Source organism: Heloderma suspectum, chromosome 10, assembly GCF_057233095.1.
Source record: "Heloderma suspectum isolate Gila_16-S chromosome 10, 16-S_ref, whole genome shotgun sequence".
Classification (NCBI taxonomy): domain Eukaryota; kingdom Metazoa; phylum Chordata; class Lepidosauria; order Squamata; family Helodermatidae; genus Heloderma; species Heloderma suspectum.
Window position 1 is genome coordinate 3724806 of NC_139467.1, and position 140320 is coordinate 3865125.

The window sequence follows — 140320 nt, forward strand, 5'->3', positions numbered from 1 at the left end:
GAAAGTGATGTACAACATGATGCCTTAATAATTCAGCATAATAAATCCTTAAGCGTTACATAAATTCTCACTTATTCCCGTACATTGGACATGCTTGTTTGGGTATGTAACATCCCGCAGAATACAATACATAACATTCTGTACAAGTCATAAAAGTCGAGTGCATTTCATCTGGATGGACAAGTCAGGTCAGAGCTGCCCTGTTCTGAGTGCCTGGCTGGGGAATGCTGAGAGTTGTTGTTCAACTGTCGTCTAGCACATCTGGAGGGCACCAGGTTGGGGAAAGCTGGTTTGGAGCATCATAGAAGGGAGACTTAGAAAATCACAAAAGAAACTGAGGGTTTATAAGGCCCAGTACCATGAGATGTTGGCTTCCATTTGTTGGGGAGCCACAGTGGGAAAGGGGTACTTGTAACTTGTGGGCCTCGGTGCCTGGCTTGCGGATTCTTAGGAACCTCTGGTTGGCCACTGTAGAAAGCAGGAGCAACAAAGAGCCTTGTGGCACCTTGAACTCTAACAGATTTATTCTGGCATAACCTTTCACGGACTATAACCCATCAGTTGTACGGGGCATTATGGAGAGTTCCAGGTTTGTATATAGTACATATGGTTGAAGTGGTGGGAGAAGAATTGTAAACAGTGAGGACAGAAGGAAATTAAATGAAAAAATGATAATCACATTATTAACAGTCACCATTCACAGTGATGATGATCCACAATGCAGTTAATGACCACTGCTAATAATGTGACTGTCACTTTTTGCATTTCATTCCCTCCTGACCTCACTGTTTATAATTCTTTGCAAGAGACTAATTTGGCTGCCCTCTGGAAATTGTGGGAAGGAGGATGCTGGGCTTTTGGTCTGCGCTGTGGGGCTCTGCTGATGCTCTTGGATCAGCCCTTTCCTGGTGCCTCTCTTCCGGTTGGCAAACCCCCAAGGAAGGAGATTCTGAAGCCTCCCACAGGAGCGCCTTCTTTTGCCAAAGTGTGTCATATAATTCAAAGCCCATTACAGCTTTTCCTATCTTGAATGGACGGGGTGAAAAATGCTTCCCCTTCTTCTTACTGACATCTCTTTAAATATTCGAAGACTCTCCACGGATTCACCCCTTCATCTTCTTCTCCCCCTGCCTAAGCTAAACATACCAAATCTCTTCAGCCTGCCCTCTTATCATTTGTCTTGTAGACACCTTGATCATCTTTATAGCTCTTCTCTGCATCCTTTCCAGTTTCTCACCTTCCTCTGTATGTCTGGTCTCTCTGTGGATGGCCTTTGCATTTTGATCTTCAGCAGCCTTCCCCAACCAGGTGCCCTTCAGATGTTTTGGATTTCAATTCCCATGAGCCCCAGCCAGCACAGTCAGCAATCAGGAATGCTGGGATGCAGCCCAAAACATCTGGAGGGCACCAGGTTGGGGAAGGCTGATCTACAGGCATTCGTACCTGGCCTAACCCACAGTCATCTTCACCGACATTGTCCCCTCGCCTGCTGCCAGAATTCACCACAAGGCCGGTGTGGCAGCAGCCAGAAGGCACGAGGGAAGCCCACCAAACAAGCAACTAACATGGTCCCTGGGGAGGGCTGCAAGAAACAATTGCCCTCGTCACTGAAAAGCCCATCAATGATGGGCCATGACTCCTAAGATGGCAGCAGCAAAGGCAGGAAAATTTCCAGCCGAAAGAACGGCCAGGAAAGGCCTCCTAGCCAACCGATTCTGCCTGCTGCAGCACTGTGTACACTGGCCCAGGCACCCTGGGGACCCAGTCTGTCCCCACCCCCTCCTCACATGGCACTATCCTGTTCCATCAATGTGCCCCAAACCATTGGCCTGAAGAGGCCAGCAGCAATCAGCAGCTGGAAGAGAAAGAGACATTCTGAGGCATGTTGGGCGTGTGAGGACAGCCCCACCCGCAAAGTTCCCCTCCCTGCCCGCTCCACTACTGAGCTGCCTGCATTGAGCTGGCAGGGGGGGGGGTTCTACCTGAATCTGGCCCAATGCACTTAAAAGCCTCCCTGCGATTGGGAACCCTGCTTTGGTCAGAGCCCAGGGGATCAGAGATCCTCAGGCAGCTCAACAAGCTAGAGTTCCCCAGGGTCATTGGGAGGGCCTGATGACAGTGGAATGGGTGTGAAACAGGTTCACATTTTTTAGTGTGTGCACATGCGAGGCAACGGATGTCTTGGACTCTGCTTCTGGAGAAGAGGCGTGGATGAGCATGGTGCTTTAAGGCCATAGTTCAGAGGCTGGTGACAACCGCTCGCTTAGGTCCTTAGCAGCCCTCCTCCGTGAGCCCCTGCCAAAGGAAGTGAGGCAGGTGGCTACTAGGAGGAGGGCCTTTTCTGCTGTGGCACCCTGGCTGTGGAATAAGCTCCCTAGTGGGGTTCTACTGGCACCTACGTTGTATTCCTTCCAGCACCAGGTGAAGACCTTTTTTATTTTCCCAGGCATTTTAGCATTTTAGCTTTCTAGACTTTTAGCTTTGCAGTTTGAAATCTGTATTTTAAATCTCTACATTGCTGCTAGGTTTTATTCTGGTTTTATTCTGGTTGTATTGTTATATTGTGGTTTTAATGTTTTTATATTTTATATTGTTTTACTGTGTGCTTTTTGGTTTTAATTTTTGTGAACCGCCCAGAGAGCTTCAGCTATTGGGTGGTACAGAAATAAATAAACAAACAAACAAATAAATAAAAGATGGCTGTAAAAGGGGGCTAGACAAACTCATGGAGGAGGCAGAGGGGTCTATCAATGACTATTGTCCATGACAGCTAAAGGGAGCTTCCAAGCTTAAAGGCACTCTTCCTGTGAGCATCAGCTGCTGCAGGGTAAAAGCAGCAGAGGGCTATTGCTTTCATGGATGTCTCAGAAACATCTGGCTGGCCACTGTGCGGAGCAGGCCGTTGCAATAGATCAGGGGTGCTGAAGCCCTTTCAGCTCAAGGGCCACATGCCATTTCAGAGAAGCTCTCGGGGGTCACATTCCAATGGTGTGTAGAGCTAAAGGCAACAGGGACAGGGCCAAAATACAAAAAACAATCCAGCGTGTTTTAGCTTAAAGCTCTCACTGCCAGTAACTAAGCTTTAGGAGGGGCATTCCAACAAGTCAGAATGTGGTGCTGAGGGACCCCAATTTGGCCCAAATTGGACTCCCAGGCAGACTGGGTTTGGGCCCCGGGCCTGGGGTTCTGCACCTCTGCACTAGAAGGATCCCCTTTGGTCTGATCCTGAGGGCCCCTTCTTAGGTTTCTATGGCACAGTACATGTTTAGCATAGATAATGTGGTTCCTGAGAATGTGGTTCCTGATGTCGCCGGACTGGGAAAGGCATCTTTCTGAGATCTTGAGGAGCTGCTGCTGCTCCAGGTAGACAATACTGGAATAGACAGACCATCGGTCTGACGCTGTAAGGCAGTTGCTTGTCTCTTCAAGGAGGGGCCGTAGCTCAGTGGCCGTGCACATGTTTTGCACATAGTGGAAACTGAGCCGATGGAACCCCAGAGCAGTTCTGATTCTAAGGAGGATCAGCATTCTGTGGGAGAGGAGCCAGCTCATCCCTCACAGGCACAGCAGCTGGCAGAGATTCCTCCTGCTGGCATTCCTGAGATAGATAGTGATCCTAGCAGTGAGAAAGTGCGGGAACGGGGCTTGCTAGATGCTCGACACAGACGCAGGGAGCGATGAGCGATGGCGGGCGCAGAAAGGAGGCGTAGCGCCCATTTGGCGCACAAGCAACAGCCACCTCCCGTGGACCCAAGGGAAAGAGGGAGGATCTCTCCCTAGCCCATAAGTTCAGGGTCTTCAAGCCATTCTCCTTCAAACGAGGATCAACTGCCTACTCGGAGCATAGGCTACTCTGCTGTTCCTTGCTTAGTCACTGGGTGATTAGCATCTGAAAGAGCCATTAAGTTGTAAAAGGATTAAAGCCTTGGAAAGAATCCTTTCATCTGTGTCTTGAGTTGGCTATTGGAGTGTACTGAAAGAGGCTGCTAGGGCGCTCCTGATATTACCAACCAGGGCCAATCCTTGGCATATTCAGTTAAAAACATCTTAAATTAGGCCGATATACCAACTACGCCCTTATCTGGACAGAGATAGCCTAGCTACAGTTATCCATGCTCTGATAACCTCTCATCTGGATTACTGCAGTGCGTTATACGTGGGGCTACCTTTGAAAACGGTCCAGAAACTTCATCTAGTCCAAAATAGGGCAGCAAGATTATTAACAGGAACTGGCCAAAGAGATCACATTACACCAGTACTTTTCCAGCTGCACTGGCTGCCAGTCCATGTCTGGGCCCAATTCAAAGTGCTGGTATTAACATTCAAAGCCCTAAATGGCTTGGGGCCAGGTTATCTGAAGGATTGCCTCCTCCCATATGTGCCTGCCTGGACCCTAAGATCTTCTTCAGGGGTCTTTCCGCCAAGGGAAGTGAGACGGGTGGCTACTAGGAAGAGGGCCTTTTTTGCTGTGGTACCCTGGCTGTGGAATGAGCTCCCTAGAGAGGTTTGCCTGGCACCTACTTGTACTGTTATATTGTGATTTTAGGCTTTTATATTTTATATTGTTTTATGCTGCACTCTGGTTTTAATTTTTGTGAACTGCTCAGAGAGCTTTGGCTATTGGGTGGTATAGACGTACGTACGTACATACATACATACATACATAATACTTTTACCTTTCTTTCCAACAGAAACACTCCAATACAAGGAGGCCAAAGGAGTCTCCCCCTCCTTCCCTTCCAGGCAGAGGAGTGGCCGGCCGGTCACTGATGGAGTCCAAGAGGAGAAGCTAAGCTGCTGGTTGGCAGCTGGACCAGGCAGGCTGATGGAAAGGGTCTTGCTGTCTTGGGCAGAAGGGCTGGCAAAGACCTCCACCGGCAATCTGTCTGGGGAGTCACCAGTGGTGTAGTGGAGCCAGGCTCAGAGGGATGCAACACCAACACTTTTTTATTAGCAGGAATGCTGATTTCATCTGCCATCCCGCTGAGAATTCCTTGTTCCCTCTGAGCTTAGCTGCAATCCTCACAGTAGCTGGGGGGGAATGAATTTTCCCAGTAACAATATATTGTTCCTTGCTGTAATGTAAAGTATTTGGGGTCAGCTCAGTCTTAGCGAGGCAATTAAGACCCATCGGCTTTACAAAAAGCCTGCTCCTAGCAGGTGAAAACTCCTAGAACTGGTTTGTTGATGTGGATCAACCCCACTGCCTGCAATTTTGGACCCTCCCTGGGGGCTGCATGATGAGCACCTGCATTTCAAAACGCACCACTAACCCACTGACAGTCACTGACATTCAGGGTGAACAGACAGTCCTGGCCAAGATGGGACGTTGTCTTGACTCCGTATAAGGCATCTTTGTATATCTTCTATGTCCTCCTAAGGACCCTGTGAAGTAGGTCACCCAGTTGAGCTACTGAGTGAGGAATGTCCTGTTTGCTGGTTGACTGCAGCCCAGCCGTCCCCCAGCAGCTGCTCCTTTGCAGAAGCCACCTTTTTGCCCGTCTCTTCTCCCGCCCACCCGCCTCCCTCCCTCCCTCCCTCCGAACAGCCATGTAGGTTTTCCGCCCTCCCTCTCTCCCATGGTGCAGCTTGTAGCTGTTTTGCTAATGTCAGCTTGTGCCTAGCAGAACCCATGCATCACTGCCTGTCCACAGCGGCTGTTGCCACTGACCTTTTTTGGCATGCAAAGCACTGAAGGCCCTTGCTGACTTTTGCACCAGCCTGTCAGAGCCGCACCTCTGGCTGAGAAGAGAAAAGGGCCTGGGGAAAGTGGATGACTCAGTGACAGGCTTCCCTGGCCAACTGTTGGGGCAGGGGAAGAACACTTGTTTGTGCAGATGCTGTTTGTTATTGAGTGCAGCTGTTAGACGAGAGGCAGTAAGGCAGAGTAGCTAGAATGCAAGCCCCAGACCTCAGAGATTCAGATGTCTGCTCAGCTGCCAATGCAATGGGCACCCCCGGGCAACCACCGTCTCATGCCATGGTCCCATTCGTGTCCACATAGGAGGTGATGGCCTGAAGGGCACGTAAGATGGTGGAGCCCTTTGTCTAGGAAAGAAGTCTAGTCCTGGAGCCAGGGTCCAGGATACAACTGCTGAAAAAGCAAGGGAGCTGTCCATCAGGTAGCTAAGTCAAAGAGCTGAGCAAGGGTAGATGTTGCTCCAGCAACAGCCAGGCAACAAGGGAGAGTTCTGGTAGCAGGACTTGCAGCCCCACCCTACCTGGAGGCCCTGATGCTGGAAGCATTTAAGTCAGGGCCTCATCCGAAGCAGGGTTTGAGGGAGGGAGTTCCCATGTGTCCAGGGGAGCTCTCTGCCTTCGAATGACAGCTTCTGTCTGGGTTTGCCACTGTCCTTGTTCTTAGGGACTCAGGGGTTGTTGTGGAGGGCCCTGTGGCATTAGGAGGAGCCCAGGAATAGTTCAAGAGGCATACGTCTCAGTTTCTGGCTTCAGCAGGGTCCATGAATGGCATATCTGTTATAGCAGCTATCCTGGAGTCCCTACAATGGAGAGCTTACTCCTCCAGGTCGCAATATGTACTGGGGGCTATGGGGTGTCCCCTTTTCTCTCCTTTTCTCTTCCTAGGAGTTCCCATTCAACTTGGGTTCTGAGAGTACTTTATCAGTTTACAATATTCTGTGCCTCACTTTTAGGGTTGCCACCTTTTTGTAGCACTGCTCCCCATGTCTCCTTAAATTGCTTCTTATTAGGCAGGCTGTGGGTAGTTCTGAAAGCAGGATACAGGGTGACAGAGACAACACCTGTAGCACCACAGCAACCTCATACAGAGCAGCAGACAAGTTGCCCCAACCACAACCAGATCCATCTGTGCCTTTCTAGATCTGGGACTAGCTGGATGCCTGCTAGAGGCTGAGCCCCACTCTTCAAGTGAAGTTGCAAGTAATGCTGTGGCAAATTATCATGAGATTCTTTTTTCTCTGCTAAATTTGCCATTTCAGCAGGGGGCATGAAAATATTTGTGAGCCCCCCCCCTTACATTCCACTCTTTTGCACACTTTGCATCTGTTTGCAGTCATGGTTCTTTGGGTTTGCTGCTAGGTGGGTGAGGAACAGGAACATGTCCTCCTTGCCAACACTGCCTCCCACCAGGATGAGCATCCAAATGCAGATGTTGTTCTTTTGCACTGCATTTTTTCCAAGGGCTGTGCATTTTGACACACAGCCCAATAGGGGAGCCTCGGCCCAGGTACCCAGATAATGGAGACACATTCCTTAAACACTTAAACGCTTACCCACACACACCCGCCCCCTTGCAAACAGCTTTGCATCTTTTCATTAAAAAAAATGAGGGGGAAATGCTCCAAAGTGTGTGTTTGGGGGGGATCACTATGTGGAAGGAGGCGTCAATATTTGCAAAACGCCCCTCTATTTCAGAGCAGGGACACTTGCAAAAGGAGCATGGCACTGTAGTGCCACTGAATGTCTGCACTGCCTCCTCCTGTGCAGACAACCAGGAGCGTGAACAGCCTGGGGGGCAGTGGGGGGGGCAGATTCAGAATCCTCGCTCCAGAGTCCTGGGTTCCAGGGTTTGGTGGTGTGTCTTCCCTTGAGAACTCCATATCAGGCAGATTATATTTGTTGGTTTTTTTATTTAATTCATTTCTGTGCTGCTTTTCCTGGCAAGCTTATTCAAAACAGCAAATGATAAATCTGAGCGTTTAAAAGTGTCAGCTGCTGGGACTCACTGGCGCTCTTTGGCCTGCAGCTGCCCTATGCAGTGGAGACTGGTGACTCTGTTGTCAGTGAGGCGGTGAATCCGCTCATCTTGGAGAGCTCCTTTAGAGTTCTGACTGAAACCCAGAACGGACTCGCCGCCTCACTGGCATTGGAGCCACCAGCCTCCACTGGCCCGATGGGTGAGCCACTGAGCTGCAGACTGCAGCAATGAAGTATCTTCAGATCCTGGACTGATTCTGCTCACCCAATCTGGCTTTTGGATCCTCCTGGGAAGGAAAGAGTAGATGAGGCCTTCCTGCACCAGTTGAGCATTGCTGTAGCTCTGGTGTGTTTCTGTATCCTTTGATGACTCGCTTTCTGGTCCTGGCTTTGGGCTCGCTTCTTGCTCCTGCCTCCTCCATTGTCCTTTGGTTCTGACACGCTTTTCAGTCCAACTTGCTCTTTGGCCTGACTTCTGGCTTTGTCCCTCTGTGCTGATCCTCTGGTGTAACTCCTGGTTCCGAGCTCCTGTCTCAGCTCACATTGCTGCTTACAACCCGGCTCTGACAGTAACAGCAAAGTCAGAATCAAAGCAAACATTTTTTAAAAACCTACAAATTGTCAATAGCACTCAGGTAAGCTGCTTAAAACACCCCAGGGACAGTCTCTGAGTAAGCCAGATCAAAAAAATGCTCAAGCAGTGTCTACCATTCAGAGCCCACAGCCTGCAGAAACAGTGTAGAGTGTAGAGAGCCTGCCTGCAAATAGGACGCAAGGAGACTGGATGAGTCCCTACAGGTAAGGCATCCTGCAGTTTTGCTACCACCAAAAAGCCCCTGTCTTTTGTGCTCACCAGCCGTATCTCTAACGCAGGGGTGTTGAACCTCTTTCAGTCCAAGTCTTGAATTCAGTGTTGGAAAAGCTCTCAGGGGCCACATTCCAGTGGTGGGCAGGAGGAGCAGCCCATTTTAGCTTCAAGCTTTGAAGTGCCAGTCATTAGGCCTTGGGAGAGGCATCCCAACCTTTCGGAATGGGGAAAAACTGCACAAAAGCCAGGAAACCACCAAGCAAACCTCAATCAGAAGAAAGGGGGTGGGGCCATCCGGGGAGCCATGGTTGGTACCCCAGGCGGGCCAGGGGTGGCCCACATGCCCAAGGTCCAACGCCCCTGCCCTTATGGTGCCCAGAGCACCAGAGCGCCACTGCAGCAGATCTTCAGGCAGGTACAGGTTCATTTGGGAGCATGCAGTTCTTCAGGTATCCAGATCCGGAGCTGGTAAGGGCTTTAAAGGTCAAGACCAGCACCATGAACTGAGCCCAGAAACAAGTGGATCACCAATGAAGATGGTACAGGATCGGTGTTATAGGATCTGATAGGTGGGGGCCCAGTCGAAACTCTGGCAGCCACACTTTGGACCCATCAACGCTTCCAGACTGTCTCGGAGGGCAGCCCCATGTACAGGGTGTCTTAGTCAACTCACCTGAATGTAACTAGGGCATGAACCGCCAAGCCCAGGTCTAGTTTCTCCTGGCTATGCTGCAGCTGGCAAACCAGCAGAAGATGGGAAAAGGCTCTCTTCACCATCATGGATGGGCCGTGTGACCTCAGGGCAGAAGTTTCTGGCTTGGCATCACCGTCGGCGAAAGGTCTGGGTGATGGCAGAGAGCCGGCATCAAGGGCTGGCACGGTGGGATACACACCCGAGCAGGGGCCCACTGACCAGAGCCCCCTGGCCTGGCTCCTCCTCTTCCCTTCTTGTTCCCCTGCCTCTCGCTCCCCTGGCGAGGAGGAGGAGCAGGAGATGCTGCAGCCTCCTTGCTCCCTGGCTCTCTGCCTGCCTGGCAAGCCAGTGCAGCCACGAGGAGGAAGAGCAGCTGGGGACAGCGGTGGCGAGAAGGCCGGCTCGCGGCTGGAGGGCCCACGGCAGGCGTCTTGCCCTGCCCGCCTGGAGCCAGCACGAGATGGCAAACTGTCCTGGTGGGTGAGGCCCGTACATTTACAGACACCTGACCGAGCTGTACGTCAGGGAGCTGGGAAGAGGCTGACACCCACCAGCATGGAGGGCAGGTTGAGTCTTCACAGTAGGCAGCACTTCAGAGAGCGCAGCTGGGTCCTCCACTGTGGCGGGGCTGGGTCCTCGGGAGAATTCCTCTCCTCTCCGTGGCGAGGGGAGGGGAGGGGTTGTTCTGACAGCAGGCTCTTTCCGGCCCATCTGCCACGAAGACTAGAATCGGGTCTAGGACAATTCACTGTGAGTCATGCAGACTCCCACGTTGCAAAATCAGGTGAAGGTCTCTCTCTCTCTCTCTCTCTCTCTCTCTCTGATTTACATTGGGTTGGGCTTTTTATTCTAGAGACCCTGACCCAGAAAAAAGCCGCATTTTCTCAGCTTCCACTGTAAAAACAGCCATTTCTCTCTCCTGACTTGGAAACAGGAGTTACTCCAAGCTTGGTCTCAATGGGCCTTGTTTCCAGAGACATTGTGCCACTGAGCATATGAGAAGTACCTTTCCGTCAAATTTCTCTAACCGACAACCAAGCCCAGACCTCATGACTGGGACCAGTGATGTGGACTGCCTGTTGGGGCTGGTAGCATGCCAGCTAGTCAGCCATCCAGTGGGGCTTCGGGCAGGATTTTTGGCTGCCTGAGAATGGTTCAGCCGGCACAGCATAATGCGTTGCTCTGCCTGGCCATTAGGAGCAGTCGTGAAAAGGCAGACCAAAACCAACTGGCCACTCGGGTCATCTGAACCACATGAACTGAAAGTGGCAATAAACCAGTACAGTCTGCTGCAGTGGAGGTGTTGTGGTGAAGGCAGCAGTTGGCTCTTTTTGCAAGTTGTCCCATAAGGCGTTAGGCACCTGGGACCCGCTGCCAGAGCCCCTGGATTGAGGCCTTCCTTCTCCCCTCCCCTGGTGCCTCACATGCTCCCAAACATGGCTTCCAAGCAAGCTTCAGGCCAAGCACGTCCAATTTAAGAACAACTTCCCCTCACCCCATAAAATGCAATAAAATGCAGAAGCAATAAAAAAAAGCACAAATAAAAAATCCAACAGACACATACCAGTATAAGACCATAAAATACACTGTAGATTACAAACACTAAAACAGCCACCAGGATCAGGAATTAAATCCTAACCACAGGGACTACAGTGCAGCTCTTAGAAAGCGTGGGAGAATGCTACATTATGCCTACATTGCTTTCTACAGCAATGTAGGTACAAGGCAGGCTTCCCTGGGGAGAGCATTCGAAAGCTGGGGGCCACCACTGAGAAAGACCTCTCTCTCATGGCCACTGTCCAAACGCCTGATTGAGGGGCCACATGGAGAAGGATTTCCGAAAATGACCTGGGAGCAGGTGCATATGGAATGCTTACATGGCATTTGCACTTCTCTATTTTGCTGGAACCTCGGCCGTTTTAATCATCCTTTGGGCTCGACTCATGCTGTCCGTGTTCTGTCCTTTGATATTTTTTCCTCTTCCCGATTTTGTCATGTTTTACTTGCCCATAGCTAGAACCTGCTTTTGCAAGGTTGTGCAGCTTCCTCAGTCAGTTTTACTCATTCCACCATTGTCAGCCCTTGCTCAGATCTCTACCCAAGCTGCATAAAGTTCCACAAGGCCTCCATAGCAGGCCCTAGAAGCAGGGTGATGTGCTTTTTCTCCCTGAATGCGCTGTCTCCAAGGTCCACAGCCTCCTTCCCAACTCAAACCGGTGCCTTGTTTAAGGCAAAATGACAGCCGATTAAACTCCCCTTGCATCCCCCACTCCCAGGAACATCCTTGACAGATGCTCAAGAGCACTGCTGACAGGTCTCACGCTCCATGCACGCACGCCATCGTCTTCACGCAGCAGTGCGTGTCTTCAGAGCTGCCTCTGGCCCTGGCCAAAGGTTGCCCGCCATTTCTCCTAGAGGAAAGGACAGCCAGGCATTGCACTGCATTCACACCACTTTTTCAAACCCATCTTTTGCCCCACACATTAGCTTCAGTACAACTACTGTACAATTCACTGGGCTGATTCAGTGAGGCTTAAACTATAGATGCCCCTCTGTTTTTCCCCGCATTTCTCCTTTCAGCAAACAGCACTTTCAGAGACAAATGACAGCTTGGGGAGGTGATTTTCAGCAGGAAAATGGGAGTGGGGAAAAGGATTAGCCTCCCCCCTGCACACACCGTAATCAGTGGGGGTGGGGGTGGCATGAAGACTTTTGTTAAGAAAGCGATGATGTGACTGGTCCTAAGCACACCGCTGCTAGTTTGGCCCTGAGGGAAGAGGGTAGGAAGGGACTGCCTTTGAAGTTGAACAAGGCACTCTAGGCGACTCTTCCTGCCCTGGAGGACGGAAGCCATTAAACTCTGCCCCAGAACCATCTGTTCTGCACCACCTCTTTCCCAAGCATGTCAGGGAAGTGGAAGCAAACTGTTTCTGGACTTCACAGCAATAATTTACAAGCAAACTTGCTATTAGTCTGCTGCAAACTCTGCACCTGGAGGGACAAGCCTGGCAGGAAACTGGTTTAATGCTGTTATTTTCTTTTTTTTTAAGTAATAATAAAATGGAGCCTTTTCATTGTAAGTCAATTTATGTGCTGCAAAAAGGTCGGAAAAGGAAGTTATAAATGCATCCATTGCCAATGCGCATGTCCCCCTTAAGCTTTAACAGTAAGGAAAAGGCAGGAGACAGCCTGGATACTCCATCTGGTCGTCTCCCCCGTTCTTCACATCTGGCCCCCAACGTGTCCTCCACTCCCAAGAATCCCCCCTCATTATTGTGAACATCGGCCACTTCCTCACACATGAGGCAAGATGAAAGTTGCTCCCCCTGCATCATGTGAACAGCAGTATTATTAGGGGTCTGGTCGCTGGAGACAAGGAGTCATGTAAGAAGAGCTCTTCTGGATCAGAATCCGCGGAGGCTGATGGCACCGATCTCAGTAGGATGATAAATCCGCTCCGTGTTTTAGTCAAAACACTAAAGGAGCTATCCAAGGTGTGAAGCTCTTTAGATAGCTCCTTTAGATTTCTGACTGGTTCTGACTGAAACCTGGAGTGGATACACTGCCCCCAGCCTCCACTGGATCAGAGCCAAGGCCGATCTAGCCTAACATCCTGTCTCCCACAGTGGCCAGCGTGATGCCTCTGGGACCCTCACAAAAGGAGCTTGAAGGCAACAGTCCACCTCCACTCTTGCCCCCAGGAACTGGTATTCAGCAACACCTTCTAATCATGGAAGTTCCACTGAACCATCAGAACTAATAGCCATTGACGAACACACACACACACACACACACACACACACACACACACACACTCTCTCTCTCTCTCTCTCTCTCTCTCTCTCTCTCTCTCTCTCTCTCTCTCTCTCTCCCTCCCTCCCTCCCTCCCTCCCTCCATGAATGTGTCTGACCCCCTTTTAAAGCCATCTAAGCTAATGGTTGATACCCCACAAATGTATAAAAGAGAACCATCTTCTCTTTGAAGAGCTGTTTGGTCCAGGTTAAAGATAAAGAACCATCACAACCATTAGTTCCTGAACAGCAGACTGACTAGGCAGGTACACAGGTCACCTGGTCAGAGTCGTCTGCACTATAGTGAGATGTACTGTATTTCTATTAAAATTACAGTTGTTGTTTCTAAACTTGCATCTAAATTAGCATTTGCAAATTGTATGCAAATCACTATCCCTTTTTGTCCTCTTTTTTGGTGCATTTCCACTCTTCCTTTTGGGGGGGGCTGATTCATAAGTGGCCACCCTATGCAAAACCAGCTCTGCGTGGGGGGGGGGGTTTCAAGGTCAGGGGTCGAGGCTAAAATCATTGGATTTTCACCAGTTGCCCGCCAGCTGCTATCATAGCTTCATGATTACAATAGTTATTTTCAGCCCTGTGTTCTTTCAAAGGCTGTGGTGGGACAGAGAGACTGACTGACAGCTGCTAATATGGATAGATATTAGGGCTGACATGCAGCTACCAGAAGGAATTAGCCACTCAGGCCTCTCCCTGACTTGCACACTCCTTTCTTCCCCAGGATATGACCTTGCTCATTGGTGATCATATCCGAGGGATGGCAGGCATGTCTAGTGGTGAAAGCAACTGCCTCTCCACTCTTCTTTCAGCCCCTCACATCCAGCGCCTGGCACTGTCTCTCAGCCCCCTGCAAAGGGTTCCTGTTGGTCAATCTCGGGGGGCGGGGGACACAAGAACACCAAGCAGGAGAATTGGATGGATAGTGTGGTTTTTAAATAGGCTGGACTGTCATCGGGTTGCCATGGTAACCGGCAGTGGTGGCATTGTTCTATTTAAGGGGGAAATAAATGTGAGGGTTGGGGGGGGAGTTGCTTCTGGGTTGCAGCGTGTGATTTTGGGAAAGAAGATAAAGTGACACCTTGCACCACTGATAAACAAACAAAAAGGGCCAAATTTGGTGAATGGGAAAGGGATTCCTCAGGGATTCAATTCCTTGAATCCCTTAAGGTGGCCACATTGAAGTTGGCCACACCAGCAGGCCACCTCCTCAGTACTGGCAAGCGTAGGTCTGTATGGGGAATAGCATAAAACACACTGTGAGGTGGCATATGCCAAAAGTGTCCCTTGAGCAGGCATCTCATCTTGGCTTATGGTATGGCCACCTGTGGTGCAGGAATGATGGTGAGTACAGAACCAGAACATGGCCGTTATTCGGGCTTAATTAATCCAGAGTTTAATATTGTGATCTTGGGAGCAGCTTGCAAGGCAGCAAAGTGCTGCTGGGCTCTGTGAAAGAACGAGAAGGTTGCCTTTGAGCATGTATAGAGTTCTTTCCCCTAAACACTGAATTCTGCAGCCAGCTGTCTCAAGTAGATTAAAGAGTAAGGGTTCCAATGAGCATCACGTCCAGACAGGACAGAGCCAAGAGGCAGGAAAGGCATTCATGGAAAACAGCACACAGGGCCTGAGCAAAGCAGCAGCTGTGTTTTGCCCAGGAGTCTGGGCAGACAGGGCACTTGAGAGAAAAGGGGGAATAAAACCTAGGGGGAGTTGGGAAGGAGTGGGGCAGAATTGCATACAGGACCAAGAGAAAGCGGAAAAGAAGGGCTGAATGTAATGTATTGATCCAAAAGAACCAGCCACATTTTGTGTCAGGAGGACTGTGGGCCAATGAGCGTGAGTGGGCAGAAGAGATAGGTTGCTGGGGAGGAGCTCAATTGCACAAAATCAATTTGAAATACCCAGGCAAAACTTGGGCTTTCGAAATTAAGTTCCACCCCTTCCTCTTTTCTCGGTCCTCCCTACTCCCCCACAGCCAAATCTGTAGCAGATGGGCTGGGAATAAAGGTGCAGAGAAGAACAGGAGTGGCTGGCTACTGGGAAAGGACAGGAGACATTTATTATGGCTTTAGTGACCATCGTGAGTGAACCCGTTTCCATGGAGATGCACCATCCATAGCCGTTGTTTTTTTTAAAAAGCAGGGTGTGGGGAGAAGAGGAAGCGAGAGAAGAAGGAAGAAAAACATATGTAGGTTCCAAAGACAAGGAACCAAACATATATTTTGGGAAGGAAGGGATTCCTCCGCCTGGGGGGGAAAGCGGTTTTTGAGCCGAGGGAGGGGAAAGGAGGCCCTTTCATTCCCTGAACATTTCCCCCATCCCACAAACCTTCTATTTGCAGCTGGCCATGTAGAAATAGACACCCAGAGAATTCCACAATGTTTGGGGAAAATACTGTTTAGGGAGACAAGGTGGAAATGGCTAATTCTGAGGATGGTACGGAACTACAGAAGCTAAGATTTCAAGGGTCTTGTCCTCACAGCTGCCCCAAAGCAGGGAATCATGATCCTAACCCACCAACTTGGGCCTCACCCCATTGCACCTCGTTCCTCTCCTAGTATTGGGCACAGAAACACAAATGTCACAGCTCTGCACTTTGTCACCAACAAAGCTTCCATCCCTCCCACGGCTCTCAACACCATCAGAAGCTGAAGAGAGGCCTGTGAAAACACTGATGTACGCAAATACCAGTTCTGGCTCGGGTGCATGTGTGTATGCCCCTGAGTAGGAGCACTGACGTGGGAGTGAATGCATGTGAGTACATACATTTGCGTGTGTGCTTGGGAAAGCTATTGTACGGGCTGGAGGGGTGCTCAGCTCAATTGCCCTTATGAAGACTCCTGGTTTGTGGCTCCATTGCATGAGGCCCCTAGAGTGTTTCCTTTCCTCTGATAGTCCTTCAGATAGAGGATTGTTCTCTATGAAGTAGGACACAGGGCCACTGTAAATGGGATGGTGCCTTGTTACTGGTGTCATCCACCTTTTGATACACGTTGCCTCTATCCATTTGGCTCCCTTCCTATCTCGCCTTTAGACAGCAGATCAAGAAGTTACTCTTTCAACAGATGTTTGACCTGGAGAGAAACTGCTTCTTTGTCATTTTGAACCTTCTTGTTTGGTTGTGTAGACTTTGTTTGTAATGATGATGATAATAGATTTTAATCTTTTTTACCATAGATTGTATGTTAGCAGCTTTCACAGATGGAAGGGCGGGTAAGCAATTTTAAATGAATTAATTCATCAATCAATCAATCAGGCTTTGTTTTAGTTGGGAACAAGGACTGAGGAGCTAAACCCAAATGCTTCACGGAAGAAGAGATGGATTTTTAATTCCAACAGGAATAGGCATGTTTTTGTGTGCCTTACTTTTGTGTGCACTTATCACTTAGTGTCTGATGTGCAGGAATAGCTGCCTTCTCTCACATGTATATCTACACCTGTAATTTCATGTCTGCGTGTGTACCACTGTCTGTACTTCTATATGCATTTGCTGGTGTATGTTGTGAATTTCCTGCACGTGATTGTTAGTTTGTGCTATGAATCTCAGCAAATTGCTGGATGGAGCTGTAAAACCGCTGAAAAGAATGGTTTCGAACAAACAGCTGGATTTTATATTTTTAAAAACGGGGGAATCTACCATTGTTTGTTTCTTCTTCCCAGCAACCCATGGGAGGGTCCCAGGTACAACTGGACACTATCTCAGTACCTAAGAGAGCCTAATTTGAATCTTTGCATCCTTCTCCCACTTTTCATCTTAAGGCTATAACCAAATGCAGACTCCATGGCTCGAACATGAGCTATCTTCTCCTTCCCTGACCCCTTTTATTTTTACTTTGTTTATCGTATTCCATGATGAAGAGTTCTGGAGAACTTGAAAGCTTGTACAGGATTTTTTGACCTTTTGTTGCTTTAATGAAGGTATTATATTAATATGAATTTTAACATTTTCTTTTGGAATTTTTATTTTAGCTGACACGGCTTCCTTCATTTTTTGTGTAAAATGATGTGCATTGAGGTGGCCTATGAATCTCTGTACATAAGCCTAAGTCCCTAAGTGTAGTCATTCAGATCTCATGAACCTATAGCCTCATTAGATGGCCTTAGGCAAGCCGCTGTTTCTCAGTCTTCAGTATAAGGGTGGCAATAGCAACCATCCCATGACATGTCCTCCAAGCCGCAATAACATCTCTCTTTTTGGAAAGGATCTACTGCCCACTCCTCTGGGCATTGGCTCCTGCTCTGAGCAAAGAAGCCCATTCTTAATTCCTTTCTTTTGCCTCCACCTTGGAAAATAATTCTCTTGATCAACAGAAAATCCAGCCTCTGGCCTCCCTACCCCTGCCGAACACACACACACACACACACACACACACACACACTTGTGCACATCCAAGGACAGCAGCAGCATGCCCCCTGCTGCCAGCAGCCTGGAACTGCAAATCCCCAGCTCCCTTTTGCGGACAGAAGCTTCTCGGTTTTCTGCATGCCTTGCTGAGAGAGAAGAAGAGGTCCACCCTTGAGATCTCTTTTCAGCAAATATTTGGCTTGGCTCCGTCAGCCTGAATTTCCCACTTCAAGAAGGGAACTCCCAGGACCATCCATCCAGACACCCACCTAGAATTGTTCCTGCAAAGCAGTCTGCCTGTATAATATAATATAATGAATAGAATAGAATAGAATTATATAATATAATTAATATAATATATATAGCCATCATGCCTTGTAGCCCACTGATAGCCTTGTCTTCCAAGAATTTGTCTCATCCCCTTTCACAGCCATCTAAGTTGGTGGCCGCCACCACAACTTGTGCTCGCTAGTTCCATAGTTTCACTATGCACTGTGTGAAGAAGGGCTTAAGGACATAAGAAGAGCCCTGCTGGATCAGACCACAGTCCATCTCATCCAGCATTCTGTTCCCACAGGGGCCAACCAACTGCCTGTAGGAAGCTCACAAGCAGGACATGAATGCAATAGCACACTCCCCCTCATAGAATCATAGAATAGTAGGGTTGGAAGGGGCATACAAGGCCATCAAGTCTAACCCCCTGCTCAATGCAGGAATCCAAGTCAGAGTATCCCTGATGGACGGCTGTCCAGCCTCGTCTTGAACGCCTCCAATGTGGGAGAGCCCACCACCTCCCTAGGTCATTGGTTCCACTGGTTCCATTGTCGTATTGCTCTAACAGTTGGGAAGTTTTTCCTGATGTTCAGCCGGAATCTGGCTTCCTGTAACTTGAGCCCATTCTGTGTCCTGCATTCTGGGATGATTGAGAAAAGATCCTGGCCTTCCTCTCTGTGACAACCTTTCAAGTACTTGAAGAGCGCTATCATATCTCCCGTCAGTCTTCTCTTCTCAAGGCTAAACATGCCCAGTTCTTTCAGTCTCTCCTCATAGGGCTTTGTTTCCAGTCCCCTGATCATCTTTGTTGCCCTCCTCTGAACCCTCTCCAGTTTGTCTGCATCCTTCTTAAAGTGTGATGCCCAGAACTGGACACAGTACTCCAGATGAGTAGAGGGGAACTAGTACTTTGCATGATTTGGAAGCTATGCTTCTATTAATGCAGCCCAAAATAGCATTGGCCTTTTTTTGCAGCCACATCACACTTTTGGCTCATATTCAGCTTGTGATCTACAACAATTCCAAGATCCTTCTCGCTTGTAGTATTATTGAGCCAAGTATCCCCAACTTGTAACTGTGCATTTGGTTTCTTTTTCCTAGGTGCAGAGCTTGGCATTTATCCCTATGAAATTTCATTCTGTTGTTTTCAGCCCAGTGCTCCAGCCTGTCAAGATCACTTTGAATTTTGTTTCTGTCTTCCAGGGTATTAGCTATCCCACCCAATTTTGTGTCATCTTCAGATTTGATCAGCATTCCCTGCACCTCCTCCTCCAAGTCATTAATACAAATGTTGAAGAGCACTGGGCCCAGGACTGAGCCCTGCGGTACCCCGCTCGTTACCTCTCCCCAGTTCGAGAAGGTCCCATTGATAAGCACCCTTTGAGTCCGATTCTGTAGCCAACTGAATGTTTCCCAGCATAGTGCCTCTGGTGCTGGAGGTAAACAAATAGCTGTCATGATTAGTAGCTATTGATAGCCTTCCTTTTTTATACAACCTTTTGTCTGTCCTGAAACTCCCCCCATTCAGCTTTACTGGATGACCCCAAGCCCCAGTCTTATGAGAGGGAGAGAAAGTCTTCTCTCCCACCTCAGTCACGTCCTCCCACTGACTAAACATTTTTCTGAAGAGCCCCAAATATTGTAGGGATTTTTTCTCCTCTGTGCACTGCTGTCACTTTTAACCCTGCAGGAGATGGGGGTGTGGGGTGGAGAGAGTAGCATCAAAATAACCAGGAATGCCTTTCTGCAGACAGTAGAATTGTGAGTCTAGTCCAGCCTTCACCAACCTAGTGCCCTCCAGATGTATTGGACTACAACTCCCAATGATCATTCTATCTGGGGATGATGGGATTTGGGCAAGGCCCAACTACACTGGGCAAGACTGGCCTGAACATTGCACTGTCAGGCATATTGCCCACCTCTACAAGCCCCTCTCTGGGCCCAGATAAAATAACCATCCAGTAACCCAACTGTCATCTTCATATGTGTAGTAGGGCTCAGCTGATATGTTGCTTACTAGGGTTCACATGATCTGACATAATGATTTCACACCATATGACTGTGACTTCACAAGAGTTGACATCACCAAGGATAAATGAGTGAGGAGCCTTCCTCTCAGTAGACAAAAATAAAGTTTTCAGCCTCCTAGTGAAAAATCAAATGCAGCCAGCAACAAGATGGCAAATGTTCAGAAGCCACAAAGATACAGTAATGTAATTTCCAGTGAAGACACTCCCCCGCCCCCCCATCACCTCCATTTCTACAGTGCACTTTTAGGTGGTATGACATTTTGGAACATTGTATGTGTGTCTTTTTGGTATATAACCAGCATTTATTCTATAAGGAACCTACATGGTAAGCTGGTAAACTCTATATTGTGGGCTGTTGGGAGCCACTGGGGAAAGAGGTTGAATATAAACATTTTGTCCTGCAGGGCAGCATTTAGGCCCTATGGATGCTTTGGTTTTGCGTTCTGTTCACTTTCACACAGCCTAGATCAAGTTTATCTCCTGGAGTCCTGGGTGATGCGCAGACTTCACCTACATGCAGCTTCCAAAGATAAAATATTTTGACCTTAGTGGGTGTCAAGCTCCTTCACTCTTTTGACTGTCAGATGGCAACTGAGGGGCCAGGTAACACTTCCAGTGGGCAAGCTTTGACCCAGGGAGTCTACAGTGTGTGTGTGTGTGTGTGTGTGTGTGTGTGTGTGTGTAGATAACCAAGGTCTTCTCCATGCTTTGCCATGAAAGACTAGCTCCGTCAGGCACCTTCCTCAACTGTCACTAGGCAGCAGCAGCCATTATAAGAGGAAGATGAGATGAAAAGCAAGACCACTCCATCAGCTCTGCTAAACGACCAACTCCATTGAGCTCCCCGTTTCCCTAAACAGTTTCCAGCTGCTCATTATATGAGATACTATTTATCTTTAAAAATGGGTGCCTGTGTTCACTTCCCCCCCTCTTCCTTCCCATCCCTTTCCCCCTTTATGTTGTGTCTTTTAGCCTGTAAACCTGCAGGCAGGGGCTATCTTATTTTTATTATCAATCTCATGTGAGCTGCTCTGGGAGCCTTTTCAGCTGAAAAGCAGGGCAAAAAATGCTTTACATAAATTAAATGAATGAATGTGGCTGATCAGTTCTTTTGCCATGTGAAACTTCATAGGCTGAGAGTAGGGATGTACGAAAGTCCCTTACCTGTATCGAAATTTGATTTGCGGTGGGGGGGAGGTGCTCCATCCCTCCCCCCGAAATTCTGGCCAGGTGGGGAGGCACTCCGTCCCTCCACCCCCGAATCCTGGCCAGCCGGGCCGCAAATGGCGGCGGCCATAGCCGCCGCCGTTTGCGTCCCTGCAGTCAGCCGTGATAGGCTACGTAAATGTTTACGTAGCCTATCACGGCTGAGTGAAAAAAAACAACAACAACCGTGCGTACGCAAATGGCGGCGCCCATGGGCGCCGCCATTTGTGTACATGCGGGTTTTGGGGGGGGGGTTCACTCAGCCGTGATAGGCTACGTAAACATTTACATAGCCTATCACAGTATTTTTTTAAAATCTAACCGTGATAGGCTACGTAAATCTTTACGTAGCCTATCATTTTTTTTGTTGTTGTTGTTTTTTTACTGGAAATGGCGGTGGGAGCCACTGCAGCCGCCGCCGCCACCGCCAGGAGGATTTGCCCAAGGTAAGTCCCGTCCCGGGGGGGCAGGGGGGCAGACTGTTTCGCCACCAATTTCGGGGGGCCAAATGCGCTGGCATTCAGCCTCCCCGAGATTTGTGGCGAAATTCTCTGACATCCCTAGCTGAGAGCTGGCAGTTGGCAGAACATAATATAAGGGATGGACATGGGTGGGCAAAACTGTGCTGCCCAGATCCGCCTGGCAATATCATCCTTTAGCAACCAAATGATATTTTTGAAGCTTTCCTTTGTTCCCATGAGATCTAGAAATGTACTTTCCCTTAAACAAAAATGTTTCAGGATTGTCTGCATGATAGATTTGGATTGTGTGCAAATTCCTAGACCCAATTTCCTGCAGCAGGTCATTCTCCCAAGTCCCAAGCCAGTGGCTGATCAGCCAGACCACAGATCAGCATTAAATAATGTTACTTATTTCCCCACATAGGCACGTCCCCCTGTCCATACTTTTGTCCTTCCAAGAGCAAACCTCTCAGCTAAGCACTTTCCATGGCAGCCTGCTTAATCGCATTTCAGATTAATCTGGCTGGTAGATGGAGGGAAGCTCACTCTATCTATATAAACGAAGCAATAATTAGACCCGATCTCCAGAGGATTTGAATCCCTCTGGGTGCTATTGGTCTCCCCCAGTGAGGTCTCCAAGGGATGATAGATCTCTAAAGTGCAGCATTTTCTTGCTGGGGACAATCCATCTCTCGTCTTTTTGGGTAGTAATAGCACCACAGTGGTTTAATAACTCTCGCCAGTCTAATATTTCTCTCTAAAATCTTTTTTTCCCTTCAACTCATCTTTCTTTCTCTCTTCACTTTTTCTAGCTCCTTCCCCGTTCTCCATAAGAATTGGCCTAGCCCAGTGCTGTCCCCAATAGTGGGCAAGCAGATGTCTCTGGGAAGCTTACAAACTGCACATGGTGGAGATGGTCCTTATTGTTCTCCATCAAAAGGCATTTGTGTATAAATTTAGCCATAACAGTTAGTAGCCATGGAGAGACCTCTCTTCCTCCATGAATTGATCTGACCCTTTTTAAAAACCTGACCTACACTGGTGTCTCTCCACCACGTCCTTCTTATGTCAATGAATTCTTCAGATAATTCATTGCCACAAGAATGGAGCCCAAGTTAATTGCACATGAGATAATGGTAGAGTCTAAGTTAATTGTGCATGAGATAGGAAGTATTTTTCTTTTTATTTGTCCTATCAGCAATCAACTTCATTGGATGACCGGAAGGTATTGTCAAGATGCTGATGCATCAGCATAAGAAGAGGGAGGCATGATGAGTCCCTAGGACTGAAGGAAAATCCAGCAAGTGGATGGGTAGCCTAAAGAAGAGGGAGGGAAGCAGGCAATAAAGAAGGCCCTTCCAGGCACAGAGCTGAGCCTAGCAGACACAATTAAAATGGACTGCTGCTGAACTACAGGCCAAGTCTGACCCAAACCCCACAAGTGTTGACTGTGAATAGCACCATCAGGGGCAAATAGCAGCTGGGGAGGGGTGATTTTTGATGGGGAAGCAATGCAGGGAAGAATCAACATCTCCCCCTCCCCTGTCCTGATCCAGATCAGGTTCCTGGTGGCTGCTTTTTCTGAAAAAATAGAGTGGGCAGTTCTAAGCAGTCTTTTAAAAAACCTGTGCTTAAAATAATCTGTAGTTTGGCCCCAGACAAGGCAGGATAACATGGGGAACTTTCTGACTTGAAACTAATAGCAATTGTATACAATAGCAAAGAGTAGATCTTAAGGTTCTCACACTACTCTTGACACCCCTAACACTGGCTCTGCCTTTCTCAAGTAGAAAGAGGGGTGAGGGGAAGTATAGACATCATTTTAGATAGAACTTGGGACAGGGAAATGAACACAGCCTAATTTGTCCACTGTTTCCATTAACTGCCCTGCTCCCACTTTGTAGCTTTGCCTGCATTAGGAAAGGTTAAACGGGAATGAGTGTGTAATACTGTGTGTAAGGGGGAAAGTAATTTCTTTCCACACTGCTCATGGTTTTCTAAACCTGCAACCTCTCTCTTTACAGTGCAATCCTATATACTTCTACCCAGAAGCCCCATAAAATTCAGTTAGGCTTATTCCCAGAAAAGTGGGTATAGGAGTGCAGCCTTGGTTGTATTTTTAAACAAAGCCCCATCTCAGAAAGATGCTTCACCCCCCAAATGCTTTCAGTTGCCTTTTTCTGTACCTTCTGGAGCCACTTTGGCCATGCACTCATGGGCAAATCACACTCTCTTGGGCTCAGTTTGTCATCTGGAAAATGGGAATAATAGTGACTGAACTCGCAGAGCTGCTGCAAGGACTGACAAAACCAAACCCTCACATGACAAATAACATGAGTAGGGTCTGTTTGATATGCTGCTGTTAAAGGACATCCTCTCACTGCTCTAGCACCAATAGGAACCTAAACAAAAAGTACTTCAAACGTTTTCCCCCCAGGGCAGGGCCTTAGCATTGTGGGAGCTGCTTGGATGCTACTATTTCTAGACCACACATGATGGTCCAACAAGCTTGCTGAGAGAATTTCGGCAGGTGTGCAGTTTCTTGTGTCGCAGACCTGCAGTTTGAAAAGCTGCACCTGCTGAAATTCACCCAGCTGCCTAACTATTTAAGACGTAAAAGACTTCACCTTGAAAGGCTGGACCCTCATAATAGACTTGACAGGGAACATCTGGTTGTCCCATCCTGCCTTGGCTTGCCAGCACCCTTCCAGTGGGCAGAAGGCGCCACCAGGTGGTGAAAGGTTGCGCTAGGAAAACCCCAGCAGAACTTGAGAGTTGCCTTCCTGGATGAAATAAAAGGGCTCAATTTTGTCTCCAGGAGTAGCTAGCCAGATGCCCCCCCCCCCCCCCCCCGCTCACAAGTCAAATGCGAAGAATACGAACTCAACACAACACAGTCTGAAAAGAAAACAAGATTCAATTGCTTTATTTCATTTTCAGATGTTGTCTGTACTGGGAGAAAGCTGCTGGTGGTGATGGAGACAGTATGTGTGTTACATTTCCCTGCCTTCCAGGTACACCCAGGTGATGGTATCTCTAGAGTAAGGACAAGGATAAGATTGCAAGATTTGCTGTAGGTGGGATTTGAGTGAAGGCCCAGCCAGCTGCTCCAGAATTATCCTATCTATTAGCGGAAAAAGGCCAGGCGCTCTTTCAACCACTGCTCCGTCAGATCCTCTGTGGACCGGATCTCAAAGACCTGATAAAAAGAGAACAAGAGTCAGGAGGAGGAGGCAGGCACGGCTGTCTAGGATGTGTCTACTCATCCTTCTACACCTTTTCCAGCTGGGTGGAACATGGTAGAGACATCATTTGAAGGAGTTGGGGTAGGGCAATGGGCACCCTCTGAGTTGTTTGATTTCTATCTACATACCTCCACTCCACCTCTACCACCACCACCACCTAGTTGCTTTCTCTGCATTATGTAAGTTAGAAACTTCAAGCAAAAGGGAGACAGTTCAGCTGACAGAAGCAATTGAGTGCTGCTAGCTGGTATGGAAGACTGCAGACCACTAAAATGGTAGGCTAGAGCGGCCCACATGCTGTTGTGTGCTTGATGTACCCTGATGTGGGTAGAATGGTCAGTCCAGCTGCTGGTTCAAAACGTCATAAGCAAAGAACATATCTGAACACTGGTGTCTATTCCATAATCTTGAATGCCATGGAGCTGGTAAAAAAAAAAAAAAAGTTGTATTCTGGAACAAAGGATGTTCTTTTTCTTTAAAAAAAATCTGATAGCTCTTTTAAAAACCTGGATTTGGGGGAGTGCACATAAATATGGCTGTGAAAAGACTGTGGAGGGAAAATCAGGACGTTGACCTCAGGGCATAGCTTGGGGTGTGGCTATACAGTTTCCAGGTCACAATTCGGACAGTGTACATGTGCCTTCAAACACGCCAATGAAGCAAGAAACAAGACAGTTGCATAGGAACATAGGAAGCTGCCTTCTCCCGAGTCAGACCACTGGTTCAGCTAGCCGTTTTTCCCAGCCTGTCCTGGAGATGCTAGGGATTGAACCAGGGACTTCCTGCATGCAAAGTAATACTCTCCCACTGAACTATGGCCCTTCCCTGTGAAAAGCTTGAAAGGTGTAGCCCCCACTGATGCAGGGGCTTGTCTGGGAATTGAATCCAGGACCTCTGGCACCCAAAGCAAGAATCATGCCCCCAGACCAACAAGACAGACATGAGCATGGAGGGAAAGAGCATGTAGGAGAAACCATGATCTCGTCTCCTACTTCACCTGGAGTCTAAATGTACATGTATCTTCTATGGGTTGCAACCTGGCTCTCTGGAAGAAGAGATTGCAGTGAGATAGTAAAATAATTCTACAAAGGGGGCTCTGGCACAATGAAGGGGCAACAACAGTCCCAAGAGGATTAGGTGGGAAAGTGTGGTTGGAATACCTTGGTGAGCTCCGCTGCCTGCACCAGCCTGTTTTTGCTCCCAGCATACATCATCTGCTGCTCTGGCTTGCACCCTGGGAAGAAAGAGGGCAGTTGCTCCTTTATTTGCACTTCTTATTCATTATCTCATTCAAAGTGCTTTACAATGGGTTGCGTAATTCAGAGCAACTCAGAGAGGTGGGAATGAGCTGAGATAGGGGGAGACAGACTTCCCTAAGGCCATGCTACAAGTTCATGCAACAGAGTTGCGACTTGAACCCAAGTCACCCCAAGTGCTGGGAGCATTGCATTATCGCCCTACAACAGAGGCACTTCCTAGAGGAAAATCGTGAATAGCATTTAATCATTCACATCTATAGCACTTCAGAATGTTCAAAGACGTTATCTCAGTAATACTCAACAATCATGCAAGCTAAGCCAGTGTTATAATCCCCATATTGCAGATGGAGGTGGAGGCTGAGATAATTCGTGGCTTCTCTAAGGCCACCCCATGAGTTCAAGGCAGAGGTGACATTCAAACCAGAGACTTCACCCTCTCAGCCGCTTTGCTACACTAGTGCTATAAATTGGACTATAAACTAAATAATAATCCATGTCCTAAACTATGCAGTATCAGGATGCAAGGGCAAACTATTGCTAGGTCCGCCCAGAACCAAATCTTGCAGGCTCCCTCTGCCACCTTCAAAGATTCACAGTTGTTCTCATCATGCACCAAACCCATCATAAAGTTGGACCAAAGCAGGGAATCCAGCCCTTGATCAAACCCAGTTGAGGAAGTCACAGGTTCTCACCGACTGGGCTGGAGAAGATGAAGCAGAGTGGGTAAGAGATCCGACCATCATCATGGATGTATTTATAGCTGTAGACTACAAATGTAAACACACACACGCACATAGTCAAGGAAGCAACTGGGCATTTCTTGGCAAATTGGGGAAATGGGCAGAGGAAACTTGCCTGGCTTGTCTCCAATTGATGGAGAAGTGGGAGAGAGTTTTCTCTGTTGCTATGCCTAGGTTCTGGAATTCCCTATCTAGGGAGGTTCACCTCACCCCCTTTCTGATTTTCTTTTTTTTGCTATCTCATGAAGACCTTCTTTTTTCTCAAAGGCATTTGGCCTGTTTCTTGTCAAGTCCACAATCAGTTGTAAACCCAAGTTTCCCGCCATGTCAGTTGGGAGATCTGGGTCCTAGTCCCCACTTGGCCATGGAAGCTCATTGGGTGACTTTGGGCCAGTCACAGACTCTCAGCCCAACCCGCCTCACAAGGTTGTTGTTGTGAGATAAAATGGAAGAGGAGGAGGATTATGTATGCTGCCTTGGGTTCCTCAAGGAGGAAAAAAGGCGGGATATAAATGGAATGAATGAATGAATGAATATCTGGTTCATGTATAGTAACACATTGGCTGCTACCCCAGTTACTTGGAAAATTAGTGGATAAGGAATAGATTTTCCTCTTGAACCTTTTACTTGTTGCCTCTACTTTAATCCCTCTCCCTACTGTGAGAACAGCATCAAAGGTTTTGGCAGTGTTGTTCATTCTTGTCTGCCTGTGTCTTAGACTGCAGTCAGAGAGAAAGGCTGAGAGGCACATCAGAGAAGAATTCTGCCAAAGTCTCTGTTGCTGTTGCCCTGCGTAGGCGGAGGCTAAAGAATCCTTTGCCTGTGAGCCAGTGGGTGGAGCTAAGGTCGATAATCTGACCTTTGCATGGTTCAAAATATGGCCCATTAATTGCCCACCCAGGGCCTTAGAACATAAAAGACCCCTGCTGGATAAGACCAAAAGTCCAGCATTCTATTTCGCAGCAAGCCTAGCCAGAAGCCTCTAGGAGACCCAACAAGCAGAGCTTGGGCAATATCCCTCCTCCACTGTTACTCCCTAGCAACTGGTATTCGGTGGTAAACTGCCTCTGAACATGGACGTTCTATTTAACCATTATGGATAATAGCTCTTGACAGAATTTGTCTAATCCCCTTTTTAAATCATCTAAGCTTCTGACCATCACTACATCTCATGGCAGTGAATTCCATAAAGTAATTATATGTTGTGTGAAGAAGGACTACCTCTAGTCTCTCCTGAAAACAAAAGAAATCCCCTTCATCATAAAGCTATGGGTGGGTGTGGAAGTATGCATGGGATGAAATTTGGTTCCCTTCCCAACAGCACTAGGATATCGGGGCTGGCGTTCCGGTAGCTCACTTCTCAGCTCCTCCGGAGAGATGTCCTATTGAAGGAGATCACAAAAAGATGCATTATTTTGAATATGAGGTCTAGCCAAGGGGAGTAGGAAGGAAGGGATACAATTTATTTCCCCCACCCCAGCCCCACCCCTACTCACACACAAACTATACAGAACTTTGTAAAAACTGAACTGAAGTTAGGAGAGGGCAGCGGGGAGAATAACCATTGCCTCATATGGTAAGAAGTAGGGAAAGTGAGGCATGGAAAAAGAAAAGTAGTTTTAACAATTAAATATAAGAAAAGTAAATATATTTGCACAGTGCTCAACTTGGGATTCTACTTGCTGATACTGGATTTCGTTCTTGGGAAATGTTTTTCTAAATTGAAGGATTCTGTAGGCAAGGGGTTTAAACCCTGTTGTTGCTTTTAAAAATGCATAATCAGTGCTGGACATCATGAGGCTACCTGAAGCCATTAAATCAGATTGTGGATCATGCTGCTGAGATGGAGTAGGACAGCATGTGGTTCACTGCTGCAGCCCTACTCTACTCCATCTCATTCTGTATATAAAAAACAACCAGAGGGGCTCCTGGGTTTGGGGAAAACGGCAGTGCCAAAAGGCAGGCAGAGATTATTTGACACCCCCACCCTTTTTTTGACAAACTACAGAGCATCAAAGCAAAGGAAGCTGCGAATCACACTCACAGCTGGCCATATCCCACCACCAGAAAATGTTGCCACCCTCCCTTCCTTATGTATAACCTTTGCCTCCCACCCTCCTTCTAAAAGGTTTGGGGAAGTATATATTGACCCAGTTCACATGATCAAAACAAGGCACCGTGGCTTAAATCAGCCATGACAGCTTGTTTTAATCCCCAGCGCATGCTGGGTGCCATTTGCCTAATTATCTGCTCGGGCGCAGCTTGTCATGTTAACCGAACCTGGGCAGCACGGCTTGTTTGAGGGGGAAACACCCCCAAATAACCCATGGCACGCGCTGGGGATTAAAACAAGCCACCATGGCTTATTTAAACCACTTAGACTGGGTTAGGATGATCACAGAGGGAGAAGCCATCATGGCTCCTCCCCCCACCCCTGCCGCACACACGACTGCCATTTGCATAATTCCCGTGATGCATTGGTAGTTGGCATGTCATCCGAACCTGGCACACAGCACAGCAAGGTGGCTTCATACCCATCCTACAACCCATGACTTGGGGTTGGACGACACGCCAACTTGCATTGCACTGCGGAGAATTATGCAAATGGTGGTCATGCACATGACACGCACGGAGGTGGGGGAAGAAGCCATGATGGTTTCATCTCCCTAAGCGATCATCTGAACATCCCGTTACTTGCTTATTTAAGCCACGGTGACTTCTTTGATTGTGCGAACCAGCTCATAGAGTTTTTCCATGTTATCTTCACTACAGCCACAACGTTATAAGATACGTTAGGCTGAGAGATACCAACCAGGTTCTCACAATTACCACAGTCCATCGTGGCATATTTAACCCGTGTGGCAAAGGTGGTTTGAAGGTTAAACAACCTTCAAATAACCCATTGTCTGTTGTTTGAAGGTTGTTTAGCTGTCTGATAATAACCCCTGCCACCTAGGTTCATATGAGATGACAAACCATGGCAATGCCCTGCCTGGGGTTGAATATTCAAAATGGCCATCGGCACGTGACGCAACCCACTGTGGCTTAAATAAGTCACTGTGGCTGTGGTGATTGTGCAAACTGGCCCAGTGACTTTCCTAAGGCTATTCAGTGAACTTTGCAGAGGAGCAAGTATATGAACCCAGGTCTCCCCATTACAGCACTCCATTCACACTGGCAATCTTCTGTCAAATGTGGGGCTCAGCTGTTTTGACTGGGTTCTGCTTGAAAGGTGTGCAAGTGACAGATGTCTCACATCAGGTGCCAAAATCTCTTAGGGCTGGCACTCTGCTCAGTTCTTGCTCCTGATATTCTAGACAGTTGCAACTAGGGATGTACGAAAGTGACTTACCTTTTGCAGATTATGTTGATGGGAGGGGGAGGCGTTCTGTCCCTCCCCCCTGGAATCCTGGACAGGGGGAGGAGGCGATCCGTTCCTCCCCCCCCCCCCGGAATCCTCGATGGCCGGCTGTGCTCCGCGGCAGCTCCGCGGAGCAGCCAGCCAGGCCCAGCCCAGCCCAGAGCCGTCTGCAGCCGGATTTCCGGCCGCGGAGGGCTCTGGGGAAAAAAAAAACACATACGCAAATGGCAGCAGCTACGGCCGCCACCATTTGCGTTCCTTATTTTTGGCCGTCTGAATCTACGTAAATATTTACGTAGACTATGACAGCGAAAATAAAGGGGAACGCAAATAGCGTAGCGGGTGCTATTTGCGTCCCTTTTTGATTCACTGTTTTAGCCTACGTAAATCTTTACGTAGGCTAAAACGGCAAATCAAAAAGGGATGCAAATAGCGCCTGCTATGCTATTTGCGTTCCCCTTTATTTTCGCCGTCATAGTCTACGTAAATATTTACGTAGACTAAGACAGGCAAAAATAAGGAACGCAAATGGCGGCGGCCGTAGCTGCTGCCATTTGCATACGTGTTTTTTTTGTTGTTTTTTTTAAACCCACCCAGCCATGATAGGCTACGTAAAGATTTACGTAGCCTATCACGTCTTTTTTTTTTTTTTTAACAAGACTGGAAATGGCGGCAGCTGGTCGGAAGACCAGCCGCCACCGCCACCCGGAAGATCCGCCCCATGTAAGTCTCGTCCCGGGGGGGATCTGCGGGGGGGGGGCGGGGGAGTGGCAGGCCGTTCCAACACAGAGTTCGGGGGGCCGAATGCACTGGCATTCGGCCTCACCGAGATCCGTGGCGGAATTCTCTGACCTCCCTAGTTGCAACCAGATTGACTCACAAATGCTGAAGCTTGCTTGTCACTCCTGACCGTACTGTAAGGGAGGATACAGGAGCTCTGTTTCCCCAATTGCTGACAGGTTCCTGCCTTCTATGTAGGGGGAGGGGAGGGAAAGATCCTCAAGGTGTCTTCAGCGGATATGAAATTGGGCATAAGTATGAGAGAAGGGGAGTCTCTCTCTCATTTTCATTGATGGTTGCTGCTCTGCGTTGCCTTGTGGTCTGATTTCTGTGTGGCTAAAGGAAGGGCTCACAAGTTCTTTTCCTCTGAATTAGTCCATTATATAATCCTCTTTGATGTAGCCAAGTAGGCACCAGAAGCCCTTCAATGAACTGGCAAAGGCAAAGAATTAAGCAGAGCTTGCCATTGCTTAAGATCAAACAAGATGGCTGGAAGGGATCAACATCCTCCCCGTTCAAGGCCGCAATGTGTGCTCCTCTTTTGATGCAGCCGAGTCGTGGGCACCACACATTGTGGAACAAATCCAAGCAGGTGAAATAAGAAGGTGACTGGAAGCCTTCTGTTGAAGATGCAGGAGCTGGTCTTCTTTTGCTTCTGGCCACTCTAGCTAGACTGAGCTGCAGCACCCACCAGCCCTGTGAACTATGCTTCCTATGTTTTCTGGAGCAGGAAGAGGAAGAACAAGCTATATGGGTGTGGAAAGGGCCTTCTGAGGGCCTGACAAGCTAAGAGTTAAATGAGTCCAGCAGGCCCTAGAACTAGACGTTGTAATTTGAGAACACAACTAACATTTGGGACCCGCAGTCCAAAATTCATTGTTCTTAGCTACCTATTGCTCTAGGACAATCTAACTAGCTGACTTCAGCTCCCTGCTTCATCCTCAATCTGCCCAAAATATTATTAAGCACCACTCCCTGTTTCAGGGGAGCAAAGACCAAGACCAGCAAAGTAATATATGAGCTTTTGTTGCTGCAGCTCCCATTCTGATGAGCAAAACTTGCCAGTCATTTCATATTTTAAGAAATGGGAGGGAAGGTCCTCCACAGAATCCACCTCCTCTAGTTTCTGCTTTGCTAAACACAGTGGACTGGAGATTCCATGCTGCCATTTGATTAACATTTCACTAACGTGTGTGAGGGTCATATAACGTATTGAATTAAATATGAAAGCAAATGACGCCATCAGCACAGTGCTCCCCTGAGATATTAAATTTGATCTGAAATTCAATTTGCTTTTAGCCCAGCCTTGTAATTTCTAACATACTTGCAAAATTTATGTCAAGAATGCATGAATGTGGAAATGGAAGAGTTGATGCAATTTCTTTTGGGAAAAGGTGATGTTGCTTTATGTCAAATCCAGGCAGTTGCTTAAAGCACTGGGAATTCATTCCTCAGCATGTGCTTAAGGGAAGGGAAGAGAAGTGGAAACTGTGTGTATGTGTGCAGAAGAGCAGGAGAGAATAAAAGAGGGAGGGAGGGAGAGAGGGAGAATGAAAGAAAGGGATGAAGGAACAGGTTTATTGCAGTTCCCTTCCCCTACCAAAATGACAAAGTGTGTGTTTAACATTTAGGGTCACTTCTGTCTCTCCACTACAAGAAGACGGTGTTGGAGCAGAGGAGCTTGTTCATGTTTCTCTTTGTCTATAATACAGACAATTATTTTTTCTTCAGAAAACTACTTTATTAATGTCCTCATTTTATATTCATGACAAAGTATGTGGTTTATTTTTTATTTTATTTGTAGCCCGCATTTCCACCAAGAAAATGGCACTCAAGGTGGGTTCAATTCCTCTCTAGCTTTGTAGAATTCTTCATGGTTATTATAACTATCTACTATAGAAAACGCACTGGTTTTTAATGTATGAACACTGCAGATAAAGCATTAGATAACTGGGTACATAGTTTGGGGGTGCTGCTAGATCCATCTTTGTCACTAGAGGCTCAGGTGACCACAGTGGCCCAGAGTACCTGTTACCAACTTTGGCTCATGTGCCAACAATGCCCTTTCCTAGATAGGGACAGCTAGCCACTGTGATCCATGCACTAGTAACTGCATAATTAGTAATGTACTGTATGTGGAGCTGCCTTTGCACCTACTTTGGAAGCTGCAGTTAGTGCAGAATGCAACCACTAGGATGCTCAGTGGAGCCCCAAGCTATACACATATTACACCTGTGTTAAAAGAACTGCACTGGCTGCCTATTAGATACCAAGCCATGTTCAAGGTTTTGTTGTTGGTATAAAGGTGTCCCCAACCAGTCGTGTCCGACGCTAGGGTGCGGTGCTCATTGCCGTTTCTAAGCCGAAGAGCCAGCGCTGTTGGAAGACGCTTCCGTGGTCATGTGGCCGGCATGACTGAACACCGAGGTGCACGGAACGCTGTTACCTTTCCCGCCGAGGCGGTACCTATTTATCTACTTGCAATTTCTTGCCTTCGAACTGCTAGGTTGGCAGAAGCTGGGACTGAAGACAGGAGCTCACTCCGTCACACAGCACTCGGGTCTCGAACTGCTGACCTGCCGACCTTCCAGTCTGCAGTTCAGCGTCTTAACCACTAAGCCACTGCGGCCCTAAGGTGTCCCCAACCAGTCGTGTCCGACTCTAGGGTGCGGTGCTCATCGCCGTTTCTAAGCCGAAGAGCCAGCGCTGTCCGAAGACGCTTCTGTGGTCATGTGGCCGGCATGACTGAACACCGAGGTATACAAAGCCCTAAACTAGGATACCTAGCTGACTGTCTTCCCCTATATAGACCCAGTTGACCCCCAAAATCTGAAGAGGTTATTTTGGTTGTTCCATGACCAATAGAGTGCTGCAATGTAACAGCACGTAAGTGGGCCTTCTCAGTAGTAGCACCCACCCTCTGGAACACCCTCCCACCCATTGTTCAAGAGGCGGAAAGCATGTCAAGCTTTAAATGCCTCTTGAAGAGCTATTTGTTTACCCAGGCTTTCCCTGACGTGTACTGAATTATGACACTGCTCCATTTTAATATGGTCGTGTAACATTTATTGTTTTTCTTGTTCTTTCACTGTTTGTATGTTAGTATTATACTGTATTTTATATATGTGCATATTGTGAAACACTTAGAAATCTTAGGATATAAAAGTAGTTTAAATAAATAAATATCTGTAAATTTCAAGTTCTCATGCTCAGAATATAATTTATCACCACATGTGGAGTCAGGGAGAACTTTCCCCAGTTCATATTAGCTTGCAGTGGACTGCTTCCCCTTCTCAGTACTGTGTGGCTTGGCACAAGTCATCTGGAACCATTTGCACTAGTCTACAGTACACCTGTTCTTTGCTGTGGTCTGCCCTACATAGCAAGTACATATTATACATTTTTGGACACTTGAATGGTTCTGTGTTGCTCTAGCACAAGGCTAATCTGACTAATTGCCTTCTTTCAGTCTGTGGGTTTTAATTATGAAGATACTTTTAAATCTTGGTGGACTTCGGAGCTTTTAAATGAGAAAATTATCTTCACTTTAAATAGAAAAAAGGAAGGAAACATTTTTGCCTACCTGAAATTCTTCTTCCAGCACAACCAGTTGCCTGTCTTTGTCAACTTTCACTGAAGACAGAGAAGACAGAAGCCTATTAATGGTTTTTCTACAAAGATCTTGCAGTCCCAGCATCCCAAAGTTTCTTGTCCTTCTCAACTCTTCCAGCACCCCATTGGTGGAAAAGTGTGTAACCAGAGCATACTAAGCTTGAAATCCTGGCTTCAGTGGCACTGAAGCAACCTACAGTGAGCAAGATTACAGTCTAGAGCTCTGTTCATCTTCAGATTTATCAGAGTGACAACAGATGAACGGAAGTTAAGAGTTTTCTATTCAGCTGACAACAGACATTCAATAAGCATGAAAACTGCTTTAATACAGAGGGCATTTCTACGTGAGGCTTTTATTGCACACTCGTGATTGGTCACTCACGGACATTTGTGAGTTCTTTACACAATGTTGTCTACCTCCAGAACATCTCCTGCGTTTTCCCCCTTTATCCTGCTTTCAAAAAGATTGGAGATAAGCTGTGATAAATCTTAATGGTGCCATATTGGCAGGATGAAATGCCACTGTTGCGCTATAATTCAGCCACTAGATAGTAGTGTTTCATCGAACATATAAAGCACTGCCAAGAAAGAAAGCTTGCAATTCCAAATCATGTGTTTGCCATCTAAAGGAGCCCATCATAAACCCAAAAAGACTTGGAAAAAGAAAGCCCTGGTAAGGATGTGGGATTCTTGCTTAATGCAGAGGAGCCCAAAGTACCCATATCCCCAACACATTTCAGGCTGCTGGTTTCTCAAGTTAGAAAGTATGAACACCTCTCTGTCAAAGAAGGCATTCAACTTTTTTTCTTTTTAAAACATTCCCCGATGAAGCACTTGAAGTGCTTGAAATGCATCAGGGTTTGGATGCCACCTTGTACTAAACTATTTTTGATAACCAGTCAGTGAACCTCTATTATCACTTGTGATATGTGGGCCAATCTACCTGCTTTGCACTGATAGGTGTGTTAAGCCATGATAATGTAGCCCCATCCAAGGAAAATTAGGGACTGGAGAGTGGGGCGGCATGGAGGATGGTAACTCACTCATTATAGCTGCGTTGTTAGTCTCCTTCCGGAACCGGAACTTCTTCAGTTTCTCCTTCAGCTCCGGGTCCACATCACAAACAACTAGAGAATCTGACTGCAAAGGAAATATCAAAGTGGGTTTTCCCCTCAACTCAGGTATGTTATACTCATCATCATCATTTCATTTTCTTGAAGACCACCATAGTATAGTCTTATCTCCTCTAGAACTTAAGATTCTGTAGTTTTGTTTGGATTTCTCATCTTGACCTGTACGCAGATTTTGGGGACTCAAATCCAGCTGCAAAACATTTGTCCAAATGAAAAGGTTTTATGTAAGCCCCAGTTAGATTATGTGAACAACCTTCAGACTCCTTAGCTCCCCGCTTCCCTCTCCTCCTCTGGCATGGTAAGAATGAGATTGGAAAGTTTGATTCCATTCTTAACTAACCACAGTTTATCATTAGGTCCAATCCTGGACAAAGTGTGGTTATTCTTAACTATGGTTTATGAAACAAGCCAACTTCAAACTGTAGTTTATGAAGATAGCTTGCTTCCCTAAACTATAGCTAAGATTTGTTCAGACTTAACAATAAACTGTGGTTAATTGAAAATGAAAGTGAAAGCTCCCAATCTCCATGTGGCTGCACAGAAAGAGAGGGGAGGGAATGTGCACAAGCCTGAAGCTCATGCACATAACACTAAACCAGTTACTGTTACATCCAAATCAGGCCATTGTTTTCTAGAGGCATTTCTGCTTTTGAAGTTGTCCCTCAGTCATTTTACTTACTTATTTATTTCTACTATTTTTATAATGCTTAATATCCTAAAATCTCTAAGTAGTTCATGACAGTTTTTTAAAAGCCAATTAGTGAACATTCAAATCCTCCACAAAAATCATCGTTTCCACATGGATTTTGGTTTATTCTCTTAATCCTTATTCCCAGTTATAACAACCAAGTTATAAGTACATGTACTGGTATTTGCCTACACTCTTCCCTCCCCTTGCTTCTTCCTCTGTTTGACCATCTCTATTTTAGATTGCTATTATCAAACTATAGTCAGGGGCCCTACAGCCTTTTGACCCACATGTCAAACTCTCTCACCTAACCAGTTGCTGACCTGTCATCAGCACTGTAGCCAGGGTGGGACAAATGGGTGCACTGTCACCTCTAGAGCTGTGCCTCCCCACCCCCTGAGTTTTTTTGGGGGGAAACTGTCCTTTTAATTTGTGACATGACAGACAATGACAGCCTCCATTAAAAGAATGACAGGGGCCAATCTACACTTACGGGTTTTTTTGCTTCCAATGAGGTTTCACTGCCCATCTTTCACACTATGCAGCACCCACCTCGAATGAACCAGAATTTCCCGCTTCCATGCTCCTGCTTTCAATACCCAGATATCCCAGTATTTCCCCTTGATGTGCTCTGATTTTCCGCCTTTGCTACCATATCTGGTCATAGTCCCCTCCCCTGCCTGTCCATATACGGCAGTGTTTGTATTTCCCTCCTGTCCAATCACAGCTCTCGACAGCCCCATGTCGTCTTCTGGCTACTGATCGCATAGCTTCCTCAGCACTCAATGTTTCCTCAGCAAAAAGCAAAGGGCTGGACGTGCGCGTGCTTGTCTGGTCTCGGAAGCTAAGCCGGGTCGGCCTGGTCAGTAGTTGGATGGGCGACTGCCTGGGAATCAGGCTTCCTTCACTGAGCAGTGGGTTGTTCTATCCCTTTAAATGAGACTAAGTTTTACCCCCTCCTATCCCCTGCTTTGGGTTTTTTTTTTTTAATTAAGGCATTATCTTCGAAGAATCATGGCTTCTCTGCGATTTTTTTTTCCTAATTCAGGCATGATCTTCAAAGATTCGAAAATTCAAAGATTCAAAGCTTCGAATTTTCGAATCTTCAAACATGCCTGAATTAGAAAAAAAAATCATGGAGAAGCCATGATTCTTCGAAGATAACGCCTTAATTAAAAAAAAACTGAAGCGGGGGATAGGAGGGGGTAAAACTTAGTCTCATTTGAAGGGATAGAACAACCCCCTGCTCAATGCAGGAAGCCAGATTCCCAGGCTGTCACCCATCCAACTACTGACCGGGCTGACCCTGCCTAGCTTCCGAGATCAGACAAGTGTGCGCACATCCAGCCCTTTGCTTGTTGCTGAGGAAACATTGAGTGCTGAGGAAGCTATGCGATCAGTTGCTAGAAGACAACATGGGGCTGTCAAGAGCTGCGGGCGTGGAATCAGCAGAAACAGGAAGAGTTTCTGATCCTCCAGTGAGAGCCTCCATCTTTAAGAGCAGGAAAACAGCACAGTGCTCGAGTGTGAACCGAGCTCGCGCATTCGATGAAGCACTGCAACGGGGAAAATGGGTGAGCGTGGATAATCACGTTTTAATGCAAAAGCATTTAACCTGACAGGACACCGAATTCATTGCAATGGCAGGCGCAATGTAGATCGGCCCCTAGTTTTAAGAACAGGATCAATTTAAGAATAGGACCCTCTGAAAAATTCAGTGAATAAGGCAGGGCAAGTGCACAATAAAAGCCTCATCTGGAAGAGCCCCCAAAAGTCTGCTCACTCAAGACTTCCCCTGATTGAGGGTGGATTTTTCATGATCACAGTCACCCAATTATTTCAGGTTCCTGAAAGAAAAACACCCTATATAGTAACATGACCCTTGAAGAGTTAAATATTAGAACTTTTTATTATGTGATAGAGTTTGAATCCACCCCTTGGACTTTCCTTTCCTTTGCTCTGCTTTTCAGTTTCAGTTATGTTCTCTACCCAGCCAGCAATAAAGAAGCATGTTTGTTTGCCTGCAGTAAGAAGTAGCCATTTGTTTATTCTGCAGTTATTATGAGAAGAGAACAACTGGATGGTTATTGCAAAAGAGTGAAATACAGAGATAACTTAAAGTGATCTGGAAAAAATATCTAACTGAAGTTACTCTTTACTCTTAAGGGTGCAATTCTAAGGCCGCTAGTCAGCGGCTAGACAGCCACAGGATTGGTTGGTTTCTGGGAATGACCTTGGAGCACACGCTCTGAGGTCAGTTTCGGAGAACTGCCTCCTTGCTCCCTCCCTCCCTTGTAGATGGCACGGATCGTTGCCAGGCTCTGAGCTCATAAGGACAGCACGGAACAGGGCAAAATGGGGTGTTCCCAGGAGCGGGGAGTGCGGAAGTGCTGGTACAACGCTTCCTATTTGTTGTCTGGCCTCCCCACCCTGTGCTCCAATGTCCCGTGGCTAGACAGCTGAAATCAGCTATCTAGCCACGAATGCGCTCCTCCCTCCGTGCTCCTCCCAACCTGCAATTGGTAGGCGGTTGCCTCCAAGTTCAGAGGCGGCTGCCTCTCCACACAGAATTGCTCCCTAAGGCACTCACTGTACTCACAATCATAGTGGCTAATTTTTCTTCTTTTTCTTGAGAATGTGATGGCAAAAGATAGGGAGAGTGGTGCTGAGAACAATATGCATAACTTTCTAGCATACACTATTTTATTTGGTTTCCACTTTTTGGTGTCCCCTTGTTCACTGTATCCTTAACATCCTTTTTTCTTATGAAACATTTAAAAATGCCACTCATTTCATTCCTGGTGTTCATAGTAAATTTTCTGTTAACTTGACATTTACGTAGCCCGTTATGTAAGTTCACACACTCTCTGCATGGAGGAAGAGTGAGAGGGGAGGCCACCACCTTTCCCTTCCCCTGGCCTGGCCCTCACATCCTCTTCACCAGTGACTGGGGGCAGGGATTGGATGGTGCTATGCACCTACCCCCCAAAAAATGTCCCACCCAGAAATGTGGCTGCCCCACCTAACAAAGAAGGCTGGCTACGGGGCTGCCTGTCATACAATCACAAGATTGGCAGGGACCCAGCTAATTAACTGTGCCAGCCCCCAGGCATAAAATAGGATATCATATACCTATAAGCCATCCCCGAAAGAGACTTGTCCGGGGTCTTCTTGAATATCTTGAGAAATAGAGATTCTATCTCCTCCTTTGGCAGCTCATTCCATCGCTTACTGGATTGTATAATAGTCAGCATTTTTTCACCCTGTAATGCACAATCTAAATCTTTACTGTAGTTTTAAGCCTATCGGTTCTTATTTCAAGCACCACACCACCACTCCAAAATGTCCTTTCATTTTGAAATGTTGATTCGACAATCCAGCTCTCACACCACACAGGAAGTTCATGTCTGCCAACTGTCAACATGTGGCTTCCAACTTGGCCCAAGCTACAACAGCCTCTCTTGAGGCTTCCTGGACAGAGGCTGCATCTGAGAGCAAGCCATGGCTAGGGATCCTCCTGCACCTTGGGAAATTATCCCACCTGAGAATATTTTATTTTCATAATAATAAGGACAAATTACTGAGTGGCAAAATACAGGTAAGATTTTTTTAAAGAAAACTTTCAAAAGATCTTACATAGATATAGAACAGAATCTACCCACCCACCTACCATTCCTGACCCCAGTTAAGAATTGATTAGGCTGACCATTCTGTCTTGGGTGTCTCCAGTCTTATCTCATCAGCTGAAATCCTGTAGCTCTGAGTTTAGTGCTCTTTCTTCTGACAGGATATGTAGTTCTCAGTTCTTCTGCTTAGGACACTCTCTGACAGCTGCAAAGGAAAGACAGCTAGGGAGGAAGTTATTGCTGATGACAGGGTGGAGCATAGAGAGATGCAATTGGTCTGCATTCTCAGTTGCAAAAGCGGAAGCGCTGACAGAAAACGATAAAGATGGCATCCATCCTTCTGTGTTCAGGAGCTACAGCAGCAGGTTGTACCTTTCAACAGGAGGGTAAATACAACCAGAAAGTTGGAGTCAACAGGATGCCTCTGTTGCCAGACTAATTCAATAAATAGTTTAGAAAAGCAAAGCAAATAAGTCAAAAAGGAAGCCAAGGCACATGCTGAAAGGAACGCAAAACCTCCACCACAAAATGTTCAGAAGCATATTTTTTGAGGAGGAAATGTTTAAACTTGAAAGCCTGACTAGTCCGTAAGAATTGGCCTGGCTGGATCAGATCAAGATGGGTCCATGTAGCCCAGCATTCCGTTTCCAAGAGTGCCCAGCCAGATGCCTCCAGGAAACTCACAAGTAGGGCATGAAGGTAATGGCCATCCCCCGTTTGTTCTTATCTGAACAGAAACCTTTTCAGAGGAGAGGTCTATCACTGGGCATCATGGCTGAATAGAACCTCCATGTTCATAGGTAATCTGCCATTGAATGCCAGTAGCTGGGAGGCAAATAGCAAAGGAGAGCAATTGCCTTCATGCCCTGTGAGTGGGCTTCCTGGAGTCATTGGGCTAGACACTATGGGAAAGAGGATGCTGGACTCTGGCCCTCACTCTCATTCAGCAGGGCTTATGTTCTTATGGCCTTTCAGCAACTGGTACTCAGAGATATTCTGCCTCGGAATGTGGAGGCTCCATCATCGACAGGCAGTGCCAGCTCCAGGTTTTGGAGGGCCCCTGAGCAAGGCACCTTCAACGGACCTCCTCCCTCACTGAGTCTACTTTCTCATCACTATTGTCACCAGCTACTATTGCTCCTCATCCTATTCCTCATCATTGCTGCTACTTGCTTGCTTGACAGGCAGAGAGCCAGGGAGCAAGTTCGCCATGACATCTTCTGCTCCTCTTCCTCCTCCCTATTTCCATTGCCTGAGTCAGACCGAGAGGCAGGTGAACAAGCATGTTGCAATGGTGAAGAGGAAGAGTCCAGGGGACTCTTGTCAGGGGACCCCTGCTAGAGTGTGGGCCCTTGGCAGGTGCCCGACCAGGCCTGCCCTTGACATTGGCCCTTCTGATAGGCCCATCGTCCATGGATTTGTCTTTCTTTTCCTTTTTGTAAGGAGCCAGTTATGCACTGTGTGAAGAAGCAGTTCTTTTCGTCTGTCCTGAAACTCCTGCCAAACCTTTGTTGCTTGCAATTCCTCTTGTGGCCTCCCTCTTGATGAGCTTGAAATGCAAGGTGTTTTCTGCTCCAGGGTCCCAAGTATAGGGAAGTGTAAAAAGGCTTCCTCACATCACAAGAACCAGTATGGGGTAGGGGATTAGAGTATTATTGGACTTTGGCTGGGGAGTTCAGATTTTCTCTGCCCATGAAACTCAGTGGATGACTATGGGCTGTCTCAACCTGACCTGCTTCACAGGATTGTTGGGAAGAAAAAGCAGCGTATGCCACCCTGGGCTCAGTGCAGGAAAGACGGGCTATAGAGTTGAATAGTGACAATAATTAAAGTACTTGGCTTGCCTAGGAAAATGAATGAGAAGAAATCCAAAGCAGAACCTGTGGGAGATCACGGGCGGGGGGGTAGTGCTAATGGACAAATAGAAAATTTATTTAAATGTATGTAAAGCTAACATCATGCATGGACACACATCACACATTGACACGTTGTAGGACACATTGCTGGCTGCGGCATTCTGGGAGTTGTAGGACATTTTACTGTCTAAACATGTATAGGATTGTGCTTTAAAATCTGTAGTAAAATAAAAAGACAGCCATGCAGCATTGAAAGACACCATTTCAATCTACTTCAGTTTCCCATTTGTGAAATGAGTATAATAGTGACAGTTTATGTGAATATTGTAAGGACAAAGAAGATAATAACGATGATTGAAATACGTCTAAAGAAGCCAAATAAGATGATTTCAGAACTTCAGAGGGAACCTACAATACTTTTTAGTCATGGACTCACGGGGCAGGGCTGGGGGAGAAGCTTCAGCAAACCCCTCAGTTTCTGGGCTGTAAAATGGATATAAATAGCTGAGACACCACCACCATCCCCACAGGATCTTTGTGAAAAACGAATTATAGCCTTCGAAGGTGCCAACCACCTTCCCTAATTCTCAGAGGGGGGGTGCAATACAGATATTTATTACAGCTTCTTGATTTTTTGTTACATCTGGCATGCCTACGGGACTCAACTGCATTGTATATTTTTTTCGTAATAGCTAGTTGAGGCCTCTTTTTTTTCAAACGGGAAAACAAAAACAACAAAAGAAATTTTATAACTACAATTGGTCTCACAGGCAGCGGCCAAAATTAATACTTCTGTTTTTGTTAATATGTTTCGTATTTAATGGCTGTGTTTATTTTCTTCAATATTACCCGCTACATATTGATAGAAAATATGTTAGGGGGGGTTCTTTTTTTTTGTGGGGCGCCGTTAACGTTCACTTGGTGAATAGACACCGACGGATATAGCTGTGTGAGGAAAAGGCGCTTTGGGCGGGAAAACAGAGCAGGGGGCGCGGCCGTTATTGTGAGGGCGAGGCTAGCGACACGCCCGAGGCCACGCCTCCTTGCTCTTCCCCTCCCCCACTCCCCTTCGTCGTGTCCTCCCGCCTCGCTCTCTGGTTTCACGTCAGCTCATTGGCAGCTCGGGAGGTCCCTCGCGCAAAGCCCTCCCCGCAATCAGCTCATTGGCGGCTTGGGAAGGAGCGCCGCGAGGAGGAGAAAGAGCGGAGAGGGTTGGAGGAGGAGGAGGAGGAGCAGCAGCAGCAGCAGCAGCAGGAGGCGGGATTAAGAGAAAGGATTTTTTTACTGGGAGGTGAAGTTCATATTCCTCTCGTTCCCAGGGAAAAAAGAAGCCGCCGCTCATTGGCTTGAGGATCCGTCCGTCAAGTTTTGGCCCGCGCGGCGCGAGCCAATGGAAGAGTAAGCCTAATGACGTCGCAGGACGGCGAGAGGGGCGGGGCAGGGTCCGGCGCGCGTGCGTGCGGCCAGTGTGCGTGCTTGCGTCGGCGTGCGTTGTGACGTTGCGCGCCGCCCTCTGGAGTGTGTGGTGGTGGCTGAAGCTGTGTGTGAGAGTGTGGTGTGTCTCTCCCTCTCTGTGTGGAGGAACTGGAGTGGGCCGCGGAGACGGTGAGTGCGGCTCCGGGAGCGGGAGGGAGAGCGGCCCTGAGGCGGGTTGTAGGCCTCTTGCCCCCCTCGCCCCCCACCCTTGCGGCCCCTCCCCTTCCCCTGTGGTCCTCAGTAGGTGAGGGAGGCCCCGCCCCTAATGGGAGGGGGAGACTAGAGAGGGGACACGCCCCTCGGTGGACCCTTCTCCCTCCTTCCCTCCCCCTCCCTCCCTCCCTCCCTCCCTCCCCGCAGCTAGAGATAGGGCACCCGCACACTACTTTGGGGAAGGGGCTGTGCCACTTGTTCTTCACCACCCCCACGTTCCATCTCCTGCTCCCCAACACCTCCCATCACTTCCCCAGCCTGCTCTCCTCTGGCCAGGGATGCTGATCTCAAAGATGGCTGTTGGAGGGGGTTGGAACATTCTGGCAGGAGGAGAGGTCTCCCCGTGCCTATGGTGGGTATAGGTGGAGCCTCCATATTCAGAGGCAGTGCACCTCGGCATCAGTGATGCCCAAGATGAGCAACAGGGATGGATTGCTGCCTAGGAACCTGGCTTCCTGGGTGCCCTGGAGACGCCTGGCTAGCCACTGTGGGATCCTCTGGTCTGATCCAGCAGGCCTCCTATGTCTCCTCCACGTTTTGCATTCCTTTCCTTGTAGCTCTTCCTCACCTACACAAAAACGAGGAAGGGTTCTAGGTTATAGATTCATAGAGTGGGAGGGGGTATTGCAGGTCATCTAGGCCAACCCCTTGCTCCATGCAGGTAGTTCAGAGCTACAGCATCCCCAACAGAGGGTTGCGGCTTCCAGCCCCTTTACGGTAGACCTTCTCTTCCCTCCCCCTACTATGAAATATGTCTGATGTTTATTTCTAGCTGAGGCTTCAGTACCCCTGCAGTGGTGCTTTTTGGCCAAGAGTTAACATACTCTCCCCGCCAGCCCACCTCCTTAAATATGGGCATTCGTTCTCCACTTCTATGCCCAAAGCCCAGGGGTTCCCAGCTAACAATAATCATATCATTATTAACAGAGAGTTGCCTTCACCTTGCACCTAAATCCCTTCTACATTAGACAAAAATCAAGGTTCCCTCTCCAGTGTTACGGGCATTAACTATTAACCCAGTTATCCAGTCAATTATACTTTTATCTACCTCCTTACCTCTACCCTGCTCCAGGAACTTTCCATGACTACTTAGCCGCCACGTACTTCCCTTGTCTTCTGCCTGGGATGCAACTTTAAGGATCTTAAGACGCCTTTCTTTCTTTTTTTCTTTTTTTTGCTTTCTCCACACACACCGCACCCTCTGCCTGAGACCAACTGTGCCTCATTATGATGTCCTCTGTGCCCACTGTTCATCTAAGGATCCTATTGGAAAGATTCTTTTTCTCAGGTTATCACATTCCTGCGAGTTTCGAAAGGCTTAAAGGTTCCTAGGTCTAGCCACAAGTCTCAGCTTCTCCAACAAAATGTATGATTGCACCTGTAACCAGGGTTGGAACAATCACATATCCTCCCAGTGCGGAACAAGGGTGTCTTTCCATCTTGGATATCTTCTTCCTTGATTGTGTACAAAGTCCTCGTTTTTTAACATCAGAATAGTTTATTGAATGGCCCTTGTACAACTTTCTGGGAAGCCCCATTTTTGCTTTGCTTCTGTCACATTTCATACTGGGTACCTTATTACTTTTTTTATTGTAGCTCCTGTTATGATTTTACTTCGCATTCTCTCTATTTTGTGTTTTCGTCTTCTTTCTGGCGTGTACCAATAGCTAGTTTTGCATAGGTGTTGCTAACAAATTACTTCTTAGCAGGCTGAAATACATTGCTTTTGCTATTACAACTCTCCTTTAGGGGTTTACTGGTACTTTCTCTTATCATATGCTTAGCCTGGCAAATAAGGCTTTGAGAGAGTGCCCTTTTGCTGACACTGCTTTTGAATTTGGGGAGTAACCAGAACTGAAGGAAGCACGCCACTCCTGCAAGAAAAGCTGAGCTGATGGTGTGGTGTGGGTAGGTAGAAGCTGAGCCTTTCATTTGCCAGGCTTATTGCTGTTCTGTGCCAGTGCACTGTGGTGGGTGTACATGCACCTCTGCTTCTTGTTGGGACAGGGGAGAGCAGAACGTGCATTTACTGCTGTGTAGCTGGTGGAGGCACCTGCTCCTTGAGTCAGGTGAGTTTTAAATTAAAAGGCTATATATACTGGGCCTCCATCCTATCTTTCTGTCCAACTAATTATTCTGAATGATTTCTCCCCAGCGTCTATTCCACAAATATCACATCATTTCTTTTGTTTAGCTCATTGAAGTGCCCAGTTGATGCAACCCCATGGTCCATATCCACTGTGTGTAGAACGACACTCATGTTTTAGCTTTCAAATCTTGGGTGGATATGGGCCATGGGGTCGCATCAGGTTGTTTGGGATGGTTGCCTTGCTAGATTAGGAAATGACAACTCTGATCTCTATGGAAATGGAAAACCATTTTGTCCTGCCCTAAGGAGATGAATTGTTGGCAACACCCAAGGTGTAAAATATATTAACTCCTGAAATAATTACTTCACTTCCCACCAACACTTAGTGCTGTTTGTTTGCATGTTGGGTTCTGTGCCAGAAAGGATTCATGGATAGAAGTGAGTCTGTTTCTTTTATTCTTCTGGAGGCGTGCTCTTTATAATGTTCATACCTGTCTTTGGATCCTCAAGTTAATGGTACAAAAAGGGGACCTAAATAACCATTATGGCCAAGCCAGTGATTCCCAAACTTCTAAAGTCTGGGGCACACACTTTTTTCCTGAATTTAAAATTGGAAGCACACTTTATTCTTGCTGTTACACACTTTAGAAAGAAACCTTTTGTGTATAAGAACAACTCTCCATTGCATTAACTCTGTGCAAACTTTAGAAGTTATTGGTCTAGACAGTACAGACTATTTCTGCTAAGCATGGACTTGGTTATAGGCTGGCAACCATATTGTGGAAGATTTCTTGCCTTATTTGTAAATTTAATTTTATTTGTTTTTTTCCCCTCAGGCTTCCTAGCTTATATTTCATACTCTGTAACTAGATTAGTCAGGACAGAGATAACAGGACTGAGAACTGGAAGGAGTGCATGGAGAAACTTGAACACTGGGCGTCATCTTATCATTCCATGAGCCACTTTGCATGCGTTGTTGTATGAATGGCAGCAAGGCTAATAGGCCGGGATTGGAAGGTTGTTGATCTTCTGGGCTGTGTGTTCAGTTGTGAAGTTGTTTGAAGTGCTGCCATAGAAAGAAATTGGCTTGTGTGTGCATCTATATGTACTGAGCTAGGCTTGTGCAAAGATTCTCCATTAACAGTGCAGATCAGGTAAAGCCATCTGTGATTCAGTTTTTTCAAGCAACTTGGGCAAAGGATCACTACGCAGCAGGCAGTATTCCTTGGGACAGATAAAAGGGAGTCCTTCTTCACACAGCACATAGTTAAACTATGGAATTCACTTTCACAGGAGGCATTGATGGCCACCAATTTTGATGGCTCTAAAAGGGGATTGGACAAATTCATGGAGGAAAAGGCTATCAATGGCTACTAGTCCTGATGGCTATATGCTACCTCCAGTATCAGAGGCAGTATGCCTGTGTACACCAGTTGCTGGGGAACATGGGCAGGAGGGTGCTGTTGCACTCATGTCCTGATTGTGGATTTCCCATGGGTAGCTGGTTGGCCACCGTGTGAACAGAATGCTGGACTACATGGACTCTTGGTCTGATCCAGCGGAGCTTTTCTGATGTTCTTGGCTTTAATATTAGACTGTGTTTACAGGAACATAAGGAAACAGCGTTAGGGGTTATTCAGGTGGTTCTGACTGACTTCTGTATCATCCACATACCTTTTAAGGACCGGAATAAACATTGCTGATTTCTCTCTCCCAAGAGGATCACTCTCTGTGAAGTTGGGGAGGGGTGAAGAGATATTCCAGAGTTCTTCTTGGCTGTGCTTCCTACAGCACAAGTAGACATTTATTTATTTATTTATTTATTTATTTATTTATTTATTTATTTATTTAAAACATTTGTGTCCCGCCCTATATAATTAAGATCTTGGGGCAATGTACAGACGTGCCACCGGGAAGGGGCAAGATTAGGCCCTGCTTCATTCCTGTAAGGTTCACATGAACAAACAGTTCAAGAAGAATCTTATTACTCTGGTCTAAAGAGTACTCTTGTTTGTTCTCACTCTGACCCCTTTCTATATGAACATTATAGTAAAACGTGTATTATCAAGGCTTTGGAAATTCTCCCTTCTGAGGCCATGTTTGATTCTTCCAAATCATGTCATTGTTCACCCCTGCACCTTAATTGCTTTATTCTAAGGCAGGGGTGGGCAAGAGGTCCTCCAGGAGTTGTTGGACTGCAATTCCCAGTTGGACTAGCTAAGGCTGATGGGAGCTGTGGCCCTCCAGATGTTGTTGGACTGCTGGAAGAATGACTGCACAGGCCTAGCTCCTCTTTTTGCCGAGTGCTCCAACCTGTTGCTATGATTGACCGAGAGCTCTAGTGTTACTAGCCCCTAGTATTCAAAGTAGCGCTATGGGGCCCCTTGAGTCCTGAAACAGATTTTTGAACTGGGAAACCCAGAAGTGAATTGGAAGGCCCTTTTGTTTTCAGATTTACAGGTTCTGTTTGTGCCACTTGGCAGCTGTGTTCCCCAAGTTTTGATGTTCAACTGTGAGGAACAGAAGCATACTATTACAGCCTTTCCCAAGCTAGTGCCCTCTATATGTGTGGTACTACAGCCTCCTTTATCCCCAGCCAGCATGGCTATTAGACATGTTGGCTGGGTGTCATGGAGGCTGTATTACGACACATATGGAGTGCACCAGCTTGGGAAAGCCTGTGCTACTCTTTTAAGAGATCTAAATATTTCAGGATGGGGGTAGGAGCAGATAGCCACAGGCTTGATGTCCTACATCCCTCTTCTCCGGTTAAATGCATTGCCAATCTGCTAGGGTAGCAGACATTTTTAGTTTTAGCCTCGCACCTTTGGAGTAAGAGAGGAAATTGACCAGCAATGCCCCCTTTAATTATTTGTGAAGGACATTTCTACTGTTTAGCTGAGTCACTGGAATGTGACTGTAATGTCCTGGGTTCTAGCTCTAGCTTGTTCACATGGCTGAAATGCTTTCCCATCCCTGGGGCAAACTTCTAGCAGCTAGTGACAAAGTTTAAGGTGCCATGGGGGGGGGGGGGGGCAAAGATCCCAAATCGGGGTATAGCTGTTATATTTTTAGAAATGTTGTGTTTTTTCTAGCCCTGCGTTGCTTGTCCCATCGGGTTGAACAGGGATAATGCATTCTTCTGGGCAAGCAGTGCAAAGTATTATCATTCTTCAGTTTTGTATTCTTTCTCTTAGCTTTTGGCACAAGCCTCTACTATGTTTCTGATCTCTACCTGTAGAGCCGAGTGTTTCCCTCCTCCACACATGTGGCTATGGATGACATTTGGTGCATCGTCTTCCTCTTTTGAAGGTATAATTAGGGCCAGCTGCCTTGCTGTTCTTCCAGACTTCTCCTGGTTGTTTTCTTTGGGGAACGTGCTTGCTTGGTTAGCTCTAATTATAGTGTCCGGAGAATAGAGGGACCCAGACAGCCGTTTCCTCAGTCTTTCTCTTTTTAAAAAAAGACAGATGCTCTCTCTTTATGTAAGAACTTTAATAGAAACATGGTTTTAAGAGCGGCTTCTCTTCCTCTTCAGTAAAAGATTTGGCGGCTGTTTAAATCCTTGGCTGTGTGCAGAGGGCTGCAGTAACTGTGCTACACTTATGAATACAGTGTTTTCTGTACTTGAGTCTTTCGCCTGTCCTAATGGACAGGAGAGAACTGGCTAAGGGAGCTCTATCCAGTAGTATTTTTATTCTCTCAGCTTCCCAGACCTTCAGTCACACCCTGGGTGCTGAGGAGCAGAAGAAGGTTGTGGGTAACCTGATCCATCCATTTAGCTTGTGTCTAGCCTTGAGCAAGTCACTTACACCCTTTTCAAGTGTTGCTTCTTGGGTGGGGTCTTCATTTTGTGTTATTCACATAGCACTATCAAAGTACACAACAGTTTACATAAGTGAGAACAGTGGGGGTCTTTGTCCTGAGGAACTTAAAGTTTAAATTTCCAGGGTGCAGGGGAAACAAAAGTGCAACAATAATGGGAGATTAATATACACAGTTGACATGTACTTAGCTGGGGGTAAGGGCTACTATTGTTTAGGCCAGATACTTTTTTCTGTGTTGACTTTAAACAAAAGGCTACGTAGGCTGAAAAAATGTAGTTGGTAGGTGCCAGTCTCAACTTATTGTGAGTCAGGGTTAGAAACTTAAGTATCAGTCCTGCACAGAAGCTTTTCTCCCTGTGAGTACAGTACAGGGGTGAAAAGTGTGTTTATCAAACTGAGGTAATTATTTTGTGATCATGGCCTAGGTTGGCATTTCTGGGTTAGATGGGTACATGAAGTGACTGTAAAGCACTCTGCACTGTCTGGTTTAACATCATCACTTAGCATTTTGCCATTGAAGGTACCAAGGCTGATGTGAACTGTCTGAGGCAATTGTCCTTGAGCTTCTTCTCCTGAGACTCACCTGAATTTGAGTTTCAACTCTGATCTCCCATACCTGTCTAGCATTCCCTTGAGTTGGTATCTACATTGAGTTATTTAAAGATTCCTGTGCTGCTGTTCAATATAAATATTCTCAGACTAGCTTACACAATAAAAACACATTTACAAATGTGGATGGTGAGTTTCTGGGCTTAGGTTCTCCCTTGTTACTGCTTTTTAAGTACCGATAGATGTAAGACTTCTAAAGCAGCAGATTTCTCTGGCTGATTTTTTATCTGCTTCTGGTGTTCCATGTTCCCAGCATAATTCTGTGGGGTGTAAACTAATAAGAAGGGATATTAGGGGCCTCATACTTGGCTCTCTTTCTCTCTTACAGGGAGATCTGAGGCTGCCTAATAAAGAGGAGGAATCCCAAAGAACCCACAGAGAGTCTGAACTTTACAACAGCAAAACCTCCCTTTCCATGCCATCCTGCTTCTCTGGTAACGGGAAAATTGGTGTTTTGGTTTGTGCCCTTGTACTGAACCCCAAGACTTGAAGTTGAAACCATGTGAGGGGTTCCCCCCCAATGCTTCCCTTGACCCCATTGTGGGTGAGTTGCTGCTAAGCCCAAGGTGCAAGCCACCATGATGTTCCGGGACCAGGTGGGCATCCTCGCCGGCTGGTTCAAAGGCTGGAATGAATGTGAGCAGACAGTGGCCCTGCTGTCCCTCCTCAAGCGTATCTCTCGCACCCAAGCCCGCTTTCTGCAGCTGTGCCTGGAGCACTCGCTGGCAGACTGCTCCGAGATCCACCTTCTGGAGTCCGAGGCCAACAGTGCAGGTAAATCAGCTTTTCACTTCCTGGAACTTGTGCCTAACTTCCTTGTAGCCTGGGAAACTGGATTCAGACAACCTGTTCGCATGGCGATAATTGCAGGGGGTGCATTCATAATTCCATTCACCATGGCAAGTTTTCTTTCACTCTCGGTGACAAGTTGGCGATAACTGCAGGGGGTACATTCATAATTCCATTCACCATGGCAAGTTTTCTGTCACTCTCGGTGACAAGTCAGAAGAGGAGCCCCAGCCTTTCCCTTCAGCTTGGAGCTGTGGAGGCAGTGGCAGTGGGGATCATTGCTGCAATTGTACTGTGCTTTGGAGCGCAGCACAGCCACAAGGAAGATTCCTGATGCCCTGCTCCAAGCTAGAGGGGAAGGCTGGGGGTTTCTATTCTGTCACTGGGCTGTCAAGGCACTCCGAGCACTTTGGCAATCCTGCTCCCTTTCTCTTCTTCCAGTTTGGAACTAGCATGGAGGTGAGAATTGTCCGTCTGCCTCCCTAGCTCAAAACCAGAAGCTGTGGAGGCATGGCATAAGGGGAGCGGCAGGGTCCAGGCAACCACCATTTTTTGCTTAACTACCAAGACTAGCCAAAAATAATGTACCCTGAAGGTTCTTTCCTTCACTGATGTGCTAATTGCCTGTGATAAATGAACTTCTGGATAGATAGTGTTGGCCCTACTGGAAACGTCCTCTGGATATATATATGGTCACGGAAGAATAATATACAAGTATAAAATAATTGTTGCCTATGGTGGAAACCTGTTTGTGAACTCTGCCATCTCATTCCTGTGGATTTTTAGGACTCCAAGGAGATCGTTTCAGTTTTGTCCACTAGACTGTAGACCATTGCATAAAAGCTATGAAGAGCCCTACAGGATCAGATCAGAAGTTTGTCTAGTCCAGCATTCTGTTCATAACAGTGACAATGACATGTCTATAAGCAGAGCATGAAGGCAGTCGCACACACACCCCATTTGTCCCCCAGAAATTAGCATTCAGAGGTATACATTTCTGCCTCTGAACGTGGAGGCTCCATTGAACTGTCTTGCCTAACAGCTGTTGATAGAAATCCATGACTTCATGTAATCCTTTAAAAAATCCTTCCAAGCTAATGGCCATCTCGTAGCAGTGATTTACATAAATTAATTGTGCACTGTGTAAAAGTACTTCAGTCTGGTCTTAACCTACCACCAGTCACTCTTTCGGGTGACTGTTGAGTTCTGGTATTCCCGGAGGAGAGCATTCTTTGTTTACTCCTTCCACCCCATTCATAATTACAGAAACCTCTATGCTACATCTCCCTCACACAACTTCAGGATTTGCCATGAAGTGCATATATTTTGGCAGCGACTAATCTCAGCTTTGTGAGCAGGCCTGTCTGATACACGTGTTCGCAGACATACAGTTATCCACGTGCACTCTTTACATTTTTAGGTGCATACTTAAATATGGTGTTTAAAAAAGCATTCCTTAGTCTGTTCCTAACTAAAGGAAAAGTATATCTACTGTAACAAATCCATGATAACTTTCAGATTAAGAATGTGTAATGCATACACTTTGGGGGTGACTACCCTGTGGCATCTGCCTCTTCAACAAGCAGCTAATAAGGGCCAAGTGTTCTCACATGTTCAGTTGGATCTTTCTAATCTCAGTACCATTCAGTGTTAGCCTCCATTCCCCAAGCAGATCCTCTCTTAAGCTGTCACCCCCACCCTCAGAGCTTATAGATCCAAGCCTGTCCCTTTTATCCGATGCTGCATGGGAGAAGCAACCACTACAGCTCTCTAATAACAACAACAACAACAATAATTAGGGAAAGGGGATAAATATATTTGAATCAGTTGTACATTTTCAGAAGCAGGTGTCATAAAGCTAGGACAGCGTTATGGAGTTCTAAACACACTGAAGTAGCTTCTTGTTCTGACCTTAAAGGCCCTGTGTTTGTCACTGAGCACCCTCTCCATATGTTCAACTGGTTTGTTTATCGAGGAAGGAGCAATGTCGATATAGTTTTAGTTATTATATACAATTTTAAATCTCATCTTTCTATGCAATGCAAGTTCAAGTTCGCTTTCAGCAACTTCAAAAATAATGTAACAACAATATCCAAATGAAAGAAGAAATGATAAAACAGTAAAAACAACAGCCGTTGTAAGAGCAATAAATCATTAAAGGCTGAAACTAAAAAAGGCCAGCCAAAATGAAAAGTGGGCAATGAGGAGCCAGGTTAGGGCTGTGCGGGGATCCCCTGACTCTCTCCAGAGGCCGTTTCAGACTTTCCGAATTGGCCCCAATCCACCTTGGGCCAATCCGGACCTGGACCAACCTGCTTCAGCCTCTGGATTAGAAGCAAGATCCAGACAGCCGAAGTGCCCCCACCCAACTGCGCGAGCCCCGCCACTGCACCCACCCCCTGCCCAGCTGTGTGAGCCCCCTGCTCCTTATCTGAACCTGTGGGAAGTGCCTGCAGCTGCTACCATCTTGGAAGGAGTCACCGTTTTCTTTTAAAATTGCAATTCTTCTTCCAGTAAGTAAATGGTGCATAGCTTGCAGCCATAAAGAGGCCATCTGCACAATATTACAGGCGTAAATGGCCCATTTACGCCTGTAATGCTGCATGGATGGCCCTTTTACAGCTGCAATCCATGCGCCATTTACTTACTGGAAGAAGAGTTGCAATTTTAAAAGAAAATGGTGACTCCTTCCAAGATGGTGACAGCTGTGGGCGCTCCCGATGGGTCTAGGTAAGGAGCAAGGGGCTGGGTGGGTGGTGACCCAAAGCACTTCGAGCAGTTCCCAATCTGCTCCAGAACCAGAACAATTCATCCAGAATACCTCAATCCTCTTTGGGATTGGGGCTGAAGCCCTAGTCCAGACACACCTCTCTAGGGAAGTTATTCCATGGCCTGGGCAGCACAATTGAAAAGGCCCTTTCTCATGTTCCCCAAACATAATTCCTTTATGTTGCTCTACCCCAAGATGTAGTAATGGCCACTAATTTGGGTGACCTTAAAAGGGGATTAGACAAATTCATGGAGGAGAAGGCTTTTCATCATGATATATTACCTTCAGTATCAGGCAGAATGCCTCTTACTACCAGTTTCTGCGGGACACGAGTGGGATGGTGCTCTTACACTCATGTCCTGCTGTGGGCTTCCCACAAGCATCAGGTTGGCCACTGTGTGAACAGAATGCTGGACGAGCTGGACCCTTGGTCTGATCCAGCAGGGCTCTTCTCACGTTCTTATGAACCACCACTGCACCCACCTCCCCACCCATCACCATTGCCTTGGGAAACTGCTGTCAGTACATATGAATATGGATGTGCAGCATATTCATACAGCCCAGTCTCTTAATCTGGATAGTGGACCTTGTCCGTGTGTATTGTCTGGCCTAATCCAGTGGGTTTTGAAAGTGCGAGGATTGCATTCTTCTCTCGGAATGTGTCTTCAGGGGGCCAGGACCCAAAGTGCCAACTTGTATCAACTGGAATGGTGGTGGGAGGATCACTGGGGGAATGCGTATCATATTTTTCAAAATGGCTCTTCTGACCTGGCCCAACCTGGTTCAGGTGCAGAGTAAGCACAGCAAGCTTTCTTGCATCAAGGAATGGTGAAAGTTCTGAGAACCTTGGCTGCCCAGTCCTCTCCCCCGTCCCAGTCCGTATACTTCTCAGTATTTAGATTGTAAACTCCTCAGGGCACAGACCTATCTGTCTTGTTGCTGATGTTACTCTATGAAATACCATGTATAGTAAAAACAACAACGTGTCTCTGGCACCTTAAAGACTGACTAATTTATTGGGGAAATAATAAATAAATTGGTAAATTTTTAAGGTGCCAGGAGACTCTCTGTTGTTTTTGCCGCAACAAGTGAACACAGTTTCCCCTCTGGGAATTGTTATCATCTATAGTACTGGTGCCATGTAAATACCACCTGAGCTAAGCTGTTATGTATGGGTATCCTGGATCCTGCTTCAGTGCATAGAGGCTTGCACGGGAGCACCTGGAAGTGGCTCCTGGACCCCCACTGGTATTAGGTGCCTCTTGTAACTCACTTCTTTCTCCCCTCTCCTTCCCCTGGCAGCTGTCATCAGTCAGTGGCATCAAGAGCCGAAGGACAAAGTGATCTCCCTGCTCCTAGCCCACCTGCCCCTTCTCCAGCCTGGCAATGCAGATGCCAAGTCGGAGTACATGAAGCTCTTGCAGAAGGTGCTGGCTTATTCCATCGAGAGCAATCTCTTCATAGAGGAGAGCAGGCAGCTCCTCTCCTATGCCCTCATCCACCCAGCAACTACGCTGGACGACCGTAACTCCCTGGCCCTTTGGCTCAACCACCTCGAGGAACGCCTCTCCAGCGGCTACTCCAGCCAAGGCAGAGGGCGACCTGATACAGCCTACCACTCGCGCCAAGGCTCGGATGAGTGGCAAGGTCCAGTGGACACGGGCCTGGGAGATCTGGGACATGGCTGGCAGGAGAAGCCGCCACGGGAAAACGGACACATGTCCTTCCACTCCTCTGGCTCGGTGCCGTCAGCCATCAACAGTATCGGGAGCAATGCAAACACAGGTGTGGAAAGCAGGGCTGTTGAGCAGGGATTGCAAAATGGGGCTCATCTTGATAAAGTATTCCTCTGTATTTCACTTTGGGGAAGAATCCACAACACCTTTTTTCCACAAGTTCCCACAAAAGCCAAGGGTACAATCCAGCAGAAAGTTCTCCTGCGCAAATCAAACTAGATTTAATGGAAGCAGGGCACAATCATTTCTTGGGGAGGAGAGCATCCTGGTGGATTGAGCCCCGGTATTTTTTCCAAGCTTTGCTTCCTTGTGAGAATGAAGTTCTTCCTCTGCATCTCTTCCCACAGACTTCCACAGTTGCATGCATTATGAGCTATGTTGCCTTGGATGTTTGTCTCATGATATAGTGGTAGCCTTGGTGCTTCTTGAAGGAGAAGCTCAGAGGAAATCCTCCTGGAAAAGGGAATGAGCAATCTTCCTTCCCTGGAAGGATTATATAGTAAACTAGACTTTCTGAGATGCATCTGATGGAAGTTGAGATGCTGGCAAAGTTTGCTGGGCTCAGGCTTGGAAATGAAGTTAGAGGGTTCAGCAACAGCCTCCAAATAATTCTTTAGCTCAGATTAAAATCCAGGCCAGAAAAGACTTTCTGGGTTACAGAGGTAGGCTCTTAACCACAGCAGCACTTTATTCAGGAGCATCCTTTCAGAGCAGCCTCTTGGGTAAAGCAGCAGAGAAATGTCTCCATTGCTTTGAAGGGCTGTTCCTGGGAAGAGTTAAAGATAATTCTAGTTTGGAAATTAACCCAAATATTGTCCAGTTTGCGGGGGGGGGGGGGGGATTAGCTGAGCTATCTGACCTGAGCTTAACAAATTTTTCCCATCTTTGGGTGGAAGTTGCCTGTGAAATCTCAAGCTGTTGTCTTTCCTTATCCTTGCATTGGAGCTAGGAAAGCATTTACATTAATAGGCTCTGGACTCAATTTGGGGGAGTCATTGTCACATTTTTAGGCAGCAGTCCTGCTTAGTGCGGCATCTTGGTATTGACTTTTCTTGATGCCTAAACAACCAGTGAAGCTGGGATTGTTCCAGACCTGCCTAGAGAGGTTTTCAGTGTATTCCTGCCCAAACGTCCTGCCAGTTGGTTTCACTGGATGGATCCACATTCTGTGTTATTTTTAGTGAGTTGTTCATAACTTCAGAATGTGTAATTCATTCCTTTATCCCCAAATCTCTGCTTCCGATTAGAAATCCCCAAGTCCTTAAGCTTTCCTTCATAGAGGGGATGGTCCACCCCACTGACGATTTCATGGCACGTGTCTTGAACTATCCTTGGCAGGTCCTAATTGTGTCTCTCCGGTTGCAGCGCTTCCCTGCCAAATCCACCCCAGCCCATTGAAGCGCTCCATGTCCCTCATCCCCACCAGCCAGCAGGTTCCCAGTGAGTGGCTAAGTGTGGAAGAGATGGGTGCCCGGCCAGCCTTCATCTCCAGCGGAGAGCATGCACCCCTCTCACCCCAGAGCAGCGTGGCCTCTTCGGGCAGTGAGCAGACAGAGGAGCAGTCTGGCAGTCGCAACTCCTTCCAGGAGGATGGCAGCGGCATGAAAGGTACCTCAGGTGTTGAGCAAAGGTGGTTAGAAACAGTAGCTCTTCTGGTGGACTGGAGCTGCTTCCCAGATAACAGAGTGGTCTGGGTAATGGATGCTAATTCCCCAGTTGCATGAGACCTAGTTCTGCCTGGCTCACAGAATTCTAATAATGGGATTTGAAGGCTCTGCAAAAGGAGCCATCAAATTATGTGCAGCTGTATCTTGACTTAGTTTGGGTTTCTCACATTTCTTAAAATTGCACCTCACTTCGTTGTACCTGTCTGGCACACACTCTTCTCGTGCTTTATTGGGTATAGGTATCTTTCTGTCTGTATCTTCATATTATAGATGGATATACACACACAGCCCTCTTGCCAGTTTTGCCCCAGCATGAGACAAGGCTTGTAGCAGAGACAGGATGGTTCACCTAGAGGTCATTAACATGCCCTCAGCCTTGACTATTTTCATGGGCTTGTTACCTGTAAGGCATGCAAAACTAGGTGTCCTTATTTGTTTGAAAGATATCTCTGTTATAGCCTTATAACAATTTCCATGGGGGTACCCGTGTTAGTCTGCTACAGTAAAAGCAGCAAAGGCTCTTGTGGCACCTTAAAGACTAACAAAGCATCTGATGAAGTGGGCAGCGTTCATGAAAGTTTGTGCCAGATAAATTTGTTAGTCTTTAAGATGCCAGAAGACTCTTGATTGTTTCTGATAGCCTTGGTCCAGTGAACCTGAGCCACAACTGGAAAAACTTTCCATTCCAAGGTCCTTCAGTGTCTGGAAATTTTTCTGGCCCGCAGTTTTGGCAACTCTGCCTCCCCAGGTTATGAGCCCCTTTTTACACGGCTAGATTGGACAGTTTTCCTAGTTTACTCTGGGCAACCTAACCTGCCATCAAGCTTCAAATTCTGCTCTGTGGACTCCCAGGACTAGGTAGGAGTCCTGCCTTGCCTCTGCTGTTCTAGCTCAAACTAGAAATGTTGGAGATTCAACCTGATTCTGCTACTTAGGGATGCTGCTTCCACCTGCTGAGGCTCCAAACAGGGTGTTCTGAAGAGGGAAAGACTGCATGGTGGGTGATGTAAAATACGAGAATGGGATTTGTGGAGATATGCAATGTCCCTTGTAGCCCTTTGGCATGCAAACTCCCACAAGCCTAGCCTGCACCTTGCAAGTTTTGTTCTCGTTCATTCATTCATTCTCTCTCTCTCTCTCTCTCTCTCTCAGATCAGCTTCAGATATACTAAATAAAATGTCCTACCTGACATGAACTTTAACTCCCTTGTGCGTGTGTTTAAGTACTTAGTGTAATAACTTCTTCTGGGCAAGCAGCTGGCTTAGCTCTCTCTTGGCAATCAGCTCACCCACAAGGCTGTCCTAAAAGGTGTCTTGACCCCTCTCCACAGATGTTCCCTCATGGCTGAAGAGCCTTCGCCTCCACAAATATGCAGCCCTCTTCTCCCAAATGACTTATGAAGAGATGATGACCCTCACAGAGCAGCATCTGGAATCACAGGTACACGGCACTTAAAACAGAGTCCTCCATATGCAGCTGGAGAGGAGGGAGGCTTGAGTTTAAGCTGCTGCCTTTTGTAGGCAGGACTCTAGTATTGGGAGGGGCGGTGGAGTAGAGATGGGCGAACCCTCTGGTCTGGAATGGTCTGCCGCAGGGAAATCCGGGCTGCTTGATGCTCACCAGATTTCCCTGGAGCATCCTCCGGATTTTGCAGGGTGGTTTTCCAGGTTTAAAAAAGGCAAATATGCTAATAGCGTCTGCCATTCGCATTTCATGGGAAAATTCCAGCCGTAATTTGCGTATTTTATGCCATATGCAGCTGTAAAGCGCTTACGTGGCCGTAAAGCACTTTATGGCAGCAATTTACGTAGGAGGAAGTACTTTACGGCCACAAAGGGCATAAAAGTAGGCATTTTATGGCCACAAATGGCATAAAATACGCAGATTGTGGCTGTAATTTTCCCAAGAGATGCTAATGGCAGCTTCCATTAGCTTATCTTTCCTTTTATGAAGCTGGAGAGCCACCCCTTGCGAAATCCGAAGGATACGCAGGTAAGGGGGGCTGGTCCACTGCGGACTCTGCAGGTTGGATTTTTGGGCATCTGGCCTCCTTGGAGTTCACAGCCGATTTCTCCAGCATCCCTATGGTGGTTAGTGTGTAAGATATATGTTGTACTCCCTGATAAAGCCTCATACCAGGGACACTTCTGGTTTCTGAAAAGCTTGCAGACAATATCCATGCATCTTAAGATCTTTCCTTATAACCTTGAGGACTAGAAACTTCCTGCCCCTCACAAAAAAAGGAAAGCTGAGAGGCTTGTGCTTTTGTGCAATATACATGTTTGTACATGTTTTGAACTTCTGTGGCTGTTTTGTATCAGAGTGGGGCATACTTGCATACCATGCATTCTTGGAGGGGGGCTCTCTGCATATGCAAACTCCTCCCCTCCTCTGAAGGCTGAGAAGTAGATTCACCCGTTGGTGTATTGTTCACCTCTTTCCAATCTTCCCTGAACAGAACGTAACCAAAGGAGCAAGGCACAAAATTGCCTTAAGTATCCAGAAGCTGCGGGAAAGGCAAAGTGTCCTGAAGTCTCTGGAGAAGGTAAGGTTCAGCAGCTTAGGCAGGAGCTTTGATACTAAGAGCCAAAACTGGAGTTCTAGAGAACTTCTAAAAGTTTATTTTAACTATATGAAACAAACAAGAATGTAACAATTTTCACATAAAAATCAACAAACAATATCAATATGAAAATAATTTATATGACAGCCAATTTTTTTAATGCACATTTTCAGCCAGATTTACACAATTTCAGTATGGAATAGATGGCTCCCAGTCCTGTATAATATATTGCTTGAATTAATTCTACTGTCTGTCAGTTTGTACAGTAATACAAGGTTCCATCGAGTCTATATTTTTGGCAGTTGCTCTTGAGTCCGATGCTTAGCTAGGTTCTAGAGATCTTGATAAACAAAAATATTCTTCTGAAATCACTAACCCACCCTGCAAGATCTCCAGTTGAGATTGTTCATGTATTACTGTGGCTTGGGGAATTGTAAAAAAATAAAAATGTTCATGCCAGATCAGAGCTGTGCCTCCACAGGAGTGTGCCAGATGATCTAAGCAGTGATGTGGGTTCTGGAAAATTTTGAACTTTCCAGAAAGTTTTCCAAAGCAAATTAGGGTTATTTGCATAGGAAAATTTTCAGTTTGTATCGGAAAATGTTCTGATGCGCTAGGGTGGTGGTGGGCAACTTGTGGCTCTCCAGGTGTTTTGGCCTACAACTCCCATCATCCATCACCATTGACTGTGCTGGCTAGAGCTGATGGGGCCTGTAGGCCAAAACATATGGAGGGCCACAAGTTGCCCATGCCTGCCCTAGAGAGATCTAATCCAGCATTTTTTAATTTTATTTATTTACAATATTTATATACCGCTCAACATCAAAGATTTTGGAGCAGTGAAAAACAAGTTAAAAGAATAAAACCCCATAATTAAAACAGTTAAAACATTCTAAAAGAACAGATTCTGAACTTAATAAACTGCAGCTGGTCACTCAGGGAAGGCCTCTCGAAATAGCAATGTCTTCAGGAGGTGCCGATAACAACCCAATGTTAGCATTTGCCTGACCTCCAAAGACAGGGAATTCCACAGGAAGGGGGCCACCATTCCACCACTGCAGGTTCTTTTCCTGGTGGACTCCAACTGGGCCATAGGTCTGTGTGGAACCACCAGGAGCAAGCCCTCTGATGACCTCAGTGACTGGGCAGGTTGGTAAAGAAGAAGGTGCTCTCTCAGGTATCCTGGTCCCAAGTTGTTGAGGGCTCTGTTCACTGGCCCAGTAGCGAATAGGCAGCCAGTGCAGTTCCCTCAGCAAAGGAGTTCCATGCTGAAAAGGGGCAGCTCCTGACAACAGTCGGGCTGCTGCATTCTGCACCAGCTCCAGCTTCTAGACCAGCCTCAAGGGCAGCCCCACATAGAATGTGTTGCAGTAATCCAGGCTTGAGGTTACTAATGCCTGTACCACTGTGGCCAAGCTATCCCTGTCCAGGGGAGGCCATAGTTGGTGAACCAGCAGAAACTGGTAAAAGGTCCTCTAAGCTGCTGTAGCCACTTGGGCTTCCAGCGATAGTGATGGATCTAGGGGACCTCATCTTTCAGAGCGAGTGCAATCCCATCCAGATTGTTATACTTGTATTTATTAAACAACAAAGCTTTAAAAAAGTATCCCATGTTAATTTTCTGTAAATTTTTTACCTCAATATACTATAAGTCTTTGACCTGAAATATTTGAGGGGAGGAAATTAAAGCGCACGTAATGAAATATTACTGTTACATTATGTAGAAATTTTTACTGGAATATTTGTAAAAATGTAAAGATGATAGCATGTTTTTCTCTTATATTGTTTAAATTTAAGAGAAAAAGGTGCTGGAAACTGTTGACACACAAATTTTAGCAATCCAAATTATTGCATGCAGTGCTAACAACCATTCATCTATTTCAACAGAGTTCAACTCTCCTCCACTGAAGTTGTCAGGGCACCTTCAGTTGCACTGGCAGTATTTATTAGTTCCATTTCACTCTGAGACATTTATTTATTTCAGTGACATATATGTATTCTCTCACATACTTGCTAGGGATAATGACCTGAAAAATACTAATTACAACTTTGAAAGTGCCAAGCTTCCCTAATACTGCATTTGCAATCGGCATACATTCATTTTTACTAACAAACTTCTGAAATGGAAATTTTTCTGCAGAAAAATAAAGCCGTGAAAAAATAATTGTTTTGGAAAATTTTCCGCCCCACGTCACTGGCTCTAAGGCAGGGGTGCAGAACATGTAGCACTCCAGATGTTGTTGGACTGCAGTTCCCATCATCCCTTACCATTGTCTGTGGAGGCAAGGGCTGATGAGACTTGAAGTCTAACAACATTTGGAGGGTCATATGTTCCCCACCCCTGCTCTAAGGCAAGGCACAAGCAGGGAGCAAGAGGTGATGGCCTACCTCAGGTGATTGTGTGTTAGAAGTATTTTGTCTTTGAATGGAGGTATGGCTCATGATCTCAAACGAAGTATTTTATTCATTTCGTCCTGTTGAAATAATTTACGAAGGTGTTGATTGCTACAACTTGAAGAATTTCATGCTGCAGGACAGTATGTGGTACCTCAAGTACCTCTGTATAGTGCATACATTGTTTTTTGTGAGGTGGTGAGGCAGGGCTTCTGGCAGAACGATCTTGCCTTGTGGCAGAACATAAGAGCCCTGCTAGTTTGGATCAGAGGCCTAACTAGTCCAGCATCTGTTCCCCACAGTGGCCAACCAGATGCCTATGGGAAGCCCACAAGCAGAATAAGAAAGGAATAGACCTTTTCTGTTGTTGCTGCTAGCAACTGGTATGCAGGTGCATGCTGCCTCTGATCCTGCAGGTAGTATACAGCCATCATGGCTAGTTGCCATTGATATCCTTATTCTCCACAAAGTTATCTGATCCCGCTTTTTAAAGCCACCTAAGTTGGAGGCCACCACCATACCTTGTTGTAGTTTGGGTTTGGACTTGTTCTGATCTCTTCCAGTTCTGTGAATATATACCATTTATTTTATTTGTTGAATTTTGTATCTTGTATTTCCATTGGCCTGCTTGTTGTGGCAAATAATCACCATTGCAGCCAGTGTAAGAATTATGACATGGAAAATGGTTCTTGATGAAACAGAGGAGCAGCTGAGCTGGAAGGAAGAATTCCAGGCACACGCTCCAAAGCCCTGCGCTACCAAATTGCACCCCTCTTCAAATCTGCTCTCTCCATTCTCTGTCTTCTCTTTCGTCCTCTCCCACTTTTGGCAGGACATCCTGGAAGGCGGGAACTTGTGGAATGCTCTCCAGGAACTGCAGCAGATCATCATCACACCCATCAAAGCCTTCCACACCCTACAGGCCACGGCAGCATCCAAGGAGGGCCAGCAGCTGGCAGCTGAGCAGCGCGGAGCTCCCAAGCTGGGCCTGGAGAAAAGCAGCAACAGTACTGAGGACAAGGAGCCAACTGTGGACACCTTCCCACCCCCAAGCGGCTCACCATGTGATGGGGAGTCAGGGGCAGCACCTATTGCTGAAGGGGACATCGCAGGGCAGTTCACCCGGGTGATGGGCAAAGGTGAGGACTCTGGGTTGGCATTAGGCCTAAGGCAATATTAGGCCTAAGGCAATATTAGGCCTAATTATTGTGCATTGTTATTATCTGATGATCAGCCCCTCTCAATATGGCCCCTTTTTATCTCTTATGGTAATAGTAACCAAGAGAGGGGATCAAATAAGCCATAGCTCTGTTTGCTTGTTTGTTTGTTTGTTTGTTTTTTACTAGGACTTTTTATTTTGCCTTATTTCTAAAAGGCTACCATTCTATCTGCATTTATTAAATAGTTTTAGTACTATAATAGTTATACTTCATAAGATCTAAGAAGAAGTAAACTTTTCAGTACTGGGAAGTAGAGTTTTATTCATAATGATCCTGGCTTATTACCCTAGTTAACTGATATTAAACCAGAGTTCCCCATTTTAGATCATTTCTATGCCACTTAAAAACAACAACCTGAAAGTAGTTTACAAGGTATAATCCTGGCAAGATACAATAAAGCCAGTCATTAGACTGATAAAACAATAAAATCCCATTAAATTAACCAGGGATAGCTGACAATGCTAGCGGTCAAAGAAACGCCTAGAGAAACAAATGTGTCTTCAGTTGTCAGCAGAAACACTCTACACTAGGATGCCACCTGATCTCAGTGGGGAGATTATTCTACATGGTAGGCACCACAATTGAGAAGGCCCTCCTCCCCACCATGGCCAAATGAACATCAGTAGACCATGATGTGGTCTATTGACAGCAAAGAATAAAAGGAACCTGGTGGTCGGAGTCTACTACTGGCCACCCAATCAAGGAGAAGACGAGGATGAAACTTTTGAAAAGCAAATAGCCAGTGTTTTAAGGAAGCATGATGTAGTAGTAATGGGGGACTTCAATTTCCCCGAAATTTGTTGGGAGACAAATACTGCGAAACATGGCCCCTCCAGGAAATTCCTGACTTGTGTGGCGGATAACTTCCTCCTACAGAAAGTAGAGGAAGGAACTGGAGGATCGGCTATCCTTGACTTGATCCTAACACAGAGATGACTTAGTGGATAAAGTAGCAGTTACAGGAACTCTAGGGGAAAGCGACCATGTTGTACTTGAGTTCTTGGTTCTAAGGCAGGGGTCCCCAACCCCCGGGCCGCAGACCAGTACCGGTCCATGGCCTATTGGGGACCAGGCCGCAGTAGGGGTGTGGGAACCCCCCCTTACCTTGGGTCCTTGCGGGGGGGAGGCGATCTGTCCCTCCCCCCCTGCCCTGGAATCCTCGCCGGCCCTGGCCGGCTCCACTCTGTGGCGAGTCTGCAGAGCTGCCAGCCGGCTCCGTCCCTGGTCTTTGCAGTAATAGCCTGTTACTGCAAAGAACAGGGACGTAAATGGCGTCCGCAATGCGGATGCCATTTGCGTCCCAGCAGCCGGAAGTCCTCCCCCGGGCGGAGCCGGCCAGCAGCTCCGCGGCGAATCCAGGGCTGATGAGGATTGGGGGGGGGGTCGCCCCTCCCTGCAGACCCAAGGTAACGGGGGTTCCCACAACCCTAGTGCAGCCCAGTCCCATCCCCCCCCCCCCCGAATCCATGGAAAAATTGCCTTCCACGGACCGGTCCCTGGTCCCAAAAAGGTTGGGGACTGCTGTTCTAAGGGAAGCAAAAGCCAAGTGTAGTCAAACGCATACCCTGGATTTTAGGAAAGCTGATTTTAATAAACTCAGAACAATTATCAGTAAGGTCCCATGGCAAGCGACTCTAATGAGAAAAGGAGTCCAAGATGGGTGGGAGCTTTTAAAAAAGGAAATTCTCAAGGCACAATTACAAACAATTCCAACAAGAAGAAAAGGTGGAAGACAACAGAAGAAGCCAATGTGGCTTCACAAAAAGTTTAGAGATGACCTGAAAACAAAACAGGACACCTATAGGAAGTGGAAAGAAGGCCAAGCAACAAAGGAAGAGTACAGGCAGGTAGCACAGAATTGCAGGGGTGGCGTCAGGAAGGCTAAAGCTGAGAACAAGCTGAGGTTACTGAGGGATGCTAAAAACAACAAAAAGGCTTTCTTCAGCTACGTGCATAGTAAAAGACAGGAAAGAAATGGTGGTTCAGCTATTAAATAAGGATGGCAAAATGATATCAGATGACAAAGAAAAGGCAGAGATTCTCAATTCCTACTTTGGCTCAGTCTTCTCCCAAAAGAGGGTCTATGAGCCCCCTGGCAAAGGCAAAGTACAGGCTGAAGGGGCAGGATTGCTGCTTGACATAGATAGGCATATGGTCAAGGAACGCCTAATTACTTTGAATGAGTTCAAATCTCCAGGGCCAGATGAACTGCATCCTAGAGGAATAAAGGAAGTGGCAGAAGAACTCTCAGAACCGCTGTCTATTCTCTTTGAGAAATCATGGAGGACGGGAGAAGTGCGAGGTGACTGGAGGAGAGCTAATATTGTCCCTATCTTCAAAAAGGGTAAAAAGGAAGAACCTGGGAACTACAGACCAGTCAATCTGCCATCAATCCCTGGGAAAATTCTGGAGCAGATTCTAAAGCAATCCATCTGGAAGCACCTTGAAAACAAGGCAGTGATTACTCGAAGCCGACATGGATTTGTCAAGAACAAATCCTGCCAGACGAATCTGATCTCATTTTTTGATCAAGTAGGTTGATTGGTTATATGAAGACCTACAATACCTTCTAGAACTAACACCAAAAAAAGATGTCCTTTTCATCATAGGGGATTGGAATGCTAAAGTAGGAAGTCAAGAAATAACCAGGATAACAGGCAAGCATGGCCTTGGTATACAAAATGAAGCAGGACAAAGGCTAATAGAGTTTTGCCAAGAGAACACGCTGATCAGAGCAAACACTCTTTTCCAACAGCACAAGAGGTGACTCTACACATGGACATCACCAGATGGTCAATATCGAAATCAGATTGACTATGTCCTTTGCAGCCAAAGATGGAGAAGCTCTATACAGTCAGTAAAAACAAGACCTGGAGCTGACTGTGGCTCAGATCATGAGCTTCTTATTACAGAATTTTGGCTTAAATTGAAGAACGTAGGGAAAACCACTAAACCATTCAGGTACGACCTAAATCATATCCCTTATGAATATACAGTGGAGGTGACGAATAGATTTAAGGGATTAGAGCTGATAGACAGAGTGCCTGAGGAACTATGGACGGAGGTCCGTAACATTGTTCAGGAGGCAGCAACTCACTCCATCCCAAAGAAAAAGAAATGCAAGAGAGCAAAGTGGCTGTCTGATGAGTCTTTACAAGTAGCTGAGGAAAGAAGGGAAGCGAAAAGCAAGGGAGAAAGGGGAAGATATATCCAACTGAATGCAGATTTCCAGAGAATAGCAAGGAGAGACAAGAAGGCCTTCTTAAATGAACAATGCAAAGAAATGGAGGAAAACAACAGAATGGGAAAGACTAGAGATCTCTTCAAGAAAATCGGAGATCTCAAGCGAACGTTTTGTGCAAAGATGGGCATGATAAAGGACAAAGAAGGCAAGGACCTAACAGAAGCAGATGAGATTAAGAGGTGGAAAGAATACACAGAAGAACTATACAGGAAAGATCTTAATATCCCTGATAGCCATGATAGTGCGGTCACTGAATTTGATCCGGACATCCTCGAGAGTGAAGTCAAGTAGGAAGCATTACTAACAACAAAGCTAGCGGAGATGACAGTATTCCAGCTGAGCTATTTAAAATACTAAAAGATGATGCTGTTAAAGTGCTGCACTCAATATGCCAACAAATGTAGAACACTCAACAGTGGCCACAAGAGTGGAAAAGGTCAGTTTACATTCCAATCCCAAAGAAGGTCAATGCCAAAGAGTGTTCAAACTACCGTACAATTGCACTCATTTCACATGCCAGCAAGGTGATGCTCAAAATCCTACAAGCTAGGCTTCAGCAGTTTGTGAACTGGGAACTACCGGAAGTACAAGCTGGGTTTCAAAGAGGCAGAGGAATTAGAGATCAGATAGCCAACATTCGCTGGATCATGGAGAAAGCAAGAGAATTCCAGAAAGACGTCTATTTCTGCTTCATTGACTATGCTAAAGCCTTTGATTGTGTGGATCACAACAAACTCTGGCAAATTCTTAAAGAGATGGGAGTACCAGACCATTTTACCTGTCTCCTGAGAAACCTGTATGAAGGTCAAGAAGCAACAGTAAGAACCAGACATGGAACAACCAGTTGGTTCAAAATTGGGAAAGGAGTACGACAAGGCTGCATATTGTCGCCCCGCTTATTTAACTTATATGCAGAGTACATGAGAAACGCCAGGTTGGATGAATCACAGTTCGGAATTAAGATTGCCGGGAGAATTATCAACAATGCAGACGATACCACCCTAATGGCAGAAAGCGAAGAGGATCTAAAGAGCCTCTTGTTGAGGGTGAAAGTGGAGAGTGCAAAAGCTGGTTTGAAACTCAACATTAATAAGATCATGGCATCTGGCCCCATCACTTCCTGGCATATAGAAGGGGAAGAAATGGAAGCAGTGACAGATTTTACCTTCTTGGGCTCCAAGATCACCGCAGACGGTGACTGTAGCCATGAAATTAAGACGCTTGCTCCTTGGGAGGAAAGCTATGGCAAACCTAAACAGCATAGTAAGAAGCGGAGACATCACCTTGCTGTCAAAGGTCCATATAATCAAAGCTATGGTTTTCCCAGTAGTAACATATGGCTGTGAGAGCTGGACTATAAGGAAGGCTGAGCGCTGAAGAATTGATGCTTTCGAACTGTGGTGCTGGAGAAGACTCTTACGAGTCCCCTGGACTGCAAGGAGGTCAAATCAGTCCATCCTAAAGGAAATCAACCCTGAGCGCTCATTGGAAGGACAGATACTGAAGCTGAAGCTCAAATACTTTGGCCACCTAATGCAAAGAGAAAACTCCCTGGAAAAGACCCTGATGCTGAGAAAGATCGAAGGCAAAAGGAGAAGGGGATGGCAGAGGATGAGATGGCTAGATAGCATCACCAATGCAATGAATATGAACTTGAGCACACACCAGGAGAGAGCGCAGGACAGGAAGGCCTGGCGTGCTATGGTCCATGGGGTCACGAAGAGTCGGACACAACTTAACGACTGAACAACAACAACAACCTCCCTTGTGGACCATGGGAATGCTGTAGACATAATATACTTTGACTTCAGCAAAACTTTAGACAAAGTGCCCCATGATATCCTGATAAGCAAACTAGCTCAATGTGGGCTAGATGAAACAACGATCCGGTGGATCCACAGTTGGCTACAGAATCGGACTCAAAGAGTGCTTATCAATGGGACCTTCTCAAACTGGGGAGAGGTAACGAGTGGGGTACCACAGGGCTCAGTCCTGGGCCCAATGCTCTTCAACATTTTTATTAATGACTTGGAGGAGCAGGTGCAGGGAATATTTATCAAATCTGAAGATCACACAAAATTGGGCGGGATAGCTAAGACTTTGGAAGACAGAAACAAAATTCAAAGTGATCTTGATAGACTGGAGCGCTGGGCTGAAAACAACAGAATGACATTTCATAGGGATAAATGCCAAGTTCTGCACCTAGGAAAAAGAAACCAAATGCACAGTTACAAGATGGGGGATATGTGGCTCAGCAACACTACAAGCAAGAAGGATCTTGGAATTGTCGTTCACAAGCTGACTATGAACCAACAGTGTGATGTGGCTGCAAAAAAGGCAAATGCTCTTTTGGGCTGCATTAAAAGAATCATAGCTTCCAAATCCCAGGAAGTACTAGTTCCCCTCTACTCAGCACTGGTTAGGCCTCATCTGGAGTACCGTGTCCAGTTCTGGGCACCACACTTTAAGAAGGATGCAGACAAACTGGGGAGGGTTCAGAGGAGGGCAACAAAGATGATCAGGGGACTGGAAACAAAGCCCTATGAAGAGAGACTGAAAGAACTGGGCATGTTTAGCCTTGAGAAGAGAAGACTGAGGGGAGATATGATAGTGCTCTTCAGGTACTTGAAAGGTTGTCACAGACAGGAAGGCCAGCATCTCTTCTCGATCATCCCAGAGTGCAGGACATGGAATCATGGGCTCAAGTTACAGGAAGCCAGATTCCGGCTGAACATCAGGAAAAACTTCCTGACTGTTAGAGCAATACGACAATGGAACCAATGACTTAGGGAGGTGGTGCGCTCTCCCACACTGGAGGCCTTCAAGACGAGGCTGGACAGCCGTCAGGGATGCTCTGACTTGGATTCCTGCATTGAGCAGGGGGTTGGACTTGATGGCCTTGTAGGCCCCTTCCAACCCTACTATTCTATGATTCTATGTGGTAACCAAGGCCTCCCGCTCAGAATGTAGAGACCAGGATGGCCTATATGGGAGAAGGTGATCCTTGAGATAACCTGGTCCTGAGCTGCTAGGGCCTTATAAACCAGCAGCAACACCTTGAACATGGCTCAGCAACTAATGGGCTGCCAGTGCAGACCTTTCAGCACAGGAGTCAGATGTGCGTGGTAAGAAGCTCCACTGAGCAGTCTAGCCACCACACGCTTCACTAGCTGCAGCTTCCAAACCAGTCTCAAAGGCAGCCCCACATAAAGTGCATTATAGCAATCCCATCTTGAGATTATAAATGCATGGATAACTGGTCAGACAATCCAGAAGATGGATACATTCCAGGATCTTGGTGCCAAACTAGTGCCCATGGGAAGAGGTGCCGAAGGAGTGCAATGCCCTGGCACTTGTTCTGATCTTCATAAACCAGAATATTTGAAGCTGGGAATGTGTGTCCAAACAGGGCCATAATGTGCAGGGGGGAAATCCTCAGTCAAAGAGGACTATCAATTTGGAGGAGATGGGTGGAGGGGGCAGCAGAAAAGTTTAGTGGCTAGACTGCTAGATCTGTCTGTAGTAGATACGGGTTCAAATCCCAATTCTGCCATAGTATTGGATGACTTTGGGTTAGCCATAACTGAACTCATGTTTGGGTTTGTGTGTGAAAAGCCAATATGCTGATCTCGTCAATCTCGGAAGCTACACAGGGTCAGCCCTGGTTAGTACTTGGATGGGAAACAGCCTGGGAATCAGGCTTCCTGCACTGAGCAGGGGGTTGGACTCAATGGTCTTGTAGGCCCCTTCCAACCCTACGACTCTGTGATTCTATCCTTAATTTATTTGAAGCCTTTTAACCCTGCTCTTAGCCAAAAAGGTTCCCAGAACAGCTTACAAAGATCACTAATAAGACAGGCCCTGCCCTCAGGCCTATAGTATAAAAGAGCCTTTCCAAGCCTGCCCTCCAGATGTGTTGGACTGCAACTCCCATCATTCCCAGCTGGCACGGAGAAGGCTGGTCTAGAAGGCATGGCAGGCAAGGAAAAAGCAATGGGGAGGAAGGAAGAGGAGAAGAGCAAACTCAGGCACTAGTTCTTAGTTACGAAGTTTTTAGAATGAGCAGCTGGAATAGAAATCGTTCAAGGAGAGGAAGAGCCAGCATTGCTGGTCTGTTAGCAGAGCCAGCAGAGTGCTCCTGCTTCCCTTCACTCCCTCACCTCAGCCAGGAGAAATGGCTGCTGCCAGGTGACAATTGATGGAGGGAGGAGCCTGATAGAGCTGGCTTCTCTGCAGAGCTGATGGTGGGCCTGCTTGCAGGCTCAGGATAATTAGAGAAGAAAGGAGAAACAAGTTGTTGCATATTCAGGGGTGAAAAGAGAGCTATGCAATATGGCCCATCAAGGCCGCCCAGAACCTTCAGCAAAATCTGCTCGTGTGCTTTCTGGCTTTATTTTAATTTACCACCACTACCACCACCCCAAAAAAACCTGCACCCAAGGAGACTAGAAACTTGTGACAATATTTTTTTAAAAGCTGAGACTTTTTCCTGTTTTGGAGGCAGTTTACCACTTTGTAGCACAGTCCAGCCCTGCAGATAAATCCACTGCATATACCTGTGGGCCTGAAATAAGTAAAGGAGTGATACAGCACCTGCTTTGCATGTAAGAGGTCCCAGGTTCAGTCCCCGGCAGCATGCCCAGGTAGGGCTGGGAAAGAAAGAGGCCTGCCTGGAACCCTGGAGAAGTGCTGCCAGTCAGTGCAGACAACACGGAGCTAGATGGACCAGTGGTCGGACTCAGCATAAGGCAACTTCCACTGTTCCCGATTGTCTTTTTTTGTAAGGCTTCAGTCACCTGGAGACAATTGCGACTCAACACAGGTGACCAGATTAGTGGCTATTTGCAAGCCTGGTAAGAGCACACATAGTTTCTAGAACTCCTCCAGTCACAGGGAGTATAGGAAACTGCCTTATATGAGGTCAGACTATTTCCCATGCAGTCCAGTGTTATTTACTCTAGCTGGCAGTGGCTCACCACGGTCTCAGACCATGGGTCATTCACATCTCCCGCTACATGAGATCCTTCTAACTGGAGTTGCCAGGAATTGAATCTGGGGACTTCTGTATGCAAAGCAGGTGCTCTGCCATTCAGCTGTCATCTTTCCCCAAATATACAGGGTGTTTTAAAATGATGGACCCAGTTTCAAAGCAGTATATTTCACGATGGCAACATGTTACAATTACACCAAAAGTTACGAACGGTTTAATGAGTTATCAAGTTTTACTGACCATTTTGTAAGTGCTCTATGTGCCCTCCACCTGCTGTACGGACAATATCAAGACAATAGTTAAATTTGCGGGCTACACTGAAACTCTCTTGAATTCTTCTCACATTTTCCTCTGAAGTGCATGGTTGCCCTGTGCTCTTCCCCTTACATAAACAGCCTGTTTCCTCAAATTGTCGGTACCAACGACGAATGCTCTTTGGCATTGGGGGATCAATGCCAAAACGCCGTTGAAACGCACACTGCACCGCAATTACGGATTCAGTCTTGCTGAACTGCAGAACGCAAAATGCCTTGTATTGCGGGGTCGCCATCTTGCGAATGACTGAGGCTAGGGGCTGTTTGTGCACTGAGAGAGGCATCTAGCGGTAATAATTTGAAACTCTATGCCCCACCCTTTCAAGTGGTAAAGGTTTCATTCATGGGTGGTTCGTGGTTGCAGAGATATAGCGATTTCAAATCAGGTCCATCTTTTTGAAACACCCTGTGCTGCCTATGCTGTGTAAGCTGCCAGTGGAAGCAGGGCCCAGCTGCCTTATTCTTTTCACCATGCGAGCAGCTGTGACTGGGTAGAGAGGAACCCCCCCCCCCCTTTCAGCAGGATGGTCTGGAAGGTAAGAACTTGTGGAATACTGTTTAGTTCTTTCTCCTCTTGATGTAGGAATAAGCCACTCTCCTAAGGAATGCCATGCTCTTAAACACTTTTAAGGGCTCTGATTTCTTGCATTTTCTCACATACCTTGAGCACAATTACATAACCATCCAAAATTGTAAGAACCTCTTGTTATATGCAGTAAAATTGACTGACACGTAACCACTCCCACCGTTGCTCTTATTTTCCGTGCAGTCTGTACGCAGTTGCTGGTATCCCGACCGGATGAGGAGAACATTACTAGTTACCTCCAACTTATAGAGAAGTGCCTGATGCATGAGGTAAGTGTGAGCTTTAAACTTAGCAGAAAGTTGACACTGGGAATGCTGATACTTCCCCATACCAACACGGTTGTCCTCCTGTACCATTTCTCCAGGCATTCACAGAGACGCAGAAGAAGCGGCTCTTGTCTTGGAAGCAGCAGGTGCTGAAGTTGCTCCGGACGTTTCCAAGAAAGGCCATGCTGGACATGCAAGGCTACCGGCCACAGAAAGGGTAAGGCTCTGAGAAAAACAAGTTTACAGGGTTAGGGATAAGCAGTAGGTATAGAACTGTGGGGAGGGCAAGCAGCCTCGTGTGTCCACTGTAGTGAATGGTGCCGGTCAAAGTTAGGGCTGCAAACTTTTATTGGTGGATTGGTGTGACCTAGAAGGTTGGTCAGTCTGTGGATTAAAACAGTTGGTGTTAAACAGGCGTTTGGATAATTAAGGAGAGAGAGCATAGCTCAGTGGCAGAGGGCAAGCAGAAGGTCTAAGGATGAATCCCTGGCATCTCCAGTCTAAAGGATCTCTGGGACCCTGGAGAGTTGCTACCAGTCAGAACAAAAAGTGCTAGGCTAAATGGACCCGTGGTCTGACTCGGTATGAAGCAGCTGTCATATGTGTTCAATTCTAGTTTTATGAGATTTTTATTTTCTAACTGTTCCTTGCATGGATCCTTGGGAAGGGGCAAGGAAGAAATGGCCCTAGATATGTAATATAAAGCATGCAATTCATCTGGGAAGTCGTTAGTCTGGAACAGGCAGCTCTACTGCTCCAGAGAAACACCTTTGCTTGAGCCTAGGGAAATGAGGAGTTTGGCAAAAGAGCTCTGTAGGTTTCAGTGTTGAACAGCTGTTAACGTACTAACTAACATTATGACAAGAGAAGAGTACATTTTGATGGCATTTCCAGTCGCACGCGTGAGTGTGCCTGCCATTAATAATGATAGTTAAAGAATACTTGCAGATAAGAATAGAATTGGAGTGCTGTCAGAGTCACTGGTTAAATTCATGAAACCTATGAGGACTGGAGTATTATTGCCTGCTAAATTAATTCAATGAAATAGTATAAATGGCTTTTGATTTGCTTAAAAATGAGTGGCAATTTTTTTTGTTAAATTAGTCCTTTCATACTTAAGGGAGCCATAGCTTCAGTCAGGATCCTATGAATGCATCGCTTCTATTGTGATGTTGCAATATGTAAATGTAAACTATCTGGCTTTTTACAGATTTGATTAGTTCTTTAAAAAAGCCATTGACTGGATGACACAGCCCTATTCCAAGCTGAAGAGATTTTGTGTGGGCTTGCTTATTGTTTCCTAGTGGTGGCCTGCTCAGCTGACTTTGCTCATCCTTTTGGAGGGGGCTTGGGTCTGGCTGGCTGACTAGGGGGGAAAGCCTTTGCGAGGGAAGAAGACCCCAAGCTTCTCTTTTTATGTCTTGAGGGTCTCAGGTTGAGTGCCCACATGATGGTGGCATCCCCCCATCAAGACATCAGTATGCTCCACACCTTGTGAAACATAGTGACAACAATGTGGTTCCTGTAAAGTCAGGGAGCAGGCCAGCCAGGAGTGGAAGATATCTCAGGTTAGGCACATGTTCTTTCTCCAAGCCAAGAGTTTATTGAACTGCTCAGAGTACCTTTGGCTGCTTTATATTAAGGTCTGAATGGCCAATCTGTGGTGTGGATTTAGGTGGCAAGATTCCTGTTGCATAATACTACCAATATTTCACAAGTTATGGCTACGAATGGGACTCATTCTTCCCTTCCCCCACCCTGATGTTTTCTAGATGGGCCTTTGGTTCCAATTCTCTACCCATAGCTGGATCTGTGGGGGTGGGGGTGGCACGCAGAGGACAGCGGCAGTTCCAGATGCCCCCCCGTGCTATCCCCCCGAGCCGCCTAGGGATCCTGAGTACTGCGGGGATTGGTGGAGTCTCCCCTCGGCACGCTCTTGCCAGTCCAAACCTGGGGAGCCAAGGACGGCAGGTAAGAAGGAGCATGATGGGAACACTGTCTGGATGCATCTTAAAGGCATTGTGCACCAAATCTTGAAGTTTCCCCTGTGAATTCGACAATGATCCAGTACAGGTATGAAGATTCAGCTAAGTTGGTGCACACCTGGTAGTCTGTTAAAGAGCCTGACATGTTCTCCAAGCTCTCTTGCGTCCCTCATTGGCACTAAATTTTGATTCTCCTCTTGGAGTAGATTAATTTCGTGTCGAGTTGTCTTGTCTGTCCCAGATGGCAATTTTCCATCCCATACTGAGTGGCGCAAGTCTCTGTCTTAGCTCTGTAGTGTTTTCTCACTTAGAAAATTTGTGGGGGCTCAGAAGGAGGTTTTTGCTTCTCAGATGGCCTCCTGTTTAAATCAGTTTCTCTTTTACCCAAGAATCTGTGGTTTGCCAATCCTGGGGGCAGCAACAGCATGCCTGGCCAGAGCCGCAGTTCAGTCCAGCGGACCCATTCGCTACCCGTCCACACATCCCCTCAGGCCATCCTTATGTTCCCACAGGGTGAGTATGCTGACTTCTTCACATAATCGTGTGTGTGTGTGTGTGTGTGTGTGTGTGTGTTGAGGGAGAAAAGAGGGAGCATTTGGTGGCCTATCTTGGGCTAATAGATGGCAGTCCTTGTCATCTGATCCTCTTCTTTCACCTCGGAGCAACCCCCACCAGCCTCTTCTCCTCCCCTCGCCATTCTGAGATTGAGGTGGGGCCTTACAGAGCACACACGTTTTGGACACATTGGCTACAGCATCTCCTTGGGACACTCAAGCATCAGAGAGGAGTCCTATACTCTTGCCTGATTTCTTCCCTGGTGAAGCAAAGATCTGGAACAGAATGGGCGAAGAGCACACATGGTTTTTCATCTGACCTTTCTCCACCCCAGATTGCCAGCTCCCTGGAACAGATCTGGAGATCAATCCCACGCTGGAGTCCTTGTGCCTCAGCATGACAGAGCATGCGCTGGGCGGTGAGAAACTTTCTCTGGAACCTTACTTGGCAGCGGGAAGAGTCTGGCTTTCCAAAGGAAGGCCCAATATGGGTTTATTCTGTTTAAAACACTTACTTTCTGCCTTTTGTTGTATGGTCCAAGGTGGATAACACAGGTATTTTAAAGTAAAGTAACAACCAGCCAACAAACTAAAAGAGAATCAAAAGAATAACAAGGCAGCAGGGTTGGCAGAGGGAAGGCCCACATCTGTCCTCGCAAATTTTCCCCCTCCATGATGCCAGGAGGAGGGAAGCTGACTGGGGCAAGGCTTAAAATCTCCTTTGAGCTGCTCCAAGAGCACTGGTGAGGTAGGGGAGAGCGGACACCCCCCTGCCCGTCTCTGTGCTAAATGCATCACTCAAGTCTTTCCGTTTGAAGGCTTGGCACCTCTGTTAGTAGAAAGAATATTTATTCTATTTCTTACATGTATATTTCACCCTTCCTCCAAGGAGCTCAAGATGGCATAGATGTGTGTGTGTGTGTCCCGTTTTTTCCCTCACAACTGTCCTGTGAGGTAGGTTAGGCTGAGAGATAATAACTGGTCCAGGGTCACGCAGTCAACTTCATGGCTGAGTGAGGATTTGAACCTGAGTCTCTCCAATCATAGTCCAACACTCTAACCACCAGCAGGAAGGACCTCAAAAGCAGGGCTGGATGCTTGTATGCTCTCTATTATACAGAGATCTGAACTCTGTATAAAAAGAAGCTGGAGTCTGTGGCCTGTACGCAAATAAGGCACATTTGCATGTTTTGGTTTTCTACCTCTGCCAGTCATGGAAGGGTCAAAGACCTGTAGAAAATCAAAGCCCCTGAGTGTTGAAACATTGCTTTCATCCACCCTTGAATGTGGCAGAGGCTTGCTTACTTGGCCCTCCCTTCAAATAACAGCCACACATGCCCTTTACCCTCCGTCTGCTGTGATCTCATATTCATTCATTCTCTCTCTCTCTCTCTCTCTCTCTCTCTCTCTCTCTCTCTCTGTGCAGATGGCACCGACAAAACTTCCACCATTTGAAAGGAGCTGGATCTGCTGGTGTTCCTGAGAAGCTTTAGGGTGGCTGTTTATTTTTTCCCCCTTTTTTGTTATAACCCCCTTTTCCCCCAGACGTGTGTTGCTGTGGGGGAGGGTGAATCACTTTTTGCCCTGCCCCCTGGAACCTCCTCCAGCATTCTCTAGCAGCTGGAAGGATGGGGGAGAAAAAGCTGTCACTACAATCTTACCATCTTATTGTGTTCTAATATTTTTCTACTTTTTATTATTATTATTATAACTTCAGCTATTGGTTTAATATTTTGATGTACGTGGGAGTTGGCAGAGTCTCCCAGAAGTTAAACTTGCAAAGGCAGGAGGAGGCTGAGTTGGGGCCATGTTATTACCTTTCCAGTTTGCTTTTTCTTCCCCCTCCCCCTCCCCGCCCGTCTCTACCCCAACCACCTCTCCCTTTCCTCATCCTTTTCTTGAAATGTAAGGAAGGAATGGGGAACTATAACCAAGGTGAAAAGCAGAAGAAGGGCTTATCCCACCTCAGCAGACTTGGGGCTGACATCAAGGATCCCATCAGCACCAGGACATGGGAGGGATTGCAGGGTTAACTGGGCGAGCTGGTTCCGTCTGAGCTAACTCAGCTGCTAACTCTCTGTACCTGGCATTGGAGAAGGGGGAGCAGGGAGACAAGGATGCTGCAGGTGACTGACACTTTTTTTGAAGTGCCTCTAATTCTTCCTCCTACCGAAAGCATTTGGCAAGGGATGGGATAAGGGGGTGGCACAGCACATGTGTGAGTGTCCAGCACTAAATTTGTGGACTTGTCCCTGTTTCATTTTTTTTTTAATGAAGCAGTCTCCATGTGCTGCCCTTGGAGGAAGTGGATGGGGAGGAACTGATGGGGATTGAGGAGAGACCTCTTGGCCAGCCCCACCTCCCCCCAGGAATGAGAATGGTATGGCCTGTGTGGGATTTTTAACTCGTTAGGTTGCTGCCTCCTGGGAAGAGCAGCTTTGGGATGGGTGTCAACCTAGTTTTGTTGAAGCAGTTCAGATGGGTTTGGGGAATCAGTCAGCAGTTCTGGGGTTCAGAAGCAAAGTTCTCTTCTCAGTTGAGCTGGTTTGGGTTCCTTGTACAGGTGAAAGATTCCTTTCCCCCGATAAATGGTGAGATGGGGATCAGAAGACTGGTGTAGGACAAGCAGTTTGATGGTGGATCTCAAAAGCTCAGTCATGAATTTTCTATAGTTCTTTAGTGGTTTGGGAACACAGTTGTCTGCCTTCCTTGAGGTGGGGGAGGATGTAGAGTTGGGCAGACTGGCCATAGCAGAACCCTGCTTTCTGAGGATGAGGGACCCCCCCCCCCCGACCGTTCTGTGGTAATTTTCTGGTGCTTATCAGTGAGAGCTGAGAGAGGCAGCATATTTGAGTGTGTAGGGTTCATGGTGCTAATGAATTTGCAGGAGCAAGTTGGCGTAGTGGGTAAGAGGAATCAAATTGGTTGGCACTGGGAGACAAGGTGGACCTAGGAACTGAGACCATCACCTTTAACTGGGGGTGGGGAGGGGGATATTCCTAGGTGTGAATCCAAATGGGATTAGACGATTTGGGGGTAGGGGGGTACACACTTGCTTCTGTGTGCTTGCATTTATATGAACACTACAGTCGGTTGGTGGGTTTGTTGGGGCCCCTCCAAAATGTGTGATTCATGCATCTCTTCCCCCAACAAGTCTGGAACCGGCATTGGGTTTTGTGTAACTTTACTGTTGCAGAAGGGGGAAATTGCTGCCACACCACCACGCTTAAAAATGAGGCAGCCCCAGAAAATACACAGGGGAGGAGTTGTTTTTAGAAAAGCTCGGGCAATGCCTCTCTGCACCAGGACAGCGCAAGCAGGGTGAAATGCGAAAGCATTTAGATCCAGCATCAGTGCTGGCATTGAGGGCCCTCTGTGAACTTCAAAGAGGTGGCAAACTGGGGTACCAAAGCTTGTCAGTTCAGCATTTTGTGTGTGGGGATAGGTGGAGAGAGGCTTGCTGCGTCTCTCATGCCTCTGAATCTACTTAGCCTCTGTGTGTGTGTGTGTGTGCGCGCGCGCGCGCTTGCTTGTGCATGTGAGTGTTCTTCCCCAGCCGCTGTCTTCACATGATGGGTAAGCTTCTGCCTCCCCCCACCTCAGCTGACCTTGGCAGGCTCTTAGGTGCAGAGGAACTCTCATCGTCCTCCCCCTTCTCCGTCTCTCCCACCTCCAAGAACTGTTTTAAATATAAAGGCCTTTTTCCAAAGTGTATACTGAACAGTAGCATACAAAAAAAAAACCCAGAAAAGCAGACCTGAGAAAACTATTTCTAAAAGTAGAGAAACAAGGTTCCTGTTTCAGATAGAAATGTTATTTTAGATACATTTTATTATGAATAACTTTTGTTATGACTATGGCTGGTAACCATGAATACGTTATTTAAAAAAAAAAACCACAAAACATTTTACAAAAAAAATATCCAAATTCTGACTTTAGATTGCTTTGTTGGACTCCTTTGCTGCTTTTTCCCTTCCAGTTTTTGCTTTGTAAAAGGCATACAGAATTTAAGTATTAGCCCTTTTTTTATTAACCTCTATGATAAAGCTGTGCTTATTTTGTATTAATTTCTTTTTTAAACGCTTGGTGTTTTTTTTGGGGGGGTGGAGCTTGACACACAGTTGAACTTCCTTTTGGTGATGGTAACAGAATTTTGAAGGGGGCCCATGTTGCTGATGGATGTGAAGCGTTCTTTTCCTGACAGTTCACTGGGCAGTGCCAAGCAGCATTATGGACCCATTGAGCGGCTGCTTTGGCCTTATTACTTGCTGCCTTAAGGGTGGAAGATCTAGCCCAGACACCAGCCCTGTATATTATCAATGGAGCTTAGGTGGGAGAACTTCTTGATGGGTTGGGTGGAAGAGCATGTGAACCCTGTGGATCTTGCACCTCGGGCTAGGCTGGTGTTCCTCCCAACAAGGAGCAGCACAGTTAAGTGATGCTATAGAGAGGGGCAGGCAACTTGTGGCACTCCAGGTGTTTTGGCCTGCAACTCTCATCAGTCTTCGCCAGCATAGCCAAGGGTGTAGATCAGCCTGGCCTGAAGTGCATTTAAATGCCCACTTGCAGCTCACCACCTTGTTCTGGCCTTGAAAAACTGATCTCTCTCCGCTCCCTTTTCCCTCCACTCCCCTTTTGCGTCTTGTCCTTTTAGTCTGTAAGCCTGACGAGGGTCTTCCTCTCTTTTTATGGATGGGAGCCACTTTGGGAGACCATCATTGTTTGAAAAGCAGGATGCAGTCATTGAAATTAATGGGAGTCGTGGCCAAAACATCTGGAGGGCCAGAAGTTTGCCACCCTTGCTACAGAGGATTTCTCCCTCAGCTGTATTGGGAGTCCCTCAGTGAGCTCACCTATGGAAGATGAGCATCTCTGAAGGACAGCCCTGCAGTTCATTAAAGGGTTCTTGGCTGCACTTTCGATTCACCTGACCAAGTCTTCAGGCCTGTGCCACTCTCATTAGCTGCACCTGCTTCTGATATCGGATGCCTGTAATCCCATCCAGCTGGTGCTTTTTTTTTTTCTTTTGAAGCCTCATCCTGTGCTTCTTCCCTCACCCATTTTAAAGTACTCTCAAATACTTGCTTAGGTTAGAAGGCTTTTAATGAGGAAAGGGTGCATCATAAACTAAAAGTGCCCCCTGCACCAAAACAAGCCTGGGTCCTCCACCTTCTGGGTCTCCTCTGAAAGTAGTTCAGCCTGTCCCTGTATGGTCTGCAATATACTCTTGCTTTTCATCTCTTTGGCGTCCCCTAGTAAGTCCCCAAGCAGTTCCCTTTCATGTGTATTCCTTGTATGTTCCCCACTCGCTTTGCCACGGGACCACCTCTGATCACACAAACAGCCACTGGAAACTGCCCTGGAGGGCTGCTTCCACCAGCAGTTTTGCTTTGAATGGGTTTGTGGAAATTGAGGTGGCCCTGCTAGGCGAGGTTAGGGCTTGATTAAGGGGGCTGGGGTGGGGTATGGGCCTGGCCCATGGAGCACTGGCGAGCTGATCACGAGAGCTCTCCCTTAGAGGTGGCCTTCCAGGGCCATTATATGAGTTCTCATCCTTCAGGTGCTTGCAATGTCTGCGGCGAAGTCCCGTCACTGTGTGGGAAGCTTTTCCACCAGCTGCAACAGCTGGTGCTAGGGAGGAGCATCTGCCCATCAGTGGAGTGTTTGCCGAGGCAGGCCGGGGCCAAGACATTCAGGGGCCTGTGGTAGGAAAGCCACAGCAACGCATTCTGTTCTGTAACGTGGAGCTTGACACGCACAGACCCAAACCCCCTCCCACAACAAAGGAGGGCCGTAGGTTAGGAGCTATGGGATGCATTTTCCTTTGCAACCTTTTGGGGTCCATGGGCACATCTGACATTTTGAAAAATCATCCTGGGCACCGGCACAAATTGCCATGGGGGGTAAACTATTGGGAGTGCCCTTTCTCTCGACTGCCGCCTTTCTTGCCCACCCAAGCTTTTTTTTTGACAGGGCACCCTTTCCCCCTGCCCTCTCAAACTCAGTGGAGCAAGGTCACGCTCCAGAGCGTTCAGTAGAGGTGGGGGGAAGGGTTGCCTGCCGAAACGTGGCTGAGAGAGGGGAGGAAGCCCACCTGCTGCCAAGGTTCCTGCTGTCCCAAGGGGCCAGGTGGGGGGCTTCCCCTCCCCCTGCAAGCCATTTTTCTGCAGGGCACCCTTTTCCCCACCTCTGTTAAAGTCAGTGGAGCAATACCTCATTGACTTAGACAGAGGTAGGGAAAAGCACGGCTGCAGGTGCCAATATACCAGCAGGCACCATGTTGCCAACCCCTGGGATAGACGTAGGAAATCACCCAGGTAGCCCATTCGAACCGGCAGCTGCTCTACAAAGTCTTAGGCAGAGGCCTTTTACATTACCAGCCACCTGCTCCTTGGAGAGTGGAGCTGGACCCTCCTTCGTGATGCTCCTAGGCGGTCTGGCCTTGTTCTAGCCCAGTGGGTAGGTGCAATCTGCTGCAGTCAGTTCTGAACAGTTTGCGCGCCTTTTTCATAAAGGGTAATGCCCCACCTGTGGAATGGCAGTGAGGCATGTGTATCTGGGCAGCACCAGGATGGTGCACTAGCCCCACTGTTACTTCAGCTTGGCCTTTCATTGCAGTGTCTCCCCCGCCCCCAAGATCCGGCCACCCCATTCCCTTCCCAGGCAGCTCCCTCCATCCTAAATATAATAGCTGGGGAAAAAACACTAAAAGCAGCTGTAGACAAAACCCACAACTCTTTAATAACACACACAGAGCAGCAAGTTCTGGAGAGAGCCTCCTGGCCGCAATAGTTTAAAAAGAGAGGGTTGAAAGTACTGGAGTCCATTCAACCCACTCCCCCCCCCCAAGCCTGCATTATTCCAAAGAGCCTAGGGGGGCAGTTCAGCTGAGCTACCCTGACTAGATGAACCTTCCTGTGGCAGAACAGCTCAATTTGTCCTTGTCCAGAGCTGTGTTGCCCTGCAAAGACAGCCAGTAGGACTGAGCTTGAAGAGAAGAAATGGTTGCTGCCGCCTTCCTTGAATTGTCTACACCCCTAGCCTGGGGGTGGGGGTATCAACAGCTTTCCCACAAGACAGCCGCCAAGGGAGGCAGGAGCAGGCTGGTGAGAATGGAAGAAAGGCAAGAGGATCGTTAAACAGCCTGACATAGAAACAAACCCACCCCCCTTTTTTGTGCTTTTTTGTACTGAACACCCACAGTGGCAGCCTGCTGACTTGCCTGGTATCCCCACCAGCCAGCAGTGCGAGCCTGGGGATCAAGTGTGTGCGTGTGACTGTGGGTTCATAGGAACGAGGTGCAAATGGGGCTGCCTATAACCTCATTTCCCAATCAGCAAATGCTGCCACTTGAGCTCAATTATGCACGTGGGCCTTTTTTGTTATGGATGTACAAATTTCACTTGTGGAGCAGGACATGGTGAAAGCCATGGAAACCCTGACTTGGCCCCACTTTTGAAGCAGCATGTAAGCTAAGAGAGGGGACCTGGGCTCTGTCGGGCTGTGGCAGGACTCTTGTACAGTGTCTGCTGCAGCCATTTGGGACGGCTCTGCTTAGGCCTCTGCTTCCCAATCAACTGGAAGTCCTGGGGTTATTTTGCTCCTCTTCTAGTTGCAGAGATGTCAGGTGCTCCCCAAATCTTCTCTCTACAGCCTACAAGCAAGATAATGCTGAATTCTGCACCAGGAGTGAAATGTGATGCTGAAGGCAACACCATACTCACAACCCTAGAGAAGCATGGATCGATGAAAGGGGGGGTGATGCCTGAGGTGTGAGGGAAGTTAGTTTAGGGATATGAGCATCATCAGTGTAAAAAGGGGGGAGGGCAGCCAGTTGCAGGTGGAAGTCAAAAGGCCGCCCCTCAGGTCCACCAGGTGTCCAAGCGCCGGACTCTCACCCTCTGCTTGTAGTGATACTCTTTGAGGTACTCCTTCAGGGCGCTGGGAATGGGCAGGTGCCCAACACCATCATAAGTGGTGCAGCCAGTCACCACAGCCCGGCAGAGGTGCTGCAGGCCAAATGGGAAGGTGCGGTTGACAGGGATGGAGAGCAGCGGCTCGAAGAACATGCAGACGCTGGGGTCCTTGTAGTGCTCCAGCAGGCCGCTCACAGTGGGGGCGTGGAAGACGCCGGGGTCGTGCACGTCGAAGCTGAAGTTGTGGTTCCACTGCTCGATGCGGGCGTGCAAGGAGCGCCCGTAACGCCGGAAGCTCACCGAGAAGAGGTAGTCCTCCTGGGCAGAGTCCCTCAGGAGGAACGTTCCCTCCGGCTTGCCTTCGAGCAAGGCCTCGGCCTCGTAGCGATCCATTACACCCCAGTAGCAGGGCAGCTGAGTCAGCTGCAGTAGGTCCGGCACCAGACAATGGATGTAGTCTATCTGGGTGTGGACACGTAACCCATCCCTGATGTCCGGCAGCACAGCGGAGGCCTCTTCCTCCTCGTCCTCCTCCTCCTCCCCTTCATCTGCAGCTGCCAACATGGCCCGACTTGCCCCAGCCAGCTCGTTCATCCCGTGTGCAAGTTTGGGGCCCAGCTTATAGAGAGGGTTGATCTGAGCCGTCACCTCGAAGGTGTGGATTAAGGCGTCTGGGGGTGGCTCCACCCCTTGCTCAATGCTGATGCGGCGGCGTTCCCTCAGGCGGTCATCTTCATCTTCTGCAGGGGGTGGGGCCAGAGCCTCATGCTCGGAGACGGGCGCCGTGTGCTGCTTGATAAGGTTCCACGTGCGGGCCAGCTCCGAGCCTGGGGGGAATGGGCAGGTGTCCAGCATCAGCTCCCGCAGATGGATCTTGCGCTGGGATGAGAGGTCGGGTGAGCGAGACGCGCTCTTGAGTGGGAAACACTGGCCCACAGCTGCCTGGAGCTTCTGCCGCAAGGAATGGCCCACCCCTTTGCTGGGCTCCACCTTGGCCTGAGATCGGCCTCCCCCGGCTGCCTCTGCTTCCACCGAGGAGTGGCCCTGCCTCTCTGTGGACTGGCTCGCTCTGGCCTTCCAGCGGCCACTGTGCCGGCTGCTGGGCCCCCCATCTGGCTTCACTTTTGGCCGAGCCCCACCGTCCTGCGACATGGTCACGCTGGCGGAGATGGAGTTAGAGGGACGGAGCACCCTGCAGCCACAACAAGAGATGGAGGTGGCCGTGCCAGGAGAAGCACATGATGGCAAGGGGGTGACGAATGGGACCTGGGTGAGGAAGAGAAAAGAGCATGGCATTACCAGCCTTCCTAAACCAGCTCTGCCCCAATTGCCCCACTGTGCCCTGGGCGAGGCTGAAATGGGAGAGGGAGTTGAGCCTCGTCTCCCCTTGCCTGAGCCCCGGCACTTGTGCCTAAGCCAGCTCTCAGCTTGGCAGTAGCACTTGAGGGAGGTGAGTACCACTGAGCAAGTGCAGAGAGGAGTGAGAAGCAAATTGCTGCCTCAGAATCTCCCGCCACGGTAGGCTGCTGCTTCTGCACCAGGAAAAGCTGAAGTGACGCAGCTGATGTAAGCCAGGGGTGTTGAGCCTCTTTCAGCATGTGGGCCAAATTCAATTTCAGAGAAGCGGGGGCGGGGGGGGGGTTGAAATCAAAAATATTTAAAATGCCAGTGTATTGTAGCTCGAACCTCTTCATGCCAGTAATGGAGCTCAGAGGAGGCATTTCAACTGTTGGCATGTGCAGAAAACTGCACCCAAGCCAAGAAACCACCCAATGATGGGTGGTTGAGGGAAAGGGGTGGAGCCCGGCGAAGGGGCGTGGCGTTCTAGGGATGCATAAAGCGGCTGGTTTGGGCCTTGAGCTTGAGGGTCCTTCCCCCTGACGTAAGCTGAGCAAACGTGCAGAGGCTTCTCAAAGGGGCAAGATTGATACGGTCGCAATTCAGCAAGGCGGCTCTGAACAGTGCAGGGCTCCGACTGGCCCGTCTTCCTCTGGCGGGAGGTTTCTTTGAGGCTTGCCCACACCGCTGCTCCTGTTGCCAGAAGTGGCACATCCCAAAGCTAGCACGAAAACTGGTGCGAAAAGAGACCGGGGCACTGGCTCGGGCACGGCGGAGCTGCTGTGACTCGCTGCGCTCCAGCAGCCCTTCGCACAGAAGCTCCCCACAGGCTCGCCCGTCTCTTCCCACCCTCTTTCTGTTTCCGCGCAGCCCCCCCTCCAGATTCTTTCCAGCCCCCTCAGCCTCGCGCTGCTGCCAGCCACTGGCCGGCTGCGAGAGGCCCTGCCCGGTGCTTCCGCTCCTTCCCCGCGGGACGGGCGGGCGGAGGACCCCAGGCTGCGTACTCACGCCTCGGCTCCCTCGGCTCCTCCATTAAGCGGGCGCTGGAAGAGGGCTGCCAGGGAGGGGGCGCTCGGGCCTGCCCCGCCTCGGGCACCTGCGCAGGGGCACAGAAAGGCGGGGGCGTAAGAGGCAGCGAGGAGCGGACGCGCTCAGAAAGGCGGCTCCGCCGGCGCGCTGCCTGCCCTTTCTCGACCTGCGGTCGCCTTGCCCCTACATGGAGTTCCGCCTAGCGGCGCCCCCCGGCGGAAGCCGGAGCCCACCTCCGGTGGCGTCTCGGCCCCCCTGCGGTCTGTTCCCGATGACCGCGGGCCCGCGGAGCGCCGGCCCCTCCTGCCAGCGGCGCCGAGCGGGCTGGGGCTGCGCTGGCCGAGCCAGGCCCGAGGCTCGGCGCCGCCGCCGGCACGCGAGCTTCCTCGCAGGCGCGCCCCGAAACCGCGCGCCCCGCGCCCCTCCTGCGCTTCTCGCCGCCCCTCCTCGCCGCCGCCGGGGGCGCCAACCCCCCACCAGCCGCACCCTCCTCGCCGGGGGCACACGGGGGGGCACTCTGCACGCGCTCAGGGGCCCTCCCCATCTCGCGCGAGCGCTGCCGCCACCGGGCGGAGCAGCCGGCTCGGAACAGGTGCGGAGGCGAGACGAGGCTCCAGCGCCGCCCGGCTGCGCGAGGGGCGCCGCTGCCCCCCGCACCGCGCGGGCCCTTCGGCGCGCCCTCAGCGGGGGGCCAGGGCGCCCCCGCCCCGCCGAGTTCTCCCGGCCCGCCGGGCAGCGGCGCCCCTCCCCAAATCCCGGTTGCGCGCGAGCCCGGCCCCTTCCGGCCCCGCTGGCCGCCGCTCCCCCGCAAGCCCCTCGGGTCGCCCAGGGCGCCCCAACGCACCGCCGCCGCCGCCCCTGGCCGGACCGGGGGGCGAGGGAGGCGAGAGGCCACTTCCTGGGTGGCGGCTGCGGAGCGACGAGAGGAAGCGAGCGGGCGAGCAAGAGCCGCCCCTTCCCCGGCCGGCCTTCCCGGCGCAGCGCCGCCACCTGCCGCCGCGGAGAGGCACGGAGGCCGCCCGGCCCCAGCGGGGCGGCGGCTGGGCGCCCCCGCGACCCAGCCTCCCCAACCGGGCGCGCTCCGCACGGCTGGGGCCCCGGCTCCGATCCTCCCCGGCCGGGGGCTTGCAGCCCGGCCCATGGAGGGCGCGCCGGGCTGGGGGAGACGCCCCTCAGCGCGCGCCTCGGCGGAGAACCCGGGAGTCCCGGAATCGTAGACTAGTGGGGTCGGGAGGGGCCTACGAGGCCGTCGAGTCCAACCCCTCTTCTGCCCACCCCGCTCTCCACAAGCGAGGACGGGGCCTCACGCCGGCGGCTCCGCGTTCTCCATGAGCGCGCATCGGCCTGGGAACCGGGAGCCCTGTGTCCGCCCTCGCCCCCGCCCCCGCCGGAAGCGACGCCGAGGAGCCCCGCGCCCCGCTCCTCCTGCCGTGCAATACGGGCAGAGCGGGGGGCACAACTCACGCGAGCGCGGCACGAGTTGACGTCCCGAGTGGCCGTACAAGGTGCGCCAACACTGCGGCGCCCGGGGCAACGGGCCGAAACGCTCCGCCGCGGTCCATGAAGCGCAGCCCGCCCCCCCGGATGGAACGCAGAAGTTCTGAAGCACATCGCTCCTCTTGGCCGGGTCGGGAGATGCCATCCTCAGGACACCGCTTGGGCCGCCGGCAGGCTTGGAAGGAAGGAAGACCCAACTGGCCACTCTCCAGCCCTATTGACTGGCGCAGGGACAGCGAAATGGTTTCGCCAAGCAGGAGTCGCTGCTCTAGACCGGACACAGAAATTGCACTCAGGGCGTGCTCGGGAGAGAAGTCATTCTTCGCTTTGGGAGTTCAAGGCACAACAGGGCTCCTGGCCAACACTCTTCTCAGATCAGCCTCCCCAACCTGGCGCCATCGGTAGGCCTTGGACTGCAGTTCCCATCATCCCCAGCTGCTGAGTGGCACTGCAAACACATCCCCTCCTTTGGACTAGGTTAGGGCAGAATTGACTCCTCCACAAGCCTCCCCTAAAAATTCTGGCCCTGGATGTGCTCCAGCTACTCCCTACAAGTCTCCAATATTTGCAAAATATTTGACATTTATTTATTGCATTTATATCCCGCCTTTTTTCCTCTTGCAAGGAACCCAAAGCAGCTTACATTATCCTCCTCCTCTCCCCTTTATCCTCACAACAACCCTGTGAGGTGGGTTGGGCTGAGAGTCTGTGACTGGCCCAAAGTCACCCAATGAGCTTCCTGGGCCGAGTGGGGACTAGAATCCGGATCTCCCAGCTCCTAGTCCAACACTCTTGCCACTGCACCACACTGGCAGCTGACGCTCTCTGCTCTTTTTTTTTTTTTTAGTCATTACCCTGGGCTGGTGCTTTGTATCTCATTCACATTTGATAGGCAACTTGCAATACGTATTTAATGTGTGAAAACTACTGGACTGTGTATGAAGTTCCATAATTGGATGATGAGAGGCACCAAGCTGCCACTACCAGGTACAATCACATGGGTGCTTACACTGGAGGAAGTCCCAATTTACTCCCAAAGACAATTATGCCCTTAAGAACAACCATCTCTGGAAGGCACAGACGGGAATGGCAGCTAATGAACCTACGCCTGCACCTCCTGACCCATTATTTCCCCTGTATCTTCACAGAGGTACCCTTGATTTCTAGGCCATTTTGCAACAGCCAAAACATTCCTTTTGCAGCTGCGTGTCAACTAAGTCTTTTCTAGTAGCCTTGGAACTGAGCTTGCTATGGATTCCGGAGAGGTGGCTGCTCTACTATTCAGCCTGAGGAAGAGTTCTATGAAGCTGGAAAAGCTTGCAGCTGCCTGCCATCAGCTGAGGTGGGTCCAATATTGCTTGACCTAAAAACAAAAAGGCCGCACGCAACCTCAGCTCTTCCTACTTTCTTTCAACACAAGCAAGGGAAAGTTCTGCCCCGACAGGAGAGACTCCATCATTCAAGAGGGCAAAAAAGTTTTATTGGGGAGGGGGGGCCTTCAATACAGGGCATTATGTACAGGAGAAAACACACAATAAGGGGTGCAAAAACCAACTGTGTGCCCCCGCCCCCCCAGTGCCAGTCTCTCCACACAAGAGCTGTGCCAATAGTTCAATGCCAGAGGTGGAGGATGGGCGGCCAAGGGCGGGGGAAGCAGGGGGATCCTGCCATCTACCTCTCGCCCCATGGGCGAAGCAGCTCCCCTGACCCTGACGGGCGAGGGAGGTGGCGGCAGCACCAGCAAAAGCGAGCAACAGTTGCCCCCAGATGTCCTTCCCCAGAGCAAGGGACACAGTCATCCTCCCACAGGAGGCCCGGAAGGCGATGGCGCCCACATGCTCAGTCGCTGTCGCTGCCCTCCTCGCTGGACTCCGAGGGGGCCTCGCTGGCACTGGCCTCGCCCTCATCCTCGTCCTCGTGGTTGGAGTGATCGCTGCCACTGAGGAAGGGGCTGCGGCTGCCGTGGCGCTGCTGGCGCCGGCTCCCCCCGCCCTCCTCCTCGTCCTCCTCCTCCTCGCTGCCGCTCTCCTCCTCGTCCCCCTCTGGCCGGCCACCTTCCTGCTCAGAGTCCTCCTCGTCATCGTCACTGCCGAAGATCTCCTCCTTGTCTCGGGCCGCCCGCTCATCCTCCTCGCTCTCCTCGGCACCTGCTCCCTCACCCTCGCTGGCCTCGGGCTCGCTCTCGCTGGGAGAGCGGCCTTCCTCGTCCTCCTCTGCTTCGCTGGCTTCCTTCTCGCTCTCACTACCTTTCTCCAGCTCTTCGTCTACGGGGGAGGAAGGAGAGACAGAGTGAGATGGAGCCACCTTTTACGGGGCAGAAAGAGCTGCCTGGCAGGCCAACACCGTCCCTTGAAAGAGGGGCAGCCAGTCAAAACAAGGTAAGAAAGGGCATCACCACTGGACCAGCCAATGGCACAAGAGACGGGTGGAGCAGCTTTGGGATGTTCCACTGGGCACCAAAAAAAGGGGGATGTTCTTCAGAACGGCTGCCCCAAATTGCACAACCACGGTTGGTAGCAGGACAACCCATGCCAGGGCAGGCATTCTGGAAGGAGCCTCAACAGAGAGGTGGGCAGGACAGCCCCACAGAAGGACTTGCCAGCCCAACAGCTACCTGATCCTTGTGCCTCTTTGCCCAAGTCCATCTCCTCCTCTTCCTCTTCCTCTGGCTCATGGTTCTCCAGCTGGGCTTTGCGGGCTTCCTACAGGGAACAGACACAGAGCTGGGGTTAAGGAGCATGCAGGGCAGGACAAACCCCAGCTGAACTCCACCCACCCACCGCCTTCCCCAGGACTCCCTGGCCCTGTTCTAACACACATAAGAACAGCCTATGCTGGTCAGGCGGAGGGGGTCTATCTAGCCAAGCACTCTGCCCTCCAAGAGCAGCCAGCCAGACACCCCAGGGAAGCTCACAAGCAGAGCCGGAGGAATGGAGCTTTCCCTCAGTATGTGGCACACTGAGATAGACTGCCTCAGGCCATGGAGGTTCCATGGAGCCATCGTGGCCAAGCGTGCCAGAACAGTTTGCATCTGTTTCGGAGCCAGGGGAAAATGGTGTCCAAAGCATGCCAGGGAGAGGCGGGAACCTATTCCCGCTGCTGCGTTCTTGGCTGCCTCCTCCACATGCACTGCCTTCCTTCTGGGTAGCGCTTACCTGAAAGGCCTAGCCTTCAGCGGCCCAGAAGCCAGGCCCAAGGCTTTGGGCAGCCGGGGTTTTGCATCCCCAGTCACAGCTAATAGCCAGTGATAGACCTATCCCCTAGACACCGGAAATAGGTTCCTGTTCCCAATGTCTAGCTGTGGGAAAGGCGCTGGTTCAAGCAGGAGGAGGAGCTCTGGGCCTGGACTGCTGGGTCCCCTTGAAATGGAGACAGGCTCCCACTGCCCCCTGCCCCCCGCATACCTGTGCCTCCAGCTCCTTCTCGTTCATATCCCTGTGCTTCACCACCAGCACAGCGTTTGTGCCTGACTGCACCCCGGCCTTGGCACGCCGCTTGCTCAGACGCACTCTGCGCGGGACAGAGCAGTGGAGTTAGACAGGAGGAGGACCCCTGCCCCCCGCCCCGCTGGGGTGCGGCGCGGCCACGGCACAGGGCCCCCGTGTTTTATGGGCTGGGCGCCAGAGCGGGCCGGAGAGAGACCTCCCGCGGCAGTGGAGCGCTCCTGCCAGCCAGCCAGTGTCGACAGCACCAGCTTAGCTTAGCGCCCACTCCGAAGGCCAAGTTGGAAGGACCTGCCACGTCCTCCTAGGCACCCGTCTCCTGTCCCTGAACAGCAGCCAGAACACAAGGGCCCTGATCCTCACCTCGTCTCCAGTTCATTGTAATAGACGCCGTCACCCTCTCGGAAGATGAAGAAGTAGTTCTCCTCGTAGCCCTTGCTGGCCTTGTTCTTCACGTTCCAGTTGTATTCCCGGGCAATCTTATACTCGTAACTGGGGTCGGGGGAAGGGAAAAGAAGAGAAGGAGGGCTAGGCCCTAACACTTCACAGCTGCCTGGAAGAAGTCATCACCCAGGAAAGAAGCCCCCACCACTGCCTCCATGTGCATTCCCCATACTTCCCATAACCCCGTCAGGGGACAGCCTGAATGATTCTAGCCAGTGTGTCTGAAAGTAGCCGGATGGCCAATCCACCCTCAATTTGGGCTGCCCCCATTTTGCAATGGGGCACATGAATGCAGGAAAAGACATACATACATGGCATCTGATAGAATAGAGAATCGAGCAACCAAAGAGTCTTGGCTTCCTAACAAGTCTGTAGCCCTCATGGTTGAAGAAAAAATATGAGAATGTGTGGGCGATTATGGATGAAACTCCAGTAGCTTGCACCCAGCTGAGCTCTTTGCCCTAACCTGTGGCTGGCAGAAGCAGAACAGCTGATTCAAAATAGGCTAAACCAGCTTGGCCTATTTTTCCATGATTTATGCAGGTTGCATAAATGTTCCATGATTTATGCAGGTTGCAGACATCAGGTTTTCTGGTGCAGTTGTGTTTTTTAAACACAGTAGGCAAGAAAAATATGCCAAATATAGTCACACATTTTCTTAAATTCCTGAGGGGGTTCTAAACAGAGCCCTAACCTTCCAACTTTGGACTGCAGGTGAGAACGTGCAGTACGACCTACTCTTCGGCACAAAACATTCCTACAGAAATCAAGCTAGCGTGTTAGGGAGAAGACTAGATTAAAATCCTTCCTCCTGACATGTTGCTTTTCGGTTTGGGGATTTTCCCCCTTATTTTTGGCTTGCCTTTTAACCTTACTTTCTCAGCCAGACAACCCCCACCCCTCCCCACCCCAGCCTCATTCCCCACATACATGTCCTCAGGGGCGTAATCCATCTCCTCATCTTGGTCACGTTTGCGTTTCCGCATCGTGTCGTCCACCGGAAGAAAGTAGGCCACAAACTGGTTCCCTTCCTCGTCCATCATGCCCCTGCAGTTACGGGGGGCAGGGGGAGAAAGAAGCAGGGAAGCGCTATCAGCTGCACAGAATCAGGATCAGGCCCATCTGTTGGGGAGTGAGAGGGCCTAGCGCAGTGGGAGAGCGCCTGCTTTGCATACAGACAGCCCCAGGTTCAACCCCCGCCATCTTCAATTAGGAACATCAAGTAAGCAGATGATGGGAGAAAGAAAAAAAAGACTTTTCTCTGCCCGAGACCTTGGACAGCTACTGTCAGCCAGCTGGGCATGATGGGAGCTGTAGCCTAACACATCTGTAGGGCGCCAAGTTGGGGAAGGCTGGATTAGACAGTGCTGAGGTAGACAGATCTTAATGGCCCAACTCCATAATTAAAGTTTTAAAAAATCTGGGTTGACTGGTGACAAGACAAAAACCAAGCTCGGTCGACAAGCCTAGGCCACCAGCCCAGCGTGCGTGCGTGCACGCGCACGCACACCCCATCACCTTTCAGCTGCACAGGGGCCAAGTGGGACTGTACCTGATCATGGCCTGAGACATCATCTCAAGGGCAGCAGAACCGCTCGTGTCCTTGGGTGCTGGGTCAGAGTCAAAAATGACTTGCGCACAGGGGTTGATCCACATCTGGGAAGGAGGGGAGAAGAGGAGCTTAGGGCAGAGCACGCACCCTCCAAATGATGTGCAGGTGGCTTGGCCTGCTGCCCAGGGGGGGCAGGCAGGGGGGCTCTCATCCTGCCAGATGCAACCACCATCCATTGCATTCATGATTCATCCCAAACAGGCCCTGGCTATGCAGTCCAGGGAGGAGGTGAGCAGCTTCTACATGCATGATCGGGGGCAGCAGGGAGAGGAAGAGGCGCAAGATGGACCGTGGAGGTCCTTGCTTAGATACCGCCACCTTCAGAGGTGTGTTTGGTGGTGGTACAAGACAGGGCCTTCTCAGCAGCCGCTCCTGGCCATGAAATTCCCTGCCCAGGGAGGCTAGGTGTGCTCTCTCTTGGCTGTCCTTCCGCCAGCAGGCAAAGGCCTTTTTATTCAAGCAGGGCTTTGGTGTGTAAGCGGGTCTGTTGGGTTGGATCCTGTTTTTATTGTTACCACCATGTTTTAAGGCATTTGTTTTAGGTTTAATGAGGTTTTATTTATGATTGTAAGCTGCCCTGAGTACCATGTTGATTGGCAGAAAAGAAGGTTACAGCTACAACTTATTTATTTAAAACTTTGATATCGCAGCTGCCCTCAGGAGAGCTCAAGACGGCTAACAAAGATAAAACCATACATTAACAATTTTAAACAATGCTTATAACACCATACGGAAACAGCAACAGAATACAGCAGTAAAAAAAAAAATGATTCAAAACAGTTTAAAAAATCCATTCAGTGAAACAATTCACAGCCTCAAGGAAAGTTTTTAACAACCTTGTGGAAGGTCACTGGAGAGGAGGCAAGATGGGTTTTCTTTGGAAGGGAGTTCCAAAGATTAGGTGCAGCCTCTCTACCCGTTGGTTCCTGCTCTCTTCTCTGAGATTTGGAACAGAAGCCTAAGCCTGCCCCCATCTCTTTGCTCTTGATACTCCAGGACGTTCCCAAAGGACAGTGAAGGAAACCTCAGGTAGTATCCAAAGTTAGTCCTATGTAGAATAGGCCCATTAAAATGAATAGGACTTAAGTTAGTCACAACTATCTTAAGTCCCCTTCATTTCAATAGGTCTTCTCTATGTAGGACTAATATTCGATACTACCCCTCATTGCTGAAAGGGCAAGGATCCATAACAGAAGAGAGCAGTGAGAGGAGGGATGCTTTGCCAGAGCTGGGACAACTGCTCCAGAGCGCTGGTCTACTGCACCGCCTGCTCAGATCCTCTGCCCCTCAGCACCCCTCGTCTAGACCCTGCCTCACCCCTGCCCCTTTCAGTCAAGGCATCCCACAGCTGCACTCCGCTGCATTTCCCCACCCCACCCTGCAGCCCACTTCTGCCACCCACATCCATTGCAAAACAGGATCCTGACATTGTCCACAGCCACTGAAACCTCCCGTCCCACACCCCCACTTTGCCCAGCTTCTCCTTCACCTGATCTTACCTTGAAGTCAGGGAAGACAGGCATGACCTCCACTGGAGTAACCCGAGGCTTGCTGTAGTGCTGAGAAATCTAGAGACAAAATTGGCCAGGATGACACAGGGGAGGGAGGGAGAGAAGGGCAGATAGATAACCCAACAAAATCTGCATGTACCCCAAAAGGCACAGCTGACTTTCTGACTCCCAGAAAGAACAGCTAAGACCGATCCCCCCCCTCCAAATTAGGTGGCAGCTTTAAGCCGCAGACACAAGCAGAACTTTCTGTGCTTCCAGCAAGTGTGTAACATCTGGCCACCTAGGTTTGGGCTGTTGAATTTTTCCCCCCTCGCCCAGCTCCTTCTTAAGAAGGCACAACAAAAAAATGAAAGCGGGTTCATTAAAAAGCTAAGGCAGCTCACCGATTTCTGCGCATCCTCAAAGGTCTTTTCAATGGCCGCAATTTGGCTGTCTCTGTCCTTGTAAATTTCCTCCTCTGTGAACTGTTGTTTGACAGACACCCCAATCCTGATTGAAACAAGGGAACCACATTCAGAACAGAGCAGTTTATCGAGGTGAAAGAGGATCGTGATGGTCCTCAGGAAGGGGCCTTGGGAAATGGCTTTAACAGGTATCTTCAGAAGGCTTGGAAGCCCCTGTCCAGAAATGTATGTGTATCACATGAACATTAGAATCACTACTGTAGACTGCTTGCTTTTCTAGGCAGAAAAGGCTGTATAGGAGTTTAAAAAATAAATGTAGAAGTGTTGCCCAAGTCTTGCACATTTCTACTCACTTAACCTCTGGCTTCTCATTGGAGACACCATAACGGTTGAACTCTGTGGAGATGTATTCAGTCTTCCTCATCCATGGCACTACTTTGGCATGCTGCTGGGATCTAGAGGGAGAAAGAGAGAGAAAGAAAGAAAAGGTAAGCATCCATCTGGGTCTATTTCTGAGGAGGAGGTGTCCTCCAATAAGGGAAACAGCTTAAGATGAGGGATGGCAGGAGTTTACTCCTGAAAAAGCAAGAGATTTGGCAACAGAAGCACCTGGGAGGAGATTGGAACAGCTTCAGCAACACAACTGGTGCACAACTGGTGCACCCACATGGAGAAAAGGACCGAGGTCTCAAGAGCACAGCAAAGATCAGAAAAGGGTTTTCTCCCAGGGTCTACAGCCAGAGGGGTGCTGCGGGGTTTGGAATCACAGGGCCAGACGAGTGTTACCTCTTGGAACTGGTTGGTGCCTGGATCTCCTCTTCCAGCAACTTCTCGTCAGCTGGATCGAGAAGAACTGCAAGAGGCCAAAGAGGGTGCATCAAAAGTCAGGGACCATGGGTTGTCAGCCCACATTTCCACACCTAGGAAACTCGAGGGATTTTAACAACATCCCTTCTGGGTCCATCTCAAGACGAGCCTGTCTGTAATAGCCTGAGAGGACTGAGGGAGTCTATTAACTACAGCCCATCTATGACAGCCTAATTCACTCATATGAGGATATACCAATTCTGTGGAATTACAGCATACTTGTTGACCATTCGTGTCTCATAAGACATCTGAAAGGAGCAGGGGCCATTGCTCAGTGGCAGATCACACGCTTTGCATGGAGGAGATCCGTTTGATCCCCTGCATCTCCAGGTAGGGCAAGAAAGTTCCTGCCTGAAATCCTGGAGAGCCACCACCAATCAGTGTCAGCAAAAATGGGCTAGATGGACCCAGGGTGTGACTCAGTCTAGTAACAGAAGACGCTGCCGTATACTTTCCCCTTCCCCAGCTCAGCAGTCATCAAGGGCAGCCCCAGATGGGGCATTTTGAACTGCTCCACTGGTGCCAACAATCCTGAGCTAGGTGGTCTGACTCAGTATACGGCAGATTCCTATATTATACACAATATGTTCCACTATTATTGCCTTCCCCAACCTGGTGCCCTCCAGATGTGCTAGTCTGCAACTCCCTTCATGGGAATTATTAGCAAGCAGCCGCCTATTCCTTCAACAGGCACCTGACGTTTATTGCAAGCCTTCTCCTTGCACAACAGTTAAGACACATCTCCGCAACAAGAACACCCCCCAGGCACACCGTTATTAACCCTCATTCTCCAACTGGTGTACACCAAGCCCTTGCCAAGTGCCCCGGTGCCCTCACCATTGGGGTCGATGCGATATGTATCGGGGTTAATCAAATCTATGGTGACCCCCAAGTCGGGCTCAGTCAGCAAGTCATGTTTATGCTGCTTCTCCAGGGAGGTAGCTTTGTACTGTACAAACCTGGAAGGCAACAGCAGCAAGAGACCCATCAAGCCACAGAAAATGCACGATCCACGGTTAAAAGGCCAATGGTCATTATTTAGAAATGTGTGAAATTAGTATTTTCCATTTTGCATGGGTGCAGAATCAGCTATTCCAGAGCTGTTACCCAACTAACAAAATCTTAGTTGATCAATCCTGCACATTTTAATCAATCCATTGGCTACAAGTTTTAATCAGTTCATTGCACATTCATAGTCAATTTACTGACTATAATGCACATCTGACCCCTCCCAAAATACATCTGATTTTTTTTAAAGTTTGTTTTTAGATTATATATACAGACATTCCTTGGAATGCTAAACAAAATTATAACATTTGTTTGTCAGTCAGATTTGTATCCTGCCTTCAACCAAAGAGTGCCCAAGTCAGCTAACAAGAACCCCCCAAACAAAATGTATGACAATATAAAAATTAGAGTAGATAAAATAGATCAATAAAACAAAAAGCTAAGGTAACCATGTTGGCCAAAAGAAAAATTCCAGAATCTATCGCAAGCTTTTGAGTTCTCCAGAGCTTTTCACCAGGCAAGTTGGTTAACAAAGCAAAAAGCAGTTGTTGTTTTTTACTACAGCGGGATTTAATAATTTCAAAGATGATCAAGCATGATTTGTTTGTTTCTTCTTCCCAGCAACCTGAAACCATCTCTATACCTGGTAGAACAAATTTGAACGTCTGCAGCCTCCTCCCACTTTCCATCATAAGACTTTAACCAAATGGAGACTCCATGGCTTGAACATCAGCTACTTTTTTCTGTCCCACCTCCACCGCTTTTTTGCTTTGTTTACCTTCTTGCCTGACAAAGAGCTCTGAAGAACTCAAAAGCTTGCACAGTATTTTGTGGACTCTGAATTAGACTAATGAAGGTATTACGGTGATACGGAAATTTGGAAAATTTGGAAATTTTCTTTTGGAATCAATAAAACTGTTCAAGAGTGACCAGTAAAACTTATTTAAAAAACACAGCGGCAAATAAAAACTTCTATTCATTCACTGTGTTTTCCTAATGGCAAAATACCTGTATGGACACTGTACATTTAGTTTTATAAACAAAATTCAAGAAGACACATCATCTGACACTTCACATCCTGATCATTCACAAACAATACAATAACATTAACTCACCAGCCAGCGTTGTATTCTAAATACAAAGGCAGGCAGCCCCCGCCCCCCCAACACACACAGACATGGCCAGGTTTGCCTCTTCCATGCTGAGGGTGTTCCTTTGCACATGCACAGATATGTTGGGAACACCAACCCCACATCGAGGCCCTTTCCTGCTCACCTGTTCTGGTCAAAAGGGTATGTTATGAATTTGGGGTCAAAAGGGATGTCTGGGAGACTGTTGCAATACTTGACTCGACACACCACCCCTGATCTGCAGAGAGAAGGGCGAGAGGTCAGTCCACTGCTACGTTAAAAGCAGAAAACAGAGGAGGGGACAGCAAGAGGGACTCACCTCTCCGGCAGCGTCCGGTGGGAGTTGGGCCTGGGGGGAAAACAGACAAAGGTTAAGTGCACCTTGTGATGGTTATCAAGCAGCTAAGAAATAGGGAGGAGCCGATGCGGAGGAAATAAGAGGGTCGCACTGGTGTGGCAAAGAGACCGTGCTTCTGATGGCGCTGCCCCTGGCCTGAGGCTCGCCCATGACCGCAGCGGGTAGGTTTAGGCAGGCTCTTCACACGCAGCCCCCGCCCCCACCCACGACCTACAGCATGCGGATCAGTATACTGAACTGCCCTACCGGGCTGCTGCAAAGGATTGCAAGATAAAGCCGCGTGTTACTTTTAAAGCGCCTGGGTTGCTGCTTTTACTTTTTGCAGCACTTATTATTGCTGCATTGTGTGATGAAGAAAACTTCCTCAGAGGGTGGTTCCGGTGCCCAAAGGTCCCCGCGTACGTTATTACTACTCCCAAGGGTAACAGTCCAAGCGTGGGGAGCGAGAAGGACCCTCGAAATCGCGATCCGAAGCTGCCTTCCGCCAGCGCCTTCCGGAGGGCCGCATACTCAGCCGCCTCGGGAGCCGAGCCCAGCCCAGCCCAGCCCAGCCCACGCCGCCCGCCCGCCCGCCCGGGCGCCGTCCTGCCTGCACGGCCCTTGGGGCAGGGGCCTGCCTCCCTGCCTTTGCGACCGGCTGCGCAAAGGGCTCCCGCGCTGCTGACGCGCCGCGAGGCGAGGCGGCCCCGGCGCCTGGGTCCGGCCGGCCTACCTTTGCGGGGCGTGGGGGGGAGCGGGGCGCCCGCCCCACGCCCTCCCCCGAGCGAGGGGCCCAGACGGCCAGGCCCACGTCCCCGTCGCTCGCCCGCGGGACCCAGGCGTCCGAGCGGGCGGCGGCACCAGTACCTGTGGCCCGGCTCCTCCCGCTGCGCCTGAGTCTGGATCGTGGGCGCCATGGCGATCCCGGGAGCGGCGACAGGCGACTCTTGGGCGGAGCTACCAGCTGCTTCCGGCTGCTTCGCGGAGCCTGCTGGGACATGCAGTCCGAATCATGGTAGAGCCACTTCCGGCCAGGGGGAAGGGGCGCGCGGCGGGGAGGGGGCAGAGATGGTCGGCGAGGGTCTATGCGGCGGGAAGGCCCCTTGCTTACGCTTATGCGCCGCGGAAAGGCTCCCGTTTGGCACAGCGCAAGGCACGCCGGGAATCCCCGCGGCCTATGGCGCAAGGCGCGACGGGAAGCATAGTCTCGGGTGGCCGCCATTGCAGAGACGCGCGTCTACGGCGGCCCAGGCGCACGCCCAAGGCACGCTGGGAAATATCGTTCCTGGCCTTTTCAAAACAGCCCTTTCCCATCTCTGGGGCCGCCAAAGGACTCCCGCAGGGCATGCCGGAGTGCTCCCCTCCGCCTCCTCCCGCGGTGCACGCCGGGAGCCGTAGTCTCCATTCGCAGTCTTCTCCGCAGGGCACCCGCACTGCACGCCGGGAGCGGTAGTCCCGCTCCCCTGAGACGAGGTGGATGCCGGGAGGGAAGATGGCGGCGCCGCAGCAACAGTCCCAGCAGCCGCAGCAACAGCAGCCGCCGCAGCAGCTCTCCCTGTTGCAGGCCCAGGTGGGGCCTCCCGCCGCCTCAGTGGGCGGGCAGCAAGCGCCAGCCCAGGCGGGGGCGGCTCCCCTGACGGTGGGCCAGGCCCCGTCCGGCATCCAGGTGGCCGCGCAGGCGCAGGACTTCGACCCGGTGCAGCGGTTCCGCCTCTTGCTGCCTCAGCTCAAGGAAAGCCTGCAGGTGAGGGCGGGGCCTGGGCGGAGGGGCGGGGCCTGGCTTGGCAGCAGCGGAGGCGCGGTTTCCATAGAAACGAAGGGGCGAGGAGGCCCCGCCCTGAAGGCTGATGGGCGGGAGGGTAAAGGTTGAGAATATTTACCTCAGATTTGCTGGCGGGGGATGCTGGGAGTTGTAGTGCAACACATCCGGAGGGCCCCTGGCTGGAGAAGGCAGATGTACTGAAAGGGGTTTCTAGTCCGTAAGAACAGCCTTGCTGGGTCAAACCAAAGTCTTGTCCTCTTTCCTGCAGCAGCCAACCAGCAGCCCTCAGGCAGGGCAGGAAGGCGAGAGCCGCCCTGCAGCCGAAATCGGCTGTCCAGCTGAAAATGCAGGGCAGGAGAAGCGCGGAGGGAGTGATCCCCTCCGTGCTTCTCCTGCCTTGCATTGGCTAGGCAGCTGCGTCCGAGTTTGGAGGTGGCCGCCTGTCTGCATGGGATTGCGCCCTAGCTGCTTTATACTGCGTCAGACCGTTGATCCATCTAGCCCAGCGCTGTTGACACTGACTGGCAGCAGCTCTCCAGGGTTTCGGGCAGGATTCTTTCCAGCCCTACCTGGAGCAGCTGCTGGAGAGTGAACCTGGGACCTTCCGCATGCAAAGCAGGGGCTGTGCCACTGAGCCATGCCCCCTCCCATATAATAGCGGTGCTAACACCAGGCTAACCTCTTGGGGAGCCATTGCTAAAAATGCCACCTTTTATTTAATCTTTGAACCTCTGATACTAGGGGTGTGAGGAGAAGAGCCACTGCAGAATATTTTTTAAAAGGAGCAGGTTGATATAGCAGTCAGTCCTCCTTTAGGTGCTTGGGTCCCAAGCTGTTTAGGATTTTAAAGATAAGAACCAGCACCTTGAATTGAGCCTGGAAGTTAACAGGCAGCATGATATGGGTGAACCAGGCTGCAGCAGTAAAAAATCCTGGCAGCCATATTCTGTACTTCGAAGTAGCGTTGTGCTGAAAATTTCTCCCACATTTTTTTCGACCATTCTCGTTCAATTTGATAGAAAAGAAATTGCTTTTGAAATGAAATTCAAAGGAGGAGAAATTCTCATGGGTTGGGTTTGAGGTTCTTGTGCTTACCTTATGAGGTGGCTGAGGAGTGTGCATGAGTGTCCTGTCTGTCATCGTACAATAATCTCTGTGGCAGCCTGTAGTCTCCTCGGCTTCCCCCACTTCAATTAAAGCCATCATGAGGCAATTCCTCCCATTGGGCTTTTTCACTTCAGGAAGTGCAGGTGACTTGGGAGGCTGCAGAGCAATGGAAAGATGTGTAATAGAGAGAGAAAACACCCTCGGCACCCTTGGCCACCTCACAGTGATTAGGTAAGCTCAAAAATACCACCAAAAGAAATTCAAAATTCTGCCTCAGAAAAGTGGAAGCCTCAACACAGTAGATGCTGCTGCCACCTACAGAAGCAGTGCAAGAAACCAAAAACCCTTAGGGGAAAAAAGAAGGAAGCTGTGCTGTTTGCAAGTTGTGCTGCCAATAGTGAGCCCTATCTGTGAGAAACTGTTGGAGAATGTCTCGTCCTCTAGGAGAAATTTGGTGAACTTGTCCCCTCAATTTCTCTGCCCACAAATAGGCTGGAGAGGCCATTTGCGCACAGCTCTACTTTGACGCTTCCAAACAGTCCCATGTACAGTCCATCACGGTAATCCAATCTGAGGTTACCAGTGTATGAATCACAGCAGCCAGGCTATCCCTGTCCAGAGTGTGGTCATAACTGGTGAACCAGCCAAAGCTTAAAAAGACACTCTTGTGCCTCAAAGACCACTTGGGCCTCTAATGATGTTGCTGGATCTAGAAGAAATGCTATTTGTGTAGTGCTTTCAGGTATTTCATATGCATTATCTAGTTACAATCCTCGCAGCAGCTTTGTCAGGTAAGTTAGGAATATTATTCCCCATATTACATATGGCGGGGACTGAGGCTCGGAGGGGGTGAACGTAAGAAGAGCCCTGCTGGATCAGACCAAAGGCCTGTCTACTCCAGCATTCTGTTCACACAGTGGCTTGACTAATGCCACTTACTCCAAAGCTACGAACTTGCTGTCTCAAGGGCACTGTACCCCAGTCCAGTGTAGCTTGAACACTATCTCCCTGGACACAAGAACCATCTACTCACAGCACCTCTGGTCTTGTCAGGATTCAACCTCAGTTTATTGGCTCTCTTCCAGGCTCCAGTTCAGGACAGCCTCCCCTCACCGAGCTGACAAAATGAACTAGAGCTGAGTGTTATCAGCATACTGATGACACATTTCTCCAAATTCCTGGATGATCTCTCCCAGCAGCTTCATATAGTTGTTGAAAAGCATGGGGGATAGAATAGGGCCAAAGTGTTGACCAGAAGTCCCCCGACACCGCTTTCTGGAACCAATCCATCAAGGAAGAGCAGAACCACCATCCGTCCCGCTCCCAGCTCACAGAGCTGGTCTGAAAGGATACCATGGCTGATGGTATCAAAAGGCACCAAGAGGTCAAGGAGAATCAACAGGGTTGCACTCCCGTAGTTTTTTCCAGCTAGAGGTCATCTGTCAGGGGCACCGAGACTGTTTCAACCCTGAAACCAGACCTGAAACCAGATTAAATAGATCTAGATCAGAGGTGGAGAACCTTTTTGGGTCTGATTGCCCTTCTCCCATGGATTGGATGACGTTAGAGAGTGGGAACCCCACCCCGAGCATCATCAGGAAAGGAAAAAGGAAAGGTTCCTCCTGTGCAAGCACCGGGTCAATACTGACCCCTAGAGGGACGCCACTTTCGCTGCCGTTTTCATGGCAGACTGTAGCGGGGTGGTTTGCCATTGCCTTCCCCAGTCGTGACTACCTTTCCCCCAGCAAGCTGGGTACTCATTTTACTGACCTCGGAAGAATGGAAGGCTGAGTCGACCTGAGCCAGCTACCTGAGACCCGGCTTCCGCTGGGATCGAACTCAGGTCATGGGGAGAGTTTCGGTTGCAATACTGCCGCCTACCACTCTGCACCACACGAGGCTCTAGTGTCATCAGGGCCCTGGCCAAAATGCCATCTGGGTGCTCCCTCAGCTAGTGCCCCTGTCAAAAAGCCAGCTTCACCCAGGCTTTTTCCAGCTAGGTTGAGGCACCAGCTTCACTCCTCCTTTGCATTCCCTACGCAGGGGAGGAGCGAAGTGGACTCAGCTGGCTTCATTCCTCTGCCACTTTCCCCAGTGTCCTTTCTGAGGTGGCAGGCCTTCAGGGGACTGGCCTCACCTGAGACCCCACAGGCCAAATGGTCTGGCAGGCCAAATTGACCTGCAGAGCAACAGTTCCCCATCCCTGGTCTAGATAATCCATTTCACCCAAGAGAGCCTGAGTTGGGCAGCCATTACTCGCTCAAGCACCTTTCCCACAAAGGGGATACATGTGACTTGGCAATAGTTATTGTAATCTTCCAGGTCCAAAAAGGATCTCTTAAGGAGTGGCTGCTCAACCACTTACTTCAAGGTTTGGACAGCTCCGTCTCTCAAGGAGGCATTAATAATTTATTTGACCCTCCCAGTTATTATCCTGCAGCTAAACACCATTAACCAAGACTGGCAACAGTTCGGCACACAGGTAATTGGCCAAACCCTCAAGTAGTTTGTCTACATCCTCAGGCTGCAACAACCGAAACTGACTCCATACAACTGGACTAGAAAAAGTTCTGGAGACCACCAAAGAAACTTCCAATAGTGGTTTTAAGGTTGACCTGAATATGATTGGTTTTATCCCCCAGATGTCTAACAAATTTGTCACAGCAGGGCTCTGAGGATTCTTATATTGACTGACACATATATGAACCATCATCCTTCTGCTTACTAGGTGATTGAAGGGATATACAGTTTCAAATAGTACAAACAAAATAAAACAATTACACCATAAAAATAAGAATAAACACAGCAGCAAGCACATTCAATATGATAACATCAATACAATACAATGATTAAAAGCTCACTGAAACAGAACAGTCTTCACTGCCTCTCCGAAGCATAATACAGAGGGGGTCAATCTAACCTCCATAGGAAGGACGGGGGTCCCACAATAGATCACCTACAAGGCCTAGTTGGAACGAGCCCCTAACCACTCAGAAAAGCTCTGCTGGGCAACTTTCCAAGCACACACTGGTGGTAGAGAAGTGTCGCCGGTTTGCCACCATCACTGCAACAAAGCTAGCCCAATAATGAGCTCTTAACTTGGGTTTGGTCATATGCACTACTAGGCTACCACTGGTGTTCTAGTAGTCTCCCAGTCTCCTGTTTCAGTGCTGCCCTGGCTCCCCAGTAAACCAGGGTGTCAACCGGTCTCTGTGTAGGGGGAGGGTGTGTGGGAACCCTCGTGTCAACAGCCCATGCCACCTCAGCATTCCACAGTGAGAGCAGGACTTCGACAGGAGCGCTAGCCTTGCCAGTGGGAAGCTCCCTGAGGGCATTCAAGAATCCATTGGGTTCAGGAAGCCTCCGGAGCAAACCAATTTAAGAGGTCTGCTACCCCATGATGGGGAGTGGTTGCTTTCAGCATAAACATCATCAGGAAGGTGCGACCTAACTGCGACAGTGAGGTCAAGGTGAAAAACACACCTACAAACCACCAATGTCCTGATCAGTCAAAAATGCTAGCTCCAGAGTGTGCCCTGCCAAGGGCCTGTAGGATGTTGACCCAGCCCCATTTATTGGCAGCCGTGAAGTTATGGCCTTGATGTGGATGTTGAGATCCTCAGAACAATCATCCTGGGGATTTCCAACACCATGCCCAAAATCACCTCCACCAGCTCAGGTAGGGAGACTGGGCTTGCAGGCTGGATGTACACCATCGGAATCCCCAATCCGTCTCCACAACTCAAGACCAGACACCGCAAACACTCAAGACCAGAGCACAGCCAAACAGGTCTCCGGGAGAGAGATTCCCTGCAGACAGCAGCTGCTCCTCCCCTACTCTCTCAGCTGTGTTAGAGCTGTGCAGAGTATCCAGGCAGGCAAAGCTATCAACTCCCTGCGGCTCATCCATCTAGGTCTCAGTGATGCATGCCAGGGTATAGACCTTGGTCTTAGTTTTGTTTTACCCCATTAAGTTTTTCTAAACATTTTATCCATCTCTCTGCAAGAGGTGGTTTCCCATGTGATTTCTTGCTAGAGCTCGGTTCCCCTTCAGGTGGGAAGGGGTGAGGACAAAGCAAAACAAGAAAGGAGAAATGTTGATCTTACCTATCCTTGTTAAACTTATTTAGACTTTCAGAAATATCACTTGCTAAAAAAAGGCAATATGATATGCATTTACTTTTCTGCCTAGGCCATTTTAATGAAAGTAATCTGGCTGGTTTGCAGCAGAGAAGGGCCTTAATTCAGTCTTCGAGGGCCAATACCAACTCTTTCTACACTTGCTCGTCCTTTTCTCCTCCACTTCAGTGTAGGTTGTGGCCCACCCTCCAGAAATGGCAGCTCTAACCCTTTGACTTAACTCTCCTCTTGAAACTGGGACAAACACCACGAATTCCCGGATTGCCTGCTCTTCCTTCCCTACTCTCTCTTTCACACCACGCAGAGCCTTTCCTCTCCCTCCTTTCTAATTCACTAACACGTGGCTTGAAAACAAACAAACCCAAAGCTGTTTTATTTTTAACACTGCTATTAAAAAAACGAAAAGAAAAAAAAGCCAAGCTGTTGACTCCTGCTGAAGGAATGAAGCATCACTCTTTAGCCAAATATATCCAGTGCTGAGATGTAACTTTTTATGGTGGGGGTGAGCAGAGAAGCAGAAGCAAACCGGAATCCCATGGTGCTGGGGGGAGGGGGAATGGATGCTTCACCATCAGTCACGTGTCCAGGGCTTTTGATAAATGACTCAGCATGGCGGGGGGAGCAGCTGAATCCCAGGGTCAATATCTTCAGAACTGTTGAGCTGGAACGGAACAGAACTTTGCCCTCCCACTTGCCTTTGCACTGCCCAGACCTGTAGCCTTTGGCAGCCGATTTTTCCAGGACTGGTTTTTGTTTTGATAACATTAGAATTGCCCTTGTGTTTCCTGACCTTACAGGATCCTGGAAATGAGGCCGCGGCTCTCGGAATTGCTGTGTACAGTCCATCAGCTATTTGTCCATTGCTGTGGCCTTGGGCTGGTTAACTTGCCTGTTCTTGGCCTCAGTCTTCACAGTCTGTGAAATGGGCGTGGCAGCAGCTGGGCTCAGTTTGAGCAAAGCCTTGGTCCTAGGTTCGGTTTTGAACGTTCCTCCTCAACCCTCATAATGAGCAAAATAGTAGTAGGATTTTCTCCACCATCCCTCTTTCAGTGCTTAGAATTGGTTGCCTGCTTTTGAAATATTTTTCTTTTGCCACTGAAGCAAATGTGTCGGACTACAACTCCTATCATCCGCAGCCAGCATAGGGCCATACTCAGAGTTATAGTCCAACACATCCAGAAGGCACCAGGTTGGGGGACGGTTGCCCTATAGTTCAGTGGAGGCTGGTGGCTCCAATGTCTGTGGGGCGGGAAATCCGCTGCAGGTCTCAGTCAGAACCAGTGAGAACTGTAAAGATGCCATCCCTTGGATGGCACCTTTACGGTTCTGACTGAAACCCACAGCAGATTCCCCGCCCCACTACATCGGAGCCACCACTGCTGCAGCTTCTATTTTGTAAGCCAAGACACTTGTCTCCTATTTTTTCCCTCTTGTTTCCAGAACCTGATGAAAGTTGCTGCTCAGAACTTCGTTCAGAATACCAACATCGACAGTGGACAGTGAGTTTTTGCCACCAGCCAATGGCTGGTTTTGCCACCAACCCTTCCACACCGTTATTAGTTTTTCCCCATTCCCCCACCAACAGATTCAAAACGGGCGTCCGTCTCCTTTCAGGAAAAGCAGCGACGGCCCCGTGCAGAGGGTTGACAAGAGCCTCGAGGAATTCTACGCCTTGTGTGACCAGCTGGAGCTGTGCCTGGTGAGTGGCCCCAGATCAGCCTTCTGGCTGGGGAACATGGACAGGAGGGTGCTGTTGCACTCACATCCTCCCAGGGGGCTTCCCACGGGTGTCTGGTTGGCCACTGAGTGAGCAGAATCCCAGCCAAGAAGGACCCTGCCCTGACCCAGCGGGGCTCTTCTTAGGTTCCCCAACCTGGGCTCCTTGCAGGAAAGGTGGGATAGACCTGTAACAAATAAACAACCCGGTGCCCTCTAGATGTGTTGGACTGCAACCCCTATCATTCCGCGCCAGCCTCACCGTTGACCGTGGGCATTGCAGTCCAGCACATCTGAAGGGCACCAGGTTGTGGGAGGCTGCCCTGGGTCGATAGTGTCATTCCTGACTATTGGCAATGGATTCAGGCCTGGTGAAATACCCCCCACCCTGCCCCTCTTCAACGTTATCCATAATCAACTGGTGGGATTCCCTGCCGCACATTGTGATGGCCACTAGTTTAAGAGGGCTTCAGAAATTTTTTCTCAAATTCCTGGAGGAAGCAAGGCCTACCAGTGGCGGTTAGCCATGAGAGCTGAGTAGAATCTCCAAGTACAGAAGCAGACTACCTGTGAATGCCAAGTGTGAGGGACCAGCCACAAGGGACGGCTGTTGCTGTCAGGCCTTCCTTGGGAGTTTAGAATCATAGAATAGTAGGGTTGGAAGGGGCCTACAAGACCATCGAGTCCATCCCCCAGCTCAATGCAGGAATCCAAGTCAGAGCATCCCTGACAGATGGCTGTCCAGCCTCGTCTTGAATGCCTCCAGTGTGGGAGAGCCCACCACCTCTCCAGGTCATGGGTCCCATTGTCCTGCTGCTCTAACAGTCGGGAAGTTTCTCCTGGTGTTCAGCCAGAATCTGGCTTCCTGTAACTTGAGCCCATGATTCTGTGTCCTGTACTCTGGGATGATCGAGAAGAGATGCTGGCCTTCCTCTCTGTGACAACCTTTCAAGTACTTGAAGAGTGCTATCATATCTCCCCTCAGTCTTCTCTTCTCAAGGCTAAACATGCCCAGTTCTTTCAGTCTCTCTTCACAGAGCTTTGTTAGGGCTTCCTGGGGGTCTCTGGTAGGTCACTGTTGGAAACAAGATGCTGGACCAGAAGGCCCTTTGGCCCGATCCAGCATGGCCGCCCTCACACTCTCGTGTTCCGCTCCCTCTCCTCTTCTCCAGCGCCTGGCCTACGAGTGCCTCTCCCAGAGTTTTGACAGTGCCAAGCACTCCCCGACGCTCGTGCCGACAGCCACCAAGCCAGATGCGGTCCAGACAGAGAGCCTGCCCTACACCCAGTACCTCAGCATGATCAAGTCCCAAATCTCTTGTGCCAAGGATATCCACAACGCCCTCCTGGAGTGCTCAAACAAGATCACCGGCAAGGTGCCCTCCCAGGGGGTGCTGTAGCTCATCGCCCCTCCCAGTGGCTCCTGACTGAAGACTCGTGGTTGGGCCACTTTGAACCGACTTGGCCAGAAGGGGGCAGTGCTGCCAACCCAGACCGGGACCTTCCCTTCGCGCTGCTGCCTGCTCACCTGTGCTGCTTTGGCGCGTCTCCCTTTGCAAACTCCTCACCAGGACTCACCGAGCGCACCCTGCATCGCGTTTGAAAGGCGTGGCGCTAGTCCTGTGTGCTGTTCCAAGGTCCTTGCGGGGTTCGCGGCCATCCAGGTCCATGATGGTTCAGTGAGCTCAAGAGGGCCTTGTGGTTCATGGGTCTCTCAGAGCTGGCTGGCCAATTTTTCCTTTATATATGTTTTTTTCCTTTTGTAGAAAGCTGCATGAGGGCCACCCCATAATACGAGAAGTCAGCCACAGCCAGTACCTGCTGGCATAACCCCCACAGTTCTGTGGGGTCCAAGAGTTCATCTTTCCAGTGGCTTCTTGTTCTCATCGTGCTAGAATGAGATGGGCGTGATACCAACTTTGCAGGACTGCTGCAAGCATCTCTTGCAAAAGGGACTGGGTGGGGGTGGGAGTAAAGGGGGAGGGCTCATTTTTGACCTCCTTCTCCTTTAAATCTTTCATCTTGACTTCATTTCCATAAGGTGGGTCTGCCGTGTATATTTGTGCAATGCTATATGATTTTATTTTTTTTACTACCAAGTCTCTATAACAGAGATTTTCTGGGGCTGCGTGTAGGCTCCTAGACCTGTGTCTTCCTTCCCTAACTCTCGGGGTATGTTCAGTCGAGTCGTTGCAATGCAACGGGATCTGTCCTCATGCCCTTTGTTCAAACTGGACAAGTTCCCCCTGCCGATTGAAGCCATTTTTGCTCTTGGTGGGTTTTCTTCCCTGCCAGTTAGCAGGAGAAGGAGCCCAGAAATCAGCCCTCTGTGACCCATTCCTCCTTGAGAGAACTAAGAACATGGCCCGCTTGTTGAAACAAGCTGAAGGAGCTACTTAGAAGTGAAGGGACCCCTCACGCACCCACCCGAGCTGTAACGTTCTCTCTTTCACATGCAGCATGAATGTGAGTAGGAATGCAGTCGGTTTAGTTTTTATCACAGCACTATTCCGCCTTACAAGATTGCTCTTTCTGTTTGTGTGCGTGGGCGGACGTGTCCTTCTCCGTTCCTTGTCAGTTTCACTACCTGTTTTTGTGCGAGGGCAAACAGAACGGTAACACTGGCAAACAGGAGGAAATGTGTCACTGCAGGGAAGAATTGATACTCTCCCTCTTGTTCTCTAACCTCATTGTGCAAGACTTCCATAGTTGCTGACTTTGTTTATTTCTCATGTGTGTTGTTTAATGTCTTTATAATTAAGGCAAAAAGGACTTTCCCTTTTCGGGAGCTTGGTACAAGGTTTCTTTGTAAGTTCTTTCCTTTGGGCTTCTTCCAAGTAATAATAAAAATACCTCTTGTCATCCACAGCTCTCTTGCTTTATAACAAGGGTGCTGAACCCTTTTCAGCCCGAGGGCCAAATGTCATTTTGGAGACGCTCTCAGCATATAGTAGCTTCAAGCTCTTCCTGCCAGTAACGAAGTCTCAGGAGAGGCATTTCAGCCTTTTAGAATGCGGGAAAAAACTGCACAGAAGCCAGGAAGCTACCCAAGGATGGGTGGCTGGGGGAAAGGAGGTGTGGCCATGTGGGGATCTCTGGAGGGCTGGATTGGGACCCCAGAGAGGTCTGGTTTGACCCTGGCTTTAAACTATGAAAGGATTTGTACCAAGATCAGTTTATTCCAGCATTCTATTTCTAGCAGAGGTGGGCCAGACACCTGCCCCACCAAAGCTCACAAGCGCTGAAGGAAGCTGATGGGCTGCATCTCATAGTCATACACCTACAGCTTCTGGCAGGAGTGGTTCCATTTAGCTATCATGGCCAATACACCTATGCTTCTGGTTAATCCTCCCACCCACCCCTACCCCCACCCCTGCTCCGAAGCCTTCTAAGCAAGTAGCTTGCTTTTGCGGTTGGGTATTTGATGAGCTCTGCTCAGAGAAACACACGTGTGTGTCTGAACTAGTGCAAGACTGCGTGGCTCAAAAGCACAGTTCTGGTGCCATCTGCAGCTGTCTTGGCGTGTGAGAAATGCCCTTTCCCTTAGCAGCCGGTGCCAGCATCTAACCATGGCAGGTGCTGTGCATGAAGCTGCTTTTGGCTGCGTTAAGCCACGGGCCCAGCTAGCCCAGCACTGTCTGCTCTCGTGGGCAGTGTTCTCCAGGGGCTTTTTCCAGGCACTTACTACCAGGGATCCTTTAACTGAAGGAAGCAGGAATTGAGCCTGGGGCCTTCTGCACACAAGCCGTATGCGCCGCCCTGCGCGCTGGCCCCTCGCCAAAGACAACATCAAGACCAGGCCTAGTCTGCAGATGTTCTCTCTGTTCGTATGCTGGGGTGCCAAACTGTTTTAGGGCAGGGGGCTGGACTGCCCCTCTCTGTGGGCCAGAGGACATCAGCAGGGAAGGCCACACCCACTGGCGTCGCTGGCCTGCCCCCAAGCCGCTTGGCCTTCCTTCTTTCCTCTCTCAGCGGGGAGACAAGGACCCGGCAGCTGCTCTTCCCTGTGCTGTCCGAGTCCCCAGCGTCACGTGGCACTTGCTGGACTCTTGGAAGCACAGTACGCTGCACAAGGCCACTTGGCCAGTGCCAGGGAGCATGGCCACTCGGTGCAGGCTCGGTCCTTAGCTCCGCACAGCATTCCCCAACCCCGGGGGCTCTGTGCATTATGCAGAGGGGCTCAAGTGAGTCAGGAAGAGCAACCGCTCTGTTCCACCACCAGCAGAGTCCCTCGCTTTGCGTACCGCGTGGGGCACCCTGCCCCCCACAAAGCCATTTGGCCGGCACTGGCCAAGCCCCTGTCCCCTGCATCCGCCCTGTTATCTCAGATTGGAGATAGCAGTGGGGTTTACCCCGGCACGCCGGCCGGGGGAGTGGAGCGCAAGGGAATCCCCGCCATGATCTCTGATTGGAGATAACAGCAGGGGTTCCGCCAGGTAACGGGGCTCAGAGGAGCACAAGGAGGCTCTGTGGGCCAGACGAGGCCCCAGGCTGGAGGTTCCACATCCCTGGTGTGCACGAAGCATGTGAGGGGGGACAGCGTGAATTAGGGAAAGTCACATCCAGCTGGTGCGTTGACAGCAGCTTTTTACAGTCAGGGCCAGAAATATTGGAACAAGGACAACTGTTTTGGCAGTTGGCATCTGTACACCACCACACTGAAGTTGAAAGGAAACACACCCAGATGGGAGCAAAGCCAGGACTTTCAGCTGTAATTCAAGGGGTTTGACAAAAGTGGGGCACTAACCCTTCAGGAAGGACAGCCAGTGGCATGCACACACACCCATCGTTGGGGGCTCATAAGTAATGGAACAAATGGCTGACAAGCAGCTGCATGGCCAGGTGTGGCCTGTTTCCTGGGTGCCCCATGACCAATCAAGCAGAAAAAAGGGCTGGAGTTGGTTCTGAGTGTTACATTTGCATTTGGTAGCTCTTCACTGGAACTCCCAACATGAGGTCCACAGAGGTGTCCATGCGAGTGAAGGAGGCCATCATTAGGCTGAGGAAACAAAATAAACCCATCAGAGAGAGAGCAAAAACAGTGGGAGTGGCCAACACAACAGTTCTGAACATCCTGAAAAAGAAGGAATTAACTGGCAAGCTCAGCAACAGCAAAAGGCCTGGAAGACCACGGAAGACAACTAAAGTGGATGACCGCAGAATGCTGCTCATGGTGAAGAGGAACCCTTTCACAACATCTAGCCAGGTCAAGAATGCTCTTGCGGAGGTAGGCATGTCGTTGTCAACATCTACAGTGAAGAGACGGCTTTATGAATGTAAATACAGAGGCTTCACAACAAGGAGCAAACCACTGGTAATGCTCAAGAACAGACAGGCCAGATTAGCCTTTGCCAGCAAACACCTAAAAAAAGCCTGGCCAGTTCTGGAATGAGATTGGACTGATGAAACCAAGATTAACTTGTACCAGAATGATGGGAAGAGGAAAGTATGGAGAAGGAAAGGAACAGCTCATGATCCAAAGCATACCACATCATCTGTCAAACTTGGTGGAGGCAGTGTTATGGCGTGGGCATGTATGGCTGTGAAGGGCTGGCAGACAAGGCCTGGGAAAAGGGCCCCTGGGATGTTGAGAGAAGGCTGTTTGTTGGTTCCTTCAAAGCAGGAGGCAGAACAGACCATGCTGGCAGCAGAGCTAAGGATGGAGGTGAGAAGGGCTGTGCCATCAGCCAGCCCTCTAGTGCAGCAGCTGCTCTTTCTATTCCCCCCTCTGGAGGGAAGAGCCAGAAAACTGGGCGAAGACACCGGAGGACAATAGTGCAGGCAGCACTCTATCCCTCACTGCGTTGTGCCTTGTGTACGTTGGATATGAATGGGAAGCTGCTTTGGGGGCCAAGTTTTGAGGAAGACAAGGGCAGACGTATAATAACCACATGAGAGAGAAAGGCGAAGAAGAATATGACAAAGGAGGAGAGGAAAGGAGATGAGGCCAAAGGTTTAACTAAATAGAAGGAAGCGGACAAATTTTCTGCAGTCTGGAGCAGCTGGGAATGGCAAGTCTTAGCAAGTGCCTGCATGGATGTCTCTTTTTGCTCCTGCACTAAAAAAAGACAAGGGCAAATGATGTTCTCTTCCCCACACTGTCCCACCTGGTTCATCCTAGAACGCCACATGGGAGTTTTTACTATATATTTTTTCCAGGCGTGGAGGGAAGAAGGGGACGTTCCGTTCTCTGCCGGACCTGTGGCCGGAAAAGCAGTTGCATCACAGTGGGCTGTTCCTTTTTTGAAACCAGAAGTTCTGCAGCTCCCTGGAAAAGCCTCTTGGTTAATTTCCCAAGGGAGCTGTAACGTCTCCTTCCTCTTCACCCACCCCTCTCTCGCTGGGGGGGGTGGGGGCAGAGGAAGCCGCAGCAGCAGCAAGAGAACAGCCTGTCCCCAGCCGTTTTGGCCGCACCTCCTTCGCCTCTCTCCCTTTCGAAAGTGTTGGCTCTCTGAGCCAAAGGAAGCCGGTGAGGTCTTGGAAAAAGGTGGTTTGTGCCAAGCCACAAGCCTAGAGCTGTGTCAGCAGCAAGTCAGCCAGAATGGAAAACAATCACCGTTTGCTTCCCAAAACAGTTCATTCCCGAAGGTGGGCAGAGCATGGGTTCCCAGAACTACTCTACTTGCATGATCAAGAATTAGCCGATCAAAAGTGGCACCTGGCCTTCCATCCGTCAATCCGTAATTTCCTATTTGTTGCAGAGTGAGAGGAGGGATTAGAATCTGCTTGTGCAAACTTTACCCCCACCTCCCTCTCCCCATCTGTGTAGTATTCTTTCTTCATTAATTCATTCAAAGACAGGCCTGCTGCCCTCACAACGCAGTTTACATAACATTTTAAAACAATAAAAAAATAACCATTGCAATGGAATGTAAAACCACCAACAGCAACAATTATTCAAGCACAGCACACTAATTAAATGCAGGCTGGAATAAGAACATCTTTAGAGTTTTCTTTAAAACCAGCAGCAACAGAGCCATGTATATTTCCTTGGGGAAGGGATTCCAAAAACATGGGGCCACCACTGAGAAGCTCCTGTCCCCAGTATGTGCAGTGATGGCTGGTGCCCATTGGGACGGGTAAGGTGGAGGGTGGGGCAGCTAACAGCAGGTGGAGCCAAGGGCTTGCAGTAGGCAGAGCCAAGGCAGCAACGCATTGCACAGAAAAGGCAAACTAAGGCAAATCAACTTTGAGATGATGCCTGTGAAGCAAAGGGTTGTGGCGGGGGAATGATCTGCACAGCTACACACAAAAGCACTTTTTAAAAAAATCTGCAGCAGGAACTCATTGCATGGACATGGGAAAGTCAGGCATGAATGTTAACTTTAACATTAGGAGTGCAAAGCAGAGGGTCGGTGGGGGGTGGGGGGTTGACCCATAGAAGAACACCAAAGCATACTGAGACCACCTTTCTGTGCTCCACCAGCAAGCCATTGCACAGAAAGGGGAAACTGAGGCATTAGTGTAGAAAAGCCAAGGCAGAGGGGGTTCTGCTCCCAAATCAATTGCCCATCAAATCATCCCGTTTCAAATTACAGATATTCCTTGCATCTCATTCTCTCTCCTAATAAGGACCCAGATTGTGATGGACCCAAAGCAAGCTCGCCCACCCTCACAAAAAGAGCACGCTCGCTCAGTCACTTGCTGTTTCTGATGCTTGGGTCTGCACACCTCAGCCCCAAACATAAGTCAAAGAGGCCCAAGCTGACTCCTGAGGCTCAATGTCTGTCCAGGACTTGAGTTGGTGCTCCTAATTGGCTGCGGGCGGAAATAGACTTGCGACGGAGACACCAGGCCAAAGCTAGGTTCTGGGCAGGCGTTTGGTGAATGGAAAGAGACTATATTTGGAAGTCAGGCAGAGAGACCCTCTCAGATGCCCGCCCGCCTGCCATTCCCTCCATCTCTTGGGAAACACTGGGAGTAGGTGCATCCCCAGTGGGGCGTGTGCAGTACCCTGCCAGGGGGCCAGCTGCTGGGGAAGGAGACCTAGAGGAAGCCAGCAAGTGGCAATGCACAGCATCTGCCCCAGGCTAGAGCAGCTGAATGTGGACTAGCCGGGGAGGGGGACACTCCAGCAGATGAGAAAGAGCGGGAGGCTCCTACCTGCTTGCCCAAAGGGACAAACTCCCCCAAGTACCTGCCAGTCTAGCGCCTCTTACCCGCGGCGAGGATGCACAGGAATTCCGTTACTGTTCACAAATTGTGCAGACATGTTGTGTTTGCAAGCCTGGATGCAACCAGGACTGTCATTCTCAGGAAATTTTCAGCTCTACCTGGTAGGAGGGATGTACAAGAATTTTGTTACAGTTCACAAATCATGCAAGCATGTCCTGTTCATAACCTCAAACGCAAGCAAGAGTGTCTAAGGGAATTTTTGCAATTTCCTGAGCTTGCATTCATGTTCGAAAGTGCACCCTTTTGAAAATGCACATCCCCCACACACACCTGAAAAACCCACATGCTGACACCATGGTGAGGGGTGTGTACATGGGGGGGGTGCCTGGAAAAGCATGCATTTTTCATGTTCAGAAATACACTTCCTGTTTGGGTAGGGGGAAAAGGTGTTCACATTTAGGAGCAAGAACAAGGTGAGATGAGCACCAAGGTGTAACAGAACCTCCATGCACTTGAACATGGCTTCTCCCATCCCTAACTGGTAGGCCGGACAGCAGGGGCTCAAAGGCTGTCCTTAACGCTCAGGCAGGCTTATGTGGGTGCAAGCACAGGTCGTAGAGTGGGAAGGGGCCTCAAAATGCACCTGTTCAGCAGGAAATGTAACTGCTTATGCTGGAGGGGGCCAAGGGCCTGCATAGTCCAGTGTTCTCTCCCACCAAGTAGCTGATCAGATGCTCGTAAGGTAGCCCACAAGCAGAGCCAGATGGGGATGGCCGTCCCCTGCCACTGGCCCCCAGCATCTGGTACTCTGAGGAGAGAGCTGGTGATCCAGCTGAGGCCCTCATCCCACTGTGGAACAGTGAGATGCGGAGGGCCATCGACTCGATTGCACCTGAGTGCCCTCTCCAGTGCTATAGAGCCCACTCCGCTCCTTGATATACTGGGGAGCTGCGGTCAATGAATCATAGAATCATAGAATGTAGGGTTGGAAGGGGCCTACAAGGCCATCGAGTCCAACCCCCTGCTCAATGCAGGAATCCAAGTCAGAGCATCCCTGACAGATGGCTGTCCAGCCTCGTCTTGAATGCCTCCAGTGTGGGAGAGCCCACCGCCTCCCTAGGGAATTGGTTCCATTGTCCTATTGCTCTAACAGTCAGGAAGTTTTTCCTGATGTTCAGCCGGAATCTGGCTTCCTGTCGCTTGAGCCCATGATTCCGTGTCCTGCACTCTGGGATGACGGAGAAGAGATCCTGGCCTTCCTCTCTGTGGCAGCCTTTCAAGTACTTGAGGAGCGCTATCATATCTCCCCTCAGTCTTCTCTTCTCAAGGCTGAAACAGGCCGGACATCAGCTAGAGCACAAATAGCCTAAGACTCGAAGCAAAGATGACCGAGCACGCTCTAGAGCACATAATTGTGCCAATTGCATGGCAGCGCAGGCACCAAAGAAGACCTATTTTGCTGCCTCCATTGCATCCTCGAGTAGCCGTCCAGCGGAACTCTTCCGGGTGGTCCGGGGGTTGTTAACACCCTCTCCAGCAAATGGGGCCCTGGACCCGTCAAGGACCTGTTGTGACCTTATTGGATCGCACTTTGAGGACAAAATTGCTTGTCTCTGCAGCAAACTTGATCCTGTTGTTATCGCAGTTCCAGTCGAGGTGTCTGACACCGCCATCTGCCCAATTTTGTGGGATTAGTTCCAGTTCCTGCGGCCTGATGACATTATTTCGAGAGGCCTTCCCTGAGTGACCAGCCTCAGTTAATTATGTTCAGAATCTGTTCTTTTAAAATGTTTTAATTGTTTTAGTTATGGGTTTTTATTCTTTTATCTTGCTGTTCACCTCTCCGAGATCTTTGATGTGGAGCAGTATATAAATACTGTGAGTGAGTGAGTGAGTGAGTGAGTGAGTGAGTGAGTGAGTGAGTGAGTGGCACTCAATAGGGACACTCCGTGAGTCCTCTGGGAGGAACCCGAGAGAGAGGGAGTGAGGAGAAGACAACACTGGGTTCTCCTCCACAGTGGAGGCTGGGGGCTCCGATGTCAGTGGGGCGGTACATCCGCTCCAGGTTTCGGTCAGAACCAGTCAGAACTCTAAAGGAGCTACCCAAGATAGCGCCTTGAAGTTCTGACTGGTTCTGACCAAAACCCAGAGTGGATGCACTGCCCCACTGACATCGGAGCCATCAGTCTCCACTTGTCCTCCACCTGGACTTTCCCCTCTGCCTCGCTCCAGCAGGGCCATCTTGCACCAGCTGCCCTTTGGAAAGGATCCTGATAGCTTGTTAAATGTTGACGCTGTTTGTTGCATGGCCTTTAAAATGTATTCTAAAATGTATCCAGAAAGGTGGGATGTAATGAAGTGTAATTAATTAAATATTCCAGCTAACAGCCATGGATAGACCAATTCGTTCATGGAGGAGGTCTATCAACGGCCGATGGCCACGCTGGCTGGGGATGATGGGAGTTGTAGTGCAACACACCTGGGTGGTGCCAGGTTGGGAACTGGCTTTGGTTTGATCCAGCAGGACTCTTGTTATGTGGGAGGAGGAATAATCCAAGAGTGAGAGAATGTGTCCCAGCCAAAAGATCTCTTCCTAACAGCACTTGAAAGGAACCGCAACTCCTTTGCATCTGCTCACCCTAAATAAATGTCATCCCAGGATGCCCTTCTCTGCAGTAACAAAAGCATTCCAAGTTGCTTATTACACCCTTGGCTTTACCCGCAGGTAGCTGTGTTTCTCCAGAAAACTGCGACCTCCATTCCCACCCCTGCCAGAAAGGTAACAATCCTGCAATTGTTTAATCCAGGATGAAAGAGAGCCTAGTCAAGACCCCATGATCCGACCAGGCATTGACTCACTTTCCCGCTCCACTTCAGCCGCTGATTCACTCCTGGGCAATTCAGGCATTACATTGAAATCAGGGTCTAGTTTCCCTGGAGGACTGCTGGTGTGTGAACGGGACCTTGGGACCCACCTCCCCCTCCCTTGAAAAAGTCCAGCGGCTGAGAAGCACCCTCAACTGACGTGCTTAGAGGCACTCTTGCTTTTATTGCTAGCTGCTGCGCAGATTCCAGGCCAGGGCCCAGCACCTAAGTGGGTCCCAGGGCTCGCTGAGAATTAAACCAGCCCCGCTAACCTATTCCGCTGTGTGTCTGAGGAGACCTTGTCAATATTTCACAGAGGGCGAAGGTGAACGAGGCTCACGCCGCCACCCACATTTCTCCTAGCGCTGCTACAGTTTCAGAGAGCGGCTCCCTTCTGGACCTCAAGGGGGCTCACAGGAGCCATGACAGTTCCCAGCTCCTTCTTGGCAGGGCCCCGCTGAGCTCGCCAGGGCGGCCTGCGCCTTTCCGATGGGCTTGTTTTGGAGCTTATGACAGGCCAGAGAGGGTTTCCTTTCCATCACACCGGAGTCCCTGGTTGACTCAGGCACGCGCAGTGGCCTCCTTTGGGGGCAACAGCAGATTCCCAGCTGCAGCCAGATGGAACCATTCCTTTCATTAATTTTAAGCGCTTAAATGCACAGCCTCCCAAAGCCAGCGATGCCCCTCCAGCTGGTTTTCTGCAGGGCATCCTCTGTTCCGTGTTGCCCTCACTACGGCAAGGGCCGCAAAGGTGAAGCCGGGGGAGGCTGGGAGACCAGGGAGAGGGTTAGGCTGGATGACCTTCTGGTGGCACCAGGGGCGTTGCTAGGCCTGGACCCATGGGGACCCAGCCCCAAATCTGTTTCCTGTAGCTCCGGATCTATTTCCCGTGGCCCCAAATCCATTTCCCATGGCCCCAAATGTATTTCCCATGGCCCCAGATATATTCCCCAGAGAGCTAAATGTCCATTGCTGCCAAGAGAGGGTGTTTTCTTCAGCTTAATTGCCATGAGGGGGGGGGGGCAATTTTCAAGGAGGGTTGCAGCTACAGACAGAAGGGTTAACCCTCCCACATTCTGCAACACTTTCCCCAACCCCCCAGCTTGCATGCTTGGAAAAAAATATCTTTCAATTTACATATTTTTCCTAAGCTTAGCTACCGTGTGGGGTGGGGGTAGGGTGTTCCAGGGGAGTTCCAGTTCAGGAGGAAATGGTGATCTTCCCTTCCCTGTGCACTGTCTGTCTCTTCCCACCCCCCACCACTGCCCCCCCCCCAAATCCTCCCTCTGTATGGCAGTTAAGCTGAGGAAAAAACCTTCCGCTGGTACCAGTGGAAAGATTAGGCCCTAAATTTCTTAAGGGTGTAGCAACATCACGACATGATGCCCTCTGATTCCACAATTGCAGCAATGAGTGGCCACTCCCCGGAGCCATAGAAGCGAGAGGCCTCAGCTCCTCGTCTTCCTCTATTTTCAGCAGCCTCCATCCGGTCTCCTCCCTCCCTAATCCACTAGACTGAGCTCCCCTACCTATAAGGTACCCCACTTTGGGGGTAGCCCTTCCACACCTGTGCTGGAGGCAGACATTCATGGATGATGGGAATTGCAGCCCAACATATCTGGAGGGCGCTAGGTTGGTGAAGGTTGTATAAGACAGGGTGGGCAGTAAGTAGATCTCTCCAGATGTTTTGGACTTCAGCTCCCAGCATTCCTGACCATTGGCTCTGCTGGCAGGGGCTTCTGGGAGCTGACGTCCAAAACATCTGGAGAGATCTACCTTCTGTCCACCCCTGGTATAAAATGGCTATTAGCTGTGGTGGCTAAATTGGACCTCCAGGTTCAGAACCAGCATGCCCCTGAAGACCAGTTGTTGGGGGGGGGGGCTCTTGCCTTCACACCCTCCTTGTGGGCTTCCTGGAGGCATCTGATTGGCCGCTGTTGGAAACAGTAACAGGACTAGACGGACCCCCTTGGGTCCCATCCCCCCGCAGGGCTCATGCTGAACCAGGGCCTGGGAGGCCTGGGTTTCAATCCTCACCCAGCCCTGAAGCTCACTGGGTGACCTGGGGCCAGTGACGATCTCTCGGCCTGACCTACATTGCAGAGTTGTTGTAAAATGGGGCTGGGGAGGGAATCCTGGGCCACCCTGATCTCCTTGGAAGAAGGGCAGGATAGAAACTTGTTAAGAATGTGTTAGAGATTGGTTGATTTCTATACCACCCAATAGCCAAAGCTGTCTGAGTGGTTCACAAAAATTTAAGCCACAAAATACAATATAAAATACAATATAAAATATAAAGGCTTAAAACTACAGTATACAGATTAAAAAAGGAGCACTTTCCCCCTCATGGGGCTGTGATGCAGTGGAGTGCTTCACCTATGGTGTTTCTGCCTGTTTTGCAGCAATTAACTGCAGTTGCCCTGCCAGGGTGGGCGTCACCCTCACATGCAAAAAAACCCCTCCAGAGCAGCTTTTAACTTGTCTGAGTAATGCTTCCATCCCTCAGTGAGGAACAGAGTCCTGATCCCCTGGTCCTTTCCCCCCAGCTGTTTTGTGCTCTTATCCACTCCAGCTGAAATGAAGGGGGAAGGTGCTTGAACCGCCATGGGTGCTCAGCGGGACTCTGCACATGGTCAGAGGCCTGCTTGTTTTTCATGATTCGATGTGTTACCTGGAGAGAGCCTGAGCAGGTGTTTTACCCGGCTTGGTTCCAGTAAGTAAAGCGGACAGGCGCAGCATTAAAAGGGCACCAGGTTCTTTCCCACTGTGTTTCCTGATCAGCAAAAGGAAGAAACACTGACGAATCAGCAGCGATGTGATTGTGCGATGTGTCAGCGTGGGAGAACCAGAGGACAGAATGTTATTAATATAAACCCAATGCCCTTGTTATGTAACCACAGCAAGCAGTGGCAATAGTAATTAGTGATCTAATAACAAGCTAATAATAATGTAATAACAAAAAATAATAATAACAAGAACAACCACAACCAGTGGGCTGTTTCCTGGTCTAGGGAGGCAATGACTGCTTACACTGCGGTGTGTGTCTGGTGCGCGTGCGTTGCCCGGGGTGGATTTTCTAGACGTGAGAGCTTTCTGACTGAATGTTGCTGGCTCCCTGCATCCTGGAATGAGTGAGTGCTGGCTGCAGACAAGCCTTACGAATCTGAGCCCTAGCTTAAAAGAAACCTATCAATGGGGGGCACGGAGCTGCTTCTGTGTTGGGAAGGGGAAGTGAGTCCTGGTGGTTAGGGCCTGAGAGCGAGGGCTTTGCTTTTGGTTTCTCAGGCTTCAAGAAAGCCAGAGTGGCTTGGTCCGCCCGGGAAAGGGGGCAGGAGGGAACGGGAATTCCTGGATTCTTCCCATAGCTCGGGGGCGAGAGGGATGCTGCATATAAAAACATAAGAGTGGGGCTGGATTAGACCAAAGGCCTATCTAGTTCAGCATTCTGCTCGCACACTGACCAACCAGATGCCTATGGGAAGCCCACAAATAGGATATGAGCGCAACAGTGTCCTCCTCCTCCATGATATTTCAAGCAGAATTGTAATGCCCGTCTCCGAGAAGAGTGGAAATGATAGCAGAGGCAGTTAGCAAGGGGGGAGAGAGAGAGGTTGTTTTCTCTGTTTCTTATTATTTGGTACCATGGGAAGCTTTTCAGAAGCACCAGCCCTCTCCAACCTGGCACTGGCCAGATGTGCTAGACTACAAAGCCCACCACCCTCAGCCACACTGAGTGAGAATGGTGGGAGTTGTAGTCCAGCACATCTGGAGAACACCAGGCTGGGGGAGGCCCCGTCAGCCCGAGATTTGGCTGAGGTTCAAACCAGCCTGTTAATTTCTCTCCTTGGCTCCCTCTCTTGTCCATGGCCTCGAGTGCTCCATTGCCTTCCCACCCCTTTTCCTACCAAAAGGACACAGGCAGCCATTTCTTTGTTTATAGCATTTCATATCCAACCTTGAACACATAAAAATTCTTAGGGCAGCGCTACATGATAAAACAAACAAACTACCCCAGCAAGACAGTGACACACTTTAAAAAAAAGAGAGCATGAAATGGCTACCAAAAACTGGCAGCAATACAATCAACCATTAAAAACCGTGGAGAATGGGAAAAAATAAAAAGAAAATTCTTTGGCACCAAAATGATAGCCAAGTAGTCACCAGGTTGATCATCCCTGGGGAGAGAATTCCATAAATGGGGTGCCACCACAGAGAAGGCCCTCTTCCTATTCGCCACCCTCCTCCCTCCCTTCTCACGGGAAGGGGCATCCTGAGAAAGACCTCAGGTGATGCTCTCAGTGCATGGGCAGGCAGATTCCTCAGTCCTCTGGAGAGGTTTACCTGCCATCCAAACTGACCTTTGAGTTTCCCCTTCTGTTTGCACTGTTTGCCAGCATTCTGCAAATCTGCTGATACTGTCACCCTGTTCAGTTGGAATGTTTATGAACACTCCATGAGAGCAGTTTGGCCAACCCCTGTTGGCAAGGAGAAGGAGGGAGGGGGCCCTTGCTGGCTGTTGCTGGCCCATTTCTTGCATTTGGCTTCCTGTGTTTACATGAGTGTACGCGTGGGCGTGACGTGCTTGTCGCCAGGCTATCAGCTTGCCAGGAGTGGGCAGGTGGCACAAGATGGGGAAGCAGTTATGCTCAGAATCAACAGGCAAAGGCCTTCCCAGCAGAAAGGTGTGGCGGTGGGGAAACCCTCTTCCAAGCAGCTTCTGCCTGTGCTGCGGCTGGCCCACAAGAGCCCTGCCAGGGAAAACAGAAACAAGGGGTGCTTGGACGGGAGGGAAGCCCGGCATGCCTGGCATTCAGGGAGAGGCCGGCCGCAAGAGGCCGGGAGGAACATGAGCAGCAGTCTTAGCGCACAGCGTAGATGTGGCAGGGAGTTGCTATACAGCTGGAGAGGCAGGAAAGGAGCAAGGCAAAAACCTCAGATGAGGCCAAGGGACAAAAGGGCCTATGTGCCTCTGTTGTGTAAGGGAGGAGGGATCCACGGCGTGGGCTTTACCTGTCGATTCAAAATAATGAGCCCTCTGCAGCAGTGGGATGGTCTCAAATAGGGTGGTGACCCCATTAAAGAAACCATAGTCCAGCCTTTCCCAGCCTGGTGCCCTCCAAATGTGTTGGACTAGGCCTCCCAGCAGCCCCCAGGCAGGGGCTGCTGGGAGGCGTAGTCCAACACATCTGGAGGGCACCAGGCTGGGGAAGGCTAGCTGTGTGAGTTTGAGGTTGACAGTGGATCGATTAAATCTGCATGTATGTGCCAGGGAGATAAATAGTTCTAAAGGAAAAGAAGCCCACTGTTCTTTGTTTCCAGAAGACACACAATTGGGTCGGAGCCAGTGAGCATCCTCTTAGGAGAGGCCTTCTTCTTTCCCTCGGAATACCTCTTCTGAGATGGGGCTTGCCAACTTCCTTTTTTTACGAGTATTTGTATTAAAAAATTAGACAGACACACATACATACGTACAAATAAATTGCTGTCTGGTTCAGGGGTCGGGGCAGTCTTTTTAGTCCACCAAAATGTTTTAACCGATTGAACTGAACCAGCTATAAGTGCTGCAGCCTCGGTCTTTAGCAAACTATACTCCCACTAAGATTCATTTTGAACGGAGTGAATCAATCCACCCCAAAGGTATGAAAATCCAGAACTTCTTAAAGGTTAAGCTCATTACCTGGTTTTCACTGCCAGGGCTTAGCTCTAGATCTTAGCACGCACTGGTCATGAGTCATATTTCTGAGCATATGCAGAGCGCCTTCCTGTTACCACTGAGGAGCCTCTGAAACCAGCCCACAGAGCATGCATGGGAGCCAGCAAAGGGCATGACTTGCGGGAAGGCACAGAGTCTCTGCACCTTGCTTTGGAAATTAGCAACTGCTTCTTTAAAAACACACAGACAGAAAACCAAAACTACCTACTTTGCAGATCCTGGCCTACAGAAGCAAATGGTGTGCTCCCTACCCCCCCACCCCCTACCCCCCTGCTATAAGCTTGACGTGTGTGACGGGATCTGTTGTTATGAGTCACACACACACCCCTGTCCCATTCTCAGCACGTTCCCCGGGTTGGTTTTTTTGCTTTGTTTGGTTCTTGAGAATAGTCAGACTGAGTCAACACCTCCCTCCCCCCCACACACCACATATATACACACAGCCAGTCACTGTCTCCACAAGAACGTGACTTATCAATGCTTAATATGACCCATGCAAAATTTCTCGTGCAGGCCGGTGACCATAAACAGCTCCCTCATGCACCTTTGCTGCAAAACCTTTTCTGCAGCCGCTGCGGTTCGAGGCAGAGCTTGGCCCAAGGTGTGGGCACCCCTGCACTTTGGGACAAATTGGGGACACTATGTTAATCTCTGAAAAGTCGAAAGGCCCTGGGTCGCAGGCCCTCTCGGCCCCTGCGCCTTCTCTCTTGACAATCCCCCATTCTTCTTCTTCTTGTTTCATTTCTATACCGCCAGATGGATTATTTATTTACTTATTTGTGTATCATACTTCTATACCACTTCATATATAAAAATCCCTCAAAGGTTTATGTTAAGATGCAACACAACAATACAGAACCAAGATAAACATAATAGATAAAAAAAACAGTTAAAAACAATTAAAAACAATATGTCATCGTAACAGTAGAACAGGCTGGTAACAAGGGGCCCTCACAGGTCAGTGAAAGCCATATGTGAATAGGTGCATTTTTAAGACGCATTTAAAGCTGGCCCCCATTTCTGCTTCTCGAATCACACCTGGGAGAGTGTTCCAAAGAGCGGGTGCCACCACTGACAAGGTGGTACTCTGTATGTAGAGAGTGGGTGGAATCTGGCAGCTCCAGTTGTAGTCCAGAACATCTGGAGGGCGACAGGTTGGGGAAGGCTGGCCTAGTTTTGACTTGATCTGTCTAGAAGAGCTCTGCTAAGATGTAACAGATAGCTCAGATCTAAGGTCCTGCAGTAAGACCTTGTGCCGTGTGCCCAGCCAGCTCAAAATGCTCTGGCCTGCTTTTTCACGTTATATCAATACTAAGCTCCTCCGCCTGCTGCTTAACCATAACCAGCATCTGTACAGTGCATTCATAACATAAGAACCACCCTGCTGGATTAGACCAACGGCCCGTCTGGTTGCAGCAATTACCAGCGATGTACCCAGGGCATTTTATGACTTGTGCTGGAAACTAATGGCCTTCCAGGAACTGACCCTCGGAGGTAGACTATCTCTGAATCTGGAAGTTCCATTTGGCAATCAACATCTTTTATTGCAATCGGAGGGTTGCTGTCCAGCCTCCTTCCAGATGTGGCTGTGGGTCCTTGGGGCATACCTCTCAGATCCCTTTATTAGCTCTGTTCAAATTCTTCCCCCCCCCCCCGCCACTGCCCTCCTCCCATGCACAGTGTGACCTCTTCAGCTGGCCTTGGGTTTGAGACAGACCCTGGGACACGTGTTCCTCTTTGATTCCTCAAGTTAGACGCTGCTGACCCAGCAACTATAACCCCACTTTGTCACTGGTGTGCTTCTTTGTTTCCCTGGTCTATCCTTTTTTCCCCTGCAGGGTTGCAAGGTTCTTTTCAAAGGGTGGAAAAGTGGGATTGTTTTAAAAGAAGCATTTCATCACAAACAACGGGCTCGTCACACCCCTATCAATTGCCGCCTCACCTCCCACTGCCCAGTTTTGTTTCCATCCAAACACATCCCCAGAATAGACCCAATAACCATTTCCGAGGCAGCAGCTCCTTGGCTGTGTAACCCCAGCCAAGCGGGGTGGGATGAGTCAGTGGTGTCTCAAGGCAGCAGGCCAGACGCTGCCATCTGCACAGCAGGGGTGTTTTCCCAGCATGGTGGGCTGTGGGTGTGGGAAGCGGCTCCAGGTCATTTCTGGGAGAAAAAGGAGGCAGGAGGTTTAGATAGACATGAGAGGTCCCAGCGGGCACCTTGCCGCTCTGAACACCCCCACCCCCACCCTGCATACACACACATCTCTTTTCCGCAGCCGTCTCACTAGCATAACTTTGGGACAGTCTCTCCAAATGCCAAACCATTTTACTCTGCTGCTTTCACATTTGCATTAATTGAGCAGAAAACCATGAGCAAAACTATTGTGTTATCTTGAATTTACCATTTGCATTTTATGTGTTGAACATTTATTGCCGTTATTGATATCCTGCCATTCAAGCATACAAAACCTTCCCAGACAGCTGTCAAGTAACAGCCACAGTCAGTAATTAAATCACAATAAACAATATTTTTTACGAGAAAAGAAGAGATCGGGATCCTCGGCTGAGGGCAGAAGCTGGTAGATGGCCCCATTGGGGCAGCAGCACAGTCTGGCTGGAACAGGCGATGGGGTGGCCTTTGCCAGTCTGCTGGCCTCCCTCTTCTAGGATCCTGCCCTCCGAACAGTTGGTAGTAATAGGCTCATGGGGGAGGGAGACAGTCCCTCCGGGAGTCCCCTGACCAGGGGGGGGGGGGGGCTTTTGGCCAGCAATAAATTGTATTTATTTGTTTGTTCGTTCGTTTGTTTGTTTCATTTCATTTGTTTACCGCCCAATAGCCGAAGCTCTCTGGGCAGTTCACAAAAATTAAAATCACGAAGGGCAGCATAAAACAATATAAAATGTGAAAGCTTAAAACCACAATATAACAGTTGTTGTTGTTCAGTCGTTCAGTCGTGTCCGACTCTTCGTGACCCCATGGACCAGAGCACGCCAGGCCTTCCTGTCCTGCGCTCTCTCCCGGAGCGTGCTCAAGTTCATATTCATCGCATCGGTGACGCTGTCCAGCCCTCTCATCCCCCGCGTCCCCTTCTCCTTTTGCCTTCAGTCTTTCCCAGCACCAGGGTCTTTTCCAGGGAGTTTTCTCTTCGCATTAGGTGGCCAAAATATTGGAGCTTCAGCTTCAGTATCTGTCCTTCCAATGAGCACTCAGGGTTGATTTCCTTTAGGATGGACTGATTTGACCTCCTTGCAGTCCAGGGGACTCGTAAGAGTCTTCTCCAGCACCACAGTTCAAAAGCATCAATTCTTCGGCGCTCAGCCTTCCTTATAGTCCAGCTCTCACAGCCATACATTACTACTGCTTTAAATCTGTATTTTAATGCAGCAATCTCTGCACTGCTGCTAGGTTTTATTCTGGTTGTAATATAACAGTACAACCAGAATAAAACCTAGCAGCAGTGCAGAGATTGCTGCATTAAAATACAGATTTAAAGCACCAGAGCTAAAAGGCTCGGAAGCTACAATGCTAAAATACTGGGAGAATAAAAAGGTCTACATCGGGTGCTGGAAGGAGAGCAATGCAGGCGCCAGGCGAACCTCTCTAAGGAGCTCATTCCACAACCAGGGTGCCCCAGCAGAAAAGGCCCTCTTCCTGGTAGACACCCGCCTCACTTCCTTTGGATAAGTGATGTGATTTGGGCCCCGCACAGCTGCTTTTCCTTCAAAATAAAAGTGGCTGGCTTAAGTGCACATTTGTAAAGTGTGACTAGTCAGTGGAGGCTGGTGGCTCCAATGTCAGTGGGGTAGGGAATCCACTCTGGGTTTCAGGCAGAACCAGCCAGAAGTCTAAAGGAGCTCTCCAAGGTGCTCTCATGGCTGCCACTTGCTTGCTTCACAGGCAGACAGCCAGGGAGCAAAGAGGTCCTGGCATCTCCTGCTGCTCCTTCTCACCCCCACCGTTGTCTGGGCCAGAGCGAGAGGCAGGGGAACAAGCTGGTTGCAGTGGTGAAGAGCAGGAGCGAGTCCCGGGGGCTCTGGCCAGGGGGCACAGCTTGTGGTGGGGGGCTCAGCAGGCGCCCGACCTTTGACGCCAGCCCTGATGCTCTCTGAAACTTGCTCTCAACGTTGGGGGAGTTTGTTTTTGTTTTGTTTTGCTTTGCTTTGCTTTGTTTTGAAGGCTGGGGCATCACAGGTTACGTAGTTGAAACCTGACCAGAGTTCAAAAGCGATAACACGCATGCATGCTCACGCTGGTGAGTGCAGTTTCCTGTGCGCATGAGCAACTTCCTTACGAGCTGGGAGAGGAAGTCAACAATCTTTTGTGGGAGATTCCCTTCTGCCTGCCCTCCCCCACTTGTCTGATTCTCTGTGCGCTGACATTTGAGGGCCCTTACACAACCGCCCAAAACGAGAAGTGAGCCGGGATTGGCAGAGGAACTGAGAGGGCCCATTTCCCATCTGTCAGCCGGGCCTTTTCCCTTCCCAGAACCCTTTTCAGCAGGCACCTTGGAGTCCAACTGAACCAGACCGCCAGACTTCTTTTTTCCCAGAACCTTCCAGTGGATCCATTCTCAGAAAGCACCATCAAGCACAAGAGCCAAGTTTAGTTTGTGGTTTATCTTATTTGTTTATTTCAGTTGATAGCCTATCCCAACCCCAGACAGAGTTCTTCCGGGCAGGAGACAGCACATTAACTCTAACATCCCAAAAATTTAAACTCTCCTCTTGCACGCCTGTACATGTCCCCCCGGCCTCCCCCCACAAACACTGGCTTGAGATTAAGATGTGGCCAAAGGCAGAGGGCCCAGAGTGGGTGAAAGATAGACCATTGCTGGTGCAGGCCATCAGGCAGTAGCAGACAGTGAATAACCGGGCTGCTCATAGGATGTTGGTAACATAACTCTTACTCACAATTTTACAGCTGGTTGCATTCCCCGCCTGGGGTTCTGTCAATGTGTAAACTCTTAGCAAACATGCTGGCCTATCTTTAGCAGCAACAGCATCTCACAAGGGTCATATGACAAGCTCATTTTCTCTTGGTATTGCACATGCACACCCACTCAAGGCCGCCCTGGCTGTAAAAGGGGCATGAGGGGCTGTTGGAAGCAGCCACATCTTTCATGGCACCAGTGAGGCAGGGTGCTTCCAGGCGGACAGCTCCCAGCACCGCCACTCAACGGGCCTGGTGCAGCTTTCCCTCCTTAACGGATTTTCTGTGATACAAAAAAAGACCGCAGAAGCGGCGGGGAAACACGGGAGGCGACAATGACATCTGGACCCCCTGTAAAATGTTGTGAATGAGGCAGGGCAACTGCATCATTTAAGCCTCGTCTGGAAGCGCCGGCTGTGCATCATTTGAGACGTGTGCCCCCAGAACCTCTAGGTATGATGCAGAGAACACTGTGGAGACCCATGCCAGCTCCTCACACTCGGATTCCTCTGCTGCCCTGGGGCATTCCTCAAGCCAAAATGGATTGGAGGAAAAAATGTTGAGTTTCCTTGCAAACCTTCGAAGATATATTCTGCAACTTTAATAAACATTTTAATGCTCCCAGTTAAAAAATGCTGTTTAAGAGGTTTGGAATAGCAAACAACTCTGTATTGGCATGTTAGTATTCAATGCTAGTCCCCAATAATGCATTTTAAATGACTGAAGATTTAAGGTGAAATCCTATGCATGTTTAGATAGAAAAAACTCCTACAATTCCCAGCATTCTGCAATGCAGGGAGTTGTAGGACTTTTTTTCTGTGTAAACATGCATAGGATTGTGCCTTTAGTTGTTTTGCAAGAATCGCTTAAAATCAGATTTGAAAAACCTTAAAATCAGATTTGAAAAACCATTGACCCAACGGATGAAAGAAGAGCCTTGCTGGATCGGACCAATGGCCCACTGGTCCAGTGCCCTGTCTCCCACAGTAGCCGAGCAGGTGCCTCTGAGAAGCCCACAAGCAGGACAAGAAGGCAGCAGCCCTCTTGCCTCTGATGTTTCTCTCTGCTGTTTCTCCTCTCCTCTCTCCTCTAGAGACTAGGGATGGACAAAAATCACTTACCTTTTCAAAGGGTGACATTCGCGGTGGGGGGGAAGGCGCTCCGTCCCTCCCCCTGAAATTCTCTCCAGCTGGCTCTGCTCCATGGAGATTCTGCAGAGCCACCGGCTGGGCTGCCCGCAGCTGGACATCTGGCCGCTGGGCAGCCTGCAGGGACACAAATGGCGGCTGCCGTAGCCGCCGCCATTTGCGTCCCTGTATTTTGCCACGATAGGCTACGTAAATATTTACGTAGTCTATCATGGCAAAAAAAACAACAGCCAACGCAAATGGCGGCGGCTACAGCGGCCGCCATTTGCGTTCCCTTTTTTTTTTTCTGCCGTGATAGGCTACATAAATACTTACGCAGCCTATCATGGCTTCCGCAGGGCATCCCTGCGTTAGCCGTGATAGGCTACGTAAGTATTTACGTAGCCTATCACGGCTATAGTGATGAAGTGAATGGCAGCCACGGCCACCATTCGCAAGTCAGCGCGAACGGCAGCAGGTAGGCGTCCCGTTTCGCATGCCTTTCGCGGGGTGGGGGGGCGGGGGGCTTCGTTCCTCCACGGATTTCGGGGGACTGAATGCACTGGCATTCGGCCTCACTGAGATCCATGGTGGAATTCTCTGACATCCCTAGCTAGCTCTCTTCCTCCACCAAGTCATCTACTCTAATCCTTTTTAGAGGAGAAACAGCCAGGGGCCATACTTTGTCTGCCCTGAATCTACTGAGGATTCCACATGCACGCACCTGCACACACACTAGGAAAAATGGTACATGTTGTTTGACAGACAGAAGCTGGGATATAAGTATGCAAACCTTTGAGTCTGACAGCATCAATTTTAATTAATCGATTCAAAGGCAGATGATTACCCAACTCAAGTTGTACTCAGTCAGCATTATTTAAGTGACAGCGTTTACTTATTGCATTGTTAAGTTATTGTGCACTTCCCTCGATATTGCCAAAAGGCGCGTCTGAATGTGTTTAAATATAATCAGATAATTGGCTACTGGGCAGGTGATAAACCAGATTAAAATTCCTTGGCGGGTGGCGGCCTGTCCAATAGCAGACTCTTTTTTTCCTACTTCCATCCTTGGAGACCAGCAAAGGATTGTGGAAATGATAAATTGCAGCAAATAGGCACCAGCTGGAGGGATTTTTCTCTCTCCAAATGTGTTCTGCCCAAAACCATCTCATTGCGACAGACCAGGGCAGGCAATCCCCTTCCGAACATCCCCGCTCCCTTGACACAGACAGCACATCAAAGGCATTGGTGGCGGCCTCTGAAAGGGGTATTTCCAGCCCCCAGGCCCAGCCTCTTTGCACAGAGCCCTTCGCCAGGGATTTCCCCAGAAGCTGAAGACCGCCTCCTCATGCTCTGCTCAGACGCCATGCTCCACCTTTTCCTCCCCGACGTTGATTCTTGGCAAAAGACCAGCTTCTGGGGGCAAATTTGTTGCCCAAACCAACCTAGCACTGCACAGCGTTCCACAGTCTCGGCTCTAGGAAGGAATCAGCTGTGGGATGGGATCCAGCAGGGAGGTGGCGGCACCCTGCCCACATTCCTCTCCTTTCGTTTTCACCCAACTGCCCCCCTTTTCCTTCCCAGAAATTGCATCTGTTCCTGGACTGTGATTGACCAGTGAAGGCAGAGGCTCAGACCTCCCCAGATGGGCGAGCTAGATGCTAAATGCGACGCCTATCCCCTTGCACATCAAATACCCCGTGATACACTGTGGTTACATGGTGGAAAGTTGTTTAAAAGGCACTCTGCACATGCTCTAGGACAGCCGTCCCCAACCTGGTGCCCTTCAGATATTTTGGACTTCAACTCCCATCAACCTCAGCCAACATGGCCAAGGGTCAGGAATGCTGGGAGCTGTGGTCCAGACCATCTGGAGGTTGCTCTAAGGTATCTATTTCACACAGCTCAGGGGTGAGTCCTGGAACAGAAAGCAGGTTCGAAGATTAAGCCCGCCCTAAGTCCTCACACCTGGTAGTCACTAGCCAGCCCTTGAACCTTGATTTGAATCAAAGAGTTCACCTTGCCCCTCCAGCCCCCAGAGCCATGATCAGGATCTTAAACATAGCATGCGAGGCATCCGCACGTCTCTGAATTTTGGATGAGAGATGTCCACAGAGCACTGCCCTCCATGCAGGTTATGAAAATAAGAAGTTGCCTTCTATTTAGTCAGGCCACGCGTCCATCTAGCTCAGTACTGTTGACACTGACTGGCAGCATCTCTCCAAGGTTTCAGGCAGGATTCTTTCCTAGCCCTGCCTGGACCTGCTGGCAATTGAATGTGGGAGCTTCTGCGTGCAAAGCAAGGATGCTACCAATGGGGTTCATTTCAGTCCAGCCTCACCCAACTGACATACGTTTTGAGAGGGCAGGGTGTCTGGGGAAGTTCTCTTTCCTCAGCTTCCAAGTGCTTGTACCTCAAAGGGGATGCACTTGCTCTCTGTTTGCATCAGCTTCTCCCTTCCAGTGGGCACAGCTACCCCAAAGTTCCTTGCAGCAATACAGGAAACACTCTGGCTATCTATTTCTGTCCTGGAACGTGACTCGCCCATCTCAGTTCCAGAGCGAATGTCTCCTTGAACACCAGCTCCTCTTGAGGTGCTTGATGCTAAATTGTTGACTCCTCCCTGCCACTGACCTCTTGCAATGCTTATCTTTGCTGGCAAAGGAGCTCTTTCAAGGCAACCTGGCTGGAGGACTAGGGCTGCCCCCTTGCCAGTGACACTGTTTAGGCAACTGCTGGATTATGAGTAATGTATCTCTTGGGGGTAGCAGAGCTGACAGCACACAGCAGTCGGTCAGTAATTGGCTACGAATCAGTGCCAGTGAGAACACTCCTGGGTAACAGAAGTACTAATAGTAGAAGTCCTGGTGGTAATAGTAGGTACTATTTTGCAATCATTCTGCTCCTGCTTGGATGACCGATTCCAGACGGTGGGGCTGGGGATGGCTGCTTGGCTCCACTGCAGTAATGCTTTGGGTCTTGCAGGATCTTATTCTATCCCCAGTGCAGTTTAACATCTACATCAAACCCCTGAGTGAGGTCATCCAGAGATCTGGACTGAGGTGTCACCAATATGTGGATGACATCGAGCTCTGTCTCTCCTTTTCATCACACTTAGGTGAGATAGTGACCTGGTTTGCAGGACACACCAGGCTCACTGTGGGTTACTTGACCCATGATGAGCCGTGGCGCATGCTAGGTGCATGCGGCTGCCATTATGAATATGCAGTCCCTAGTGGGGCTGTGTTGTCCGAACCCAGCCACCGTGGGTTATTCAAGGGTTAAGCAACCCTTGCATAACCCATGGTTTGTAGTAGTGTCGTGCAAACCAGCCCAGTGGGTGTTCTATAGCAGTATCTGGATACAGTAACATAGACAGGAGAATCAATCCAGATAAGATGGAGGTACTGTTGGCAAATGGTTTGCTTTCCCAATTGGGCCAGTGTTCAGCCTGTTCTGTCCTCCCCCTAAAGGATCAGGCTTGCAGTCTGGGTGTGCTCTTTGATCAGCTTGGTCATTCGAGACACGAGCTTAAGCTGATACCCCATTGCAAGTGACCCTGCCTGCCCAGAGAGAGCCTTGCTACAGTTATCCATGCTCTGGCAATCTCTAGCTTGGATTACTGCAATGCACTGCACATGGGGCTGCGCTTGAGAACAGTTTGGAAACTGCACTTGGTCCAGAATAGGGCCGCAAGTTTGTTAACAGGGACTGGGCAATGTGATCATATTATGCCAGTACTTTTCCATCTGCCCGGCTTTGCCAGTCTGTTTCCGGGCCTAAATCAAAGTGCAAGAATTAACCTTTAAAGCCCTGAAGGCCTTGGGGCCAGGTTGCACGAAGGGTCACCTCCTCTCGTGTGGACCTAGCCAGATCTTGATAGCATCTTCTGAGGCCTTCTCTGGGTGCCCCCCTGGGTGAGGAGCCTCTCCCTAAGGAGAGGGCCTTTCAGTGGTGGCATACCGGGTGTGGGATGCCCTGCCCAGAGAGGCTCATCTGGTGCCTGCATGGTAGTCTCTTCAGCATCCAAAGAAAACCTTTTTATTTTCCCAGGCTTTAACAAAATCTTTTAAAAACCTTTTGGTAATGTATGGGTTCAGGAATATTTTCTGGTGTTTTTCAAACGTGCTCAAACAGTTGTGCTGTTTGGCTCTGATTCTTTGCTGCTGAATATTTCTGCTGAATATTTCTATATTTTGGTGTGACGGTTTTGATTAGCATGTTACCATTTTGTTATTGTAGGACAGCTAGGGAGCTTTGTTACTGGGTGGCATATAAACGCTGTTAAGAAATAAATAATATTTTTTTAAAACAAAATCTTGACTGGGAATGGGGGCGGGGGGGAGCTGTGCAATTTCTCTCCACAGACTCTGCTCAGGTTTCCCCAGAGGGGTCCCAGGTGCCGATGGGGGCGTCTATGCGTATGTCTGGTTTGGGCAGTGACTCACCCCCTTCTGGCCTGTTTGGGAGCCACAAAGGGTCACTGGCAGTTTCAGAAGGGAAGTGAATCTATCAGCTGTAGCAAATGATGATGAAACTTGGATCTTGTGTGGGTTTACCCGTGCATGTCTACGGAGCAGCAGCCCTGCAAGGAGCGGGTTGCTGCCTTGCGCATGTGTCCGCGTGAGCACACCCCCAGCTCCTCCTGTCTGTGGAGCACCACTCTTTTGCCCTGGACCTTGTCTGTCCTTATCACTGCTAGCAGCAAGGAACTGAGCTCCTTGCCTGTGCATACAAATCCTGTTGAACCTTCGCTCTGGGATTCAGGGACTGCAAGTTGTTGGTAACTAAACTGGTTTATCATGTTGGGGTGGTCAACATGCGGCCCTCGGACTAAAAGCCTTCTGTAAGCAATCAGTTCAGACCTCTGGCAAGAGAAGGGGATGGCAGAAAGGGGGAGAGAAGCAGCAGCCTCGCTCACTTCTGGCTCTGAGCCCGCCCACCGCTAGCTTCAGCCCCGCCCACCGCTGGCATGTGGCCCTCGACAGTAAATAGGTTCTGCAGCAAGTCCAACTGCATGCGGGCTCATTTGAAAGCCTGCTCTGTGGTGGTGCCAAAGAAATTCTCCTCTGCAGCTCTGCCCCCATTGCATTTGTGGAGAGTCACCCAATGGGGCTCTTTTGGGAGTCAAAGGCCAATTGCATTCTGCCCGATGAGAGAATATGTGGACCACTCCATAGCCCGTTGCAGCCAACCTGTGTTTTTGTAGATAAAACGGCTCATCTTTATGCTGACTTCAATGCTAAGTCGATTCAGATCCAGTGGATGTAACTTTGGCCTCTGCTTGTCCAGTTATAATGGATACTTTTCTGTCTGTACACTCAGAGGACGTGGACAGAATCCTTGGAGAGGTGAGGCCCACCGCTTGAATGCTGGACCCTCGCCCTTCATGGCTTGCAAAAGCAGCCGGGGGGAGGCATGGCTGAGTGGGTAAGGTCAGTGGTGAGTGCCTCTTCACAGCAAAGTGTGATTCCATCTTGCCTAGAAGAGGCAAGACCTTTGTGTGTGTTTTTAAATCTCCCTGAGCCCCACTGTATTGGATAATTTCCAGCTGGTCTCCAATATTCTATTCTTGGGCGAGGGCTGGACCGTGTGGTGGCTTCTCAGCTCCAGGGATTTCTGGATGAGGTGGATTATCTAGACCCAGCTCAATCTGCCTTCAGGCCTGGTTATGGGACAGAGACTGCTTTGGACCCTTGGATAGATGATCTACAACAGGAACTGGACAAGAGGGGTGTGTCCCTGTTGGTTTCCTTCTGGAGAGTCTGTCTGAGACGGGACTGGGAGGCACTGGTCCACGGTGGCTCTGGCCCTTCTTGGAGGGGCGATCTCAGCACGTGGGGCTGGGGGATTCCTGTTCAATGGAGCGGCCGTTGGCCTGCGGTGTCCCTCAGGGCTCCATTGTGTCCCCCATGCTATTCAAAATACACATGAAATTAATTTGCTGTGTCTGGACATCATGCACCTTACACGACTCCAGGTCTCTCTAGAAACAGGCCTGCATCCATACATGTAGCGCAAAGAGGGCCCAGGCCTCCCCGGCCCCACTTTCCCCTATCCCCCATTAGGATCCCTAAGTGCTGCATCTTTCATGCGTGCTCCCTGTTCTACATAACTGTGCCTGCTTAGGAGCTCCGTGGCATTTGTCCCAGAAGCCCAGCACATTCTAGAAGAATCTGAGTCATGGCATTTGTTAGTGCTATCTACGTAAGCATCATTGTTGTCGTTATTATTATTATTATTATTCACAACATGTTGGGGGAGATGAGTCAGTAGACTGGTTTCTCAGAGGTAAGAGTGACTGGGTTTGGGGGGGTTGTGTTTTTTTGGAAGGGGGCGGGGGCGAGGGACAATTTTCTGCTTGTGGCTTGACTCACTACCTCAAGCCCTTTGGAGCGATTTGCAGTGACGTCTGTTCTCCGCTAGTGAGGCATCATGCTGGGGGTCTTCCTTTGGGGTAGGCAGCATTTCAGCTCCTTCCAACCCTGGAAAGAGCCACAATGAGTCCTCAACGGTGTGGCATTTGTAATGTTGAAGAAGGAAGCGGAGATCTTCAGGGTTATGAGCCAACTCTCTTTCTGTGCCAAACTGGGTATGTGCAGAATCCCAGATGACTGACAGCCACCACAGCAAGTGTACGTGCCTTTTGAGACACCATGTCAATGGGTTCATGTCCCCAGGACACATTATGTGGGTTGGGACATTCCCATGATAAATTCCCTTGTTTGGGAAAACCTGTCTGGGCCCACGAGGGCAGTCTGCATACGGGTTAAATCTACTGCTTGCCCTAACGTAAGGTCACTCCATTGCTGGCTAAGCTACTTTTCATGTAATCTATATTGACTCTGCCTCAGGGTTATTCATCACTCTTGAAAAACCAGCCAGAGCTGGTCTGCAGCCTTCCCTTGATGGTTAAGTCCAGGCACAGAGCTTCTGGTAGCCTAGCAACTAGGAGGAGGTAATGCAGCGGGATCCAGTTTAATGTGTACCATCACTGCATTCAGGTGATAACCACAGTCTTGGCCAGGTGCATGACTTGGAGGACCAGGGGCTTCTCTGTGACGCTTTGTCTCCCCCACCTAGTGCAGGCTGGAGGCTCCAATGTCAGTGGAGTGGGGAATCCTCTCCAGGTTTCAGTCGGATCTCTAAAGGAGCTGTCCAGGGTGCAGGAATAGCTCCTTTAGAGTTCTGACTGGTGCTGACTGAAACCCAGAGTGGATTCACCGCCTCACTGACATCGGAGCCACCAGCCTCCACTGCCCCCACCTCACTTTTGCATCAAAAATGGGTTAGGGGCTGCAGGTTGCTGGTTGAAATGAAACCCTTTGGGAGTCCTTTGTGCTGCTTGCATATTTCCAAGCAATATCAACTCTCTCATTCCAAATTTGAATTCCCAAGAACTTCAGCTTTCAGTTATAAAGAATAAACACCTAATTTTCCAGTCTCCGCTGTGGCTCAGTCCATTTTGCTTCTCCAAGAGGCTGCAACATGCAGTCCGAGAGCACGCGCGCACACACAACCCCTGCCATCATCCTGTGTGACATAACAAGCATATCCGACCATACTCAGTTTCCTTGGCAACCTTTACAAACATTGCTGCTTCTCCTGACTAGTTCATTGCAGTCAGCCCTGGCCTGGTCCTGGCATTCATGTGAAGTAATAATAAAAGAATGTGCCGATGAGCATGTGCAGAGTACCACTCAAATATCCAACAGCAGCCACAACTGATCTTGGGAGCAGGCAAAAGGCCTCCACATCAGAAGGTGTGACTGTAAGGCAGAGTTGAATAATACTCCCTTTTTCAAGAAATTAACCCCCCAAATGCATCATTTCTACCCACTTTCTTCCCAGGGTCCACACTCCAAAACGGGGTGAGCGGGAGTTTGGATCTTGGTTCTTTCAGTTTCACCCTGGGTCTCTCACATCCTCCAGCTGGCCTGGCCAGGAGTGAGGGCAGCTGGCTGTCTTTCACTAGGCGGAGGAGAGAGGACTGATGACCCAGTGGGGCGGTCTGCTCAAAAACTCAGCCACAAGCTCCAGGGAGGCTGACGGAAGGGCCACTGCAGTTGCTCCGTGGCCGCTGAGCTTCTGAGCTGGGGATTTCCCCCATACTTCAGCTCCAGATAGACCGTCCAGATACCAGCCGTCAAAGAAAGGCAGGTTTGTTCAGCTTTGCATGTTAGGCCCAAACGTCTGATAGCCAAAGCCACGTGTCTTTTTGAATTAAAATCGGAGGCACGGTTTGGTCTCACACCCAGAAAATGCGACCTTTTTGTCATGTGTTAGGGTAAAAATTCCCCTTCCTTGGAGAAGACTCTGCACAAGCAGATCTGGCTTGGCTCCCGACTGGTGGTGCAGAGAGGCAATGGGCACCCTCCTCAGAGAGTGGCTGATTCTGTCACATTCCTGCATCAGGGCTGATTCAGTGATACAATCCCATCTCACGCAGAGAAGGGGCAGAATGACCTGCCCCCATCAAGGGTGTTTGGAAGGAGGACATGCCAGAGCAGTTCGTCACACAGTGGTGCGACAGGCAGCCTCCTCTGAACATGGCTGTTGCATTTCTACACTGAGAGTGATGGAAAAATCAAATCCCACCTTGTGCAGAGAAGGGCGGAATGAGATTGATTGGAAGGCCAGAGCAGTGAATCAAACAGAGATGCAGCGGGCAAATTCTTCTTGTGGATCACTGGAGCCTTTGGCTATTCAAAAACAGCAAAACATCTTGTGGTACCTTAAAGACTAACAGGTGTAAGGAGCGCCTCCAGCAACACCAGACTGGCTGCTCAACAAGATCAGCCTCAGATGGCCTTCTCTCCCATCAGCCAGGACAGCTAGGCTGGTGAGGACGGGGGAGATGGCCTTCTCTGTGGTGGCCCCCACTCTGTGGAACTCCCTCCCTAGGGAACTCCGCCATGCCCCCTCTTTAATGAGCTTCCGCCACGCATTGAAAACTTGGTTGTTCAGGCAGGCATTTGGGGTGGGTTAGGGTATTTTTAAATGATGTTTTAATGTGTAATTTTACTGTTTTAAATTGTACTGTTGTATATCACCCAGAGTGGCCAGGTGACCAGCCAGATGGGTGATTAAGAAATTTTATAAATAAAAATAATAATAAATAAAAATTATTCTGACATAAGCTTTCGCGGGCTATAGCCAATGAAGTAGGGTATAGTCCACAAAAGTTATGCCAGAATAAATTTGTTAGTCTTTAAGATGCTACTACACTCCTTGTTTTTGCTGCAACAGACTAGCACGGCTACCCCTCTGGGAATTTTGGCTATTCATTCATGTCTTTCTCACTGCCCACAAACAGTTCTCTTGTAGTGCACACACCACCCAGCACATGGCCCAGTTTGGGAATTACTTTACTGCTCTGAAAGGATCAACTACTTCCTGTGTCTAAATTGCTTTAAACTGATATACTTTAAATTGATTGCCGTTTGACCCTCGAGTTGAGTCACAAACAAATATATCTAGCTGCAGACCTCCCCCACCCCGCCACCAGTGTCTTCTTTGCAGCAGAACAGAGCCACTACTGTAAGGAATGTGAAATGATTAACTACGTCACCTAAAGAAGAAATGCACCCAAGGCGATTGTGTTATAAGGCAGTTAATGGGCCTCACAGCAAAGGATGGGCTTTGATCTGATCAGCCACAATCGGAGACTCTGGAACTACTGTTGCCCCCGCTGCGCCAGGCTCTTCCCTACTGCTGCTTTGAAATGTCTCTTGCAAAAATGGCACAGGCAGGCAAGCTTTCAAGTTCCACAGAATTCTTCATGGTTTGATGGAGAGAGGAATCGTACTGTGCAGGTCAAAAGCTTGCAGTCTTCCAAGCCAGCCGAAGGAGGTTCCCCGAAAGGCATTGTCACTCGCTTTTCTTTTTATCTCTTGGGCTCTCTGTCATAAAGTACTAAAAGAAGAAGAAGAAACGTAATCTGCCCCGCTTTGGGATCCAGCTGACGCATTTCCCACCATGGCAGCTCCGCAGAGCCACCCTGGCAGGTAAACAGCTCACCTGAGCCACGAAACGCAGTGATCTCACTGCTTGTCCTTGGCCTGGCGAACTCCCCAGGCAGACGTGGTGAGCCATTAACCCATTGCTGTTTCAAATGCTCGGCCTAAACTGCACTACATCTTTCCCTCCTAGGACACGTGAAAGAGGAGTTCCTGCATACCCAGGCTTCTTGTCCAGGCCCACGAGAGACCCCCTTTTCTGCAGAACTTCACGGGCCTGGACTGTTTCCCCTGGAACTGCTCCTCCACCCATAAATGTCCCCTGATAGGTGGGTTTCAAGATTGCTGCTCCAGCCAGATGTTCCAAGAGGAAGTGAGAACGAGGCAGTGGCCGGGGCTCGCTTTAAAGACACTCTGGCACACGCAAAAGCACCCTCTCCTGCAATCCCCTCTCCAGTGGAGGCCGGTGGCTCCGATGTCAGTGGGGCGTTGAATCCGCTCCGGGCTTCAGCCAGACCCAGCCAGAACTCTAAAGGAGCTCTCCAAGGTGCAAACCAGGTACATTTGTGGAGCACCTTGGTTAGCTCCTTTAGCGTTCCGGCTGAAACCCAGAGCGGATTCACTGGCCCACTGACATCGGAGCCACCAGTCTCCACTGCTCCGATCACCTCCTTCTCTGTTCAGGCTGGGAGCTGATCAGGTTCCAGGGCCAATCCCTGGTGAGCCTGGGCCATTGCCCTGTGGGGCACCCCTCCATTTCCCAGGAGGGGAAGGCCAAGGTGCAAGGGCACCTTTAGCAGGGCTCTGATCTGGCACCAGGACATTTTGGGCTCAAACTACAGCACATTTCCAGTTGAGAGCATGATCAGGGTGTGAACAGAGCCAAAGCTCCATACAGAAACCTGTCTTGCAAGCTGGGCTTCAGCCCAGTGTCACAGTTCAACTCAGAGTGCCTCTGAGCATGTTAGGATAGGAACTGCAGCCGGTTTCTTCCCATGCACCCACCACACGTCTGGGCTGAGGAAGAAAGCCAGCGTCATCCAGGCCGGCTTGCGCCCACCCTCTTCTTTTCCCGAGCGGTGGTGAGAGCTGCGGGGGCAGGGGCAATCCCTCTGAGCAAGGCCTCATGTTCGCAGGTGAGGTGGCGAGCCTGTGCCTGGCCCGTACCACTGGGGCTGCAGGCAGCGGGGAAGAGGGCAGGTTGCAAGACTGGGCGCACCTCCAGAAAAGGGCTGCGTCCAGACCAGTGGTAGCTTGGTGGCAGAGCCCCTGTTGGGCATGCAGAAGGTCCCAGCTTCGATCCCCAGCAGCACAAGGGGTAGGAAAGAGCCCTGCCTGGAATCCTGAAGAGCTGCTTCTGCCAGTCGGTGTCGACAACACTGGGCTAGGTGGACCCCAGGGCCTGGCTCAGTATAAGCCAGCTTCTGATGTTCACCAAGCTGTTATTGTGCG

At 49.3% G+C, this 140320-nt stretch overlaps 5 protein-coding genes across 15 annotated transcripts; 2 read left to right on the forward strand and 3 right to left on the reverse strand.

Moving 5' to 3' along the window:
- Positions 1-24214: 24214 nt before the first annotated feature.
- Positions 24215-39957, reverse strand: GMFG (glia maturation factor gamma). Of its 7 annotated transcripts, none has more exons than XM_084814668.1 (8): positions 39829-39957; positions 35345-35437; positions 34273-34322; positions 27873-27930; positions 26501-26575; positions 25710-25783; positions 25547-25594; positions 24215-24503 (listed from the first exon to the last, which is right to left on the reverse strand). In XM_084814668.1, exons 2-8 carry the CDS (start codon positions 35346-35348, stop codon positions 24432-24434), a joined length of 381 nt encoding a protein of 126 aa, XP_084670794.1. In that variant the 5' UTR covers positions 35349-35437; positions 39829-39957; the 3' UTR covers positions 24215-24431. The 7 variants fall into 7 exon arrangements, with proteins under 7 accessions (XP_084670794.1, XP_084670792.1, XP_084670789.1 ...); XM_084814666.1 differs by lacking the exon at positions 25547-25594 and adding an exon at positions 24867-24971 and having other exon boundaries at positions 26501-26581; positions 27879-27930; positions 35345-35441; XM_084814663.1 differs by having other exon boundaries at positions 26501-26581; positions 27879-27930; positions 35345-35441.
- A 3086-nt stretch (positions 39958-43043) lies between these two features.
- Positions 43044-78974, forward strand: SAMD4B (sterile alpha motif domain containing 4B). The gene is made up of 13 exons (XM_084814671.1): positions 43044-43209; positions 50147-50592; positions 54680-55162; positions 56479-56721; positions 58112-58221; positions 59240-59326; positions 62571-62877; positions 72276-72361; positions 72457-72575; positions 74131-74329; positions 74733-74856; positions 75233-75316; positions 76324-78974. Exons 2-13 carry the CDS (start codon positions 50397-50399, stop codon positions 76350-76352), a joined length of 2067 nt encoding a protein of 688 aa, XP_084670797.1. The 5' UTR covers positions 43044-43209; positions 50147-50396; the 3' UTR covers positions 76353-78974.
- A 922-nt stretch (positions 78975-79896) lies between these two features.
- Positions 79897-86738, reverse strand: LOC146337473 (suppressor of cytokine signaling 5-like). 5 transcript variants are annotated; one of them, XM_084814676.1, is made up of 3 exons: positions 86645-86738; positions 85160-85247; positions 79897-84079 (listed from the first exon to the last, which is right to left on the reverse strand). In XM_084814676.1, the coding sequence occupies exon 3, from the start codon at positions 83963-83965 to the stop codon at positions 82760-82762; it is 1206 nt and encodes a 401-aa protein (XP_084670802.1). In that variant the 5' UTR covers positions 83966-84079; positions 85160-85247; positions 86645-86738; the 3' UTR covers positions 79897-82759. The 5 variants fall into 5 exon arrangements, with proteins under 5 accessions (XP_084670802.1, XP_084670800.1, XP_084670799.1 ...); XM_084814674.1 differs by lacking the exon at positions 86645-86738 and adding an exon at positions 86456-86578; XM_084814673.1 differs by lacking the exon at positions 86645-86738 and adding an exon at positions 86025-86263.
- A 1397-nt stretch (positions 86739-88135) lies between these two features.
- Positions 88136-98371, reverse strand: PAF1 (PAF1 component of Paf1/RNA polymerase II complex). Its single transcript, XM_084814677.1, has 14 exons — positions 98301-98371; positions 97416-97445; positions 97242-97334; positions 95796-95917; positions 94878-94944; positions 94445-94546; positions 94071-94176; positions 93676-93744; positions 92117-92220; positions 91495-91611; positions 90484-90612; positions 90082-90187; positions 89292-89379; positions 88136-88941 (listed from the first exon to the last, which is right to left on the reverse strand). The coding sequence occupies exons 1-14, from the start codon at positions 98348-98350 to the stop codon at positions 88517-88519; spliced, it is 1608 nt and encodes a 535-aa protein (XP_084670803.1). The 5' UTR covers positions 98351-98371; the 3' UTR covers positions 88136-88516.
- Positions 98372-98898: 527 nt separating this feature from the next.
- On the forward strand, positions 98899-109020 carry MED29 (mediator complex subunit 29). Its single transcript, XM_084814678.1, has 4 exons — positions 98899-99177; positions 105883-105941; positions 106057-106141; positions 107331-109020. Exons 1-4 carry the CDS (start codon positions 98911-98913, stop codon positions 107556-107558), a joined length of 639 nt encoding a protein of 212 aa, XP_084670804.1. The 5' UTR covers positions 98899-98910; the 3' UTR covers positions 107559-109020.
- Positions 109021-140320: the final 31300 nt, after the last annotated feature.

Bases quoted from the DNA above. Each gene is read 5' to 3' on its own strand.
- LOC146337473 (XM_084814672.1), bottom strand. From the start codon at position 86,321: ATGGGCCGGGCTGCAAGCCCCCGGCCGGGGAGGATCGGAGCCGGGGCC. The intron at 84,080-86,024 runs GTGCGTTGGGGC...TTCCTCACCCAG, and splicing joins GGCCAGGGGCGGCGGCGGCG to GTCCCATTCGTCACCCCCTT.
- MED29 (XM_084814678.1), top strand. From the start codon at position 98,911: ATGCCGGGAGGGAAGATGGCGGCGCCGCAGCAACAGTCCCAGCAGCCG. The intron at 99,178-105,882 runs GTGAGGGCGGGG...TCTTGTTTCCAG, and splicing joins AGCTCAAGGAAAGCCTGCAG to AACCTGATGAAAGTTGCTGC. The intron at 106,142-107,330 runs GTGAGTGGCCCC...CCTCTTCTCCAG, and splicing joins ACCAGCTGGAGCTGTGCCTG to CGCCTGGCCTACGAGTGCCT.
- SAMD4B (XM_084814671.1), top strand. From the start codon at position 50,397: ATGATGTTCCGGGACCAGGTGGGCATCCTCGCCGGCTGGTTCAAAGGC. The intron at 56,722-58,111 runs GTACCTCAGGTG...CCCTCTCCACAG, and splicing joins GGATGGCAGCGGCATGAAAG to ATGTTCCCTCATGGCTGAAG. The intron at 59,327-62,570 runs GTAAGGTTCAGC...CACTTTTGGCAG, and splicing joins TCCTGAAGTCTCTGGAGAAG to GACATCCTGGAAGGCGGGAA.
- PAF1 (XM_084814677.1), bottom strand. From the start codon at position 98,350: ATGGCGCCCACGATCCAGACTCAGGCGCAGCGGGAGGAGCCGGGCCAC. The intron at 94,177-94,444 runs GTGAGTAGAAAT...TGTTTCAATCAG, and splicing joins AATGAGAAGCCAGAGGTTAA to GATTGGGGTGTCTGTCAAAC. The intron at 89,380-90,081 runs GTATGCGGGGGG...TGTTCCCTGTAG, and splicing joins AGAAGGAGCTGGAGGCACAG to GAAGCCCGCAAAGCCCAGCT.
- GMFG (XM_084814663.1), bottom strand. The intron at 25,784-26,500 runs GTGAGAACCTGT...CTTTCTTCCCAG, and splicing joins CATCTTCTCCAGCCCAGTCG to GGTGCAAGCCAGAGCAGCAG. The intron at 25,595-25,709 runs GTATTCCAACCA...CTCTTCTTCCAG, and splicing joins AGGCAGCGGAGCTCACCAAG to AGAGCCAGGTTGCAACCCAT.